We start from the raw sequence: 144179 nt of genomic DNA on the forward strand, positions 1-144179 counted from the left end.
GTTTTCAAAAAGTGAGATAGAGATACCTAGCATATACCATATGTCCTCTCTTTGCCTTTTTAGACCTTCTCACTCTTCTTTGATCTGCTCTCTGCCGGAAGAGCCTTACATGTATAGACCAAATCATTTGTACCCCATCCCTTCTGGTTTCCTAAGACTAGGGATCTGTGGTTTATCTTGAAGCTGGCTTCATCACTACACTGAAAGTCACATCTCTACTCAACACAGTCTTCTCTGTGTGACTTTCTCTTTCTAAGATCTAGCATCTTCTCCTTCTCCTTACTGTTGACATAAGTGGTCTCAAGTTTCACAAAGGAAAGAGTAATGGAACTGGTAATGAAAAGGAGATGGCAGTAGTTCTAATAGTGAGGTTTACATAATATAGCCAAGCTCAGATTTTGGCTCATGGAGAGTTAAACACTTGTACTAACTATTTTGTTGCAAATGAAAACAAAACAAAACAAAAAACAACCTCATGTCAAAATGTTGTAAGCAAAAATGGATTATACCTCTTATCACTGAAAAATCTAAGAGCAGATGATCAGTTATCAACAGATCTGGTGGTCAAATATTGTCATTAGGGCTGATAATATACAGTCACCTATTTGCTTTAGAACTAATACAATATAGTAAAGAATAGTGAACAAATGGTTAGGAAATCACCCTTCAGCAAGATGACTTTTCAGTAGAGACCTCAAAGAAGAGAGCCAAGTGTTTTGAATATTTGGAGAAGAGAATTTCAGTGTGTTTAGTCTGTTTCCAAACCAGCAGAGGTCAATACTTTTTAGCAGAGAGACTGGGGGGAATATCTGAATGTAAAAGTGGAAGTGGTGAGAGGCTAGATTTTTTTTTTTTTTTTTTTTTGAGTGTGGTGAAAAACCACTGAAAGATATTGCTAGCAGAAGTGACATTTTCTCAATATATTTTTAAAGAATCCCTTTGGGTCCGGTGTGGGGAATTAGATGTAAAATGATAAATCTCTGCTTTAGAATATGCTATCTAGGTTGGTCATAACTTTCCCTCCAAGGAGTCTTTTAATTTCATGGCTTCAATCACCATCTGCAGTGATTTTGGAGCCCCCCAAAATAAAGTCTGACTCTGTTTCCACTGTTTCCCCATCTATTTCCCATGAATTGATGGGACCAGATGCCATGATCTTCATTTTCTGAATGTTGAGCTTTAAGCCAACTTTTTCACTCTCTTCTTTCACTTTCATCCAGAGGCTTTTTAGTTCCTCTTCACTTTCTGCCATAAGGGTGATGTCATCTGCATATCTGAGGTTATTGATATTTCTCCCAGCAATCTTGATTCCAGCTTGTGCTTCTTCCAATCCAGTGTTTCTCATGATGTACTCTCCATATAAGTTAAATAAGCAGGGTGACAATATACAGCCTTGATGTACTCCTTTTCCTATTTGGAACCGGTCTGTTGTTCCATGTCCAGTTCTAACTGTTGCTTCCTGAGCTGCATACAGGTTTCTCAAGAGGCAGGTCAGGTGGTCTGGTATTCCCATCTCTTTCAGAATTTTCCACTGTTAGTAATCCATTTTAGAAGGCTGTTAGTTTGAAACAGTGAAATGTAATTGACTTGATGGAGGTGATGGCAAGTGCCTGGATCCAGAATAGTAGATATGATGTGAAAACAGACAATAGAATTTTCAGATTGGTTGTAGAAAGTTAGAAGAAGTAAGAGCAGCCTCAAGGTGGTTTAGCCTGAGTAATTAATTGCTTGAAAGTGGTGCCATTCATTGAATTAGAGAATATTAAAAAGGGACAATTTGGAGTTCATAACATCTGGAGTTCTCTTTTGAGCCTGTTCTTGTTTGAAAGTTGGCAATATCTTCCAGAAATATGAGTGGAGATATCTAGGATGATAATGAAAATGTTAGATTATTATTAGCAATGTTAGATGTCTTACACCTATGAATTCCCTGTTGCTAGCCTGAAAGAAGTCTTCTTTTGACTGCCAGTCATGTAAAATTGAACCAAGTTCATAAAACTTGAAATTCAGAGTCATGTGAATTTCAGAGTTAGTTGATACAAGGGCTTCAAGTTATCAAATGCAGATTTTTTAAAAATCTGACATTCTGCTCCTTTACCACAGACTGGCTTCATCTTAAATTTGTTTCCTTTTTGGCCATGGAATGGCATACAGGAGTAATTGATCTACATGTTTCCTCACTTTGTATCAGAAAGATGGGAGGTTGGTTTGTCATACTGTTGCTATGACAACAGAGAGAGGAAAAAATTTTCTCCCAGAAGTCCCCAGCAAATACCTTTTCATCTGTCCTTGGGCCACATGCTCATTCCTGAATGTGTAATTGTCGCAAAGAGGAGAGAATTTTTCTGAGGGAGGAATGAATGGTTTGATATAAAGGCTAATGGGCAAAAATTGAAAGAAAAGAAGAATGTTTAATATGAGGGAAAATTGAGATTTATCCGGATTAATATTATTAGTATTGTAAATTTAACATGAATAGAATTGATTAGTGGATTACTTGGAGTACATAAACAATTCTTCATGGTCAGTACAAATGACAAAGCGGAAAAAATAAATTTTCTTTTTACCAATTCCTTTCTTTTTGATAGAGTTACAAAACTGTTAAACAAATATGCCTCTAGACTTTGGACTCATTTACACCATCTTAATATGAAAATAAGTAGGAAAAGCAAAGTATTTGTTTTTCTCCATCTGTTCTATTCCTTTGACTATGCCAGACTTTGACAGTGCCAGACTTTGACACTGTACTCTGGGTTGAATATACCCTAATTAAACTAGAAGTTTTTCAAATATGATTATATGGCAATCATTTCTATTCTACTCTAAGCATAGGAAAGATGCTTTGGACTAATAATTTTACTACTGAGGACTAGTAAAAGTAGGGCCAACACAAATGATATTTCATCTTCTAATACAGTAGCTATAACCTATCACTGTAGGGAGAAAAGATAGACTGTCATTTAGAACTTCTCACTGTTATTGTGTACAAGTGAAAAAAAAAATAACATATCCTCAATTTTCATCAAGGGGACTCTATGATATTGAATTTTCCATTTCCTCAAAAAATGTATGAATGTAATGAATAAATGCAGATGCTATTTAAACTAATAAAAGAAAGATCTGACAGAAGTAAAAAATGTCTTTTTGTGTTAAAAACATGTTTTGAACCTAAAGCAAATGGTTCTCAATTATGCCAAATAACCATGATGAACTAAAAAACAAATGCAACCTCCTAATCAATTTTCCATTATTTAAACTATTCATTATGAAGGATTTAAAAGTGTGCCTATTTTTGATCACTCAAAAAAGATGGGTAAAAAAGAGAAAAAAAAAATCAGATTACACTTTACTACCTGATACCATGCTCTCCAACTTTCAGAACTGGACCAGAGTCTTTTAAAAACACATATGTTGAAGTCTAACACATTTTTTTTAATCCTAAGATTATAAAAAGTTCTATATGTGAGTATTATTGCATGCAGGATTTTCCAGAACTATCCTCATAGTATACTCTGCAGGACATTCAGAAAAGAGTGACTCTAAACTCAAGACATAAACCCATACATCTACAGTGTTAAGAAATTCAAAGTTCCTCTTTGACTAATCTGTCCTTCATGTCTGCTCATTTTCAGCAGTTCTTTCATTCTTATTTTTCTTTCTCTCTCTTCAGTGTGTGCTGCCTTAATTATACTTGTATCAGTCTGAACACAGACCGAGTCCCTTACTTTCTTACAGATCAATCAGTTCAGTTCAGTTCAGTTCAGTCATTCAGTCGTGTCCAACTCTCTGTGACCCTATGTACTGCAGCACACCAGGCCTCCCTGTCCATCACCAATGCCTGGAGGTTACTCAAACTCATGTCCATTGAGTCGGTGATGCCAGCCAACCATCTCATCCTCTGTCATCCACTTCTCCTCCCGCCTTCAATCTTTCCCAGCATCAGGGTCTTTTCCAATGAGTCAACTCTTCGCATCAGGTAGCCAAAGTATTGGAGTTTCAGCTTCAGCATCAGTCCTTCCAATGAATATTCAGGACTGATTTCCTTTAGAATGGACTGGTTGGATCTCCTTGCAGTCCAAGGGACTCTCAAGAATCTCAACACCACAGTTCAAAAGCATCAGTTCTTCCATGCTCAGCTTTCTTTATAGTCCAACTCTCACATACATACATGACTACTGGAAAAACCATAACTTTGACTAGATGGAACTTTGTTGTCAAAGTAACGTCTGCTTTTTAATATGCTGTCTAAGTTGGTCATAACTTTTCTTCCAAGGAGCAAGTGTCTTTTAATTTCATGATTGCAGTCACCATCTGCAGTGATTTTGAAGCCCCCCAAAAATAAAGTCTGTCACTGTTTCCATTGTTTCCCTATCTATTTGCCATGAAGTGGTGGGACCAGATGCCATGATCTTCATTTTCTGAATGTTGAGTTTTAAGCCAACTTTTTCACTCTCATCTTCCACTTTCATCAAAAGGCCCTTTAGTTCTTCTTCGCTTTCTGCCATAAGTTCTTCTTTGCTTTCTGCCTAATTGGGTCAGGCCCCAAGATTATCTCCATTTTTTGTTGTTTAGTCACTACGTTGCGTCTATTAATGCTAAAAGATAACCTCCATACTTAACATCAATTGATTTGTAAAATCCCTTCATAGCAGTACCCAGATTAGTTCTCGAATGTTAATTAAGGAAAACCAGATATCTCAAGGAATGTAATGCTTTTCTATGTATGGGAAGATGCAAGCTGGGCTTCCTGAAATCATTTCTTTCATGTGCACCTAATCTCTTTGGGGCCACTATCCTGTTTTCACATCCTGAGCTTCCTTTCCTCAGGGCTCACTGTAGGGAGTGGCTACAGTCTGATGGCTGTTCAGTTCAGTTCACTCATGTCCAACTCTTTGTGACTCCATGGACTTCAGCACTCCAGGCCTCCCTGTCCATCACCAATGCCCGGAGTTTACTCAAACTCATGTCCACTGAGTCAGTGATGCTATCCAACCATCTCATCTTCTGTCATCCCCTTCTCCCACCTTCAATCTTTCCCAGCATCAGGACCTTTTCAACTGAGTCAGCTCTTAACATCAGGTGGCTGAAGTGTTGGAGTTTCAGCTTCAACATCAGACTTTCCATTGAACATTCAGGACTGATTTCCTTTAGGATGGACTGGTTGGATCTCCTTGCTGTCCAAGGGACTCTCAAGAGTCTTCTCCAACACCATAGTTCAAAAGCATCAATTCTTCGGTGCTCAGCTTTCTTTATAGTCCAACTCTCATATCCATACATGACTACTGGAAAAACTATAACCTTGACTAGATGGACCTTTGTTGGCAAAGTAATGTCTCTGCTTTTTAATATGTTGTCTAGGTTGGTCACAACTTTTCTCCCAAGGAGTAAGCATCTTTTAATTTCATGTGATCAACAACTTTAGCAAATTAGAAAAATTTTAATGGGTTAATGAAGGACAGCACAGGCATCAAAAAATGACATCTCTTCAGGGACTCATGTACACCCTCTAGCTTTTCGCTGGTTCCCTCTCAATTCCTTTCTCTTCTGCACCTCTACAGAGAAACAAAGAACCATTTTGTTAGGCAACGTGTTTCATCTCACATATTGGCACCTCGAGGCTTTTTTTTTTTTTTTTTCTCGATTAACTGTTTTCTCAGAGAATCTTATTCTGAATTAACTTATGTTGATATTGTAAATGCAGATTTTTCCCAGTATTTATCTTTAGTGTAACTTAACTAAAATTTATCTCTGTTGAGACAGCCTGTTTCAATCAACCCTGTATCTCTTAGAGTCTATGAGTTACTTAGGGGCATAACAGCTTAGTTCAAAAAGGAGAGTGTCTCACTCTTCTTTCTGATAAGATCATGGTCCTTCTTGGTTTGCTCACCCTTCCTTCATGTATCTGTATCCCTGTAATGTTTACTAAACGTTCAGGCTGTTATATTCTGTTTCCAGTCATTCACTTTTTCCTTAGTGTGTGGTTTGTCCCTCAGTATTCCTCTCAGACAGAGCTTTTCACTGAACTTGATGTGACAATAACTAGAAGTTATACGTAATTTTTAAAAAATACTACTAAAATACAGGAATTGTGGTGGAATCTCTTCAATAGACTCTAATGTTTTTCTTAATTTGTGATATTCAATATTATGTTTTAAATATATCTTTATTGTTTTCATAATATACCCTGATTACATTCCTTATTTAAATTTATGCTTGAAATATAAAGTTGCTATAAATTTATGTTTGAAACATCTTTTAAACTATATAACAATATAAAAAGTTGATGCTTTAGAAATAAGATTTTATAGATACTGATATGTTTATTAGGAATGGACACAAATGCTATTAGATCGCAAAGAAATGAACTCTAAACAATGTAATCTAGTTATTACTGTTAGGAAAACTAAAGAATAAGTAGAACATGATATTGTCAAGCACTTGGGATGCAACATGATACCAAATACTTGCAGGAAGATAGCTGATTGCAATAAGAATGAGTAACAACCCCACAATTCATGCATTGGAAATAAATTTGGAGTATTGGGTGACTAGAAAATTCAACTCAAAATATCAACATTAAAAAGTAAATAGGTAAGAGCAGTATAAAAATCCTTATGAGATATAAGAAGTGCCAGAACCTTGTAGATTAACTTCTTTCCTTATGGTCAGTTACTTAGGAGAAAAGTGTCCATCCATCATGCTCAGCTGTGTCCAACTCTTTGTGACCCCATGGACTGTAGCCTGCCAGGCTCCCCTGTCCATGAGATTCTCCAAACAAGAACACTGGAGTGTGTTGTCATTTTCTACTCCAGGGAATCTTCCAGACCCAGGGATTAAACTCATATCTCCTGCATCTCTTACAATGGCAGGTGGATTCTTTACCTGAGCCACTAGGGAAGCACTGAATCCATATATTCATGCTTTCCTTAGTGAAAAATTCTACTTTTAGCATTTATCTTTTACTAGTGAGAATCACATTTTAACTTTTCTTAAAATTGAACATTTTCTTAAAATTGAACATTCTGACAGAATGTGGTCCACCAGAGAAGGGAATGGCAAACTACTTCAGTATTCTTGCCTTGAGTACCCCATTAACAATATGAAAAGGTAAAATGATAGGATACTGAAAGAGGAACTCCCCAGGTAAGTATGTGCCCAATATGCTACTGGAGATCAGTGGAGAAATAACTCCAAAAAGAATGAGGGGATGGAGCCAAAACAAAAACAATATCCATTGTGGATGTGACTGGTGATGGAAGCAAGGTCCAATGCTGTAAAGAGCAATATTGCGTAGGAACCTGTAATGGTAGGTCCATGAATCAAGGCAAATTGGAAGTGGTCAAACAGGAGATGGCAAGAGTGAACGTCAACATTCTAGGAATCAGTGAACTAAGATGGACTGGAATGGGTGAGTTTAACTCAGATGACCAGTATATCTACTACTGTGGGAAGGCATCTCTTAGAAGAAATGGAGTGGCCATCATGGTCAACAAAAGAGTCTGAAATGCAGTACTTGGATACAATCTCAAAAACGACAGAATGATCTCTGTTCATTTCCAAGGCAAACCATTCAATATCACAGTAATCCAAGTCTATGCCCCAACCAGTAATGCTGAAGAAGCTGAAGTTGAATGGTAATATGAAGACCTACAAGACCTTTAGAACTAACACCCAAAAAAGATGTCCTTTTCATTATAGGGAACTGGAATGCAAAAGTAGGAAGTCGAGAAACACCTGGAGTAACAGGCAAATTTGGCCTTGGAATACGGAATGAAGCAGGGCAAAGGCCAATAGAGTTTTGCCAAGAGAACGCACTGGTCATAGAAAACAACCTCTTCCAACAACACAAGAGAAGACTCTACACATGGACATCACCAGATGGTCAGCACCGAAATCAGATTGATTATATTCTTTGCAGCCAAAGATGGAGAAGCTCTATACAGTCAGCAAAAACAAGACCGGGAACTGACTGTGGCTCAGATCATGAGCTCCTTATTGCCAAATTCAGACTTAAATTGAAGAAAGTAGGGGAAACCACTAGACCATTCAGGTATGACTTAAATCAAATCCCTTATGATTATACAGTGGAAGTGAGAAATAGATTTAAGGGCCTAGATCTGATAGATAGAGTGCCTGATGAACTATGGACAGAGGTTCGTAACATTGTACAGGAGACAGGGATCAAGACCATCCCCATGGAAAAGAAATGCAAAAAAGCCAAATGGCTGTCTGGGGAGGCCTTACAAATAGCTGTGAAAAGAATAGAAGCGAAAAGCAAAGGAGAAAAGGAAAGATATAAGCATCTGAATGCAGAGTTCCAAAGAATAGCAAGAAGAGATACGAAAGCCTTCCTCTGCGATCAATGCAAAGAAATAGAGGAAAACAACAGAATGGGAAAGACCAGAGATCTCTTCAAGAAAATTAAAGATACCAAGGGAACATTTCATGCAAAGATGGGCTCGATAAAGGACAGAAATGGTATGGACCTAATAGAAGCAGAAGATATTAAGAAGAGGTGGCAAGAATACACAGAAGAACTGTATAAAAAAAGATCTTCATGACCAAGATAATCACGATGGTGTGATCACTGACCTAGAGCCAGACATCCTGGAATGTGAAGTCAAGTGGCCTTAGAAAGCATCACTATGAACAAAGCTAGTGGAGGTGATGGAATTCCAGTTGAGCTTTTTCAAATCCTGAAAGATGATGCTGTGAAAGTGCTGCACTCAATATGCCAGCAAAGTTGGAAATCTTAGCACTGGCCACAGGACTGGAAAAGGTCAGTTTTCATTCCAATCCCAAAGAAAGGCAATCCCAAAGAGTGCTCAAACTACCCCACAATTGCACTCATCTCACACGCTACTAAAGTAATGCTCAAAATTCTCCAAGCCAGGCTTCAGCAATACATGAACCATGAACTTCCAGATGTTCAAGCTGGTTTTAGAAAAGGCAGAGGAACCAGAGACCACATTGCCAACATCCACTGGATCATGGAAAAAGCAAGAGAGTTTCAGAAAAACATCTACTTCTGCTTTATTGACTATGCCAAAGCCTTTGACTGTGTGGATCACAATAAACTGTGGAAAATTCTTCAAGAGATGGGAATACCAGACCACCTGACCTGCCTCTTGAGAAACCTATATGCAGGTCAGGAAGCAACAGTTAGAACTGGACATGGAACAACAGACTGGTTCCAAATAGGAAAAGGAGTACATCAAGGCTGTATACTGTCACCCTACTTATTTAACTTATATGCAGAGTACATCATGAGAAACACTGGGATGGAAGAAGCACAGGCTGGAATCAAGATTGCCGGGAGAAATATCAATAACCTCAGATATGCAGATGACACCACCCTTATGGCAGAAAGTGAAGAGGAACTAAAAAGCCTCTTGATGAAAGTGAAAGAGGAGAGTGAAAAAGTTGGCTTAAAGCTCAACATTCAGAAAATGAAGATGATGGAATCTGGTCCCATTACTTAATGGGAAATAGATGGGGAAACAGTGGAAACAGTGTCAGACTTTATTTTTTGGGCTCCAAAATCACTGCAGATGGTGATTGCAGCCATGAAATTAAAAGACGCTTACTCCTTGGAAGGAAAGTTATGACCAACCTAGATAGCATACTCAAAAGCAGAGACATTACTTTGCCAACAAAAGTCTGTCTAATCAAGGCTATGGTTTTTCCAGTGGTCATGTATGGATGTGAGAGTTGGACTGTGAAGAAGGCTGAGCACCAAAGAATTGATGCTTTTGATCTGTGGTGTTGGAGAAGACTCTTGAGAGTCCCTTGGAGTGCAAGGAGACCCAACCAGTCCATTCTAAAGGAGATCAGCCCCAGGTGTTCTTTGGAAGGAATGATGCTAAAGCTGAAACTCCCAATACTTTGGCCACCTCATGCAAAGAGTTGACTCATTGGAAAAGACTCTGATGCTGGGAGGGATTGGGGGCAGGAGGAGAAGGGGACGACAGAGGATGAGATGGCTGGATGGCATCACTGACTCGATGGACGTGAGTCTGAGTGAACTCTGAGAGTTGGTGATGGACAGGGAGGCCTGGAGTGCTGTGATTCATGGGGTCACAAAGAGTCAGACACGACTGAGTGACTGAACTGAACTGAACATTGTAGATTTTATACCAAAACTTCCTTTTTTGCACCTTTAAAAATTATAACTTGAAATAGCTGTTACATTGATTGTTAGTCTTAGTGTAGCTTTTTATAATGCTTCAGTAAAAGTAGAAAAACAATAATGGATTGTTTTGGCATTATATGAGCTCATTGCCCTATGTAGTTGATTCAGTCTCTTTTTTCCTCCTCTTATTATCTTAAATTATACTGTATTTCATATTCAGGTTTTTTTTTATTTGTAGGACAAACTAATTGCTAATGTGAGGAAGAAAAGTGTAGGATCTGGAGCCAGACCCATCCCCAACTCAGCCACTAACTGGGAGGTTATGAAGAACAAGATTAGAAGTTGCTTGAATACGTGTAGGGAGCATTTGGGTCCTAGAGTAATTGGGAACAATCACAACAAAAAAAGAAGTTTTGTACACGTCTCTTAGATATCTTCATCATAGTAGAATATGGACATTCATAGACTTTAACAGGAAAGGAAAAAAGAAAACTTGAAAAGTTTCTGTTGATAGAGGGTAAAAGAAAAACTAAGAACGTGTGGTAGTGTTACCAAAGTTAAATTTGGCTACTCATGGCTCAAGAATCTGATACTGAGAGCCCAATATTGGGTAAAAGGAAAGAGCATTATTGAGGAAGTTGTCAACCCCAAGGAGAAGGTTGACTCATGGACCAAAGAACTGAGTCCTTACTCCCAATGGTTTGCTTGGAGATTATACAGGGGAAAGAGAAAAAAGAGCTACATGCTCGTGAGAAGGTTTCAGGGTATATGCTCAGTTCATGGACATCCTTTTGTTTGGCTGGTGATGAGATAAGCAGGAGTCAACATCATCAACTCCTGGTTCCAAATAGTCTGTGGGTCTACATGCTTGTGGGCAGCATGTTTGTGGGCAAACTCGTCTGATGGGAGTTGGGTTTTGTATCTGCAAAACAGTTCAAAAGATATGGTGCAGAATGTTTTATATAGCCCTTATAAAAAAACTGTCTTTGACTTTGTTTAATGGCTAAACTATCATTATTTAGTCTTGTTTGACAGTTTTCCTTTGTTTCTGAATTTTCTCATTTATCTGATTAAATTTATTATTTCGCTAAAGTTTTTTTTTTTTTTTTTTTTTTTTTACAGACAAGAGGCAAGTGGAGGACATGATGGGGGAGGGCCTGTCCCAGAGAGGCCCCATAAGGCCTTGTGCAGTTACAGTAGCAAGATGAAAATACTGTTTTTAAAAGTATTTAGTAAGAAAGACTAAAAAGTATCCTTTTGGCTTAGCAACAAAGAAATCTTCAGTTATCTGGAATGACAATTTAAATGTAATACGGTAAATTAGGGGTGAAATGGAATGATGGAAGCCAGAGGCAAGGAAAGAAAAATTTTTTTTCCCTTAACATTTGTTCATTCAACAAATATTCAGCACCTACAATGCGCCAGACATTGGTCACAATTGGTCACATTGGTCACAATAGCAAACAATTCTCCTTGCCTGTAGTAAGCTTAGGCTGTGGATGAAGGTGTATAAATGTCAATTGCAAATGTAAAAAATAAAATAAAATAAGCAGAAACCTCAATTAAATAGAGTTGGATTGGATACAATTAGAATTACCATTAGATACAATGACATATTATTCTCCATAGTCAAACTGACCTTTCAAAACAGTCCTTGTGTTCTAAACTTTTCCAACATATACCTGATTTATATAACTTTATTGTTGAGTAAATTGTCTTGGGGTTTATGGAGATGAACAATTATGTTTGTATTAAGATTTGGTGGGAGTGATAGGTGGACATATCTATATGTCAATAAGGACTAATCATCTCTCTCATTTTTTGTATATAGGAAATTGATAACTATACTGTTTGAACCCCACAGTGTTTTACTCCACTTTCAAAAAGATCAATTTGGTACTTTTCCCCATTTGTTTTAATTGAAAGTAAGATTTTTTTTTCTCATTTTAGGGCAAAGGATAACTTGAAGGACTAACTAAAAAGATAGTTTAGATGGTGTATATTTTTAAAACTAAGAACATGTATACAGATTCTGTGTTACCAAGTTTATATGTGACAGTTGAAAAAAAATTCCCCTGTTATGATCATGGTGTTAAAATTTGGGGCTTTAGTAAACTTGGAGAACCAATAGTCATAAGATCAGTGGATAGTTTCACTCCCAAAGAAATGAATTGCTCCTATGTATTTCCCTGTAGGACCCAATATTAAATCCTGTCTCAGTCCTATATATTTATAAGAACACTATAAGATGACCACCAAGGCTTTGGGCTATGCTAAACAGAAAGCCTATGAAAATATCTTCTTTAAACTTTTTTTTTTCTTTCCAATAAGTTCACATTTTGATAAGTTAAAAAAGATAGTAATTACCTTTATGTTTCCAGAACACTATAACTTGGGTGATTGTTAATTTAGATATTGGGAAAAAAATAGAGTTGGGAGACTAGAAAAGTGAGATCTCACACCCTGCTGACCTCAACAGGAAGAAGACAGACTTCCCTTTCCTGGCAAAGATATTTGATACAAATGAACTTACAAAACAGAGACTCACAGATTTAAAGAATGAACTTGTGGTTGCAGGGAGGATGATGGAGGGAAGGGATAGGTAGAGAGTTTGGGATGAAGTACACACTGATGAAAGTGAAAGAGGAGAGTGAAAAAGTTGGCTTAAAGCTCAACATTCAGAAAATGAAGATCATAGCATCACTTCATGGGAAATAGATGGGGAAACAGTGGAAACAGTGTCAGACTTTATTTTTGGGGGCTTCAAAATCACTGCAGATCGTGATTGCAGCTATGAAATTAAAAGACGCTTACTCCTTGGAAGAAAAGTTATAACTTTTAGATAGCATATTGAACCTAGATAGCATATTGAAAAGCAGAGACATTACATTGCCTACACAGGTCCACCTAGTCAAGGCTATGGTTTTCCAGTGGTCATGTATGGATGTGAGAGTTGGACTGTGAAGAAGGCTAAGTGCCCAAGAATTGATGCTTTTGATCTGTGGTGTTGGAGAAGACTCTTGAGAGTCCTTTGGACTGCAAGGAGATCCAACCAGTCCATTCTAAAGATCAGTCCTGGGTGTTCTTTGGAAGGAATGATGCTAAAGCTGAAACTCCAGTACTTTGGCCACCTTATGCGAAGAGTTGACTCATTGGAAAAGACTCTGATGCTGGGAGGGATTGGGGGCAGGAGGAGAAGGGGACGACAGAGGATGAGATGGCTGGATGGCATCACTGACTCAATGGACGTGTGTTTGAGTGAACTCCCGGAGTTGGTGATGGACAGGGAGGCCTGGAGTGCTGTGATTCATGGGGTCGCAAAGAGTCGGACATGACTGAGTGACTGAACTGAACTGAACTGGACACACTGCTATATTTCAAACAGATAACCAACAAGGACGTGTTGTATAGCACATGGAACTCTGCTCAATGTTATGTGAAGCCTGGATAGGAAAGGAGTTTGGGGGTGAACAGATAGGTATATACGTATGGCTGAGTCCCTTCACTGTTCACCTGAAACTAATCACAACATGGTTTATTAATTGACTATACTCCAATATAAAATAAGGTTAAAAGAAGACTCAATGAAAAGCCATGAATTCTTTGCTTATTAAAACTCTCCCACCTCTCTTTCCCCCTCTATACCAGCTTTCTTCTTCCCTTTCCAGTCCTTTTCTTGCATGTTTCCCCGTGGTTTCAAACCTTGAGTTGCCACGTTCTACTAATCCCAAATAAACACATCCTTGTTGGAGAATTATCTGGTAGTCGTACTTGTTTCAGATCAACACAGAGAATAAGAAGGAAAAGTTGAAAATAGGTTGAGAAAAGATGTGTAATTGACCCCTTGGATAGTTTTCCTCAAATAACCAGCTGCAGAGCTCAAATTGTTATCACAATATGAATACACAATATGAATACAGGGATGGGAGAGAAAGGGAAGATGGACTAACACATGTGCTTTCTGCTGAAAAAAAAATTTTTTTTCTTCAAATATGTTAGCTATTTCTTCCTGCAAATATATATGTACAGCAGATGTTTCAGTCCAAACAGCATTGGAAATATTTATGTGAATATTTATTTCATTCTAGTTTTGCACTGGGTGGTTTCACTTCAATGATTGGAGGGCAAAATCAAAAATAAGCAGAAGATTCACATTTAACAGCATCTCATTAATTACGGTGGCTCAGTGGTAAAGAACTCAAATGCCAATGCAGGGGAGGCAGGTTTGATCTCCGGGAGGGGAAGATTTCCCTGGCAAAGGAAACGGGCAACCCACTCTAATATTCTTTCCTGGGAAATCCGACAGACAGAGGAGCCTGGCCAGCTACACATGGGGTCGCAAAAGAGTCTGACAAGACTTAGCAACTAAACAGCTCATTAATTATAGCATAAAATCATAGTCCTATAAATCATTGAAGTGGTTAATCAAATCTGAAAAGTAGCATTCCTTCTTGCTAGATTTATTTCACTGTAAAAACTGCGTTAGAGCTCTTGCCTTTAGGGGAAGACAACTGGGAACTAAAATAAGGGCCCTGTCCCCAGGAGCTTCCAAATCTACCAAACCCGCCTAGGTCTGCGAAAGGCTCTTCATTGGTTATTGGATTTAGGAAATGCGTAGCACCGCCTCTCCTCCCTCTGCCACCCGCTGGAGAGACTGCTCGAAATTGGCGGGAGCCGCCCGAAGTGGATCCGCGGGAATTCGGGGCGCGGGAGTAGTACAGCCGCCACCCTCCCTGCCACGCGCTGGATCCTCTCTAGGTATTCCGGTAAACTTTCAGCGCATTTTAGGCCTAGACACCATCTCACAGTTCGTCCTCCAAAGGCCCGAGAACCAGCCGCTCGTATGCCCTAGCGGTCGTGTACGCATGCGTGGGACTGGGTTGCTGCCGTGCGTGTGACGTCACGAGCGCGCCCGCCCGAACGCTTCCTAGTTTTTCTTTTAAGAGAGCGGGTCAGTCAATTTCCAAGTAAGTTTGGAGATCTTGACGTGGTTACGAGGTGAGTCGGGACCTGAACCGGTATTATGAAGAGCCTGGTTTAGTTTAGATCAACATTTGGAGGAGTTATTGCAGGGAAAATCTTCATATTTGTCTTTCTCGTGAGCTTACTTGTGTCGAGTATTTTAGCGTTTTGTGAGCAGCTGACTTCAGTTAATCCATGTCTCTGCCCTCAGACGGTCATCTGGCTTGAAGAAGCTTGGTGCGCACACACTAAAACTAAATATCGATACTAGTGCGTGTCCCAGGCAATAAGTTTGGGGAAAAAAAAGAATCTGAAAATGCGCAAGTTAACAGCAGTTCAGTGGTTTCTTTCGACTGCATAGGGGCTGGAGGGAGGAGGCAACATATATTTTGGAGTCATAAACTTTTGGGGCACAGTTTACTTACACAATGTTACAACTGCCAAAGGGATTTAAAAACAAGCGCGAAACTTTTCAGCCTCCTTTCGCTTCCTCAATAGTTTGTACATTTTAAAGCACAGTGGTAAAGGCGGTTGTTAGTGCCCTTTTCACAGATCCTAAAGCTGAATTATACAAGTAGTTCTTAAAATACAAGACTAATAGAAAATGGTTAAGTTTGAATGCTTTAGGAGGATGTGTGTATTGATCATCTAATAAAATTACAGAATAATTCACCCATCCTTCTTCTCCCCCAACAGTGATGACTAACTAAAAAGGAAAAGCAAATCAAAGACGCTTAAAGCAAATTATTTACTACATTTTGGATAAAATACTGGTTTTTGTGTTTTCAGCAGTAAGTTATCAACTTCCCTAACTGAATTTGCTTTCCATCACACTATGAAGCAGATCTGATATGCCACTTGAATTAATAAAAGAAGTCAATGGAGTGCCTGAAGTTGATCTGCTAAATAAATTACACAAAGTGGATATCAGATCCCTACAGCCTGGTAGTGATTATGACAAGAAATATATCCAGGTAAGAACTGACACAACTCAGAATAGTTACTGTTTGTTTTCTGAAGTTGGATTGTCAAGTGCCTTGGAGTGGTTTTTATTTGAACTTATCCTGATGTGAGCAACTGAACTTCTTGGATGCAGAGGTCAATAGTTTTTCTCAAATTAGGGAAATTATTGAGTAATGTTTCTTGGATTTTTTTTTTCTTGCGTATTATTACTCTTCTTTTTCTGGATGTCACTTACATGTATGGTTGCATGTTGGGTTCTTTGATATTGTCCTTCTGGTCTGTCAGGTACTGTTTGTCTTTCTTCAGTACTGTTTTGTTTTGTGTTTTTGCTGAGGATTTCAGATTGTGGAATTTCTATTGATTTTGTCTTTTAAGTTGCTGAACTTTTTTGGGGGTTATAGCCAATATTTTTTATGCATATTCAGTGAATTTTTTAATTTTAGTTGTTGTGTATTTAATTTTGGGTCAAAGTTAAGAATGATGGGAAGCAGGTAAAGGGCTTACTGACAAAATGTGTCATATAGTAAAAGAGAAATGATGTCACTTTTCAGTTTTACCCTGTAATCAATATTCTTCATGTAGACATTTGTTATCTTTCATTTTTTTTTGTTTTCCATTTTCCTGATATTTTCTGTCATATGAAATAAAGTTCTATGTATTACAGCTGGTCTTCTCTACTTCATTGTATTTAAATTCCTAATCAAATGTTGTGGGGTTTTTTGTTTTTTTGTTTTTCAAATGTTTTTTATTATTTGCAAACTCACTTCACATTTGGTTGATTAGGATGATGCTTCTTGCATCAGTTCAGTTCAGTCGCTCAGTTGTGTCCTACTCTTTGCAACCCCATGAAGCCAGGCCTCCCTGTCCATCACCAACTCCCGGAGTTCACCCAAACTCATGTCCATCGAGTCAGTGATGCCATCCAGCCATCTCATCCTCTGTCGTCCTGCCCCCAATCCCTCCCAGCATCAGAGTCTTTTCCAATGAGTCAATTCTTCACATGAGGTGGCCAAAGTATTGGAGTTTCAGCTTTAGCATCATTCCTTCCAAAGAACACCCAGGACTGATTCCTTTAGAATGGGCTGGTTGGATCTCCTTGCTGTCCAAGGGACTCTCAAGAGTCTTCTCCAACACCACAGTTCAAAAGCATCAGTTCTTTGGCGTTCAGCTTTCTTCACAGTCCAACTCTCACATCCATACATGACCACTGGGAAAACTATAGCCTTGATTACAGACCTTTGTTGGCAAAATAATGTCTCTGCTTTTGAATATGCTATCTAGGTTGGTCATAACTTTTCTTCCAAGGAGTAAGCGTCTTTTAATTTCATGGCTGCAATCACCATCTACAGTGATTTTGGAGCCCCCGAAAATTAAATCTGCCACTGTTTCCAGTGTTTCCCCATCTTCTTGCATACTTGTGTTTATTAATAAAATGATTTGATTAATTTTCTTTCTGATGGATCATTAATATTATTACTGTGCTGTACCTAACTTCATCATTCTTATTTTGGGTGTTTGATATAGAAGAATTTAAGTGAAATATTTTTAAAATTCTAGCATTTTTATTGGTGTTATTAAGATAAACCCTTTTAGATATAAATGAAACGTCAGTTTGAATTCTTACATTCCTTTTTCTAACCTGCACATGTCTGCAGGTATCTCAACATTTCTTGAATTTTATTAAATGCATTTTGCTATGAAATTCACTGGTTTTTAGTATATATAGGTCTGTGAGTTTTGACAGATGTATAAAAATGTGTAACTGCAACCATAATCAAGCTGTAGAACAGGCTTTCACTCCCCCCAAATTTTATAGTCAGCTGCTACCTTAATTTCAATCCATGGCGACCACTTTTGACCAGTTTTCTCAGGTTATATAGTATTTTTTGCCTTTCAAGAATGCCATGTAAATTGAATCTTACAGTGTGTAGAGTCACACACGACTGAGTAGAGTCCTCAGTCCAACATGACTGAGCAACTGAACTGAACTGTATGTAGCTTCTTTCTTTTAAAGTATCAATATTATATGTTACACGTATCAGTATGTAGCCTTTTGATTGTGGCTTCTTTTCACTCCTTGCAGTTCTTCAAGTTGTTACATTTATCAATAGTATTACATTTTATTGATTGCTGGAATTCCACCATAGTCTGTTTATAACATTCCCCAGTGTAGCAGTACTTGGATTCTTTCCATTATTTTGTAATGATGAATAAAGTAGCCTTAAAAACTTATTCTAATTTTAATTATGTTATTACAGTCTCTTGGATTTACATGTAACTACTTTTCTTTCACTTCAGGGAAAACTCTCACTTATCTCTTCTTTAATTTGTGGTGAAAATAGAAGAGCTGTTTTAAAGATTGGACTTCAAGGTAAATGACAAGACCATTTCTGCTTAACTTTTTGCTTATAATCTAGAAATGGGTAACATTATGTATACATACACATGTACCCTGGAGAAGGCAATGGCACCCCACTCTAGTACTCTTGCCTGGAAAATCCTATGGATGGAGGAGCCTGGTAGGCTGCAGTCCATGGGGTTGCTAAGAGTTGGACATGACTGAGCGACTTCATTTTCACTTTTCACTTTCATGCATTGGAGAAGGAAATGGCAACCCACTCCAGTGTTCTTGCCTGGAGAATCTCAGGGATGGGGGAGCCTGGTGGGCTGCCGTCTGTGGGGTCGCACAGAGTCAGACACGACTGAAGTGACTTAGCAGCATTAACAGCACACATATACCCACAAAAATCATTTTTAGTATGAACATCTATGGAGTGAAAATTTATTCTTTTACTCTAGCATCAAATATATGGATTGAAAAGTTATTATTTTCCTCTCTTAATCTTTTTCTTCAAAGTCTGTCCACTCCCCACTCCCCCATTGCTTCTGTTTTGCTTCAGATTCCTTTAATGTCCTACCCAGATATTACAATGGCTAACTCATCTCCTTATTTTCTAGTTTCATTAATGTGACTCAAACAGCAAATTGTAAGATAATGCTATTTTCAGCATGTTATTTCTTTCCTAGGTGTTACGTGAGCTAATTCTTCTCCCTAGTAACCCTTAAATAATCTTGGTAAGAGTTTAGAATACTTGGAGACCAAAGTAAATCTATTCTGAAGTCTGAAATTAGTTGAATGAATGAAGAATGGCCTACAGCAGGGAATGGGAAATAAACTTTGAAGTATATTTCCAAAACTATTGGAAACCATATACATAACGGACACTGTTCTAGGTACAGCAGTGTAGCTAGCAATATAACAATGACCAAAACAAAGTTCTTGCATTCATGGAGTTTACATTGTAGGGGAATAAATAAATTCAGCAAATAATTGTACAAGGTAATAATTTACAGAAATTTGGTTTGAAGAAAAATAGAGCAGGGTGTGGTGGCGTGCCTGATGTATTATCCTTTTATATATTCCTAGGTTTGATTTGCTAATGTTTTGTTAAGAATTTTTGCATTTAAATTTATGAAAAATATGGTAGGAGTCTGTCTTTTCCTGTAGTGATTTTGATTGGTTTTGATGTTGGGGTAATGCTATCCTTAGTGAAGAGTTGTTCATGGTCCCTCCTTTCCTATTTTCTGGAAGACTTTACCTGGAATTGTTTGTTTCTTCCTTAAATGTTTATAGAATTCACTGGTGAAACCACTTGTATATGGAGATTTTTTCATTTGAAAGATTTAATTCTAAGTTCAGTCCCTTTAATTGACATAGGGCTATTGAAATTATCTCTTTCTTTCTTGAGCAAGCATTGGTAGATTGTGTTTCTAAAGGAATTTATCCAGGTCATCTTGGTTGTCAGTATGTTAGTGTAAAGTCATTCATGAAATACTTTTTATATGCTTTTATTGTTGGTAGGATCTATACTGATGTTGTATTTCATTGATTTGATAATTCATGACTTCTGTCTCTCTCTCTTACTTTTTTCCTGATCATTTTGGCTGGAGATTTATTGATTTTTAAAATCAGCTTTTGTTTTAATTGATTTTGATTTTTCTGTTTTCCTATTTTCACTAACGTTTCTTTTCTGTTAACCTGCTGTTAACTTCAGTCATTGTATTGTTAGCTTCTAATATTGTATTTTTCAACTCTTTAAGTTCCTGTTTAGTTTTTTTCATGTCTCTCAGTTCTCCTCACCTATTGTCTTCTACTTTTTTGAACATGCAGTTTTAATAACTGTTTCAAAATCTTCTATGTCAATGCTTTTATCACTGTTATTTCTGAGTTATTTTCTATTGATCCCCCCCAGCTCTCCACCCTGTTTCCTCCCTACCCCAGTTCTTATGTATTTTTCCTTTCTACATTGTTGGTACTTTTTTTTAACTGAATGCTGGACATTCAGAATTTTATATTATCAAATATTGGATTTATTTGTAATTCTTTAAATATTATTTGTCTTCATTTTGGAATACTGTAAATTCTCTTGGAATCAATTTGATTAACTTTGTTAGGATGAGTCTAGAGCAGCATTTATGTCGGGACTAATTTGCCCTGATAACCAAGGAAGTGCCCTTCTGACAAGTTTACCACGTGCTTTGTGTATGAGGATTCCACTCTGGAGCCAGAGCAGTTCACAGCACTGTGTGAGTCTCAGAATTATTCTGCCTGTTTCTTTCAAGTGGTTCTAATTCCTTTCTGGGATTCTTTCCTCCTGTGCTTTTGGAGATCAGTACTCAGCCAAAGACCCAAAGGCACTCATCTCCAGAGCACTTGTCTATGCTGCTGTCTTCCTTTCAGCAACATGTCACACAAATTCTATCCACTTTGCTGTCCTCAAATCTGAATTCAGTGAGGCTGCTGGGCTTTCTTTAGATTTTACCTCCATTTTCTATTGCCTGGAATCTCCAGGAAATAAACTAGGGCTCTGGCTTTGCTTTCCTTCCCAAAGAGAATAGTTTCCTGCACTTCCTGTTGTCCAGCGTCTGCAAACTGTTGTTTATATATATAGTTGTTGTTTTTGTTAGTTTTCTCGTTTCTTTAAGGACAGAACAAATCCAGTTCCCATTACTTTGTCATGGCCAGAAATAGACATCTGACAGGGCATTTACTATACTAAAGAAGTAAGTTATATCTTGATTAGAAGCCATTGTATTTTTATTTTTGAGAACATTAGTGTTTCAATTTATGTATCTACTTATTTTGAGGAATTGGATGGCAGAAGTAAGTGAAAGGAGGTTATAGGCAGATGTGTGATAGTTTTTTCATTGCTGGTGATAAAGTAGCAGATTCAAGAGTTACAAGTTACACTGCAAGTTTTGGAAAGATGTTTCATGTACTTCATAGATACATGAACGTCTGAGATGAGAGCAGTTGGAGTAATTGAATGTTTGAAAGCTGATATTAATGAGACCTCTCTCAGATGTTACAGTAATTGAATCTTAGCATTTGGCCTTGCTTCAGTGATTCTAGGAGGTGACCTCTGGAGAACAAAGATTATGGAGAGTCTTCCCCAAAGCCAAGAATTTCCAAATGAGATTCTTCGTAGCATATCTGTTTCTTCTTTTCCAAATAATTCTTATTGTCAAAATCACAAAAAGCTCAGTTTTTACACACACACTGCTCTTTTACTCTTCAATGTATGGGTGCTACAGAGAACTCACTTGTTTAGGTTAAAACTTAAAGTTCTAATAATTATATATTACCAGAAGTTCAGTAAAAATAAAAGTATTTGGAGAGTGATGTTATACAGTATAAAAATTGAATTATTTTTATTTAGTTCTTATTCAGTATCTTCTTCAGTTCTTTTGATGGTAACCATGGGAAAGTAAATTGAAAGTGATCATTATGTGATGTTAATGTGGTATTTACAGAAATTTGTAAAGCATATTATAGTTGAAACTGTTATAATTTTGGTTTTAATGCCCAGTAGCATTCTGTACATTATTTTGGCAGTTCTTAAGGTGATAGAGTAAACTAAAAGTGAATTATAAGCATTTTAATTACTCTTCTTCATAATTTTATTTTGAAGTAACTATAGGTTTTAGAATTTAGTTGTCAGCAATTTTTTTGTGTCTATAAAAGTTCTGTATCTGAAGTGTTTTTCTGTGTGTGTTTCTCTATAGAACAAGATAATTCGAATTCAGAGATCAGCAAGATCAATATATTATTTTTTGGAAGCTTAGCCAAGGACTGTGCTAAAGTTTTCTATGAAGGGGTAAAATATTTTTATATTACTTTATCTCTTTAGAAATAGAATTATTGATCATGCTATATGTATCCTACAAGCCATTTTTTTAGAAATTCATTATAGATTTGCAGATGTATGAAAAATTATACTTTTTTAAAAAGCAACATCCTTAAAATTGAACACTCCGAAGAGATTAGTGTAACTTATCATTGACAGAAAAAGGGACAATTTTTCCTCTCACTTAAGTTTAATTTTCAGTATTCAATAGACTGTCTTAAAGATAGGTACATTTTTTCTTACTTAAAAATAATCCTTACTAACTAAAAAATAATATGAGCTAAAGTCTATATGAGTATGTCTATAATATTTTCTATAATTATTATAAAATAAATGCCTGCTAAAATCCCCAACAAGATGATACCAAACCAAACCCAGCAGCATATTAAAAGGAGAGTAAACACCATGACCAAAGGGATTTATCCCAGAAATTATGTTTGGTTCAACATAAGAAAATCATTATACTACATTATATTACATTGTAATAGCATCACTGACTAGATGGATATGAATTTGGGCAAACCCCAGGACATAGTGGAGGACAGAGAAGCCTGAGTGCTGTAGTCCGTGGGGTCTCAGAATTGGACAAATTTAGCTACTGAACAACAACAAAATACATCACATTAATAATAGAACAAAGGGGTAAAAAACAAATAATTATCTTAATTGATGCAGGAAAGGTATTTGAAAAATTCTACATACTTTTGTAGTCAGAACACTCAGAAAAATCGAAGGGAACATTGTAACATAATAAAAGTCAATTATGAAAAACCTATAGCTAATATACTCAATAGTGAAAGACTGAAAGCTTTCCTCATAAGGCAGGAACATGAAAAGGATGCTTGCTTTCACCACTGCTATTCAGCCTTGTACTAGAACTTCTAGCCAGAGTAATCAAATAAGAAGAAAAGAAAAGACATCTAATTTGTAAAAGAAGAAGTAAAATTATCTCTCTTCTCAGAGTAGGAAGTCAAGACATACCTGGAATAACAGGCGAGTTTGGCTTTGGAGTACAAAATGAAGTGGGGCAAAGGCTAACAAGAGTTTGGCCAAGACAATGCACTGGTCATAGCAAACACCCTCTTCCAATACACGAGAGACGACTCTACACGTGGACATCACCAGATGGTTAATACCGAAATCAGATTGAATATATTCTTTGCAGCTGAAGATGGAGAAGCTCTGTACAGTCAGCGAAAGCAAGACCGGGAGCTAACTGTGGCTCAGATCATGAACTCCTTATTGCAAAATTCAGACTTAAATTGAAGAAAGTAGGCCACTCAGGTATGACCTAAATCAAATCCCTTATGATTAAACAGTGAAAGTGACAAATAGATTCAAGGGATTAGACCTGATAGAGTGCCTGAAGAAATATGGACAGAAGTTTGTAACATTGTACAGGAGGTGGTGACCAAAACCATTCCTGAGAAAAAGAAATGCAAAAAAGGCAAAATGATTGTCTGAGCAGACCTTACAAATAGCTGAGAAAAGAAGAGAAGTGAAAGGAAAAGGAGAAAAGGAAAGATATACCTATCTGAATGCAGAGTTCCAAAGACTAGCCAGGAGAAATAAGAAAGCCTTCTTAAGTGAACAATGCAAAGAAATAGAGGAAAACAATAGAAACCAGTAGACTAGATCAATTTTCATTCCAATCCCAAAAAGGGGCAATGCCACCAATGTTCAAACTACTGCACAATTGCACTCATTTCACATGCTGTCAAAGTAATGCTCAAAATCCTTCAAGCTACGCTTTAACAGTAAGTACATGAATGAAGAACTTTCCGATGTTCAAGCTGGATTTAGAAAAGGCTGAGGAACCAGAGATCAAATTGCCAACATCCATTGAATCATAGAAAAAGCAAGGATATTCCAGAAAAACATCTGCTTCATTGACTGTGCTAAAGCCTTTGATTGTGTGGATCACAACAAACTGGAAAATTCTTAAAGAGAGGAGAAAACCAGATCACTTCACCTGCCTCCTGAGAAATCTTTATGCAGGTCAATAATCAATAGTTAGAACCAGAAGTGGGACAACAAACTGGTTCCAAATTGGGAAAGGAGTATGTTAATGCTGTATATTGTCACCCTGTTTAGTTAACTTCTGTTACATCATGTGAAATGCCAGGCTGGATGAAGCACAAGCTGGAATCAAGATTACCATGAGAAATATCAGTAACCTCAGATATGCAGATGACACCACTCTAATGGCAAAAAGCGAAGAGGAACTAAAGAACATTTTGATGGAGGTGAAAGAGGAGAGTGAAAAAGCTGGATTAAAACTAAACATTCAAAAAATGAAGACCATGACATCTGGTCCCATCATTTCATGGCAAATAGAATGGGGAAGCAATGGAAACAGTGACTGACTTTATTTTCTTGGGCTTGAAAATTACTGCAGACACTGACTGCAGCGATGAAATTAAAAAAGATGCTTGCTCCTTGGAGTAAAAGCTATGACAAACCTAGACAGCATATTAAAAAACAGAGACATCACTTTGCTGACAAAGGTCCATATAATCAAAGCTATGGTTTTTCACTAGTCATGTATGGATGTGAGAGTTGGACCATAAAGAAGGCTGAGCACTGAAGAATTGATGCTTTAAAACTGTGGTGCTGGAGAAGACTCTTGAGAGTCCTTTGAACAGCAAGGAGATCACACCAATCAATCCTATAGGAAATCAACTCTGAATATTGATTGCAAGGATTGATGCTGAAGCTTCAGTACTTCAGCTACCTGATGTGAAGAGCCAACTAATTGGAAAAGACCCTGATGCTGGGAAAGATTGAGGGCAAGAGAAGAGGGTGATAGAGGATAAGATGGTTGTATGGCATCCTTGACTCAATGAACATGAGCTTGAGCAAACTCAGGGAGAAAATGAAGAATAGGGAAGCCTGGCGTGCTGCAGTCTATGGGGTCACAGAAATGACTGAGCAACTGAACAAGTCTTCTCAGATGACCTGATCCAATATATATAAAATCTTTAAAAATCCAAAAGAAAAAGCTGAGAGGGCTAATATATATGAATTTAGAAATGTCGTAGGGTACAAGATAGACACACCAAAAACAGTTCTACCATCCAATAGATCTGTTTGCTATGCTGTAAATGTTCTAGATCTGTGTTCTCAATATGGTAGCTACTTATCTTATTTGGCCAATGTGCACTTAAAATATGGCTTGAGGAACTGAACTTTGTATCATTTTAATTAGATAGCCACATATGGTTAGTTTTTACTGTATTGGACAGCACATCTACAGAAATTAACCACTCTGGTGTATAATACAGATTTTTTTTCTGCATGTGTATTAAAATGATTTAAAATTGTTTTTTAATAAGAATCATATGACATCTTTGATGTTAATTAGTGATCCTCTGGATATTTGCAGAACCGGTTTTGGCAATTAACTAATATTTAAGCATATAGCTATAAAAATTACTGAGTCATAGATGTCTCCAGATAAATTGTTTAGTATTAGAAAGTACTTCTAAAATGATGCTACAGAAATATTAGATATATGGTTGCTTTATGGTTGTTACTAACAAGTAAATGATACAGGGAAAAACAATGCAAAACAACAAAGTCAGATGAGATTGTCTGTACTCTGTCTCTTTTTTCATTTACATTCATTTAGGTTCAGTAAACATTTATTAAGGGCTGACATTTTGCTTGACTTTGTGCTAGGCTCTAAAGAAACCAAAATGAATAAGACACAGTGCTTGACCTTATGGTGTCCACTCTCTCTAGTCTATTGGAAATCATTTAATGGTGGTGACTATAATAGAACTGGAGTAGCAACCTCAATAAACTGAGGATGAATCTGCCTGGAGGATTCGGGGAAAAGCATCAAACAGTAGGCACAGAGTTTTTAGTGGAACATTTTATCTGTTAGTCTTTAAAATTTTTATTATGAAAAATTTCAAACATATGCATAAGTGGTAAGAATTGAATAATGACTGTCCATATTCTGAACATCTAACTTCAGTAGTAATCAGTATTTAGGCTCTTATTTCATCCATTTCATCTACTCATTTTACTGCCACAGATTATTTTGAGGCAAATAGCAGGAGTTATATAATTTAAACCCTTAAAATTTCAGCATATAAAAGAGAAAGCATCCTTAAATTATGTATATATGTATATGTATGTATGTGTTTATGTGTATACACAAATGAATACATACACAATATAATTATACTACTGAAATGTTAACATCAGCTTTTATAAATCATGACATCATCAGCGCAGTCATGTATACACACACACACACACACATCTGTGTATATTTCTCTTTTCCTATGTATTTGTATACATGCATAAGCACAATTTCATCATTATGCCTACAATAATTTATATATATATAATATCAAGTCTGTTCCAGCTTCCCTGATTATCTCCCATATTATTTTTCAATTTATTTTCTTCTACCAGGAAGAGATTTAAGGTAGAGGAATCAGTGAGAGCTTAACAGTAATTCAGAAACTGTAAAGACGAAAACTAATAAGGCACTTGTTGACTTGACATAGAATTGATTAGTTGTATATGTGTTTTGTGTTTGGAGTTTGAGACTGACGTGAGAAAACATTGCTACTATTTGTGTCAGAGAATGTTTTGCCTATGTTCTCTTCTTGCTAAGTTTCTGTGAAGAAGTGGTAAATCAGTTAATTTTTTTCCTTAATTTTTAATTGGAACAAAAAAAAGAATGTAGTCATTTATTATTTCCTCAGTGAACAGCTGTTATTCAATCAGTGGTGTATCTTAAAATCTTACTTTAAAACTTGAGGAAAGCAAATAGTTGCCATGCAGTTCATGTTATAAATCTCCTAGGATAGTTCATTAGGCTGTTTCTCTCACAATAGTAACCAGAGTGACTTTTGATGCAATTTAAAAATGTTTGATTGTGATACAGTTTTAACAGTTGGTATACTGTGAAGTTCTGGAAGCAGGTATACTAAAAAAAAAATGTACTACCTGACAGCCTTATCAGGAAAGTGGACTAGGAAATAAAAGTTTATAAAGCTAGTGTATGACACACACAATCAAATCTGCTTGAGGTTGTTTAGTTAGGGTAAAAATCAGTATCTCTGTATAGCTATTTTAATGAGGCACTTCTATGAGTGGCTCCAGTAAAGGCCTGTTACTGTTATTCCTTATTATTATTCTTGCCCTTAAAGGCATGACTTTATTTCAGCTTTGTTTAAATAATTAATATTTATGATGACAATTCTGAATTACTAAGAATTCAGTGTTTCATAAAGATACCAAATCATGTCTTTTTTTAAGAAAGATATTCTTCAGAAATGATGAGAGGGAGGGAGAGAGGGGAATGAAAGTGAGAATACTTAGTAGGTGTTTAACAGGGAAAGTTTCACTCCCATCACTTACTCCCATTATTAGATAATACCACTGCTATGCCATTTTTTTGGTATCCTTCCAGTGTTATATATATATGTATATATGTATACTTACATATGTATGTGTATATATATGTATATGTAAACTCATATATGTGCGTTATCAAATGACATCATACTATCCATGTTTTGTAAATTGCTTTATTTCACAACATATCTTGAACATCTTAGAGAAGTGTTTTAAAAAATACATGGTATTGAATATTAGGGATCTATTTGCTTATATTTTAAATACATTTTTATCTTTATCTTTAAAATTCTTATATTTATTCTTGTTTGAAAAGCAATATAAAAAGTTTATAATAAAATAAATTAGCATGTGTGCATTCTATAAAACATGTGTGATATATTAGATATTAGTATTTTTCCTAACTGATATGAAAGGTGTTTTCTGCTATTGAAATATATTTTAAGTAGGTATTCATTAAAATATGATAGAACTACACAACTAATTCGGAGAAGGCAATGGCACCCCCCTCCAGTACTCTTGCCTGGAAAATCCCATGGATGGAGGAGCCTGGAAGGCTGCAGTCCATGGGGTCGCTGAGGGTCAGACATGACTTCACTTTCACTTTTCACTTTCATGCGTTGGAGAAGGAAATGGCAACCCACTCCAGTGTTCTTGCCTGGAGAATCCCAGGGATGGGGCATCCTGGTGGGCTGCCGTCTATGGGGTCGCAGAGAGCTGGACACGACTGAAGTGATTCAGCAGTGGTAGCATACAACTAATTAGTACTTGTCTGGTAACAGGATATTGATAATGGTGAGTCAAAGTTTCTCCTTTTTAAAATATAATAGTGAGAAGACTGAGGTCACAATTTAGTTTAAATTCTTTCTGCATTTAAAATCATGAATGCTCATCATCTAAGAGGTCTAATTAGGCTATTTATTTTAGAGTTTTTAGTGTCTAGGGTAAAGATTGTTGCAAATCAAAGGTAAAACTTTTTGCATAAAAGGATGAACTTTATACTACAGTTCTTATACCATTCTTCATCACTTGTTTTCTTAAGCTTAGCTCTGTGTTTAAGTACAGCAGTCCTAAAACATCTTTGCTAGATTAATGGCACATTTTGCAAGAGTACGAATGCTCTGATTGAAACTCCATTCATCTGAGGCATTTTTTTCAGTTTTAGCTTCCGTTTAAAGAAAGTTTTAACATTAATATGTAGATATAAAATACAACTTTTTCAAAGTACTTAAAAATTTTTTTTCAAAGATCTTACCACAAAACTGACAAAATTATAGACGTTTGTTAATATATTTTTTCCCACCCCTCTAAGATTTAGTTTTGAAAGGGCAGGTAGAGTAGTACCTGGAAATCAGAGATCTGGATTCTTGTCTTGTTCTACTATAATTAGCTGTATGTGACCACAGACTGCTCATTTATCCTCTCTGGCCCTTATTTTCTTATCTGAAAAGTGAAGATATACTTGATTATATGATTTCTAAGGTCCTTTGCAATTCTAAAATGCCAGGTTTCTATGAAGTAAGTTTTGTGGTAGTTGTATAGTTTATGTTAAGATTTAATGGAGGTTTATTTTGTATAATATGTGTGTATGTTTCATGTGTATATTCATATGTTTCAGTGTTCATTGAGTTGTCTGAAGATTTGTTGAATGTTTTTTGTCTTCTGTGCTTGATGTCTGAAAAATCTTAACTGATTAAGACAGTTATGAACCTTGCCATCATGCAGTAATTTTCAGTGGAGAAAAGTGGAATTAAACAACTATTATGTAATTAATTATTTTATCCAGATGTGATGTGTACTGAGAAGATTGAGTAACAGAATAAGAAAAATCTCAGGAAGAATGAGCACAGGGGTACTAGGAGAGTAGATCATCCCTGCATGAGGACCCTGGAATGCTAAGGAATTATGGGAAGGCAGAATTCCATAGTTAGTCACACAAAATATGACTGTTGGACTGTGGTGGGGGTATCAGATCATAAAACGATTTGAGACCACTTAAAGATTTTGGTTTTCATGCTAATATTGCATGTATTACTTCCAATTATGTCCTTGGTGTTACACAATACAATAGATGCTAGTAATACCCATGAAATACATTTCTTATGTTAGAGAAATATTTTCTGTCAGTCACTGTACTATCAGTGATATCAGGTGCCTGACTTTTCCCTGTACCCTTTCACTCTTTAGCAGTGTTCTAAGGTGTAATAACCTAACAATATTTGCAAGTTCCGTATAGTAAAAATTACTTTAGTGCTTGGTAAAGTCAGATAAATTTTTCTTTTTGGATTATCAGTTGCTTCATTTTTTCTCTGCCCTTTTCCTGCTCAGTCATGAGAAATTTTAATGTATTATCCATTAAAATTAGCAAATTAATATACTAGTTTTGTGATTTACATTTTTGATATCTATTGATTTGCTTCCTATTGCACCACTGATTGTGTTCATCATTAGGAAATATTAGCATGTAAAAACCATGTTTGTTTATATGCAAGTAAGTTGCCTGATTTTTTTTTTTTCTTTTTAATTGTTCACTTTTAAAGAACACTTATGTTAAAAAGATGTGTCCTGATTTCATTATCTCAGAGACTAATTTGTGGTAGAAATATTTCTTTTGGCTAAACTAAAAATTGTTTAGTGACAAGGACTCAGTCTAAGGCACTGTAACAAAAGGGAAATGACCTCTTTGTGATTCCTGAGTATTCTGAGTTAGTTCAAAGATGTCATTTCATGTTTTTTCACTTTTATAACATTGATGTAAAGATAGCGATTAAAACCTTATCATTTTTAGTAGCACGGTTATGCTTCTCAGGCTGATTTCCTGTTTCTGGTTTCAGTAGACTGAGATAGGCACCCACTCTGATATATCAGAATATTTAGTCTCACTACTAAACTGTGTATTTCCCATTCTTGTTTGAATGGCTTCAGTATGCTCTTCTCAGAAATTTAGAACAATGTATATTAAATCTCATTTTCAACTTAGTCTAGTGAATGTTTATACAAACTAAAACAGCCTATTATATGTTTATCTTTCTTATCCTCTGTGTATTTGAATTGAGAGCCATTATGATTAATAAATCATTAAATATGAATCCTAGGCCACTTATTTTTCTCTTTGTGAAGTTCAATATTTCTGTTTTTACCAGTACTGATTAATTTATTCAGCACATATTTATTGACCACTGATTATGAACAGCAGCTTCCACCAGTCACTTGTATGAGACACCCATATGGATAAGACATTCTTCGTCCCAAGGATCTGACAGAGTTTTAAGGACAGTAAAAATATTAAGAAAGTTTATAAATAACACAGAATATAAAAAATATTAAAATGATGTATAGGAGAGTTTAGAAGAAGGAAGAATTATTTTTCCTTCTCCCTTCTTTGGGGTACAATCTAAGATAAACCTCACAGGGAAGAAACATTTACAGCCTAGATTTTCAAAGATAGTTAGGATCAGATATGTGCAGAAGAGAAAAATGCTATTTATTATTAGTGGGGGCTCAGAAAATTCCAAAAAGATATGTGGAAAAGCACTAGATATTTAAGAGAATATGATTTATGTAGTATTGAATGGCAGTATCTGGAGATAAAACAGGCAAATTCAGTTAAGATGAGATCACCCAGCCCCTTCAGTGCAATTTATATGTGTAAATTAAACACAAATTCATGTTTATAGGGCTTCCCGGGTGGCTCAGCAGTAAAGAATCTGTCTGCAATTCAGAAGATGTGGGTTTCATCCTGGGAGGATCTCCTGAAAGAGGGAATGGCAACCCGCTCCAGTATCTTGCCTGGAGAATCCCATGGACAGAGGAGATTGGTGTGTTACAGTCTATGGGTCGTAAAGAGTCTGACACGACTAAAGCGACTGAACACACGACACACACATTTATAATATAAATATATATATATACATATTGGGGAGGGATAAATTGGGAGATTGGGATGGACATATACACATTACTGTATGTAAAATAGATAACTGTAAGGACCTACTGTATAGCACAGCACTACTCAGCACTCTCTAATGTGATATATGGCAAAATAGTCCAAAAAGAGGGGATATATGTATAACAGATTAACTTTGCTGTACACTTGAAACTAACACATTGTAAATCAACTATACTCCAATGAAAATTAAAAGTAAAATTAAAAAAAAAAGTATAATAAATTAGACATGTTATTTTTCCTTTCTTAGATTATTTTTGGTTATTTCCATTTTGTTGATTATATGCTAGAGGAAAAGTTGTAACTTTTTTGAGTTGTGTTGCTAATGTTAAAATAGAACACACTTGGAAAAAGTTTTATTATGAATACGGAGAAGGCAATGGCACCCCACTCCAGTACTCTTGCCTGGAAAATCCCATGGACGGAGAAGCCTGGTAGGCTGCAGTCCATGAGGTCGCGAAGAGTCGGACACGACTGAGCGACTTCACTTTTACTTTTCACTTTTCATGCATTGGAGAAGGAAATGGCAACCCACTCCTGTGTTCTTGCCTGGAGAATCCCAGGGACAGAGGAGCCTGGTGGGCTGCCGTCTATGGGGTCACACAGAGTTAAACACGAATGAAGCGACTTAGCAGTAGCAGTGTGTCCTGCTTTTAGTAATTTATCTCTTTATTTAAAATTTTTTGCCATTGTAAAAGAAATATTTGTTATTCTTTAAAAGTTTAGTTTACCCAGAAAAATAGAAAAATGTGCATCTCTACCCCTAACATTTTCATTTAGTATATATCTTTATGTTTAAGACATTTTAAAGTAAAATAGAAAATAACATGAGATAGGTTATTTTTTGCATTTTGAAGAGAATATAGAACTGACAAACCAGTGACTTCCCTACTTCTGTTTATTTTCTTGTGTTAGTTTGATTAAACAACTTCACATCTTTGACTAAAATATTAAGTTTTCATTTAAATCAGAGTATACTGTTCTTAGGTACATTGGAAAAAATTTCATATTTTTTAGTTATAAAAGTAATTTATTCCTGAAGGAACCTTTAGAGCTCCCTAAAACAGGATAATGGGAAATCTTCAGTGGGAAGGAAAATTTTCTCCCATTTAACTATAGCATTAGCAGCACAGACAAAATTATGTTTGCAGTCTCACCTGAAGAAAATAAGATGGAGAAATTTGCACAGCTAAAATATCTAGATAGAGCCAGAGATTTTAGAAAGACATTTTATGATCCTTCCTTTGATTCATGGATAGTTTATGGAGGGCCTACTTTGTGCCAAGCCCTCTAAATACAAAGCAGAATAAGACACCACTTTGTCTTCAAGGTGCTCATGGCCCAGTTAATGGATCTAAATAGAGAATCCTGGGAATTGACACTATACTCTTGCAAATAAAAAATCAGTAATGCAGAAGACTTCTTTTTGGTAGAGATTAAAATTATTGAAGGAAATTGCCTAATGCTCAAGGATTTCTATATATCTTAAGGTTTTGGTGTTAAAATTAGAAGAGTAAGGTAAGAAAATATATACATATATTTTTATAATAGAGCAAGACAAAATTCATTAAATATGGATGTTCCACTATTTGGGAAATAAAACAGGGAGATTTAACTGAAAAACGAGATAGGAATAAATCTAGATTGACTTATTACTATTATAAACCTGAGTGGAAAGAAAATATCTTTGTTCTTATTAGTATATAAATGGAAGTTTCTTATTAATGTCTTCTACCTTGTATCTTTATACAGGTTTGTTTTATAACAGTATGGAGTTTTTGCACTAATGACATGTGCTTCTCCATGTAGTCTCTCTTGATTTAGTTTCATTTAATATCCATTCTTAGTACTGTTGGCTCATCACTATCTCTTCATTGTGTTTATTTATGTAAGTTTATGCACATAAAGTGAGATAAACATTCATTTTTGTTGCTCTATTTGATAAATAAAAATCTCTACGTGATTTAATTAGTGTTTTCCTGGTCCATTAAGAGAGGCATTGTACTTGTCTATGCCTACATTACGGATACCCATTTTTGTAGGAGATGGTATTCTAAATCTTAGAGTCAGAAAACATTAAGTTTAGGGAAACATGTTTTCCATTTTACAGAAATGATTTCCTCTTTTACATAGTAATAAAAATCAAAATCTATGTGGCTTTCAGAATTATGTTATATTGATGGTTTTAAATTATTTTATTCTATATAGGACACCATTGCAGTGGCTGGATTTGTTGTTTTGTCAGCATCTTCATCTCCAAGCAGAGATGGTAAACATTGCTTATTTTTGAAAGCATCTGAGAACTTCAAATCAACTGTTTATGTAAGTGTGCAACTTTTTTAGTCTAATCATTTTATGATTTTAATGAGCTAAAGTGATGGAATAGAAGTATTTCTGTACATCTGCAGATAAACTATTTTGTCTGACTGAATTATTATAATTAAATATTTTAAGTTTATAAAATAGAAATCCTTTTCTTAGCTTTATGTTTAGAATGACGCCATTCTAAACATTAGAATGACGCCATTTCTAAACATGAGAATGACGTCATTTCTAAACATGAGAATGACGCCATTTCTAAACATGAGAATGACGTCATTTCTAAACATAATATCCCTTAAAGATAAGTAATTTGTTAATGAAATTCTTAAAACTTCACAGGCACTTTAAACCTGATCCTATTCTTTGCAATTGTACTGTCATCCTCTTTTGATGGTCTGCTTGATTTTGCCTTAAATTAATCAGATGCCCCTTTTTAGATAAAACTGATTTCCTCCTGTTATTGTTGTTCAGTCGCTAAATCTTGTCCAACTCTTTGCGACCCTATGGACTGCAGCACTCCAGTCTCCTCCTTTCTCTAGTGTCTCCCAGAGTTTGCCCCCTTCTTTTGCCTTCAATCTTTCCCGGAATCAAGATCTTTTCCAATGAGTTTCCAGATCTTCACATCAGGTGATTACAGCTTCAGTATCAACTTTTCCAATGAATATTCAGGGTTGATTTACTTTAGGATTACCTGGTTTGATGTCCTTGCTATCCAAGGGACTCTGGACAGTCTTCTCCAGCACCACAGTTCAAAATCATCAATTCTTTGGTGCTCAACCTTTTTTATGGTCTAATTCTCACATCCATATATGACTGCTGGTAAAACCATAGCTTTGACTGAACAGACCTCTGTTGGCAAAGTGATGTCTCTGCTTTTTAATACACTATCTAGGTTTGTCATAGCTTTCCTTCCAAGGAGCAAGCATCTTTTAATTTTGTGGCTACAGTCACCATCCGCAGTGATTTTGTAGCCCAAGAAAATAAGATCTGTCACTACTTCCACTTTTTCCCCTTCTATTAGATTGGTTCAAAAGTAATTGCAGTTTTGGACTGTGAATTTTAAATCATAATAACTAGACTCAAACACATCTTTATTAATCAAAATAGGAGTAATTACAATCAACATATTTTTGCCAATAAGAAATAAGTCTCTTTATTCCTGTAGCATAAAAATCTGTGCTTCAGGATTCGATGAACTCTTGGAAAGCATTTTCTGCTTCCTGCTCATTGTGGAAGCGTTTTCCTGCAAAAAATTGTTGAGATGCTTGAAGAAGTGGTAGTCAGTTGGATATGGCAGATGAGACAAAGCTTCATAGCTTTGTTTGTTGTTGAACCACAACATTGTGGAAGCGTTTTCCTGCAAAAAGTTGCCGAGATGCTTGAAGAAGTGGTAGTCAGTTGGATATGGCAGATGAGGCAAAGCTTCATAGCTTTGTTTTGTTTGTTGAACAAACAAAAGTTTGTTGGTGTTGGTGCAGTCAGGTATTGTGGAGAAGAATTGGAACCTTTCTGTTGAGCAGCGTTGGCTGTAGGCTTTGCAGTTTTTCATGCATCTCATGGATTGGCTGAACATACTTCTCAGTTGTAATGGTTTGGCTGGGATTCAGAAAGCTGTAGTGGATCAGACCAGCAGCAGACCACCAGTGACCATGACCTTTTTTTGGTGCAAGTTTGGCTGTGGTAAGTGCTTTGGAGTTTCTTGGTCCAATCACAGAGCTGCTCATCACCGGTCGTCATATAAAATCCACTTTTCATTACACGTCACAAACCAGTTAAAACATGGTTCATTGTTATTTTGTCAAATAAGAGAAAATGACACTTCAAAACAATGATCTTTTTGATTTTTCATTCAGCTCATGAGGCACCCCTTATTGATCTTTTTCACCTTTCCAATTTACTTCAAAGGCCAAATGACTAGCATGAACCACATTGAGTTCTTTGACAACTTCTTGTGTAGTTATAAGAGGATCAGCTTCTATGATTGCTCTCAGTTGTCAACTTCTGACCACTAGCCTCTATGCTTCTCATCTTCAAGGCTCTTGTCTCCTTTGCAAAACTTATTGAACCACTGCTAACATATTGCACTGTATGTTAGCAGTTAGCAGTTCCTAGGCCAAATGTGTTGTTGATGATGAAAGTTGTCTCCTCTGTTTTGTGACCCATTTTGAACTCGAATAAAAAAGTTGCTTGAATTTTGCTTTTTGTCTAACATTATTTCTATATTCTAAAATAAATATAAATACCAAATTATAAGTCATTAGCAAAACCACAGTTAAAAATGCACATTAAAATGATGTATGACATAAACACATTTATTTAATAACGTATTCCAGTATCAAACAGCAAAATTCAGCAATGCAAAACTGCAATTACTTTTGCACCAACCTAATATTTGCCATCAAGTGATGGGACCAGATGCCATGATCTTAGTTTTTTGAATTTTGAGTTTCAGTCTAGCTTTTTCACTTTCCACTTTTATCCTTACCTAGCGGCAATGGCACCCCACTCCAGTTCTCTTGCCTGTAAAATCCCATGGATGGAGGAGCCTGGTAGGCTGCAGTCCATGGGGTCGCTAAGAGTCGGACACAACTGAGTGACTTCACTTTCACTTTTCACTTTCATGCATTGGAGAAGGAAATGGCAACCCACTCCAGTGTTCTTGCCTGGAGAATCCCAGGGATGGAGGAGCCTGGTGGGCTGCCATCTATGGGGTCACACAGAGTTGGACATGACTGAAGCGACTTAGCAGCAGCAGCAGGAGCAGGGCTTTAGTTTCTCTTTGCTTTCTGCCACTAGAGTGGTATCATCTGCATATCTGAGGTTGTTGATATTTCTCCTGGTTGATATTTCCTCCTGTTTCATTCTTTATGATCATCCTCTCCCTCTCTCTTTACCCCCCACCCCATACATACACACACACACACAAAGGTGTCCATCCTCTCCCTCTCTCTTCACCGCCCCCCCGCCCCCACTGCCACCGCCATACACACACACATACACACACACGCACAGTTGAAGACTACCTGTTTGGTCAAGGCTGTCAGGCAGAGAGGCAAAATTGGGTCAAGCCATGTGCCTGCAGGCCAGCATCTACCTGTTTTGTTGTATTCTGTTTATCTGAACAGGGCATTATATAGACCAGTGTGGTCGTATGATATTAAAATTAATGAATTTAAACTGAAGCTTAGCTTAGACAATTTTGTAACTGTCACTGTTCATTTGTAAGCTTTATGCCATTCTAGTGAACTTTAATATTTTAAATTAAGATTGTAGGTTTAATACAGTAAACATCTGTAATCACATTGCACATGTTTGGATACAAATAAATCCTCTTGTTTTTTTCAGGTTTATGTTAAATCTGTAAGAGATTGTTCTACAGAATCAATGTCTTTGGTAAGATGATGTTCATTTTAATTTAGAAATGTACACCCTCCCACAAACACATACCTATATATACATACAAATATGTATTCAGGCAACTTTATAGCTAGCTATAAAGTTTGAAATAGTATCAGTACAATGGGAAAACATAATCTCTGCTTTTTTAATACACAATGATATTACATTTTAGTTATATATTTGCATAATAATTAATATTTGGTTTGTCTATTACCTGGAATATTTGCATATATTTTTGCAAAAGTTATGTATATAAGAAAATTAAAGTGGAAAAAAAGTTTTATTGTGTGAAGACACTAGGATTTTTGCTACTTCTAAATCTTAAGCAGTCATTTCTTTTGCTTTTCATCAGCTTATGTTTAAAACTGATTATTGTGCACTAAACTGTGATTTGATAAATTATGTAATTTTCAGTAAAGAAGTTTTTTACACTTGTGACATATTTTGCTTTTCTTTTACAATCATTTTTTCAATATTTTAAAAATATTGTTATCTCATAGCAATGAAAAGGTTCCCATTTTTTCAAGTAAACTACTTGTAGCTGAGTGAAACTAGAATGAAGGTAATATGTTGATAAAGTTTAATATAAAGTTTATGTTCTACCTGTTCTTAAACCTTTACTTTCTATTGGACAGAGTTCGTCAACTTTGTTTCTAGTTAACAGTAACTTCAGGGTATAGGCTTTAAATTCTGAATACTACCATAATAGTATAATATAAATTTGTTATTTAGGGAAACAATAACCAATAAGAGGATTATACTTTTTTAAAAATATCAATTAACTCTGATATTACTATTTTTAAAATTGTTATAAATAGGTCAAGTTCAAATATTTGATTCATCCATGCACCTGTAAATAAGGCAGAAGTAAATGAAAGCCTCTGAACTTAGGAAAAATGGTTTTTCAGGAAGCTCAGTTATTCTGAAATATTAGCATATAATTTAGCTGCTATACACACATATACATATGTTTTACTTACATTGAGAACCAAATTACTGTCAAGAAGTTTATTGCTAGTTGTGAATTAACAAGTATATTATTTGGAAGACCATAATGGTTAGGGTCTTTGAGCTGTGCTGGCCTTCCTCTTCATCTCTACATTAGGGAGATGTTTCTTAAGATAATTTATTTGATCCAGTTGTTTTGGGAGCTGAGCTCCTCTCAGGTCTTCCTGTCCTATATGCTGACCATTATTTTTCTTTCATTTTTTTTATCATGGTTTGATGAGATTTCTAAGCTAGCTCTGTCCTTCTTGTGTTTGACCTGAGCCTTCTTGAAAAAACCAATTCATTTTGATTAGATTTAAAAAATTGTAACTGTTAGTATGATAGGTAAACTTATTTCAGTTGGGAGTGAGATTGGTGGGTGACAGAGCCAAGTGACTGAGCCCTTTTCAGGATTGTTTGACTAATAGTGTTTGTAATTTCCTCAGTTCTGTCTTGCCGCAGCAAAAATTTGAAGCAATGGACGGACAAGTGTTATTACAGCTCAGTGTTACTGCTTGGTTACAGCTCAGTTTTCTTTGGCAAACAAAGGAAAATACATCCTCGAGGCATGAGGGCGGGCCAACCCAAAAGAAGCACAGAGAAGAGAGAGAGAGTCTCAATTTTGGCTCCTCATTTTATTTGTTTTTCTTTTCTCCTCCCCCTGAACCTGCCCTATGTAAATTGGGCTAGCCAGGAGGGCTGTTTGTTTCACCTGAGGTTCTCACTCCACTCCTCAGGCCTTCCTTTGTTGTATTTTTCTGGGCTTTTTCCTTTCTTTCTCAGTTAGCCACCACCATTCTGGACTCTGTTTTCCTATTCTAACTACCTAACATTCCTCCCTCAAGAGACTCAAGATGGGAGGCCCAATTCTTTGGGGATAGGGGCGTTGAGGTCTCTCTGGCTACTTCCTGCTGAACTGGGATGGGGAGGGGCATTGGGCCTCCCCCTCTTGCTAGTCTCAAGCCTCAGAGTCCTTATAGCAGTGTCCATCTAAGGGTGAGTGATATTTTCAGTGGTCGGCTCTAGTTTTATGTATCCTTGTTGAACTGGCACTGAATGTTGTAGCTTGTTGACCTGGGCAGAGACAAAACGGGTTAGACAATTGATACTACATGGAGCAATCATAAGCACCATCAATATGGTGATAACAATGATTAATACGGGTATTAGCCAACTCCAAATTTCCCATCACCAGGAGAAGGATCCCCCAAAGAGAGATTGTAGCGACCCCTAGAATTCTCCTGCTCATTCTTTGAGATCCTGTAGGATCTGAATTTTTTTTTTTGAGGACTGTAAGACTTTCTTTAACTTCAGTTCAGTTCACTCGCTCAGTCGTGTCCGACTCTTTGCGACCTCATGAATCACGGCACGCCAGGCCTCCCTGTCCATCACCAACTCCCAGAGTTCACTCAAACACATGTCCATCGAGTCAGTGATGCCATCATCATCTGTCGACCCCTTCTCCTCCTGCCCCTAATCCCTTCCAGCATCAGGGACTTTCCAATGAGTCAACTCTTCACATGAGGTGGCCGAAGTATTGGAGTTTCAGCCTCAGCATCAGTCCTTCCAGTGAACATCCAAAACTGATCTCCTTTAGGATGGACTGGTTGGATCTCCTTGCAGTCCAAGGACTCTCAAGAGTCTCCCCCAACACCACAGTTCAAAAGCATCAATTCTTTGGTGCTCAGCTTTCTTCACAGTCCAATTCTCACATCCGTACATGACCACTGGAAAAACCATAGCCTTGACTAGATGGACCTTTGTTGGCAAAGTAATATCTCTTCTTCTCAATATACTATCTAGGTTGGTCATAACTTTGCTTCCAAGGAGTAAGCGTCTTTTAATTTCATGGTTACAATCACCATCTGCAGTGATTTTGGACTCCAAAAACATAAAGTCTGACACTATTCCCACTGTTTCCCATCTATTCCCCATCACTATAAAGTGATGGGACCAGATGCCATGATCTTAGTTTTCTGAATGTTGAGCTTTAAGCCAACTTTTTCACTCTCCTCTTTCACTTTCATCAAGAGGCTTTTTAGTTCCTCTTCACTTTCTGCCATAAAGGTGGTATCATCTGCATATCTGAGGTTATTGATATTTCTCCCAGCAATCTTGATTCCAGCTTATGCTTATTCCAGCCTAGCGTTTTCTCATGATGTACTCTGCATAGAAGTTAAATAAGCAGGGTGACAATATGCAGCCTTGACGTACTTCTTTTCCTATTTGGAACCAGTCTGTTGTTCCATGTCCAGTTCTAACTGTTGCTTCCTGATCTGCATATAGGTTTCTCAAGAGGCAGGTCAGCTGGTCTGGTATTCCCATCTCTTTCAGAATTTTCCACAGTTTATTGTGATCCACACAGTCAAAGGCTTTGGCATAGTCAATAAAGCAGAAATAGATGTTTTTCTGGAACTCTCTTGCTTTTTCAATGATCCAGCAGATGTTGGCAATTTGATCTCTGGTTGCTCTGCCTTTTCTAAAACCAGCTTGAGCATCTGGAAGTTCATGGTTCATGCATTGCTGAAGCCTGGCTTGGAGAATTTTGAGCATTACTTTATTATCTTACCTGGAGGTATTTACCCAGAAACAACATGTCTCATTCAAGATGACTCAAGCCCCTCCTTGTTCAGGGATCAGGAGATCTATCTCATGTCTATTTTGGAGTACAGCCCCTGCCAAGCTGTGTTTGGTCTTTAGAACTGTTCTGAGAAACCTTATCCCCGGAAACTTAATTTTGGGGGTGTTCATTGGTATGACACTCATCTGTAGTCCTGAATAGGTGTCTGAGATCTCCCAGGGGCTCACAGGTATATTGAGTGTCCTCTTCTGTTTTTTTCCACGGCTTGACTCATGAGTAGTGAATCCAGGAGTCCTGTCTGAGTACCTTGACTGCTGCTGGGGTAGAAAGTATTACAGCGTAGGGGCCCTTCCATATGGGCTGGAGTTGAGCTTTTCGGACCCATCTTTGCAGACTTTAATCAGGACTTGAGTCCCTGGAGCATATAATGGTAGCTGTTTAGAATCTTTTGGGCCCTAGTTGACACCCCACAAGTGTATATCTTGTTGGAAGTACACAATGGCCATGGTATAAAACTGGAAGGTCTGAGCCTCTGAACCTAGGAAGAGGTGACTGACATAAACAAAAGGTCTCCCATATAGCATCTCATGAGGACTAAGACCAACCTGTTCCTTAGGGGCATTACAGATGTGGAGGAGAGCTATTGGTAAAGCCGCCTTCCATCCCAGGGAGGTCTCCTAGGTTATTGTTTTATTGCTGATTTTAAGAAATGGTTTACCTAACCCCTGTAAATCACTTCCCCTTTTATTTCCAAACTTATGTACAGTTATTTCATATATTTTCTTCTTTTATTACCATTTTAATGTCTTTGTATCATTTATATTCAAATTTGTCTTTATTTAGGCCTTAGTAAAATCTTCATAGCAGTATAAGAAAAACAAATATATGCCATAAGTTTTGAAGTGATTCTAGTTAAGGTTAAAAACTAAAACTAAAATCTCTTAAACTGCTTTTTTTTTTGAAGTTGTATACAGATTGCAACATTAATAATCAAAGATATTTATAAGAAAAACTAGTTTATACGGTAACCTTCATAAGCTGTGCATTTCCCTTTTTTTAAGCCATCTCTTTTTAGACACAAAGAAATAGATGCAGATCAATTTATTAACTTACAAATTGATCATAACATGATTCTAAAATCTAAATAAATACTTAATAATATTGATATATTCACTGTCTTTCTTTAGGCTCCAGCCACACATTATGTATATACACCCCTGAATCAACTTAAAGGTGGCATGATTGTGAATGTCTATGGTGTCGTGAAGTTCTTTAAACCTCCGTACTTAAGCAGAGGAACTGGTAGGTATTGGGTGAAGATTTTAATGGACTGAATCTGCTTTATTGGTTTCAACACAGCTCCTTCAGTACTCTAAGCCTAACAGGCTCAATTCTGATTTGTCATTGTCAAACAATACTGATGCAGATTTTTTTTGCCAGTTTTATTTATAAAATATGTGTTGTCTTTAGGTTCTAAAGAATAAACAAATTAAAAGGATGCTAAACAGTAACATGACAGATATGAAAGTATATATGAAAGAATAAGATAGAAAAAGTAAATATATAGCCAATTACAGAATACTGTAATACTGTAATGATGATTTGTAAATCATTTTAATTCTGGTATAGAAGTTAAATAACAAATGTATAAAAAAGGACCACCTGTAAATACATGTTAGTGGGTACACAATATAAAAGGATAACATTGTAATGTTGTAATGTCAGTGATATAGAGTATGTGTTGGGAAGAGTAAAAGTGTAGCGTTTTTATGTGTGATAGTTTATTTTTTATCAGCTTGAGACAGTTTTAACTGTAAAATGTCTTATGTAAATTTTGTGTTAACCAAAAAGAAAATATCTATGGATGGGACTCAAAAGAAAATGGGAAAGGAATCAGACCTTATCTAATGACAAAAAAAAAAAAAATCAATGAAATACAAAGGAAGATCATAAGAGGAAACAGGGATCAAAAGAGCTACAAATCAGAAAAGAATTAGCAAAATGGCAAGAGTAAGTTCTTCTTTAAATGTAAAAGGGTTAAACGCCCTATTCAAAAGACTTGGGTTGTTTTTAAAGTTAATTGAAAAGATATAACCTATTCTTAGCAGTGGCCACAGGACTGGAAAAGGTCAGTTTTCATTCCAATCCCAAAGAAAGGCAATGCCAAAGAGTGCTCAAACTAACACACAATTGCACTCATCTCACACTCTAGTAAAGTAATGCTCAAATTCTCCAAGCCAGGCTTCAGCAATGCATGAACCATGAACTTCCAGATGTTCAAGCTGGTGTTAGAAAAGGCAGAGCAACCAGAGATCAAATTGCCAACATCCGCTAGATCATCGAAAAAGCAAGAGAGTTCCAGAAAAACATCTATTTCTGCTTTATTGACTATGCCAAAGCCTTCGACTGTGTGGATCACAATAATCTGTGGAAAATTCTGAAAGAGATGGGAATACCAGACCAGCTGACCTGCCTCTTGAGAAGCCTATATGCAGATCAGGAAGCAACAGTTAGGACTGGACATGGAACAACAGACTGGTTCCAAATAGGAAAAGGAGTACGTCAAGGCTGTACATTGTCACCCTGCTTATTTAACTTATATGCAGAGTACACCATGAGAAACACTGGGCTGAAATAAGCACAAGCTGGAATCAAGATTGCTGGGAGAAATATCAATAACCTCAGATATGCAGATGACACCACCCTTATGGCAGAAAGCGAAGAAGAACTAAAGAGCCTCTTGATGAAAGTGAAAGAGGAGAGTGAAAATGTTGGCGTAAAGCTCAACATTCAGAAAACGAAGATCATGGCATCTGGTCCCATCACTTCATGGGAAATAGATGGGGAAACAGTGGAAACAGTGTCAGACTTTATTTTTTTGGACTCCAAAATCACTGCAGATGGTGATTGTAGCCATGAAATTAAAAGACGCTTACTCCTTGGAAGGAAAGTTATGACCAACCTAGACAGCATATTAAAAAAGCAGAGACATTACTTTGCCAACAAAAGTCTGTCTAATCAAGGCTATGGTTTTTCCAGTGGTCATGTATGGGTGTGAGAGTTGGACTGTGAAGAAAGCTGAGCACCAAAGAATTGATGCTTTGAACTGTGGTGTTGGAGAAGACTCTTGAGAGTCCTTTGGACTGCAAGGAGATCCAACCAGTCCATCCTAAAGGAGATCAGTCCTGGGTGTTCATTGGAAGGACTGATGTTGAAGCTGAAACTCCAGTGCTTTGGCTACCTGATGCAAAGAGCTGACTCATTTGATAAAAACCGTAATGCTGGGAAAGATTGAGGGCAGGAAGAGAAGGGGACAACAGAGGATGAGATGGTTGGATGGCATCACCGACTCAATGGATATGGGTTTGAGTGGAATCCAGGAGTTAGTGATGGACAGGGGAGGCCTGGCGTGCTGCGGTTCATGGGGTCGCAAAGAATCAAACACGACTGAGGAACTGAACTGAACTGAATCTATTCTATATAAAAGTGCAAACTTTTAAACAGACTAATGTAAAATAATGTGTTCAAAAAGCCTGAATTTCAGTTTTCTGAGAGTTAATGTATTTAACAGACAGTGCACTTTCATCTTGGTTTAATTCAGTTCAGCATTAAATTTCACATTTATTACTCTGTTAAGTCTAATTTTAAACAATAGTTTGTAAAACGCACCATTGTTTTATGTGTTATTAATAAAAGCTATACTTTACTGTCAGTTTTAAGATGTAGCCATATTTTAAGATGTAAAAATATGAAACGGGTAGTAGTAAGGAAGCATTTTCTTTATATACTGTGTGTCTGCTAACTGCTGTGGCTCAAGCTGAGAACACTAAGATGTTCCTAGTGAGTTAATATTCTTTAAAGATTTAATTTATTAAATTGTTGTTCAGTCACTAAGTTGTATCTGACTCTTTTGTGACTCCATGGACTGTAGTCTGCCAGGCTCCTCTGTTCATGGGATTTCCTAGGTGAGAATACTGGGGTGGGTTTCCATTTCCTCCTCAGGGGACCTTCCTGACCCAAGGATCGAACCCATGTCTCCTGCATTGTAGACAGATTCTTTACTGAGCTACCTGGGAAGCCCTAATTAAATTACATATGTAAATTTTATTATGAAATGGCCTCTAAGTTTACTCATTGCTTTGTTGGATGGAGGAAAATTTTATTTTCATGTGGTCCGAATATTTTGTTAATGTGTAGGTACAACTTAGTTTATGTGAAAATGATTATGTGAAGCCTATTAAATCTAGAGATAAGAAGTTTTGAAATAGAAGGTAACTAAATTTGAAGAGCCCAAAGGGATGTTTTATTGAAAACCCTGATTTCTGTTGTTTTAGCAGGAGGGGAAAAAAACCCTAAGGTTGAAGCAGAGAAATTTTTGTTTGAATTTCTCAAATATTTTCATTCAACTTTACCTTTTTGCAAAGTACATTCCATACCCCATCATACCATTCAAAATACACATACATACTTTCACTTTTGTAGTTTCTTCTCATTGAATTTTCCCCCCTGAATTTTACATTGCTCATTCTGAGAATTCTGTTACTGTGATCCTCTTCCGATGGTGAGTGTTATCCCGCTGGCTTTCATTGGCCTGCCAAATGTAGGAATAAGCGACATATTGGTAATAATGTTCCTCTAACTTGGTACAAGATATAATTTTAAAATTTTTTTGCACTTGGTGTGTTGCAATTGCTTATCATTAAAAGTTTACAGTAAATTAATCAGCAAGTATATTATGTTAAAAAATAACATGAAATGAAATTAGAAAATAAAAAGTTAGCTGTTTTTAAAACAGCTGTGATGACTCAACATTAATTTTATATAGCATAATCATTTTCTTCTGACAGTGTTATTAATTCACGTGTATATAATGAAAGCACTGGGAAACTATATAATAATATGTTTATTATATATTCTATGCATCTTATATGTCTCTCGGATATCCAGTCCCTATATTTCTGTTTCTTCTGAGATACTAAGTTAAAATGAATGTCATCAATTTTTTCTGAATATATTCATTGAAACTCTAAAATATGTCTGAAGATATAGGGCGATATCTTTACAAGCAAGATAATAGCAAGATAGTAGCATTTGCAAACTATCTGTCTTTTCATTTTAGTTACACTTACATTTTTATTTCTGTTTGATAGAGTTCATCCTTCAACATGCTGCAGGAGAGTCAGACAGAAAGCTCTGATTTTTGTGTTCAGGAAAGGATCACCTTCATTAGTATTACCACTGAGAAGTACTAGAATAAATGTACAGGAATAACCCACAGCTGTGCCTCTTTTGTATGATATAAAGCAACCTTATTTCACAAATACATGGCTACAACCTAAATATTACATCTTAATGTACAAAATAGTTATGTGGAGGAAAGTTACTTTTATGCACCTCAAACTTAGGTAGGTGGAAAAAAATTCTATATCATCAGCCAGAATTTTTCATTAAAATTCACTTTATAAATGTTCAATTCAGTGCATTAGAGGCAATTTGGTGCAATTTTGCATCCTTACTACTTGGCTGGAACTTTTCTTGAAGACTTTCCTCCTCTGTGATAATGATTACACATGACCTGTGGCACACTGCCATCTTGTTTTAAAGCATTGCACAAGCTTTATTTCCTAAGCTTTGTATTCAGTCTCAGGGCAGTTGCAGCTTTTGCAGAAGTCTTATCAATCCTGTGTTAAAAGGACTACAGATACTCAGTCTCTTACTCATTTGTGATAAGATGTCATGAAAACCAAGAATATATCAGGGATAATGAGAACAACATGTATTAAAAGATCATTGTATCATCAAAATTGATTTTGATAATCACTCATTGGGGTACATAATATGGCCTCTTTCATGTAGGAAGACAAGGTAATTGTCACCTTCTTGGGATTTTGAGATTTGTAGCAGTTAGCTCCTGTGAAAGCCTTACAGTTACTTTCACTTTACAGAGCTGGATTTAGAGAGCTAGGTATGCGGTGTTTCATCTTGTACAGATAACATTGGGCATATTTTCTTAGATAACACGTGTAAAGGAATTTATTTTTAGCTTTGTCTCAGATTTTAAGAAATAGCTTAATACTTACTTTAAACTTGAGACACCTTTACTCTGTTCTTATTGTCTGTTCTTACTAAGTAAGGTGGATGGAGGCAGGCCATAAATCATTTCCATCCAGACCTGTTAACAGTGTATAGTGATGCTTACTTGGTTAATATAATCCCCGCTCACAGAGCAAATGGGATGAGTAGGGAGAACTCTTGTTTTTGCTTATTCTTCCTAATATTTGAGCCCAGAGGAAGGGAGAGAATAGTCAGAGTATTCATATCATCTGTTTTTATTGTTTACCTCTCCTTTTTCCATTCTCTCTCCACCTTTGAGGCTCTAGAGGTCTCAGCCTTTTTGTGCCGTGTGGTATGGCCCATCACCTATGGCTTGCAAGCTTTCCTCAGGAATGCTTTATGTTGTGAAATTATTTTCATACCTCACCTTCCATCAAAAATTCTCAATATCAGAAAAAAACATCTTGGTTAAACTGACCAGTTTTGGATGTTACAGTGTTTCTAGAAGTGGACTTCTTCTATTCAGTTTCTTAGAAAAAGGACACCTGTTGCAGCTCCTTCCTGAGCAGTATAATCAAATTACTAACATTGTATCTACAACATTGGATTTCTGAGAGCTCCTATCTATTTTACTTACTTCTGGTTTTTAGGTTAGAGTACTAGGATATAGAACCCCAGGACTTTATCTTTTCCTGTTTTGTTAAATGTTCTAGCTAACTCTGGATTACTAGTTTTGGTTTTGTAAAAATGCTATTTTCACTTATGAAAATGTCTTAACCACTTTTGTATTAATGTCATGTCGCATAATTTTTTGAATATTTTTGTTTTGCATGAGTAATATTGGTTGCCTATTAATGATGATATAGCTAGTATCTTTTAATTTCACAAAGTATAATAATAAATTCCCACATTTTCTACATTTAAATGATTGAAAAAGCATTTATTAAATACTGAATGATTAATGACTCTTTGTTACTCCATATAATCCAGGAGCTTTTCTGATTCATCAAAGATGAAAACATCAGGTGTAACATAAATTGTGTGTAATATTTAATTATATTTTTAATTTTTTACAATTGATAATGCATCTTTAGACATTTGACTGTTTTGTAGTCTTCAACCTTTATGTTATGAAAGTATGATGATAGCTATGTAGAACCTGCTCTAGAAAAATACATATACATGTGTAAAGACTTAAACATACAATATCAAAGATTCATTCCCTGCTTCCTTTGAGCTTCAGATTGGAAACTCCTGATCTGTGATATGTTTAGACTCACTTATCTGAATATTCAGTTAATATCAAAGCTACAGCATATGTATTGGTTTAATATATGGCATTTAAAACAAAATAAATATATAGGTTTTTTTTTTCAGTTCACTCGTTTGCATTTATTCAACAAACATTGACAACTTTCTATGTGCCAGGTGTTATATTAGACATGAGACATTCAAAGATTTATGTAATTGTTTTCCACCCTCAAGAAATTAAAATTTACAGTTTATACAGATAATCATTACAATACAATAATTATAATTATTCACGATTTCACTTTGGTTTTAGTCTTTCCCCAATTTGTAAAATTCTAGTTGTCTATTTTATTGTTGAAAATGGACAGAATCATCATTGTGAAACATACTAAACTTTTTGAATGTGTATTTTAAAGCTGAATAGTGGATTTACCTTTTCTATGAGATGAAGGTTGTGGGCAGGCATGGAGTTTTCCATTTCTTTCGAGCTAAAGCATTATGTCTAGTTGAGTGAGTTGAGACTTCTCAATTGCTTGGCTATCTTACTTTAATGATGGGAGGGCAGCCAGAGCACGGCTAGTCATCACTTATCTCTTTAAGGATTTGGAAAGAAGAGCTAAGCCTCTCTTCACTGTTTTCAGGCTATTCTGTCCATGCCAGTAGGAAATATTTAGGTTTCCACTTGGAGAGTGAAGGTGAAGAAAGATCTTTCTTATTCTGTCACTGAACCTTTGTATGGATTGCTTTCTTATATTCAAGATGACTTCTTTGAGGTTTGTGGCATCGCCTCTTTCCTGTCCATATCCTAGGAATATGTCTCTCAGAACCTTTTCCTCTAAAAAATTATTAGCCCACTTACTATGTTTCATGAGTTTATAGTTTTAATTATTTCAGTGAATAAAAATATCAGTGTTTTCTCATTCTTTCATGAAACTTGTGGTACATTCTTTTATTCATTCAATTAGAAAATGTCTTTGCTAGCTTGCGTAGCATTATACTATAGTTAGTTGTTGTCTAAAGACGGAGACTAATAGGTTGTTGTCCATAGATAAAATAACTCTCAGAGAGTTTATAAGTGAGAGAGATCCAAAGGTAATCAGCTAGTTAATACAAGGCACAGTTGTATTATGCTGCGATTAAAGGAATAAACAAGGTGCTTTTAGAGTGGGAATGCAGAGATAAATGCTAACGGAGAAAAGTTTCTAGGAGATGTAGCCCTTTGAGCTGAACTTTAAAGGATATTGGATTTTGATAGAAGAGGAAGAAGAGGTAACATTCCAGACTTTGAAAATAGCAGCAACAGTTGTCAGCTTTATAATGAAAATGTGTACTTAGTGCTGAAACAGTCGACTTAAATATAATTTGAAGCAATAGAATGTCAGCAGTATATTGATGCATACTTTTATGCTCTTGTAGCCGGCTTTTTTAGGGATTGTTATTAAGGACCTATGATACACTGTGTGATATACTCCTTGTTTATATTCTTGAATAAAATTTAAAAAAAATTTTGTATTTAATTTATGGTTTTCATATGTGGTAAAACTGGCTTGTTCAGATTGTATTGGTTATATATACAGTCAACATCTTTATATGCTAGAACTGTCATGTATCAATCATTGGCAGTTGGTCTTTGCAAGGTTATTCAGAATTATTACAAATATATTTTAAGTGGACTTCCCTATAGCTCAGATGGTAAAGAATCTGCCTGCAATACAACAGACCCAGGTTTGATCCTTGGGTCAGGAAGATCCCGTGGAGAAGGAAATGGCAACCCACTCCATATTCTTGCCTGGAGAATCCCATGGACAGAGGAGTCTGGTGGGATGCAGTCCATGGGGTCACAAAGAGTCGGACACAACTAAGGGACTAACACACACTCATATTTTAAGTGGCTGTCAATGCAATACTTCATTATATTATATAATATATAATGTATTATATTATATATCCATCACAGGTCTAATGGATTCTATTAATATTGGGCTCACAAAAATTACTTCTAAGTTACAAAAAACTTTGATTTCTATCTGCATTTTTAAGATTTTCTTCTACTTCAGTATATTACTTTCCCTCCCAACTTCACATACATCAGTTAAGAAAATAAAAATATATTCTTTTTCGTATTTTTCAGTTTGGTTGTCCTTTTTCAGTGATTTCTGGCAGCTTCTTACTCTTTTTCATCATATATGTTATAGATGATTTCCCCAGCATTTTAGTTTTGTGCTGATAGTTTTTGAAATATAAATGTTTATAGTGCTTGTGGAGTCATAATTTGTTTGTTTGGAGAGTCTTACCCATAGAAGATCTGCAAAAAGATTTTTTTCTTTAAAATTATTTTATAATTTTTAAAACTGGATGTATTGCCTCGAATTTTATTTTGTATGTAGTGTGCAATGATCTCACTTTTTGTTGATAACTGTCTTGTTTCAAAATCATCTATTAAATATTATGATGTGTGTAAGTCATGTATATTATCTGTACCTCCATATAAGGATCTGTGGAAGAACAGCTAACAGAGAGCTTGGGGTGAATTCTCTTCTCCCAGTGTATGATCTGCAATAGGTCTCCTCAAAAAAGAGGACTATTCAGATGTTGCCCAATTTTTAATCATTAGGCAGAGTATTTACTACAGTCTCTACATGAGTTTTTTATGCCACTGCGCTCCTCATCTTCAAGGCTTTTGTCTCCTTTGCAAAACTTCTTGAACCACCACTGCACTGTATGTTCATTAGCAGTTCCTAGGCCACATGTGTTGTTGTCGTTGCCAGTTGTCTCCACTGCTTTACAACCCATTTGAACTTGAATAAGAAAATTACTCAAATTTGCTTTTTGTCTAACATCATTTCCATAGTCTAAAATAAATATGCAATAAGCAGCAAGTAATAAGCAAGCAATAAGCAATAAGCAATAAGCAAGCAACCCAGTCAGTCCTACATGAAAGCAACCCTAAATACTCATTGGAAGGACTGATGCTGAAGCTGAAGCTCCAATACTTTGACTACCTGATGAGAAGAGCTGACTCATTGGAAAAGACCCTGATGCTGGGAAAGATTGAGGGCAGGAAGAGAAGAGGGCAACAAAGGATAAGAGGGTTAGATAGCATCACTGACTCAATGTACATGAATTTGAGCAAACTCTGGGGGATGGTGAGGGATAAGGAAGCCTGGCATGCTGTAGTCCATGGGGTCGGAAAGAGTTGGACATGAGTTAGCAACTGAACAACAATAGTAAGTCAGCAAAAAAAACATAAAGGGAGAAATGTGCATTAAAATGATGTATAATATATAACCATATTTATTTAAAAATGTATTCCAGTATCAAACAACAAAATTCAGTAAAGTAAAACTGTGATTACTTTTGCACCAAACTAATATTTTTATGCCTTTATGTTCACTTCATATAGAGAGCCTCACTTTGCTTCTGGCTTCTTTCACTTAGCATAATGATTTTAAGGCTCCATGTTATAGCATGTATTAGTAGTTTATTCCTTTTTATTGATGAATATCAATATACTTTTATAGTTATTTTAAAAGTCATTCTTTTTATTTTATCTACCTTATTTTAAGCACAAACTCTGGAAAGATAAAGAACACTGCTAGTTTTAATATAAATCCTTAAACCTAGTATACTATCTATGACCTGTGGTTGCTTAATACCTAGAGTAAAACATAAGAGGAAAATGCCCCCAGGTGTAATTCTAGAATAACATTTATAAACTTGTCGAGTGTCTGTCTACCTACCTACTTACTTTCCTGTCTAATCTGTGTGTATGTGCACACATGTATTTTGAACCTTTATCTCTATCACACTGTTTATGCTTTCTTCTCTTCCTGCTTCCCATGGTCTTTTCCAATATTATAAAAACATGAGTGGAAATTATAACTTCATACCAGCATGGTTAAAGAGTGCTGTTATGTATTATATAGAAAGTATCCTTGTAAACAGATAAGGTTGTAGCATACAGTATCACCTGAGTTCAGTGATTTGCCTTCATGGCTTTTACTTTAGTGATTCAATAATAAACTTTCATACAAATAGAAAACTGTTGGGGAAATACTGATTGGTTTAAAAGCAATGCTGCTCTAGTATTGATAATAGATAAAAGATGGTAAAGCAACTTTCATGGAGGAATTTTTTGTGGATTATATAATTTATGCATGCATGCATGCTTCTTTGATTAAAGACCTTGCTTAGATGAACTACCAGCTTTTCCTTATAATATAACTCCAAGGCAATTTACACTTAATCATACTGAGGAAATTAGGTGAATTGCTTAAGATTGCAGACTATAGGGCTTAATTTATCATTTGTTACCTTTTCTAGACTTATATCAAGTTACATGAAGTATTACCTAAGTGTTAAATTAGTTAAAACACTTTCTCAGTTTAAACATGAAGTCTTACTGAAGCATTAAAGTAGTTAAAATCAATCCTTTATCAAAAGTTTAAATATGTGTTTTAGAGGTTATGTGGGGGTTCCAGGTGGCTCAGTGGTAAGAAAATTTGCCTGCCACTGCAAGGGACACCAAAGATGCGGGTGTAATCCCTGGGTCAGGAGGATCCCCTGGAGGAGGAAATGGCAACCCACTCCAGTATTCTTGCCTATAGAATCCCATGGATAGAGGAGTCTGCTGGCAACAGTCTGTGGGATCACAAAGAGGCAGACAGAAATGAGCACACACATGTACACATACACAGACATTATATTAATATTTAGAGAAACTAAGAAAGAATAGTGAATTATTAAATGTTGTTCTACTCTCCGTACTTTCTCTACTGGTATTAGCTTTCAAGAAAATAAACTTAAATTACCTTTGTTTTTCATACTTTTCATGGGGTTCTCAAGGCAAGAATACTGAAGTGGTTTGCCATTCCCTTCTCCAGTGGACCAGAAAGACTAGAGATCTCTTCAAGAAAATTAGAGATACCAAGGGAACATCTCATGCAAAGATGGGCACAATAAAAGACAGAAATAGTAGGGACCTAAGAGAAGCAGAAGATATTAAAAAGAGATGGCAAGAATACACAGAAGAACTGTACAAAAAAGATCTTCACGACCCCGATAATCACGATGATATGATCACTCACCTAGAGCCAGACATCCTGGAATGTGAAGTCAAGTGGGCCTTAGGAAGCATCACTACGAACAAAGCTAATAGAGGTGACGGAATTCCAGTTGAGCTATTTCAGATCCTGAAAGTGGACACTGTGAAAGTGCTGCACTCAATATGCCAGCAAAGTTGGAAAACTCGGCAGTGGCCACAGGACTGCAAAAGGTCAGTTTTCATTCCAATCCCAAAGAAAGGCAATGCCAAAGAGTGCTCAAACTACCACACAATTGCACTCATCTCACACGCTGGTAAAGTAATGCTCAAAATACTCCAAGCCAGGCTTCAGCAATATGTGAACCGTGAATTTCCAGATGTTCAAGCTGGTTTTAGAAAATGCAGAGGAACTAGAGATCAAATTGCCAACATCCGCTGGATCATCGAAAAAGCAAGAGAGTTCCAGAAAAACATCTATTTCTGCTTTATTGACTATGCCAAAGCCTTTGACTGTGTGGATCAGAATAAACTGGAAAATTCTTCAAGAGATGGGAATGCCAGACCAGCTGACCTGCCTCTTGAGAAACCTATATGCAGATCAGGTAGCAACAGTTAGAACTGGACATGGAACAACAGACTGGTTCCAAATAGGAAAAGGAATACATCAAGGCTCTACATTGTCACCCTGCTTATTTAACTTACATGCAGAGTACCTCAAGAGAAATGCTGGGCTGGAATAAGCACAAGCTGGAATCAAGATTGCCGGGAGAAATATCAATAACCTCAGATATGCAGATGACACCATGGCAGAAAGTGAAGAGGAACTAAAAAGCCTCTTGATGAAAGTGAAAGAGGAGAGTGAAAAAGTTGGTTTAAAACTCATTATTCAGAAAACGAAGATCATGGCATCTGGTCCCATCACTTCATGGCAAATAGATGGGGAAACAGTGTCAGACTTTATTTTTCTGGGCTCCAAAATCACTGCAGATGGTGATTGCAGCCATGAAATTAAAAGAGGCTTACTCCTTGGAAGGAAAGTTATGACCAACCTAGACAGCATATTCAAAAGCAGAGACATTACTTTTCCAACAAAAGTCCGTCTAATCAAGGCTATGGTTTTTTCTAAGAGTTGGACTATAAAGAAAGCTGTGCCTCCTGGCCTCCGGGTGCTGCGCCCTCCTCCGCTTCCCCACCAGGGGTCCTTGCCCGCGGGCCGGGCTGGGGGACGGGGGAGAGGCGTGTTGCAGGCGAGAGTCCGGGGCCGGGGCATCGCAGGGCGGCCCCGCCGTACCCTTTCCGGGAGGGGGGGGTAGCGGGGCGGGGGACGCGGGGCGCCTGGGGGCCGGGGCGGAAGGGGGGCCGGCGGCGCGTGCCTGTCACGGCTGTCACACGCGTCCGAGCACGTGTCCGTTCCCTCTGCCCCAGCCGCTGCGGGGAGGGAGGACGGCACGCGGGCGTCCACGTGGCCCTTGCGCTCTCCCCTTCTTCAGAAACAAAGAAAAGAAAAAAATTTTTTAAAAAAGAAAGCTGAGCACCGAAGAATTGATGCTTTTAAACTGTGGTGTTGGAGAAGACTTGAGAGTCCCCTGGACTGCAAGGAGATCCAACCAGTCCATCCTAAAGATCAGTTCTGGGTGTTCATTGGAAGGACTGATGTTGAAGCTGAAACACTAATACTTTGGCCACCTGATGCGAAGAGCTGACTCATTTGAAAAGACCCTGATGCTGGGAAAGATTGAGGGCAGGAAGAGAAGGGGATGACAGAGGATGAGATTGTTGGATGGCATCACTGACTCAATGGATATGGGTTTGGGTGGACTCCAGGAGTGGGTGATAAACAGGGAGGGCAGGCGTGCTGCGGTTCATGGGGTCGCAAAGAGTCGGACAGGACTGAGCGACTGAACTGAACTGAACCTTTGTTTTGTAACTCTGTTATTAAAATACAACGTTCTAGGTTGATTGTGACTTCACACTTTTTTTTTTTTTTCATTGGGAGTCAAAAATGAGGCATGGGGAAAATAACTATTTTTATTATTTTAGGTAGTCATTATTGAAGGATTATTTAGTTGGTGAAAAACTTGTTTGATAGTTTGCCCTGTTAGTATTTGTTAAAATGAGTAGCTTGGTTTCCAGTTATATCAGGAATCTAATGGTAATTTTTGAAAGAACCTGAAAGCTGTTTAATATTTCATTTGTATTGCTACTCTATTGTTCTTCAGGGCAAATTATTGGACAGATTTTTTTTTAATGCCTCCTATTTCTTGGATCTGAAGTTTTGTTTCTTACATAACTGTATACATATCTAAACACCAAAATATATAAAATTTTAGTTTGAAACTCCTCATTATTTTTGTAGATAACCTTAGGAGAGTCTGAGAACTTCCTCATGTTTACTTATGCTCTTCTCGGGAGCTTGTTTTGTAACCAGTAGATGATATTTTGAAGAACATTGGCTGCGGTGCAGGAGACCCAGGTTTGGGAAGATTCCCTGATGAAGGGCTTGGCAACCCATTCCAGTATTCTTGTCTGGAGGATTTCATGTACAGAGGAGCCTGGTGGGCTACAGTCCATAGGATTGCAAAAAGTCAGACAGAACTAAAATGACTTACCACACATGGATATATTAATGTTACCTTTTGAATGTATAGATTAAGTTTGAGAGCAAAGTTGTTTTTGAAACAAAACACATTCTGCTGAAATGTATAACTTCTACCCAAATGGCTTAAAAATAGATTGTTTTTCAAGTTTCTTCATAAACTTCCAACTTTCTGAGAGTTGTATGATAACCTCACCTTCCCATCTCCTCTTTGAGTGAAAACACATACAAAAAAATTGTTTTTTGGTTAAAAAATGAGAAGCATTTTTTTTAAGAAGTTTGGAATAGGAAAACTAATAAAAATTAACTTATGCCTTGGATTATTTCTTATAATTTTTTATACTTTTAGTTTTTTACTTTTAGAAATTTGAAAAATTTTGCTTTACTTGGAAAACAGTATCAGGACTTCATAGAATTTGTGTGTATACCTAGAGGTTATTACCAGTGAAAACCAGTGAATATGATTTTTAGGGTGGAGTGATAAACCAAATACATATTCTCTGCAGAAATATCATGATAAGAAAGTTCATATTTTATGCTAAATATTTGAAAGATTTGTCATTGAATGCATTATATAAATTAGATTTAAGCAAAAGGTTAATGGTACCATGTACCAGCAACAGAATAAGAACTTAGAAGTACACATGAATTTCTGTTACCACTAAAAACAGTTTTGATCATTTAATTATAAACAGTGTATATACCCCAATCCCTACCAAAAGCTCAACAGCTGTCCATCAGTTTTTAGCAGACTCTTCAGGCTTCTCTTAACTCCTCTCAATTTCCCAGTTCATATGATACTTTTGAGAAACTGGTATCATCACCCACAATCACCTTCTATAACTGAAATAAGATTCATGTAGCATTATAGATAAGAAAACACTTCAAATTGAGAAAAGAAGAAAGATCAAAACTATGGTTTATTGATTTGTTTATTATCTTCCATAATACTGTCGAACTATTTTCTTTCATTCTTGGTACTTTTGAGATAAGTTTATTAATACCTTTTAATTTCTGATATACCTAATTCAGGATTTTTTGAGAATTTAACAGGTCAAAAGATTCTATAAAGGTGTTCTAGTCAAACAGCTAATGAAAATACTGTTATATGGGTAATATTTAATTTAAAAAAGTACTTGTTTTTCTCAGCATTTTAATAAAAATATTTAAATATACAGAATATTTGAAGGAATTATGCAATGAACACCCATATATACTGACCATTGTTGATGACTCCAATAGTTAATTTCATTTTTGATCCATTTCAGAGTAAGTTGAAGATATCAGTACACATTATCCCTAAATATTTTAGGATGTACGTCACTAACTATCAACTAGAGTTCAGTGTTTATATGCAGTTCTTTTTTTGTGGGGGGAATCTGTTACATGCAATGAAATGTATGAGGGTTTTGTTCGTGTTGACCCACTTAAATCCATTGTATGTAGTACAAGTTTATGACTATGTTTTTGTCTATCCATAATATAAAATCAAATACTATAATACTATTGGATATTCAAAAAATGAAAAGCTTTATCACTTATTGCTAGAAAATACTCATTTGTATAGGAAATACTAAAAAAAAGGTCTATAAACTTTAAAGAAGATGGAAGAAGATAAACTTTCAAGAAGATAAAGAAGATGGAAACTGAATCTTAGACTTTTCTGATGGTCTAGGTTGCTAGTTACTTTTATTATTAGGGACAAGTAATAAGGTTACATATGTCACTGGATTTTAGTTCACCCGGTTGTTTCAAAGTTTATTTTGGTTGTTTTTGTTGTTCAGTTGCCCAGCCATGTCTGACTCTTTGTGACCCATGGACTGCAGCATGCCAGGGCTCCCTGTCCCTCACCATCTCACGGAGTTTGCCCAAGTGCATGTCCATTGCATCAGTGATGCTATGCAGCCATCTCATCCTCTGACACCCTCTTCTACCCTCAGTCTTTCCCAGCATTAGAGACTTTTCCAATGAGTTGGCTGTTTGCATCAGATGACCAAAATACTGGAGCTTCAGCTACAGCATCAGTCTTTCCAACGAGTATTCATTTGATTTCCTTTAAGAATGATTGGTTTGATCTCCTTGCTGTTAAGGGACTCTTAGGAGTCTTCTCCAGCACCACAGTTCCAAGGCATTGGTTCTTTGGCGCTTTGCCTTCTTTACAGTCCAGCTGTCACACACATACATGACCACTGGGAAGACCATAGCCTTGACTATATGGACCTTTGTCAGTAGAGTCGTATCTCTGCTTTTCAACACACTGTCTAGGTTATTTTGGTTACTTAGTTTTATAGTTTATGTAAGTTTGGAATATTCTTCAATGTGTCAGTTGCCCCATACTCATTTTATGGACACATAAGGACAGCCTTTTGACATCCCTTTTGGAGGATTAGGAAAAGTCAGCGTAGCAATTGGTTTGATATCAGGAAGCATCAAAATGAAATTTTACTTTTTTGATTTTAATTTTAAATTGTTCTCTTGTAAGTAACAACAAAGAAGGAGATAAGAAGGCAAAAAAAGAAGAGACAAAAGTGTAAAACAGTGGATAGACAGGAGATAGGTAGATAATGGAGAGGTGGGAACTGCTAAAGAGAATATCTCAAGACAACAGTGAACTGCAGTCCTGAAAAGGTGTCTGCATCTTCATCAAGTGAGTCTGTAAGTTCTCCATTTTCTCAGTAATACTTCCCTTAAAATAACTTGCAGATCTAATCTGCGTACACTTTTAGCAAAGCATTTTCAGTGGGAGAAACACCAATTCTATGAAACATTCTATGAAAAAGTGGTAAATTTTGCATACTTTATCTGGCTCTTGAGGTTCACGATGCATTATTAGCATGTTATCACCTCTGAAAAGTTTTAAGAAAGGAACCTGTTTAACTTTATTTTTAGCATATTTTACTTGGAATTACTTGAACATGGAACCCTTTTTAATGTACTCTGATTTTTGTTTGCTGAAACTTGTTCTGTGGAGTCAAGTTTAGAGATTAGCAACTAGGAAGGGTTAGGGCCAATTCGTATTTTTTTGCAATTTTTAAAAATTTATTTATTTTTAATTAGAGGATAATTGGTTTACAATATTTCATTGGTTTCTGCTGTACATTAGCATGAATCAGCCATAAGTATACATCTGTATCTTTGCAGTTTGATTATGATAGAATTGCAAGGGCCTCATCTCTGTAGTTTTCTATATAAAACGTAGTACTTTGTGAATTTTCACTTTCAAAGAGTATAATATTGTTGATGCCCTAAATCAGTGATTTTTCATTTTTTGTTCTAAAAATTATCAAGATCTCAAGGAGCTTCTATTTTTATGGGTCATAGTTACAGATATTTAAACATACTGGAACTTAAAAGTGAAAGACTAACATTTAATAATTCATTTAAACCAAAAATAGTCTATTACATGTAAACATAAATAACATTTTTAATGAAAAATATATTTTCCAAAAACATGGAGTGTGGTATTGTTTCACATTTTTTGAAAGTATTTTTATCTTTAACACATAATAAAAGTAGCAGGATTCTCTTATCTCTTTAGCAGTTCTATATTATCTTCAACATTTTAGTATTTGAATATTTTCTACCTTATAGCTTCTCAGAAACTCTTTGTGTTCCAAATGATATTTCACTTGAGAACCAGATTATCTTGTTAACTATAAGATATTTCTCTGTGGATGCTTGATTGATGCATATCTAAAAGCCACTAATTGAAATTCCAGTGGAAATTCAAATTGGAATTCTTTTGCAATCTCTTACATCTGTACTTTTCTTTTCATGTACCAACTGCAGTCAGTTTGACGTTGTATATTGGCAGTGTCTTTAGGTTCTTTGTTAAGGCAGATTCTAAGATTATATCTGAGTTCATTAGATAAGAATGTTACAATTTATTAACAGTAAGAGACATGCTGCTATTGCTGCTGCTGCTACCACCACTATCACCACCACTGACCAGCTCTTATATATACCATTTAGCCATGTTCTAGGTTCAGTTTTAAGCACTTTACATGTGATTACATATTTAATTTTAGCAATCATACGAGGTGAATACTAATTTCCCCCATTTTTCAAATATGGAAATTGAGGCATAAAGAGGCTAAATGATTTTCAGTGTCTGCAGTAAGCTTCAGTTCAGTTCAGTTCAGTCGCTCAGCCGTGTCCGACTCTTTGCGACCCCATGAATCGCAGCACGCCAGGCCTCCCTGTCCATCACCATCTCCCAGAGTTCACTCAGACTCAGGTCCATCAAGTCAGTGATGCCATCCAGCCATCTCATCCTCTGTCGTCCCCTTCTCCTCCTGCCCCCAATCCCTCCCAGCATCAGAGTCTTTTCCAATGAGTCAACTCTTCGCATGAGGTGGCCAAAGTACCGGAGTTTCAGCTTCAGCATCATTCCCTCCAAAGAAATCCCAGGGCTGATCTCCTTCAGAATGGACTGATTGGATCTCCTTGCAGTCCAAGGGACTCTCAAGAGTCTTCTCCAACACCACAGTTCAGAGGGAGAATTTTTACAAGTACCATATATTCAGTGTAGGTGGTACTTCCCAGGTGGCGCTAGTGGTAATGAATTGCCTCCCAACGCAGGAGAGACATTGCCCGAGACTTGGGTTCAATCTCTGAGTCAGGAAGATCCCTTGGAGTAGGACATGGCACCCCTCTCCAGTATGCCTACCTGGAAAATCCATGGGCAGAGAAGCTTGGCAGGCTACAGTCCATGGTGCTGCAAAGAGTCAGACTCAACAACTGAACACACAATGACATGCATTAATTTAGTAAAGATGGTTGGTCAACTACTATGTATTATAGAATCTATGAACTGTGAAGACTTAATACTAAATCTGGAAGCCTATTGTCTGTGTTTTCTGGTTAAAGAATGTCTGCTTCTGGCGTGCTTTAGAAATCCTCTAAATTAATATTCTGAAAAATATTTGCTGTGTTCACATATGTCATTCATTACACAATAAATATATGTGATCTATTTCAAGACACATTGGGTGTCTTCCCACAGCTAAGTCCTTATTTAAATAAGAAACTGTCTTAACCTACCTCTTATCTAATTTGACAACGAGCAAAGTGTTTCCACTCCCCCATTGAACCCTGTTCAGTTCAGTTCAGTCGCTCAGTCGTGTCCGACTCTTTGCTCTCACAGCTGGGAACTGGTGATCCAGAACTGACCAGCCCTAATGCCCCTGCTCAGTTTCTGCTCCTGTTAGTAGAACTGTGTTCTCTCAAGGCTTGTGTTCTTGCAGTTTTGTTCCCAAATCTCTTTGTACTCTTTTTCCTTGTTATTCTGACTAAGTAATTTCATTAAATCTTATGGAGACAGATGAATATGAATGTGAAAAGACTGTTTTTTGTGTGTTTTTTTGAAAGTTGAATGCTTTGGAAAGATAATAAACAGGCAGTGGGCTGGGTGTGGCTGTGGACCATCGTTTGCCAGCTCCTAATTTATAATGCTGTGCTCTCTTCTTTTTCTTCTAACCACTCAAAATACCTCTCTATGTAGCCTCACATTTAACCATATATCTTCTTTTATTGCCTTTGTCTCTTCACTAGGATTTAACTCTTGTTCAACTACCTCAGAAGATGCTCTTTTTTGTTTTCTTTTCTTCTTTTAACTTATGAGTCAAAAAATAATTGTTGCAAAGAATGTAAAAATAAGTTCAAGCATCATCATAATGAATTTTTATAGACTTTTTCTATGTTTGTGAGGTCTGTTTCTGGAGTAAATTTATAGGTGAAGGAAGTTTCATTATAATGAATGATATGTTAATTCTTTAGTAATGAATCCTTTAATAGATGCATGAAATTGTAGATAATATAGAGTTGATACAGTATAATTTTTCCTATTTAGAAAAACTCTCAAGCCTCTATCACAGTTTTAAGCATAATATTTTACTTTCTTTGAAATTACTGTTTATGTTTGAAAAACATGTAATATGGAGACAGTACAGTGTTCTGGTTAAATATAGAAACACAGGAATCAGTTATGCTAAGCTACATGTGACTTTCATACTTGGATATCTTACCTAGACCTTTTAAAAAACTTAAGTTTTCTTGTTTGTTAATTTTAGTACACAACTATCTAAAAATTCAGGGAGACAATGCGTATAAATTGCTTAGCAGAAACCTGGTATTTAGTAAGCCCTCAGTAGTTGCTGACTGCTAAGTAACATAATTCCCAACCCCCTCCTCCTCCCCCCTCCCCCCCGCCATTTGTAGGCTTGGGAATAAGATACCTTGCATAACATAGGTACTGTGGTTTGGTTTTGTTTTCTGTCTGAAAAGTCAAATACATTCAGTTCGGTTCAATTGCTCAGTCGTGTCTGACTTTGCGACCCCATAAACCGCAGCACGCCAGGCCTCCCTGTCCATCACCAACTCCCAGAGTCCACCCAAACTCATGTCCATCGAGTCGGTGATGCCATCCAACCATCTCATCCTCTGTCGTCCCCTTTTCCTGCCCTCAATCTTTCCCAGCATCAGGGTCTTTTCAAATGAGTCAGCTCTTCTCATCAGGTGGCCAAAATATTGGAGTTTCAGCTTCAACATCAAATACATTATTCCATTTCATAAATTAATTTGGAATGTTGACATTTTATTTTGTACATTATTATTATTATTTGATAACTCAAACTATATTTAGGAATATAAATATCTTTTACCAAAGTATATATCCTTTAATGTTAAACATAATTTCAGACTCTGGTTAAGCTTCAGTCATGGTTTGAAATTTATCTTTAGGTCTCATTTTTTGAACTCCAAAGCTAGATGTGAAATGTATGAAAAATTTTGTTTTCACCACTTTTCTGAAATATGAATGCTTATTTTACTGCTCACCAAGGATCCAGGGCCATCTTAAGCCTGTCTGTTTATCCAGTGTCAAGCTTAAATGTCAGTTTCCAGTTATTCTAGAAAATGTCATCTGGATCATTAGTTCTGTGGTTATTGTGATGAATCATTATGTATACAGAGTATAAACTCTATACACTAGCAAATATTCGCATATAAAATAACACACAAACTGAGATCACAGCATTAGTGTTAAGAGGTAAGTCAATGTAAGGAAAATGTAAACTTCATAAGAGAAGGTTCCATGCCCTATTCATTTAGTAGTCTTCCTGACTAGTACATATATATACCTAGCATTAGGTAGACACTCAATAAAATTCAGATTAGCTTATGTACTAAATTTTTTTAAAAACTGGATTGGAAAATAGCAGAGACCCAAGTAGAGTTCCTTGCTGCTGAAATACAAACTACTAACCACCACTGAAATATTCAGCATTCTGTGGTGGTGGAGGGAATTCCTAAGGAGGTTTATGTTCTAGAGAGCTTTGTCATTCGCCTATAGTTAGTATCTATGGTGATTCTACTGTTGCATAATATTTAGATGCTTACTGAGCTAAGTCTTATATGCTTACAGATGTCAGTATTTTATCACTGTATATATGTATGTAGTATAGGGGGTTTTTTTGGGTTTTTTTTTTTTTTTTGCTTTCAAGGAAGACTTTGCTCTATGGAAAGATTCTCTTTTTTCTCTGTTAATAAAATCTTATTTTTATAAAAGGATTTGAGCACTAGGTAGATCTATTTGGCTTAAACTTGTGAAAAGCCATTGGTAGTACTTCCAATGAAAGAAAGAAAGGAAAGAACAGGGACTTGGCATGTGATAGCTCGTGTGTGAAGTGCACAGGTGTGCACTGTCTAAGGAGATGCCTTTTTCATCCACATGGAGTCACTTAGATGAAAACACAGCTGTGTAGATTTCAGGCCAAGTTCTGCTGCCACTTGGGAATGCCCTCTGCTACGTAAATCTATAGCAGCTTGTGGAGCCATTCCTTTTACCCTCTTAGAATTCTGAGCATGTATCAACAACACAACCTTTGTGTTGTTCTTTGGGCAGTCCCGAGGTCACTTCTTTCTTTCTTGGCAGTCCATTCCTACCTAACTCCAAACCTGACACAGACACTTCAAGGGGAGTGGGGAGGAGGAAGGACCTAGAGAAGGAATGTGTGCATCGCAGATGTCACATGTACAAGTGTCCCTGTTTCTGAAGGTTTGGATAGAAAGTTGTTCAATCACTAAGTCGTGTCCAACTGTTTGTGACCCCATGGACTGCAGCACACCAGGCTTCCCTGTCCTTCACTATCTCCTGGATATCTCACTGTCTCTTGCTCATACTCCTGTCCATTGAACCATTCAACCATCTCATCCTTTGTTGACCCCTTCTCCTCCTGCCCTCAGTTTCCCAGCATCACAGTCTTTTCCAGTGAGTCAGCTCTTTACATCCAGTGACCAAGCATTGGATAGAAAGGCCAGAAAGTAAATGTGTGCCAAGACTGCTACTCTCTTGGGCTCAGTAAAGTTCCTCTTAAAGCTAGTTAGGTTGTAGAGTATTTCTATTTGAGAAAGAGGAGTCTTTTTCTAATTTGCACAAAGATACTACAAAAGCTAATGGGACCCTATATTAGACCCTCTAGAAAACGGGTCTTCACACTGTTTTTCTCAGAGTGCCATATGGAGTCCTTTGCAACCTATCAAGTTATCTATGGGAAGGCTGCATTTTCCAGGAAAAACAAAAACCTAAGGCAGTTTTCAATATTCTGAAATTTAGGTTAAGCCTGATTTTTTTTTTAACCACACCCCAGTTTTGCTTTGTTTTTCAGTTATTCCACTCTTCAGTATCATGTATATGCCACAAAGACTGGGCTCTGTAAGTTCATCCTGGCTAACATTTAGATTCAACTACTGTTATTTATGCCTGCTAAATTTGCAGTTTTGTTGATGTATTGTATTCCCAGTTTACAAAAGAGGCTCATTGTGAAGCATTTAAAATGAGAGGAGTAATTTAGAATCACTGCAACTTAAAATAACACTATAATTACTAGTAGTAACTAGTTCTCTGATATAAATATGAAATGTGAGTTTGTGTATTCTAGTACAAATACATCTGTGATACGTGATTTTGCAGAAGCTGTCAGGAAACAAAAATATAAAGATACCGAGTTTGATCTTTGTGTACCTGAATTAGATTTCATTAGAGTAGTGATCTCTTTGCCCTTATGTTTTGTCTGTCATGAAATTACATGAAACTTAAAACCTTCAGATCATTTGTGTTTTATTCAAAGTACATTACCCATTATCCATAGAATCTAATGTGCTGTTGCCTGTCTTTGCATTCAGCTTCTGCTTCATCTAATAATGGTTAAAGAAATTCTATCGATTTTCTTCTCTATGGCCATTAGCAGAAAATTTCAGTTCTGAATTCTTAACTGAATTCTTAAAGCAGAAGAAGAAATTCCAAAGTTCATTTTCAAACTTGTTTTTTTATATCGTCTTGAAAGGTGTTATAACACATTGAGCAGTGCGTGCACCAGGGATGACTCTTTACACTCTTGCATCTTTCTCCTAAGCAAGTCTCTCATTTTCCCATTTTAATATTAATTTAGTCTTTTTTAAGCATAGGTAGGAATAATGATGAAATAATAGGAGAATGAAATTGAAAAAATATTTCAAGATAAAGGAAAATACATGATTAAAAATTCCATAATAGATCTTAGATTTATAAAAGGGTAAAAAAGAGCCATATGGTCATCACAAGCAAGAATATGTTTTATTCTATTAAAAAAGAATGTGTTTTATTCTATTGAAAAATAAGTGAATTTACCTTTAATCTTTGGAAGACTGCTAAGAGAAAAAATGTCACGAAATAACACTCCTTACAAATAGTTAAAACTACTGACAAAGGAAACTCCAAAACTAAAAACTGGGTCCAATAGACTCTCTACATCAAGAGATGAGGAGATAATGTATTTTCACTGTTTTTGAAGATGCTTGTTAAGGTTTTGTTTTTAAAGTTTTTTATGTTCTCTGAGTTAATTATTGTCCCCTCCTCACAGAATCAGGTTTCTGTTTTCCCTCTTTCCCTCCAGTCCTGTCTCCCCACTTTCCCATTCCTGCCCCTTTCTCCGTACTCCTCTGTTCTCTTCCATCTCCTTCTCCCTTCCCCCTCCTGGTGTTCTTCTTCCTTTTCTTCTGTTTTTGTTCTGTGTCTTATTTTTACATTTACAAACGTAGGTATCATTTATTTTAGATTTTTGACATTTGTTTTAGACATTTTAGACATTTGTTTCCTTTGCTTTGTATATGAAGAGTTTGTTTTTTCAACAGGATCTCTTTTTTAAATGGGAAATCTTATAATGTTCACACTTCTAATAAGAGACAAATCTTATAATAGGAAACAAATAGTACTCACACCGGGCACATTGAAAGTGTCAGTCTAAGGTGGGTGGGAGGACAGCTTTCTATCTGGTTATAGACCTCCTAAAGTGATAATGCAGAGGGTTTATTCTGGGTACTAACATCCTCATCAGAAGCCTTACCACTTCTTGGTCTATCAGTGAAACTTCCTTGGAAAGCAGTCTGTGTTCCACGAAGAGGTGCAGTTAGAGACTGAGATATCCCACCTGCCTACCTGAAATCATCTTCAAGGGAAGGTTAAGATGGTGATCATTGAAGCAGTTGTTCCATGTGTAAACTTTGCATTAGCCCCAATTTTAGCTGTTTTTCACTGTCTCCCTTAATCCTAAAGGCTCCCGTCTTTGCTGTAGCTGCTTCAGAGTATTTTCTGTTTGCATCCTCTCTGTCCATCTGATCCCTTAACCATTTACTTTCCAAACTTTCTGAAATAATGTTGATATCTTTTTTCCATCTCCTTCACGCTTCTCTCCTCACCTCTCCTCTCCCTTCACTGTTTTGGGTTTATCTTTTCCTCTGTCTGTACTGAGTATAGTATTGAGAAGGAAGGAAATCAACACATATTCTCAGTGTTCATTTTTCTGAAACATGTACTTTAAATGATAACATCTATTATAGTTTTTGCTACCACCAGTTTGAAGTTACTTGTTTTTCATGGCAGCCCAACTATCATTAAGTTTGGTTAGTTCTTTTTTGCCAGTTTAAATTGTATAAAATACCCCTCTTGTTCTCATGTGTAACCTTTTGTAAGTATTAATAGCAGATCATTGCTTTTCCTTTTAATTTGGTATTATATAGTTTTCTATGAATTGTTCATTTGAATTTCATATTCAGTGTAAATCCCTGGGGTTTATAACCAGTTTTTACAGTGTCTTTTTGCAATATGTTCACTCTTAATCATATTAACTGCAAATATCTTCTGGTATTTTTTTGTTTGTTTTTACTCTAAATTTAATTGTGTTTATAAATTATGTTATTTAAATATTTTATCTGTTTTACAGTTTATAAATTTGAGGTAATAAAAATGTTATTTTACCTCCAGACAATTTACATTAAGTAGGGTTTTTATTTTTGTTTTATTAAACTTTCTAAAATGAATTTTTGTGAAACATTTTTGCAAAATAATTTGGCAGTGCGTTTCAAGAGAGAAGAAAATTCCTCTATGTTTTGATCCTGTTCTTAGAAGACTAAAGGGAGGAATAAAGTTTGATGTTTTGAACTCAGTATTAATACTTTCTTATTTTATTAGATGCTTTGAAATACGAAAAGTCAAGTAAAATATTTTTGTGTTTTCCAGATTATTGCTCAGTTGTAACAATTGTGGACCAGACAAATGTAAAACTAACCTGCCTGTTCTTTAGTGGAAATTATGAAGCCCTTCCAATGATTTATAAAAATGGAGATATCGTTCGCTTTCACAGGCTGAAGGTATAACTCATACTGTTTAGAACTTACATTTGTTTGAAGAGAACTCAATGTTGCTCACTGAAACTATTTAACACTAATTAATGTGATTGCTTTGTTAGAACGTGACTTCAGGCATTTCAAGAGATAAGAAGAAATGTAAATAAGATCAGACTTCAAATGATTTATATTAGGAAACCTCTTCATTTGAACAAACTACCTGACCTCCGTCTACGAAAGTGTTAGCTGCTGCGATTCAGACTAGCTGCATTTCGTGAAAGAATTTTAGTAAAAGGGCAAAACTATTAGATAGTATGTGATTTTTTAATAATCAGCTTTTCAGTACTTAAATATTTTCAGTCTCGTAAGTTTTAAACATTTTAGTCCCTTGCTATTTTGCTCTTGTTACATGAGTTTCCATGCAACTCCTTCACTATCTTTGTTGTCTTTTCTTCTAATGTTTCGGTTTGTCTGTGGTTCTTGTGATCACTGATGCTCATAAATGAGTGAGGTACTCCGGGGGTATTCTATCAGTGGTCTTAGATATGGTGGGAAATAACTCTCTTGCTCTATTAATGCCTTTCTCCTGAGGACAGAAGAATAGTGGAGAACATTTGGTTAAAGAGAACTGGAAAGATTATTATTATAACACTATATTACAGGCTTATACACATTTCCAAAAAAAAATAGCTGATTCTCACACATTGCTGTTTCCTATAGTACAGTTGACTTTTGAACAGCACAGTTTTAAACTTCACAGGTCCACTTACGCACGGATTCTTTTCAGTAGTAAACAAGATTCCATGGTTAGTTGAATCCATGGATGCTGAAATGAGGATAGAAGTCTGCTAAGCTAAGTCGCTTCAGTTGTGTCTGACTCTGTGCGACCCCAGAGACGGCAGCCCACCAGGCTCCCCCACCCCTGGGATTTCTCCAGGCAAGAACACTGGAGTGGGTTGCCATTTCCGTCTCCAATAGAGGGCTGACTGTAAGTTAAAAGAGGATTTTTAGTTACATGGATGGTTGGTGCCCTTAACCTCACTGTTCATGGAAAACTATTTACAATTCTTGTCTGTTGTTTAATTGAAGTGGAATATACATCTCTCTTTCCACAGTATTAGCATGCTCATGTATCTAGCACTGTAGAAACTTTCATTATACCCTCACCTAGGGTTGCCATTCACACTCTCCCCACCCTTAGCAGTAAATAATCTCATAACTTCTCACATTTATTAGTTTCTCTATATTTGGTCTTTATATAAAAAGAATACACTATTAGTCTTTTTTTTTTTTTGGAACATTTGATTTCTGCTTCTTTGATTCAACTGTACTATTGCATATAGTTTTACTTTCTTCATTTTCACTGCTAAATGGTATACCATTGTTAGAACACACTAGAATTTATATATTTATTCCGTTAGTTCATGACTTAGTTCAAACAACTAACATGACTGTTAGTTGTTTAAGTAGTTTTCAGTTTGGGCTATTATGCTGCTATAGACAGTCTACTACATATATTTTACTGAATATGTATAATTTTATAACATACACATTTACATATGTAGTTATAATGTATATTATATAATATGCATTTCAGTTGATTGCATATCAAGGATTGTAGTTCCTAAGTTAAAGGCTGTGCATATATTTGCTTTAGTTTATAGCTAAACTGGGCTTCCCTGGTAGCTCAGACGATAAAGTATCTGCCTACAGCGCGAGAGACCTAGGTTTGATCCCTGAGTCGGGAAGATCCCCTGGAGAAGGAAATGGCAACCAACTCCAGTACTCTTGCCTAGAAAATCCCATGGACTGAGGAGCCTGGTAGGCTACAGTCCATGGGGTCACAAAGAGTCGGACACAACTGAGCGACTTCACTTCACTTCACTTCGTAGCTAAACTATGTATTTAATTTTCCAGAGTGATTTTTACCACTTAAACTCTCTTAGTGATACAGAAGAATTCTAGTTGTTCCACATTTTCACCAGCAGTTGATATTTTCCATTTTTCTGAATTCAACCATTCTGTTGCATTTGTATTAGTATCTTATTGTGATTTTAACGTGAATTTCCCTGAAAAATTAAGAAACTGAGAACCTTTAAAAATGTGTGTGTCTTCTCAAGTATGAAGGGTCCATTTGAGTCTTTGGCTCATTTTTTATAGGATTTTAAAATCCATTTCTTAATGATTTGTGAAAGTTCTTTATATATTTAGGCTCTACAGATTTTTTTGTCAGGTATATGAATTGTGAATATTTTTTTCACTCTATAGTGCCTATTTACCCTCTTAATGGTGTCTTTGGATGAACAAAAGTTCTTTATTTTAATATAATCTACTTTATTAACTTTTATTTTATGGTCAATACTTTTGTAATTTCTTGTTTAAGAACTCTTTGTCTACTCATTTTATGAAGATAGCTTCTAAGTTTTCCTCGAAGTCATTACAATTTTCTTGTTTCATATTTAGATCTGGAATTTCCTTTTCCTACAATGTCTTTGACAAATTTTGAAATTAAAGTTTTTCTGCCTCATGAAAACAGGAAATGGGCCCTTCTTTATCAATTCTGGAAGAGTTTATGCAAGATTACTAGGTTTTTCCTTACTTAACTGCTTGGAATAATGCACTGGTAAAGCTATCCGAGCTTGATGATTTCTTTGTTGATAGATTATATTAATGAATTAAGATTTCTTTAAGACGAATGAGTTTTTTTTTATTCTTTCTATCAGCTTTGATGTATTTAATTTTTAGAAAAAATGATTTCATTCAAATTGTTGACTTTATTGGTATAAATTTGGTCATATGTTACTCATCTTTTAGCTGTTTGGTGGATTTGTAATGATAAATCCTTTTTTGCAGTCTTAATATTATAATTTGTGTTTCATTTCTTTTTTTCCAAATCAACCATTTTCTAGGGTTATTATTTTTGTTAATCTCTTCAGAGAACTAGTTTTTAGCTTTGATTTTCTCTATTATATGTTTCTATTTCTCTTACCTTTGACTGTGTTTCCCTTCTACTTTCCTTGGATTTGAGATAATATTCTTTGTGTAGCTTCTTGAGATAGAAGCCTAAATTTCTGATTTTTAACCATTATTCCTTTGTAAAATATTCACTTATTTCTATAAATTTTTATCTATGTACTGATTTAGTTATATCAAACAAGTTTTAACACATCACAGTTTAAGCATCCATCAGTTGACTACATTTTTCCAATTTTCCATAAATACATAAATATATTTATTAAATCAGACAGTATTACAGGAGACTTAAAAGGCATTTCATAAGTTCAAAAGGATTATTTTATGATGATGTAACAGTCATGTTACATGTGCACCTAATAACTGAGCCTCAAAATTCAGAAAGCCAATGTTTTTAAGGCTTATCTGAGTTCTCTCAGTCAGACTGATGAAACCTTAGTTTCAGCTCCATTTTATCCACTTCAGACTCTTATATTTTGAGTATTCTAGTTTTCCCTACAATATTCATAAGTAACTATTTCTTATTATCCTTTTTCTTTTTATAAATTATATCTTTAAAAAAGCTAATGATTGTCTTGTTAGTAAAAGTGCACCGATAGTATTAGGGGAGCTACCACCTAGCTCTTTAAAAAATAAAAATAAGTTTTGCATAGTGTTTTACAGTTTACATGGTACTTAAGGATTTTGATATAGCCCAGTAGATTTTTATCATTTCATGCGCTAGTTATTTAAAAATAATGTCCTCTAATAACTGTATTGGCAAAATTTTATAGTCACCTGTTCCCAGTTCCTAGGTTCTACATCAGTAACCTGTTTGTTCTGTTTTCTACATTGCCACTTTCTTAGATCCAAGTATATAAAAAGGAGACTCAAGGTATCACCAGCTCTGGCTTTGCATCTTTGACATTTGAGGGAACTTTGGGGGCTCCTATCATTCCTCGTACTGCAAGCAAGTGTTTTAACTTCACTGCTGAGGACCAGAAAATGGTAGAAGCTTTACGTATTTGGGCATCGACTCATATTTCACCTTCTTCAATATTAGTCAAATTGTGTGATGTCCAGCCAATGCAGTATTTTGACCTGACTTGCCAGCTCTTGGGCAAAGCTGAAGTGGATGGAGCATCATTTCTTCTAAAGGTGGGTGTTTTTAAGTACTTAAAATTGTAAGTTAGCATGACCTCGAAGCCTAAAAAGACCTTATATTTCAGCATTCTGATGGAATAAATAAGCAGCTATGTATTAATAACTTAAAATCTAACCTTTTTAATGATCCTGTATTCCCATGTGTCTTTATTCTTGAACTTTCCTTCTTCATCCTAAACTTTTAGAGAAAAATAGTATTATCAGTTCTATATTTTAAATATAGTATACTTTATGCTGTTTATATATTTCTTATTTTAGTACTGGTAAAAAGAGTTGTTTCCTCTTGCTATTTTTAAACTACATTTCGAAAATGTGTAGTTTTGTTACTCCATGTGGATGTAGCCTTTCTTCTCACTTATCTGCTTTCTTTGTTTGTTGACATTGGGTTCTCTTCTGGGTTATTTCACTACCTGCTTCACGGGTAGATCATAGATGGTTTTGAAGTGTTTATTTTTCTTGTATTTTGTTTTGTTTTTAAATCCACAGGATTAAAAAGGTGGCCTAAGACCCATCTAATCTTTGTTTATACCTATTCCAGTTTATTTATGAATAGCTTCTGGAGAGGTCAGTTGTCTGATATTATCTTCACTGAACCCTGCCAAGGCAGGATGCTGTTAAACAAACACTACTTCAGCCCTGCTTCTGTGGTTCTTTCTTAGCTTCCTATTCTTTGCGGTGATGGAATGCAATGGGAAGTGGAATTCAGTGGCATTGGGCAGGTATTGGGTTGTAGCATTATTATCAGTTGTATCATGCCCATATTAAAAAAAAATAGCGAAGATAGAAATGATTGAATAAAATAAGTTTCTGAAGTTGAAAATAGCACATATTTATATATACGTGAAATAATCTAAGAAAGTAAATGTGTGCTATAAAAAAGGGTGAATGAGTTAAATCTGACAAAACTGAAGCTAAAGCAACATAAAATCATCCAAACAAAATGAGAAGGTATTTTAAGTCAACTAGTCATACTTTATGCCCCAAGTGACTTACTTAACAAATGAGCATTTGTTAATCATCAAACACTTCTAATGATAATGAATCTGCTGTGCACAGAAGTATTCTCCATCTTTTGACTGCTGTGTTGTTAGTACGCAATTCTGAGGTAAAACCTACCACCTTTTAGCTGACATAGCTGAATCTGCATTTTCTCTCTAAAGCAAGAAATCATGCATGCATCCCATTTTTATCGATAGCCTTTTCAGATAAGTAGAAACAACTTTCATGTAGAGATTATTTTAAAATATAGCATTCAGCTATGAATATAAGAAGTTATTTTAGTAAGATTTCCTTGAGGACAATTTGAAAGAAATCTCAGAAGTCTCTCTATACATCTCAACAACTCTTTTCATAAATCTATTTTATACTAATAATTTAGAATGTGAGAAAATGCCTTTAAGGGAATATTTCTCCATATATTTCTTACAGTGACAAAAATCAGAAAAAAACTTGGGTTCTAGCAATAGAGAATTTTGTGAATTATTTATGTATTATGGAATACTGTACTCTAATGACTAAAATGACATTGCAGACATAAACTTACTAAGATAGAAATTCACAATATTCTCTTTAGTGATTAATGCACCTTCATTTATATACTTAAAAATGTTTCCTATACATAGCAAAAATATATTGAGATGAATATATAGCAATATTTTACTCATTTCATATACAGGAAGTCAGATTTTAATACTTTTTTTTCTGAAGTTGATTTTCCTATCCCAAACTACAACTATATATTTTTTAAATTTTATTTTGAAAACAAAAGAAGCCAGATCTTACTCCAAATGAGTTCCGGTCACCATAGAATATAGCATAATTATTTCTCCTCTTAACTGAGATATGATACTAATATCAGTCTCCTTATTAGTAACTATAAATATTATAAAATATTATAAATATTATAAAATAGTAAACTATTCACTTTAATTATTCTAGTAGACATGATTCCCTTATATAGTGCTGTTTGTTAAAAGAAATTAATTTTAATTATAGGTTATTAAGACTATAATGTTAATAAGAATAGGTTAAAGGCTATGTCTGGTGGTATACTCAAAGACAAAATTTAGAGCCTTAAATGTCTTCATAAACAAAGAAAGAAAAAGGCATAGCATATTAGAATAATCTTTCATGTCAAGAAATTGAAAAAGTAACAAACATAACTGTAGAAAGTACAAGGTAGTATTTTAATAAGGTATTTAATTTTGGAGTAGGTAATTTTAGCATTGCCCAGAAATTTAAAATATTTTTTTAAACAGTACATAGTAAAGTTTCTCTTCTTGCCATCCTCTCTTGTTCCCATGTTGCTATTAATATAATAATAAAAATAACATTAGCATTTCAAATTGACAAAGAAAGATTGTTAAATGGTGATTGTTATCTATTTGGAAAAAAGATCTGTATATAATATGCAAATTCCTAACACATTGAGTTTTGATGCAAGATTGCAAAAGTTCCAGAATTTCAAAGCAAAGTCTGATTTACACTCTACTCTCAGTCCCTCCTTCAAAAGACTCATGAATTGGTCTGCTCAAAAACATGTACACACAATGCAAGAACAAATTCCAAGTGAAGATAAGTGTCTGGGACATAATGTTACTACTTCCAACGTTATTGTCCCGGTTCTTTTAGTAACAGAGCTAGTGACACAAACTCAAGATACTTTAACACCTAGCACTGGTACCAGCATTATTCAGTACTTCCTCTGTAAGCTGACCCTAGCAGACACTTGTATGGAAATGTGGTCTTTTCCAAACAACCCCATCAGAAAATAGGCAGAAAACCTAAAATGATATTTCTCCAAAGAAGACATGAAAATGGCCAAAATGCACATGAAAAGATGCTCAATATCACTTTATTAGAGGAACACAAATCAGAACTACAATGAGTTATCAAAACTGGTCAAAATGGCCATTGTTAAAAAGTCTACAAATAACAAATGCTGGAGAGCATAGGGAGAAAGGGAAGCTTCCGACACTGTTGGTGGGAATGTAAATTGGTGCAGCCACTGTGGAGAACAGTGTGAAAGTTCCTTAAAAAACTAAAAATAGAGTTACCATATGATCTAGCAGTCCTGTTCCTGGTCATGTATATAGAAAAGGCAAAAACTAATTTGAAAAGATATGTCCAGTTTTCATAGCACTATTTACAATACCCAAGACATGGAAGCAGCCTAAATATCTATGAACAGATGAATGAATAAAGAAGATATACCATTTTTATGCACGCACGCACACACACACACACACACAATAGAATATTATTTACCCAGAAAAAGAATGAAATAGTGCCATTTGCAGCAACATGGGTGGACCTAGACGTTATGGTACTAAGTAAAGAGAAAGACAGACGTCATATGATATCACTTATTATTGGAATCTTAAAAAATAAAACAAATGAACTTATTTACAAAACAGAAATAGACTTAAAAACATAGAAAACAAATTTACAGTTACCAAAAGGGAAAGGACAAGGGGAGGAATAAATTAGGCATTTGGAATTAATAGATACACACTAATGCTAATGCTATGCTAATGCTACGTCGCTTGAGTCGTGTCCAACTCGGTGTGACCCCATAGACGGCAGCCCACCAGGCTCCTCTGTCCCTGGGATTCTCCAGGCAAGAATACTGGAGTGGGTTGCCATTTCCTTCTCCAATGCATGAAAGAGAAAAATGAAAGTGAAGTCGCTCAGTCGTGCCCGACTCTTAGCGACCCCATGGACTGCGGCCTACCAGGCTCCTCTGTCCATGGATTTTCCAGGCAAAAGTACTGGAGTGGGGTGCCATTGCCTTCTCCAAGATACACACTACTATATATAAAATAAACAATAAGGACCTGTGTATAGCACAGAGAACTGTATTCAATATCTTGTAATAACCTATAATGGAAAAGAATACGAAAAAGTTAACGTGTATGTATGTGTGTGCTCACGCATGTGTAACTGATTGCACACATGTGTAACTGATCACACGCATGTGTGACTGAATCACTGTTGTACACCTGAAACTAATACATTGTAAATCAGCTCTACATCAACTGAAAAAAAAAAATAACAGTTAAAAAAAGAAATGTGTTTTCTACTTAAGTAGCTTGTTTTCTGTAGTACAACCCAACTTCGGACATGCAGGGCCATTCCCACCTCTCATTAAAACTCTTTTGCGATGCCTTTTTAGCATAATAAAGCATCAGTCATCTCTACCAACTTAGCACAGCACAAGCTAGTTCAAGTCTTAAGGATGGGATAGTGCATGCTTGGCCTGTGCTCCTTTCCTATCTCTATCTCAAGGTAACTTAAACAGCAATCCAACATACCTTTCCCTTTTCAAGGACCCATGATTGTCATTCACTTGTGTTCATTACATCTAATATAAGATTGCTTGAAAAACTGCCCAGCAGTAAAGTAAGAAATGAAAAGCAGAGTAGAAAAAGGTAAAAAGGAAAAGACATATATATTATAAATACACAAAAGAAAAAATAATAAAATTCAGCATTGTGTTAATCATTTTTCTAAGCTCACAGTTTGAATTTTTTTACTTATATTTTATTCATTGCCTATACATATGTAGTCCTTGTACAATCAGGAAAAAATATAGATCCTGTTTAAACCTTAGCAGATATTTGGGGGAATATATTTAATTACTTTTAAGCTATATTACCAGCAAATAAACCTCTTTTAGCCTCCACAGTTTTATAAAAAGATCATTAAAGTTTTGTTCTGCCTCTTGTGCAGGTATGGGATGGCACCAGGACCCCATTCCCATCTTGGAGAGTCTTAATGCAGGACCTTGCTCTTGAAGGTGATTTAAGTCGCATCCATCAGCTGCAGAATCTGACAGCAGACATTTTAGTCTATGATAACCATGTTCAAGTGGCTAAATCTCTAAAGGTGATGTTACATTGCAAACTTGTTTGTCTTTTGTGTTTTTATTAATTTTAGGGTAAATCACATGGTAGGTAATATTTGAGGTCTAGAAATTAATTCCAAATTTATTTTTTCTTTAATTTCTAATTTGTAAAATGCATGTTTAAAATAAATTATTAGATGATACATTAAAATTATAATGGCTTGAACAGCTTTTTAAAATTTAAGAGCATTTCTGAATATCTTCAAGCTGTGCCCAATTTTGCTATGAAAATAAGAAAGAAAAATTTTATCCTGTAATAAAATTTGCTGAAACTGATGGAGGATGTATGAAATATTTGTAAACCTAAAAAATGCTAAGCTTTTTTAATTGGTTTGATAAAATCCAGTCTTTAACTTTGTACTCATTGATCTAAGAAATTGTTAATCTATCTCTAAAATATATTATAAATTGTTTATGTGTATCATGCATTTTATTAGAATTTGCTCAGTTTTTGAGATAAAATTTTCTAGGTAAAAGCATCCTGCTTAATTATGGCACTTCTTGTTTATTAATAACATTTTAAGAAATATTTTTCTTCATTTTACTATATTTTATGTTTGCAAGTATCCTTTCTTGCCAAGAAGAGTATCATTAATAATAGCAATCATAATAGTAACATTTATGAAGCACTTCATATGTATTTAGCACTGTCTCATGCAGTAGGTACTATCATTTCTGTTTACAAATGAGAAAACTGAGGCACTCAGAGGTTAAGCCCAAGATTTCACAGCCACTTGGGTGAAGCATGTATCTGAATGTACAGTGTCTGCTTCCAGAGCTAATCCTCTTAAGCAGTATAAAGAAATGATTTTCTTTATTGCAAATAAGGCTTCCATCCTACCTTGAAGAAGTTATACAGCCAACTTAATAGGAAGAAAACAGTGAAAGTGAATTGCAGTTTTTTTAGATATGAATTTTAGTGCCTAATTTCTTTTTTGCAAATAAATGTTCTTGAAGAGGAAGTATTACCACTTTCATACTATTTACAAATAAGTCCACCCAACTCAATAAATTAGGTCAAATCCAGATCAAGGAAGGTGATAAGTGCACTTTTTTTCCTTTGTGAGTGTGTTCATACTTTGTCAGAAAATTGACCGTTGAAGGTATCTTTTGATGCTTTTCCCTGATTTTATCTGCATTGATTAGTTTCAAAAATAAATGTAATGATAAAGCCAATTCTAAAATCTTTTTAAGATACAGGTAGAGTTCTTTTACAAATGAAAAAATTTACATTTTAGATTGGACTTTTACCGTTTAATTCCCTTCCCTGTCTCTGTGCTGCTTCTATAGGTCGTTCTGTTCCTCTCTCTTGTCCGAGTCCTGAACAGTACCTACCACAATGCTTTCCATATTGTAAGGGTGAAGTAAATACTATCTTCTGATGAATGAATCAATCAGTAAGCCTCCTGAAATTAAAAAAAATATTTTTCATCTCCCTTTTCACTGCTTTATCTCACCCACTAGAGGGTGCTCTGAGCACACATAATTAAGAAAATGTAGGCAATTAATTTTTCTCTAAAGATATCATGACATATTTATCTGTAATGTTATAGAAAAATGGAAATAATTTTATCTGTATAAAAATAATATAACTGTAGGCTTTTATTTAATGTACAGTGATAGCATATTTTATTTGTTCTGAGGTAAACTCCAACCATTTCATACTAAATTAAGAAATCCCGAGTCAAATGATACTGATAGCCAATGAATTCTTATCAGCACTTGAAGAAAACTGGTTAAAGTTGCATATCTATAATGAAATGCATGGAATACATGTATTTTTGTTGAGTAGGAACAGGAAAAATGTGGTTTTTATTTTATTTAATAAAGAACAATTAAGGCAGTTATAAAGTATGATATAATTGAATTCTCTGTACATTTTACAGCTTAAGTTTTTTAGCTGTAACGTTTTTAACATTTTTCTGAAAATTTGCTTTTTAAGTAAGATTTCACATTCCCTAAACATTTAATACACACACACATAATGACATTTCAAACATTTTGTCTATAAACAAAAGCAGGGTATTTTCAATCCCCAGGCTTATTCTGACACAATTTAAAAATAATTATAAAATATACCTAGTTAGTATGTTTGGCATTCAGTGACCCAAGAACTATAGTTTGATTATTTTCAGACATATACAGGTTATTAAAAATGTTAAACCTAAAGGGAAAGTTTTGAAAGTTTATAGGGAATATTTAAATTATTTAAAAAGGAATAATAATTTCTTAATAGCTAGTTTGTTTGCTTTTTTTGTTTATGTATTAAAATGGACTTTTATAACAATGTTTAGACATATGTTTTATAATTTGGGGATTATGATTCCCTCACCTGTATTTTTGGAATCTTACCACATTAACAACAAGACTATTTATTATGTATTTGTCTATTTTAACAGCCCATCGGGCATATTTTATAGTATATTTAGCAAGCTTAAAAAAATACAATGCTGCCTCCAGAAGGAATTTCTGGAAATAGCAACTTGTCATTTTTATAGCCTATGTATATATAAATTCTCTCTTGATCTTTAAAATATTATTTTGTTTAATTATGAAATGCAGTAGTAGAGACAAACGAACATCCATGTGTCTGTCACTCAAACTTAATATTTATAAATGTTTTGCACACTTATTTTAGGTATTTTTAACTTTAAGAAATGAAACTCTGTGTGTGGAACCTTCTTTGTACTTCTGCCTATCCTAATTTTTTGCTTCCCAATATCCTTTTTTATTTATCCTAACATTTAGGTATGTACAACCATTTTTAGTATGCTTTTATTTTATGAATTTTTTCTGAAAAATGCATATAGTTATTTATCATTCTATAAATTGCTTTTCTCCTTTTGCATTATATTTCTAAGATTTATCCATGATCATACATGTGTCTCCATTAATACCAGCCTGTCTTAATTTTTATATCTTTATTTTTAAATGAAACTTCATAGGTTAAGCCCTCACTCCCAGTTCAGTCTTCAAAACTAACTTAACTGTTCACTTTCAGATCAATTTTTACAGTTTCAGGAAAGGCACTGGGGATTTTGACAGAAATTGCATTAATTTTAGAGAGTAATTAATTAGGAAATTATCATTATATTTTGAAACTTTTCACTTCTGCATATGGTATCTTTCACCTGGGTCTGGCCTTAAGTACTTTGTAGATTACATACAAATACTGTTCTAGTATATTGAGTATATTAAAAAGAATTATAGAATAATAAATGTTCAAAAAGAATGAGATAGAAGTGCATAAATAGAAATAAATTTTATATTTTCTTTTTACTTTACTTTGGAGACCATGAGGAAAATCAATTTGTTATCCTTTTTTTTATTTTTCCTTTTGTGTTTTTCTTCTTGAGTTTATTTTCCCTGCTCCCCTGCTGTTCTGTCAGTGTTAGAAGTCAGGGAAGAAAAGAATAAATGCTTTACCTCTTTATAAAACGTGTGATTATTTGGGAAAAGTATCCTTGAGAATGAAGAAGTAGCTCAAGGAGTACGGATTTCCCCCTCCTTTTCTTTCCCCCACCGTTTCTCTCCTATCAAATCCAGAGTGATGACAAGAAATACAATGAACTGAGACAATAATAAGCAGAGGTGGGAAATTGATTTATAATAAATGTGATTTAGGTTATACAGCTTCTTCCTTCAGTAGAAGTCAGTTTCTTTAATAATATTCTGTATGTGTCTCTTTTTAAGTCTTCTTAAGAGAATATCAAATACTGTATATTAAAGGTATTTTTAGGACTCAGTTCAGTCGCTCAGTCATGTCTGACTCTTTGTGATCTTGTGAACTGCAGCATGCCAGGCTTCCTTGTCCATAAGCAACTCCTGGAGCTGGATCAAACTCATTTCCATAGAATCGGTGATGCCATCAAACCGTCTCATCCTCTGTCGTCCCCTTTTCCTCCTGCCTTCAATCTTTCCCAGCATGAGAGTCTTCAAATAAGTCAGTTCTTGGCATCAGGTGGCCAAAGTACTGTAGCTTCAGCTAGAGCATCAGTCCTTCCAATGAATATTCAGGACTGATTTCCTTTAGGATGGACTGGTTTGATCTCGTAACAGTCCAAAGGACTCTCAAGAGACTTCTCCACATCACAGTTCAAAAGCATCCATTCTTCAGCATTCAGCTTTCTTACATGACTACTGGAAAAACCATAGTTTTGACTAGATGGACCTTTATTGGCAAAGTAATGTCTCTGCTTTTTAATATGCTGTCTAGGTTGGTCATAGCTTTTCTTGCAAGGAACAAGCGTCTTTTAATTTCATGGCTGCAGTCACCATCTGCAGTGATTTTGGAACCCCAAATAATAAAGTCTGTCACTATTTCCATTGTTTCCTCATCTATTTGCCCATGAAGTAGTGGCACCGGGTGCCGTGATCTTAGTTTTCTGAATGTTGAGTTTTAAGTCAACTTTTTCACCATCCTCTTTCACTTTCATCAAGAGGCTCTTAACTTCTTCACTTTCTGCCATAAGGGTATCATCTGCATATCTGAGGTTATTGATATTTCTCCCGGTAATCTTCATTTCAGTTTATGCTTCATCCAGTCCAGCATTTCGCATGTAGTACTCTACATATAAGTTAAATAAGCAGGGTGACAAGATATAGCCTTGACAGATTCCTTTCCCTATTTGGAACAAGTCTGTTGTTCCATGTCCAGTTCTAACTGTTGCTTCTTGACCTACATACAGATTTCTCAAGAGTCAGGTCAGGTGGTCTGGTATTCCCATCTATTTTAGAATTTTCCACAGTTTATTGTGATCCACACAGTCAAAGGCTTTGGCATAATCAATAAAGCAGAAGTAGATGTTTTTCTAGAACTCTCTTGCTTTTTCCATGATCCAGCGGTTGTTGTCAATTTGATCTCTGGTTCCTCTGCCTTTTCTAAATCCAGCTTGAACATCTGGAAGTTCACAGTTTATGTACTGTTGAAGCATGGCTTGGAGAATTTTTAGCATTACTTTGCTAGCGTGTGAGATGAGTGCAGTTGTGCAGTAGTTTGAGCATTCTTTGGCATTGCCTTCCTTTGGGATTAGAAGGAAAACTACCATTTTCAGTCTTGTGGCCACTGCTGAGTTTTCCAAATTTGCTGGCATATTGAGTGCAGCACTTTCATAGCATCATCTTTCAGGATTTGAAATAGTTCAACTGGAATTCCATCACTTCCATTAGCTTTGTTTGTAGTCATGCTTCCTAAGGCCCACTTGACTTCACATTCCAGGTTGTCTGGCTCTAGTCCAGTGATCACACCATCATGGTTATCTGTGTCATGAAGATCCTTTTTGTACAGTTCTTCTGTGTATTCTTGCCACCTCTTCTTAATATCTTCTGCTTCTGTTAGGTCCATACCATTTCTGTCCTTTATTGAGTCCATCTTTGCATGAAATGTTCCCTTGGTATCTCTAGTTTTCTTGAAGAGATCTCTAGTCTTTCCCATTCTATTATTTCCCTCTATTTCTTTGCATTGATCACTGAGGAGGGCATTCTTATCTCTCCTTGCTATTCTTTGTAACTCTGCATTCAGATGGGTGTATCTTTCCTTTTCTCCTTTGCCTTTAGCTTCTCTTCTTTTCTCAGCTATTTGTAAAGCTTCCTCAGACAACCATTTTGCCTTTTTGCATTTCTTTTTATTGGGGATGGTCTTGATCACTGCCTCTTATACAGTGTCACGAACCTCCATCCATAGTTCTTCAAGCAGTCTATCAGATCTAATCCTGGGAATCTGTTTCTCACTACCACTGTATAATCATAAGGGATTTGATTTAGGTTATACCTGAATGGTCTAGTGGTTTTCCCTACTTTCTTCAATTTAAGTCTGAATTTGCCAATAAGAAGTTCATAATCTGAGCCACAGTCAGCTCCCGGTCTTGTTTTTGCTGACTGTATAGAGGTTCTCCATCTTTGGCTGCAAAGGATGTATCTTGATTTTGGTGTTGACCATCTGGTGATATCAGTGTGTAGAGTCTTCTCTTGTGTTGTTGGAAGAGGGTGTTTGCTAAGACCAGTGTGTTCTCTTGGCAAAATTCTGTTAGCCTTTGTCCTGCTTCGTTTTGTACTCCAAGGCCAAATTTCCCTGTTATTCCAGTTATCTCTTGACTTCCTACTTTTGCATTTCAGTCCCCTATAATGAAAAGGACATCTTTTTTGGGTGTTAGTTCTAGAAGGTCTTGTAGGTCTTAATAGAACCATTCAACTTAAGCTTCTTCAGCATTACTAGTTGGGGCATAGACTTGGATTACTGTGATATTGAATGGTTTGCCTTAAAAACAAACAGAGGTCATTCTGTTGTTTTTGAGATTGCATCAAAGTATTGCATTTCAGATTCTTTTGTTTACTCTAATGGCTATTCTATTTCTTCTAAGGCATTCTTGCCCACAGTAGTAGATATAATGGTCATCTGAGTTAAATTTTTAAGATTAAGTTTGGCACAACATCTAAAATTTACAATAGGACATTTAATTCAAAAATATATTTGGTTTAATTCTACATTTGAACTCACAGAGTCTGTTTCACATTATGGTGTCCTGACAGAAATTGTTTTTACAAATGTTTTCTTTCCATCAAACTTGTGGAATGTGTGCTGCATTCAGAGTTGTTCAGTTGTATCAGACTCTTTGAGACCCCATGAACTGTAGCCCACCAGGCTTCTCTTTCCATGGGATTTCTCAGGCAAGAATACTGGAGTGGGTTCCCATTTCCTACTCCAGGAGATCTTCCCAACCCAGGGATTGAACCCCTGGCTCTTGCATCTCTTGAACTGGCAGGTGAATTCTTGTGGAATAGAGGAAGTTTATTATTTTGATATAATAACACATTTAAAACTATTCTAGTAGTCTCATAATGAGAGTGTTTTAGTTGTCATATTTAATTAAATGTTACCTGAAATTGGGCTTCCCAGTGGGCTTAATGGTAAAGAATCCACCTGGCAATGCAGGAGACATGAATTTGATCCCTGGTTAAGAAGATTCTCTAGAGTAGGAAATGGCAGCCCACTCCATAATTCTTGCCTGAGAAATCCCATGGACAGATTAGCATGGTGGACTGTAGCCCATGGAGTAGCAAAGAGTCAAACACAACTGAGTGGGCCAGCTATCAGTGATATATCTTAAATTAGCTAAAGCAGGTTATTTTCAACAACCTAATCAAATAGGGGGCTTGAATTTGATTTAGGTAATAGGTTTCTCAGCTACTATATTTTACTAAAGCTAAGACTCAATCGTATTTCATGTCTTAATATCCCCAAAATGAAAATGTGCCTTTAGATTTGAAAAAAATGCATAATACGTATCTATACATGCATATGTATGTATACATACACACATTTTGGTTTCTATATGGTGTCCTTGGGGCTGATATTGAGTATACATCAGTGTAGCATACCAGTTCCCTTTCTGATGGGTCAACACCCCTGGTTATTGGTCTGTACCCCATATTAGTTGTTAAATATTGAATCAGAGATTTTTTTTTTTCATTTTCTCCATTTTCTAAATAACAAACCATCTGCTTTTAGGTTGGAAGCTTCCTTAGAATTTATAGCCTCCATACCAAACTTCAGTCAGTCAGTTCAGAGAACCTGGCAACGTCTTTAGCCCTAGAGTTTCATCTTCATGGAGGCACAAGTTATGGTCGGGGAATCAGAGTCTTGCCTGAAAATAACTCCGATGTGGATCAGCTGAAAAAGTAAGCCTATTATATACCTATCCAGAAATTGTAAATAAGGTATTAATTAAGCTGATTTCTAAGAAAATGTAGTTCTGAGGTGAGGAGAGGGAATCTAATGCTGCTATTGCTAAGTCGCTTCAGTCGTGTCCGACTCTGTGCGACCCCAGAGATAGCAGCCCACCAGGCTCCCCCGTCCCTGGGATTCTCCAGGCAAGAACACTGGAGTGGATTGCCATTTCCTTCTCCAATGCGTGAAAGTGAAAAGTGAAAGTGAAGTCCCTCAGTCGTGTCCAACTCCTAGTGACCGCATGGACTGCAGCCCACCAGGCTCCTCCATCCATGGGATTTTCCAGGCAAGAGTACTGGAGTGGGGTGCCGTTGCCTTCTCTGGGGAATCTAATGAGTCCCTTGTAATTGATTCTTAGAGCCTTTTGTGCCATTATCCATTTTTTAAAAATAGCTGAACCAAATGAAACAAATCAAGTGATCATGAGTTCAAATAGCTAAACAGTAGCAGAGCTGAGTTTATACTCCTTAGTTTTCTAACATTTACTTATATTCTTTCCTACCTTTACTCTTTGCACTTTATGTTCTACCATTTTTTACCTTCTCTAAGTATGGAAACAAACAGTGGAAACTGGAGCTTAGCTAAAGTTTGGAAAACTTGATATATATATACCTAGAATGCCAAACGTACTTGGTCCTCCATGGAAAAAATACTGCCTTTCTAAAGTATGTATACCTAAGAAAATAGGTAGCAGAATTATTTCATGGTGTCATATTTTTAAAACTTTCAGGTGTGCCCAGAAAGTGAGTAATACCTTAAATCCTGCTATACTTGTACTTCCCTTTTCCATGAAGTATTCCTATTAGTCATTGTGTGTAGAAACTCTTTGACCTATACTCTGGGGAAATAAAAAGTCTTCTGCATATTTTCAAAGAGATATACAAAATATCCTGTTCAGTAAATTAAAATGACATAACTATTTTCTGTTTTAACATATTTAAATCAAGATGACTTTAACATCAATGAAATTAGCTATTTTAATAACCTTATATCAGTTTTCCTACTTTATTTCTTAGATTGCAGAATATAGCCATAAAGTATTTCATTGCTTGAGTCTAGAGTGAGATTGTTCTTAGAATGACATGTATTATATACCCAGCTTATTTGTAATATTTCATGATCCCACTATTTCACTTTTATCTTTCTAGACTTGGGTTTTTTAAATTTTAGAGTCTCTTGGAACCTCCTGATAATCTGATGAAAGCTATAGACCTACTGAAGAATGCGTACACACACAAAAACGCACACAGAATTTTCATGTAATTTCACTAAGCTCTTGGTTTCTATGGGTAAACTGACCATTATTTGACTGTGCTTTATGCAATTAAAAGTTGTATTCTTTCAATTATAGGATTTTAGAATCTGCACATTTGCCCCCCAACCAGAGTTTTGGTGGTGTATGTCAATCAGAGCAAGAGGACAGCTTTTCAAACATTTCAAGTAAGGACAGTTTTTTAATAAATTACCTAACTATAGTTGACTTATAATATTGTGTTAGTTTCAGGTGTACAGCTTTAGATTATTTTCCATTATAGGTTATTAACAAGATATTGAATATAGTTCCATGTGCTATACAGTAAATTCTGGTTATTTACCAGTTTTTATATATAGTGGTGTATATCCGTTAATTCCATACCCCTAATAACTAAGGGTGATTTTTGATGCTGCCAGTTTAGTTTCTGTTAAGTAAAATTACTACATCAACATAAATTCTCTTTTTTAATATCTCCCTATCTCCTTTTTTTTTGTTAAATTGATATTCATTATAAAGAAACATGCTAAACCTTTTTGTATCCTAATACAAAAAAACAGTATTCCTCCCTTAATTATGTAGTTACATTTTCAAATTGGAATGGTAAGGATTACTTGATTTGGGTTATATTAGTATTTATGTACATACATTTATGTGTGTGTATATATACCTATTGGGCTTCGCAGGTGACTCAGTGGTAAAGAATCCACCTGCCAATACAGGAAATGCAGGAGACATGGGTTTAATTCTCCGGTCAGGAAGATCCCCTGGAGAAGGAAATGGCAACCCACTCCAATATTCTTGCCTGAAAATATCCCATGGACAAAGGAGCCTAGTGGGATTGGAATGAAAACTGACCTTTTCCAGTCCTGTGGCCACTGCTCAGTTTTCCAGATATGCTGGCATATTGAGTGTAGCATTTTAACAGCATCATCTTTTAGGATTTGAAATAGCTCAGCTGGAATTCCATCACATCCGCTAGGTTTTTATGTAGTGATGCTTCCTAAACAAATTCTGAAAGAGATGGGAATTCGAGACCCCCTGATCTGCCTCCTGAGAAATCTGTATGCATGTCAGGAAGCAACAGTTAGAACTGGACATAGAACAACAGAATGGTTCCAAATTGAGAAAGGAGTACGTCAAGGCTGTATATTGTCACCCTGCTTATTTAACTTATATGCAGAGTACATCATGCTAAATGCCAGGCTGACTGAAGCACAAGCTGAAATCAAGATTACTGGGAGAAATATCAATAACCTCAGATATGCAGATGACACCACTCTTATGGCAGAAAGTGAAGAAAATCTTAAGAGCCTCTTGATGAAAGTGAAAAAGCTGTCTTAAAACTCAACATTCAGTAAATGAAGATCATGGTATCCAGTCCCATCACTTCATGTCAAATAGATGAGGAAACTGGAGAAACAATGACAGACTTTATTTTCTTGGGCTCCAAAATCACTGCAGATGGTGACTGCAGTCATGAAATTAAAAGATTCTTGCTCCTTGGAAGAAAAGCTATGACCAACCTCAGTACAGTGCAGTTCAGTCACTCAGTCGTGTCCAACTCTTTGTGACCCCATGGATTTCAGCATGCCAGGCTTCCCTGTCCATCGCCAACTCCCAGAGTTTGCTTAAACTCATGTCCATAGAGTCGGTGATGCCATCCAACCATCTCATCCTCTGTCGTCCCCTTCTCCTCCTGCCTTCAATCTTTCCCAGCATCAGGCTCTTTTCAAATGAGTCAGTTCTTCGCATCAGGTGACCAAAGTATTGGAGTTTCAGCCTCAGCATCAGTCCCATCGATGAATATTCAGGACTCATTTCCTTTAGGATGGACTGGTTTGATCTCCTTGCAGTCCAAGGGACTCTCAAGAGTCTTCTCCAACACCACAGTTCAAAAGCATCAGTTCTTCTGTGCTCAGCTTTCTTTATAGTCCAACTCTCACATCCATACGTAACTACTGGAAAAACCATAGCTTTGACTAGACGAACATTTGTTAGCAAAGTAATGTCTCTGCTTTTTAATATGCTGTCTATGTTGGTCATAACTTTCCTTCCAAGGAGCAAGCGTCTTTTAATTTCATGGCTGCAGTCACCATCTGCAGTGATTTTGGAGCCCAAGAAAATAAAGTCTGTCACTGTTCCCACTGTTTCTCCATCTATTTGCCATGAAGTGATGGGACCAGATGCCATGGAGAGAAGACCAACCTAGACAGCATATTAAAAAGCAGAGAGATGATTTTGCCAACAGTGGTTCGTCTGGTCAAGGCTATGGTTTCACCAGTAGTCATGTATAGATGTGAGAGTTGGACCATAAAGAACTCTGAGCGCTAAAGAATTGATGCTTTTGAACTGTGGTGTTAGAGAAATTCCTGAGAGTCCCTTGGACAGCAAGAGATGAAACCAATAAATCCTAAAGGAAATCAGTCCCGAATACTCATTGGAGGACTGATGCTGAAGCTAAAGCTCCAATACTTTGGCCACCTGATGCAAAGAACTGACTCACTGAAAAAGACCCTGATGCTGGGAAAGATTGAAGGCAGAAGAAGGGGATGACAGAGGATGAGGTGGTTGGATGGCATCACTGACTTAATGAACATGAGTTTGAGCAAGCTCCAGGAGTTGATGATGGACAGGGAAGCCTAGTGTGCTGCAGTCCATGGGGTCACAAACAGTTTGACATGACTGAGCTACTGAACTGAGCTGAGGAGCCTGGCAGGCTATAGCCCATGATGTGACAAAGAGTCCCACACAACTTAGCGAGTAAACAACAACAATAACAACAAAAATATATATACTTATTAAAAATCTGTATTCATTTCCCAGTCAACAATTTGCTTGTTATTTTCTAGCTGCTTTACTTCCGATAGCCCAAGTATTTTTTGATCATACATATCTTAAGAGTTCCCAGTTATATTGAGCTATTTAAGTACCTAATTATAAAATATTAGCAGATAATTGATGGTATATTTATATTATTATCTACCTGAATAGATGGCTATTCAAATATAAATTTTAAAAATTTACTCAATCTGTAATAATTTTTCCTTTACCATTTTGTCTCGGTATTTGCTTGTACATTTTGAGCTTTAAAATCTATGTCATGTTTCTATCCCCTATGTTTTTTTTTTCTACAACCTAACTTCTTCCCTACTGTGATCTATTTAATGAATATTTATGCTCTATCTATGTCAGTAATAATAAGCATTAAAATTAACATCTGTGACTTGATAGGCACTAAATAAATGCTAACAGTCATTATTTAATCCTAACCGCACTCCTGTGAGGTTGCTATTATTCTTCCCTTTTGCAAAAAGGAAACTGAGGCTTTGAGTAATGGGGATCATATAATTTGCCCAACCTCTCTTACTATTAACTGATGGCAAAGTCAGTGCCATTCACATGCTGGTGATTTGGTTATTTTGTCCATGTTTATTTCTTCATTTTATGTGCTTTAAAATTCTTCATATTTCCTAGCACCTTGATGACAGCATTTTAGCCTAATCTGTGACAACTTGAACCACCCATTATGAGGCCAATTTACTTCAGGTGACAATCATTTAGAGCCAGTATGATTTATAATTATACTTTTTGAAATCTCTTTTCTCCTAAAATGTTTTTCTAGTTATTTTCAAGTAACAGAAGTAGTATATACAACAGTATCAAGCTACGTAGCTTTTCCATGCCTTTATGCCCACTTGCTGAGGTAAAGGTAACAGTTGACTATGATTTCTTCAAACCATTCATGTTTATAAAAATATATATATAATTCTATATGAACATATATATCTTTTCCTCTGTTTAAAATTTTAACAAAAGTGAGACCTTAGTATACTGGTTGCTTTCTTTAATGATAGATCATAGACCTCTTTCTGGGCTAATTCATATAACTCAAACTCATTCTTTTAATAGCTGCATTATATTTTACGTCAATCTAATATAATTAATGCAGCCATTTTCTGTTTGATAGACAGGTGGTTTTCAGTTTCTTACTCTTACAAATAATGCTTTAATAAACATCCCTGAACAATTGTACATTCAAGCTTATTTTTTATTTAAAATAAACTCGTAAAGGTGGGGTTGAAGAATCAAAGAGTAAACACGTGTTATTTTCGTAGATGACACCAGATTATATGCCAAAATGTCATAGGATTCAAATGCAAATAGCATGTCCCTTCTTATACTGTCAGTGGTATTGCTTTAACAATATGTGTACTTTTTTCAGTTTGGCAGGTTTTAGGTATATTTAGTTTCCCTGAGTACTTGGAAACTTTAAAAATCTTATATTTATCGAACCTTTTTACTTCTTTGAATTGTCTGCTCTTACTCTTTACCTGATTTTCTGTTGGGCTTTTTTTCTTTTTTCTTGTCAGTTTGTGGGAGACTGTTTTAATACACTTTTGCACATCTTTTCTCTTATTTTCTTATTATCTGTTTACTAATCAGGCTTTTGCATTGTTTCACTTCATGCAGAATGGCAGATATTAAGTAATCAGATTCTTTGAAATTATAGTTTGCCAGTTTAAGGTGTCCATGCAGGTTCTCTTACCATGGGTCTTTGTGCCATTTATTAGTGATGTTAAAGGACAAGTAATCCATATGTTTGTATATGATGTTTCATATAATAAATTATAAAAATGTAACATACTATTATATGTAATAGAATGTGGTAAGCTCATGTAAGTGCAAAATGTGAATACTTTTTTTTAAGTCTTGAATTCTTCATTTTAGAAAGCATTACTAAAATGTATTGCTGTGATCACTATTTTTGCTCTTTGGTTTAAGTAAAATTATATTTTATGGCATTCATCAAGTCATCCTATTAAATTTAGTTAATTTATTATTTTATCTACCTATCCCTTATTTCCATCACAGTGTACTTTTTCAACATTAAAAAAACTTTCAAACATATAGAAAAGTTGAAACAGTTGTTCAGTCAACATTCATATTCCCACCATCAGTTTCTCTGTTAACCTTTTACTCTTTTTGCTGTGTCTTTTATCTTTTTTAATCCATCAATTCATTTTAGTTTTTGATGCATTTCAAAGTAATTTGCAGATGTAAGTACACCTTCTAAATACTTCAGTGAATGAATATCATTATCTACAGTTCAGTATTTGTTTAGGATTCTAAACAAATTTAAAATGTTTAGATTTTAAATTCCTTGCCATTTTCACTTAACTGATGGAATCCACTTGTCTCTATAATAAAGCCTATGCAATTTTGATTAAGATTGCATTGAATCTACAAATTAATTTGGAAGAATATCAGTTATTAACAATATTGAACTTTCCATTCCATGAACAAATGACATGAATCTATAAACAAATTTCTCCATTGACTTAGCTTTTCTTCAGTTTCTCTCAGTAATGTTTTATAGTTTTCATTGCCACATTGAGTTTTTAATGGATTTTAAAATATAATTCTCTCCTTTTTCCTAATAGGCTCTGGATCAGTATCATTATATGAAGTTGAAAGATGTCAACAACTATCAGCTACAAGTAAGACCATTTTCATCTTTGAAATTGAGACACAATAGTAAGCATAATGAAGTCTGTCTTTATATTTATCAGGGAACTCATCATTGGGCTTCCCTTGTGGCTCAGATGGTAAAGAATCCGCCTGCAATGTGGGAGACCTGGGTTCGATCCCTGGGTTGGGAAGATCCCTGGAGAAAAGAACGGCTACCCACCCCACTCCAGTATTCTGGCCTGGAGAATTCCACGGACTGTATGGTCCATGGGGTCTCAAAGAGTCAGACACGACTGAGCGATTTTCACTTAGCGCTATCTAATATTGAGAGCGTATATCCATGAGAACAAAAACATACCCATATTTATCTTTTAATCCTCTACCTCATCCTAACTGGCATAAAATGAAACCCAGAAAGATATATGTTTTTAAATTGAGTGTATATATTTATATCATTTATCTATAAATTAAAGACATATTTGTAAAAATAAGCCCCACCGCATAGCAGAGAGTATAAAATATCTTATATGGTATTAGTTTTAATCAATCCACACTATGTATTTAGTGGTATACACAAAAAGGAGATCCTTAAAATATTCCCCCAAATTTTAATGTTAGCAATAATAATCAATTCATCAGATACCCATCTTCTGTTACTTCGGCTAAGGTGAAATAGAACAATTAAGAAAATATTTATATGCACAATATATTAAAATTCTGTAATATACTATTATAAAAACATAAGTTTTTCATAACTGGAGAAAGGATGTATAACTATGAAATGGCAGAGGGCTAGAAGAAAGAAGCTTATGGTATTGTATTAGATTTGGAGGTGTTAATATGCACTCATGGTGTTAGAGACAGATAAAGAAATAGATATATGTGTGTGTTTGTATATATGTATTCACTCATGTATATATTCATACACATGCAGGCTCATATGTGTAAGTATAGGTGTAAACATATGCATATGAGCCCCAGCTCTGTTGATAAAAGGAAATGGAAACAATGACATCCAGTAGCAATGAGCACACCTAGTGTTCAGATCCTCAGAGAAGGCGATGGCACCCCACTCCAGTACTCTTGCCTGGAGAATCCCATGGACATAGGAGCCTGGTGGGCTGCAGTCCATGGGGTCTCGAAGAGTCACACACGACTGAGCGACTTCACTTTCACTTTTCATTTTCACGCATTGGAGAAGGAAATGGCAATCCACTCCACTGTTCTTGCCTGGAAAATCCCAGGGACGGCAGAGCCTGGTAGGCTGCCATCTATGGGTTTGCACAGAGTCGGACACAACTGAAGTGACTTAGCAGCAGCAGCTGCAGCAGCAGTGTTCAGATCTTAGTTTATAAATAATATCCCCAACCAGGGCTTCTTGGAGAAATAACATATTCCAGAATTGGGAAGGAGAATTGTAAGATGATTCTGGAACATCTTATTGTGCCATAAAGTAGAGAAGTCCCCAGGTTAATGGTGACAGGGTGTCAAATCTGATGATACAATTTAAGTGTCAAAATTAAAATTATTAGTGATGAGATAGTACTGCTTGAGTAAAGTAGGAATCTATTAGTCCATATGGAGAGTAAAGAAAGAAGAAAACAAATAAATGAGGTTGAATAGAAAATTGTTATTTCAAATAGAATGGAAGCTGATAAACATAAAAGAAATAATCAAGTTAGGGAAAAAAGTCACCATTTTTAATCATGATAATTTATTAAGTTGCCAATCATTGGTGGATCCTAAGCTAGCAGGATTCTAAACATTTGATGAAATTGGGATATTTATATTTTATCAAATGCTTTCTTATTAATTATGGAGGGGGAAATAATAAGGTTATAGTGGAGAAACCTACTGAACACCACCTTAATGAGCTGAGCAAAGTTCACATCCCCAGGAATGAAAACACTAACACCACGTGCCTCTTCGTGTGCTCTTCATGTGCTCTGAGGGCCACAGGATCACTTACATGGTAGTATTCCTACCAGCAATGCATAATTGGTGTCTGATCATGATAAAAACCAGACCCACCCAAATAAGCAGCCTCAAATTCTCAGTATATCAACGTCTTGAAAGACGAAGAAAATCTTAGGAACTATTCTACACTGAAGGATTCCAAAGAGATGGAAGAAATAAATGCAATGCATTGTTCAGGATTAGATCCTGGACCTGAAAATAAAATGCTGAATAGGAACACATGTATACCTGTGGCGGATTCATTTTGATATTTGGCAAAACTAATACAATTATGTAAAGTTTTAAAATAAAATAAAATAAAATAAAATAAAATAAAGGAGCATTATGGGGCTAGTTGGAGAAATTTGAACGTCTGTTGATTCAGTCATAATCATTGGTAAGTGTTTTGATGTTGAAAATTGCATTATATTAATGAAATTTCTTGTTCTTGTAAAATACACACGGAAGTAGTTAGGGGTTAAGGGGTATAATGTTTGGAAATAACTATCAAATGATTCATATATATATAAATATGTGAATATATGTATATGTGAATCATGTATCTGTAAGATTTATATATATACATATATATATAAACAGAGACATAGAAAATGACAGAGATGATGTGGCAAAATGTTACCAAGGTTGACAGTTAATACAACTTAGATTTTATTGTATATTTTTTTCATGGAGATTCTTATCATGAATATATTGATATCCTTATAGATTTATCTAACTTAATCCAAAAATTCTTCATAGTACTTACAGATCATCAATATTTGGAGAAAACCCCACTGTGTGCTATTTTGAAACAAAACGCTCCTCAACAATATCGTATCCGAGCAAAACTGAGATCATATAAGCCCAGAAGACTCTTTCAGTCTGTCAAACTTTATTGTCCAAAATGTCATTTACTGTAAGTATTTTCTGTAATAAAACCGAAGTTTTCATTTCATAAATTTGTGTATATATATTTTCTTATGTATAAGTTTAAGTCCTGGAAGTGAATCAGTTATGGTTTAAATCTATTGTATTTTGAAAGAATGGTAATCTTTTTAAGAAAAAACACTAATTCCTTAAAGATAAATCCTTTTGATATTTCTTCATAATAGTAAAAAAAAGTAGGTGCTATTTTTAGATCTGAAATTCAATTTAGTAGCTCTCATACATGCAAACAAGTAACAGACTATGAAAATATTTAAGCAGACTTTCTCATTTGTAACAAAAAAATCTTGAAAGTAAACCATTATTAACTAAAATTCTTAAATAGATAAGATTTCTGGTTAGTTGAAATTCCTAATTGTTACCTTGTTGGAAATATTCCTGTCCTGCTTAATAACTATAATACGGTGAACATAATTTAAATTTTTGTTAATAATTGAGGATTTCTCAGTTTCTGAAAATCTTTATTCTAAGCATCAATTTTTATATAAATGAGTAAGTATATAGAACATTAGAATATATATGTACTTATTATGGCTCAAGACATATTCTGAAAATTATTTTTAATCCCTCTTCCTCTATTTATGCAATTTGACTATCTTCTCTCTATGTATGTAACAAATACATGTATATACATCATCATTCGGACATGTTGTGTGTGTGCTCTGTGCACTAATATACATATGGTTTCCCCTCTGAAATGTAGGTATAGTACTGTTTGTGGAGATTTTTAATCATCAGATCTCCTTCTGTAAAACAAGGGATTGTTTTTTATCTATTTGGGCTTGAAATAATAGTTAGAATATAAGTATAGATTTTAGATCTTTAAGTATTATCAAATTATAGTTGGTAAAATTCTGTAAAATTATATAACTTTACCAAACAAAGCCACCCTGTATGATCCTTTTTTAAACAAATGAGGAAAACATTTCAGACAGGTTAAGAGGTTTGGGGCTTTCCTGGTAGTCCAGTGGTTAAGAATCTGCCTTGTAATGCAAGGGACACTGGTTTGACCCCTGGCCCGGGAGGTAGCCACATGCCTCAGGGCAGCTCGGCCTGTGTACCACAACTACTGAGCCTATACTCTGGAGCCCACAAGCCCCAAGTACTGAGCCCATGTACAACTACTGAAGCCTGTGCAACTTAGAGCCTGTGTTCCTCAGCAAGAGAAGCCACCTCAGTGAGAAGCCCATAGTGAAGTGAAAGTTGCTCAGTTGTGTCCAACTCTTTGTGACCCATGGACTATACAGTCTATGGAATTCTGCAGGCCAGAATACTGGAGTGAGTATCCGTTCCCTTCTCCAGGGGATCTTCCTAACTCAGGGATCAAACCCAGGTCTCCCTCATTGCAGGCGGATTCTTTACCAGGTGAGCCATGAGGCAATCTCCTGAGAAGCCCATGTACTCCAACAAAGAGTAGCCCCCACTCCCCACAACTAGAGAAAGCCCATGTGCAGCAACAAAGACCAATCATAGCTGTAAAATTAGATAAATATTAAATACAACACAAAAAAGTAGAACATTTAGTAAGGTTAAAGAGATTTTACCTAAAGTTACACACTTGATTGGTGACAGAACCAAGAAAGGAAATAGACCTTTTGATTCCAGATTATGTAATTTCTACTGTATCATATTTTGCCATATGATTTAAAAAAATATATTCTAGATTAAAAGGAATCAAAATAAATACTGGTCTATAAAATAGGTACCCTATTAAAGTGAAATTACTTAAATAATAAGTGAATGTTTAGCTGGAGTGAAGATAGGGTTCCTACGGGGAGGTTTCCATTCCTTACAGAGGAGAACAATTTGGTGAAGAAATAATTATACATAATCTTAGTATCACAGAGCCAGGCAAGGAAATTGCTGGTTGTTAATGTAATTATTATATGGATCTAATTAACCATGCTGCTGCTAAGTTACTTCAGTCCTGTCCGACTCTGTGCGACCCCATAGATGGCAGCCCACCAGGCTCTCCCATCCCTGGGATTCTCCAGGCAAGAACACTGGAGTGGGTTGCCATTTCCTTCTCCAATGCATGAAAGGGAAAAGTGAAAGTGAAGTTGCTCAGTCGTGTCCAACTCTTTGCGACCCCATGGACTGCAGCCCACCAGGCTCCTCCGTCCATGGGATTTTCCAGGCAAGAGTACTGGAGTGGGTGGCCATTGCCTTCTCCAAATTAACCATGAAATGTCATCAAATATCTTTCTATTGAATGAGTCCCTGAATCTGCAGAGTGAATTATCTCAATATTTTAAAATAAGTAGATGATTCATAAGCATATAAATGTTCTTTTAATTGGATAATTTGTTAAATTTGACTTTGTAAGCTTATACCAGTTGTTTTTGTGTTATTCCATTGTTGATGATTTTAGGCAAGAAGTGCCACATGAGATTGATTTGGATAAGATTTTGCAAGAGGGTACAAGCAAAACCCCAGATACCACGCTACAAAATACATCCTTATATAATTCAAAGGTCTGGACCACTAAAGATCAAGGAGAACGAAAAGTAGCTATTCATTTTGTGAAAAATAATGGTATTCTTCCACTTTCAAATGACTGTCTAATTTTGATAGAAGGTATGATGTTTTTACCGTTTTATTAACATACAGCTTTTTCTTCTGCCTTTCTCTGATTAATTATTGTTAAATTTATTTTAGGGGCAACCTTGAACATATAAAATCAAAATATTGTTTCTTTAAATTTTATATAATATAATATATGTAACAGATTCAACTATATACGTACACATATACATATCTAAGTTTAACTGAATGACATTTTGAAATTATACATTAAACTTAAGTGTTTGCATTTGTTCATCTTGTTAGAGTCCTACATGCAATCTTAATGAGATCCAGTGTGATTTTTGAGCTGAATAATAATCAAGAAGCTGTTTATTATATATTGTTGCTGTTGACTTGGCCTCTGGATGTCACTCTTGTTTCATAAAAATACAGTGAAAGTCATCTATTGACAGCTAAATCAAGGAAGGAATCCTTAACTCAAGTAAAGATAACTTGACATACAGTATTTTAAAAGAATGAAGCTTTAAGTCAAATTTGTTTTTTCATTTCTTTTATACTTTTGTCTTATTTTTATCTAATATTTATATAACAATACATAATAAAAGAAGACCACCTCTAATTTGCAATAGAGAAAACTTTAGTTTCATTTTGTAAATGAACTGATCTTAATTACAATGGATGATGATCATTTTTATTACTGATGTTTTTCTGTTTATAAAAGCAATTCATAATCTTTTAAAAAATAATTATATATATATGTATGTTTGAATACATATGTGTTTAAACATTGGTGGTGTGTTCATGAACATTTCTTGTTTTAATACATTATAGCATATAGGAAACTATTCTAATTAATTTCTACATCTTAACTGATGTAATAATCACAATAATCCTGTGAAGTTGGTACTATTATAAGCTATTTTATACATGAGAAAACAACCACGGAATAGTGGTTCCCAGTATAGTGACTAGTGAAACTGAGTTACTTCCTGTTTCTTGACATAGTAACTCTGTGATAAACTTTATCTCCCCCTGGATGAAGTGTAATTATGGGGGCACAAAGAATTAAATAAATGTTACCCAGTTTCTCTCTAGGAAACTTATCGTAGTGTGCATATGCTTTAGTAGCATATGAAATTATCTGTTCCCCTACCCTCATCATTATGATATACTAGAGCTTTAAAAAACTTGGCCACTTTTATGAGTGAAATGTGACAACTTACAGTATTTTTACCTGTACCGGGAGATAGACATAAAACAAAGACATACACACACACACACACACAAATGGAGTAAGACTATTTATATGCCCTAAAAATAAAATAAAGCCATGATCCTATCAGACTGTATTAGAACTGTCCTTGTAGAGTCAAGAGGATGACAAATACGCCTTCGGGTCCTTCTGTGCTTTGCTGCCTCCCACAGAATTCTGTTCTTAGCCAAGTTGGCCTTGAAGGTCCAAAGGAAGCTTAACAGAGAAGTCCCCGTAGCTCCCGCTTCTATTTTTAATTACCAGTTATCCCTCAAACTTTCAATCTCATCTCCTACCTCAATTCCCATCCCACCCTGTAGGCGTACTAAACTGCTGATACATCTTAAACCTAGTGTATTTCTCTGTATCTCTTTGCCAATCCATTGCCGCTTTCCTGGGAAATTCTGCTCTAATACTTCTTCAGAAGTAAATGCAGCAATTCTCCAGCAATTCACATATAATATTTAATGAACACCTACATGCATCAGGCATTTTTCTGATTCATCAGGCAGATTTGAGCCGTTCTTATTACATACCATATGAGCTTCTAGTAGGGCATTTTCTTCTTATATTTGTGCCTTATCTGTCTGTTTATAGATTTGTTGTCTTTATTAGAATTTAAAAATTCCCTGAGGTCAGAATACATGTAATTTTAATCTATGTAACTTCAACACCTGGAGTAGTAAACCTGATGTGTAACTGACTTTGTTTGCAACCCTATGGACTGTAGCCAGCCAGGCTATTTTTATTTTACCATATTTCTGAGTATTATAACTCCAGGCCTAGGCTAGGATCTAACGGTAGTTAGATCCTGCTATTACAGGTCTGAGAAAAGAGGTATAGGAGCCGGGCAAGTTGAAACGCCACAAAACTTGCTGTTCTCACCAAGATTTATCCACTATTTTTGAATGACCACTCCTTGAATTGTTGCAAACCTTCGGTTGGTTTCTGTGCTTAGTCACTCAGTCGTGTCCGACTCTTTGTGACCGCATGGACTGATAGACACCAGGCTCCTCTGTGGTTGGAATTCTCCAGGCAAGAATACTGGAGTAGATTGCCATGCACTCCGCCTGGAGATCTTCCCAACCCAGGGATCGAACCCAGGTCTCCCACATTGCAGGCAGTTTCTTTACTGTAATTTCTAGAGTTCTGAAAAAGTTGAATTTGATAATTTTTGCCAACGTTCTTTTTGCTGTTATAGAGCTGTGTATTTTTGAATGTTCTTACTCCACTATGCCAGAAATACTTCCCCCTCACAATTGAATTTCAACATTATAAATTTTACACAAATTTTAGGAAATACACGAAACTATTTTTATAAATCATCTTCTCTTTCCCTGGAGAGGAAGAATTATCAGTCTAAGTGAAAGTATACCAGAAAAGGTACTGGTAGGTTTGAGTAATCAGAGATAAGGCTGCCTTCTAATAATGGTATGCCATTGAACATTCTATTTCTTCTCAGCCAACCTGATGGTTTTAGTGCCCTTCCTGTCATAACATTTGGGTGTGATGATTTTTCATAGGAAAAATGAATAAACCCTATACAGGAATTTCAATTACTTGAACTGTTCACATCTATATTTAAATTAAATGTTAAACTAAAAAGAACTGTGAACTTCCAGATGTTCAAGACAGTTTTAGAAAAGGCAGAGGAACCAGAGATCAAATTGCCAACATCCTCTGGATCATCAAAAAAACAAGAGAATTCCAGAAAAACATCTATTTCTGCTTTATTAACTATGCCAAAGCCATTGATTGTGAGGATCACAATAAACTGTAAAAGAGATGGGAATACCAGACAACCTGACCTGCCTCCTAAAGGAGATCAGTCCTGGGTGTTCATTGGAAGGCCTGATGTTGAAGCTAAAACTCCAATACTTTGGCCACCTGATGCGAAGAGCTGACTCATTTGAAAAGACCCTGATGCTGGGAAGATTGAGGGCAGGAGGAGAAGGGGACGACAGAGGATGAGATGGTTGGATGGCATCACCAACTCAATGGACATGGGTTTGGATAGACTCCAGCAGTTGGTAATGGATAGGGAGGCCTGGTGTGCTGCAGTTCATGGGGTTGCAAAGAGTTGGACACGACTGAGCAACTGAACTGAACTGACCTGCCTCTTGAGAAATCTGCGTACAGGTCAAGAAGCAACAGTTAGAACTGGACATGGAACAACAGACTGGTTCCAAATAGGGAAAGGAGTCTGTCAAGGCTGTATCTTGTCACCCTGCCTATTTAACTTATATGCAGAGTACATCATGAGAAATGCTGGGCTGGATGAAGCACAGGCTGAAATCAAGATTGCTGGGAGAAATATCAATAACCTCAGATATGCAGATGACACCACCCTTATGGCAGAAAGTGAAGAAGAACTAAAGAGCCTCTTGATGAAAGTGAAAGAGGAGAGTGAGAAAGTTGGTGTAAAGCTCAACATTCAGAAAACAAAGATCATGGCATCCGGTCCCATCACTTCATGGGAAATAGATGTGGAAACAGTGGCAGACTTTACTTTTGGGGGCTCCAAAATCACTGCAGATGGTGATACAGCCATGAAATTAAAAGACGCTTGCTCCTTGGAAGGAAAGTTATGACCAACATAGACAGCATATTAAAAAGCAGAGACATTACTTCGCCAACAAAAGTCCCTCTAGTCAAGGCTATGGTTTTTCCAGTAGTCATGTATGGATGTGAGAGTTGGACTATAAAGAATGCTGTGTGCCGAAGAATTGATGCTTTTCAACTGTGGTCTTGGAGAAGACTCTTGAGAGTCCCTTGGATTGCAAGGAGATCCAATAAGTCCATCCTAACGGAGATCAGCCCTGAGTGTTCATTGGAAGGACTGATGCTGAAACTGAAACTCCAATACTTTGGCCACCTGATGCGAAGAGCTGACTCATTTAAAAAGACCCTGATGCTGGGAAAGATTGAGGGCAGGAGGAGAAGGGGACAACAGAGGATAAGATGGTTGGATGGCATCACCAACTCAGTGGACATGAGTTTGAGTGAACTCCTGGAGTTGGTGATGGACAGGGAGGCCTGGCGTGCTGCAGTCTATGGGGTCGCAAAGAGTCAGACACGACTGAGGGACTGAACTGAACTGAAAACTGAAAAGATTCATTTCAAACTCAAGACTAAATTTGCCTAGACATTAGTAGTATATAGAAAACTTAATGGGAATCCCATCATTTTTTTCATTCTCAAATTTACCTCTTTTTAGGTCATTTGAACCAAAGTGTTCCAGGCATAAAGAGCAATTTGTATACATTTTAAAAGATGATGGTTCATATTTCACAAACCTTTTATTTGCTCATATCTGAGCATTTTTTCTCAGTGGTTTCTTTAAAGTGAATAGGATCCTAAGTTTACAAATTGCTATTTTTAACAATAAATGTATAAGTGTGTTAAATTCATGGCATTTGTTGTCTTTTTCTGTCAATCCTTTTAGTATTTTACTGCCTTTAAGGTGTTGCACAGTTAATACCCCAGTTTGTCTACTTTATATTTGTACTATTTGAAGGGTTATTTGTTCCCTTTTAATAGGAGGTACACTCAGTGAAATCTGCAAACTCTCAGACAAGTTTCATAGTGTAATTCCTGTAAGATCTGGCCATGAAGACCTGGAAATCCTTGACCTTTCAGCTCCATTTCTTATACAAGGAAAAATACATCACTATGGGTATGTTTTCAATCATGGGAATTTTTAATTTTATTTATTTGTTTATTATTTTATCCCAGTTGTTACTATATTCAGTGGACAGTGATTGAGTATCAGTTTATAGGTGATAGATTTTTTTGGTATATGTCTCTTCTTTGAATAGCATGAATATTGAGTGTCTGTACTCTGCTAGGTTTAAGGCTGCCCTAAAGGCAATGGCACCCCACTCCAGTACTCTTGCCTAGAAAATCCTATGGACGGAGGATCCTGGTAGGCTGCAGTCCATGGGGTAGCTGAGGGTCGGACACAACTGAGCGACTTCACTTTCACTTTTCACTTTCATGCATTGGAGAAGGAAATGGCAACCCACTCCAGTGTTCTTGCCTGGAGAATCCCAGGGATTGGGGAGCCTGGTGGGCTGCCATCTCTGGGGTCGAACAGAGTCGGACACGACTGAAGTGACTTAGCAGCAGCAGCAAAGGCTAATATTCATTTGCTTTCTAAAAATTTAGATGCTTGTTACAGAGAAAGTTCAGAGCTGCATCCTAGTAAAAGGTAAGTAATTGAATTCCAGAATTTCTGTGCCACAGAGTTATAAATGAGTTGCCAGTGAGAAGGTAAAAGATATCAAAATACATTAGGAGCTACTTACTAGGTTTGGAAAGAGGCAGTGTAGGTAATATCTGTGTTTCCACCTGATCAAACAGTCAAAGGGTTCTGCTTTGTGAAGCCTTGGGTTATAGAATATTTTCTGCTTTATTGGAAAATGCCAGATTGTTTTTCCAGTGATTATGGTCCAGTCGTGCATGTGTGCGTGCTAAGTTGTTTCAGTTGTGGCTGACCATTTGCGACTCTATGGACTGCAGCCCTCCAGATTCCTCTGTCTATGGAATTCTCCAGGCAAGAATACTGGAGTGGATTGCCATATGGTTGAATCAGCAATGTGTAAAAATTTGTTTACCTCGGATTCTCTTTGACACTTAGCTCTTGGTATTAGTCTGACTTGTGATTTTGATAGACTGATGAGCATCAAGTAGTAGCTGTTGTCTTTGTGAGTTTAAACATCTCATGTTTATTGGCTATTTAGGTTTTCTCTTCTGTGAATTCCATATACACATTTTTCACTTGTTTTTCCTATTGAATTATTGGTCCCTGTTTTGGTTCTTGTGTGTGTTTGTGCCATATGCTTACTCACTCAATTGTGTTTAACTCTGTGACCCCCATGGACTGTAGCCTGCCAGACTCCTCTGTCCATAGGGATTCTCCAGGCAAGAATACTAGAGTGGGTTGCCATGCCCTCCTCCAAGGGATCTTCCCAATCCAGGGATCGAACCCATGTCTCCTGCATTGCAGGCGGATTCTGTACTGTCTGAGTCATCAGGGAAGTCCTGTGTGTGTTTAGCTGATTGTAATAATTCTACAAAGAGATGTAGAAAGAATTTTTGCAAGCTTTTGTATGCAGTTACATGCATCTCATGAAACTTCTAGTCCGCCCTATACTTTTTTAACTCTATGGTTATTTTTATTTTACAGATTTTTCCAATATTAATATAGTCATATTTACCAAAATGTTTGACAAGACCTTAAAGTTTTTATAAAACTTTACTTAGATTTCTGGATATGATACTTTTTTAATAGAACTGAAACTACTGCTTCAGTTTTTTAGCAGTTGCACATCTCTTAAGAATTTGTTTGTCCTTGAATCTATTTTAGTAATGAAAGTTTTCTAGAATAGTATTTCATTTGTTTTTCAGGTTTAAATTTATTGACATAAAATTATTCATAGTGCTTAAGTCTTCTTTTTGTCTCTTCTTGAATTCACTTTATATTATTTGCAACTTTTTAACCCTTGGCCTTTTTTGCCAAAGCAACTAGCTTTTGTTTTTGTTGATGGTCTGTATTTTGTTTATTATTGTTCTTTACTTTTTTCCTTTACTTTCTGTAGGTTAGTACTCCATTTATGTAATGTTTTAAATTGAATGTTTGCCTTACTTAATTCATTGTTTTTTAGTATACGTTTAAATATTTATATTGAAGTCTATAATTTTCCCCTGAGAAAATAGCCGTAGCTTTAACCGAAGGTTTGATAGATACTATTTTTCTTGTCATTTCTAAATGTTTCACAATTTCCATTATGATTTCTTTGGCCCATGAATTATTTCACTGTATGTTTAAAATTTTTTACACACTCATTTTATGTGCTACATTCTTATTTATATTTTAGTTAATTACTTTTTAACCAAATAACTTGATGTATTTCATAATGATTCATCTTTGCTTTATCAAGGAATATGTTTGTTCATAATTTGTACATACTACATAGATTTTTAAAAGAATGTATATTCTAACAGTTGTGTTTAATGTTTAGTAGTGTTTAGTTATGTCCATTAGACAAGCTTATTAATTGTATCCAAACCTTCTTTCCTTTGTGATTTTAACTATATAGTACCTTCTTAGAGGCTGTGGTTAATGTCCTCTGTGATTGTAGGTTTGTGGCGTTTTATTCTGTCAATGTGTACTTTATAAGTTTTGAGTCTTTTTTGCTTATTCATTCAGGTTCAGCATTTCATCTTCTTGGTGAATTCAGTGTACTATATATCCTTATGTAATAACTTCATCTATAATCATGATTTTTTGCTGTAATGTTTATTTTTTTTCATATTCTTATAACTGTATCAGCATTTTTGGTTGGTAATTGCATATTGTACCTTATTCTCATCCCATTGCTTTTATATTTCTTTGTTATTATATTTTAGTAGGTCTCATAAATAAATACCAATAGATTTTAGTTGTTTTTTGTAGATGATTTTAAAATAAGTTAATTACTGAAACAGCTAGGTTTTATTTCTACACTATATTTCATGTTGTTTCACACTTGGTGGTGGTGGCAGTGGTTTAGTTGCTAAGTCATGTCCAACTCTTGTGACTCTATGGACTGTAGCCCGCCAAGCTCCTCTGTCCATGAGATTCTCCAGGCAAGAATACTGGAGTGGGTTGCCATTTCCTTCTCCACGCTTACCATAGTATTGTTGTTTCCCTTCTCACCCTTTTTTGTTATTACTTTATTTTTTTTTCTCCAGTCATCTATTGGATTAATTTATTAAAATGTTCTTATTTTTCTCCTTTTTCCTCTTTCATTACTTTGGAAGTAATGAATTCTCTTATTTATGCTTGTTACTCTAATTTTTAATTTGTATACTTACTTTATCAATGTCTAAAGTTTAGTATTAGAGCCATTTTTAAAGGTAACTCACCCAGTTAGCTTTTTCTGTTAAAGAAAACACTTCAGTGTATTTGAAGAGTGAAAGGAGATAATATTTAATATAGTTATCCTCTGTTCCTCCCTAGATTGCAAATGAAAAGTATTCTGCATGAACCTTTTAAATGTTAATTTTATATTTTTATCCAAGTGTATTTTCTTATCAACATCTCTTGAATATTAATATGTATAATAAAAAGTCAGTTCACTTCAGTTCAGGTCAGTTCAGTCGCTCAGTCGTGTCCAACTTTTTGTGACACCATGAATCCCAGTACGCCAGGCCTCCCTGTCCGTCACCAACTCCTGGAGTTCACTCAAACGCATGTCCATGGAGTCGGTGATGCCATTCAGCCATCTCATCCTCTGTCGTCCCCTTCTCCTCCTGCCCCCAATCCCTCTTGGCATCAGAGTCTTTTCCAATGAATCAACTCTTCGAATGAGGTGGCCAAAGTACTGGAGTTTCAGCTTTAGCATCATTCCTTCCAAAGAAATCCCAGGGCTCCTTGCAGTCCAAGGGACTCTCAAGAGTCTTCTCCAACACCACAGTTCAAAAACATCAATTCTTCGGCGCTCAGCCTTCTTAACAGTCCAACTCTCACATCCATACATGACCACTGGAAAAACCATAGCCCTGACTAGATGGACCTTAGTTGGCAAAGTAATGTCTCTGCTTTTGAATATGCTATCTCCTATTGGCTATATTTATAAATTTAAGGTCTTAGGTATTACATATTATTCTCAGAGCCATAAATCGAAAGAGTCTTTAGAGTTTTTCACTTTACCAAATAAGGAAATTAGCCAAATTAATTAATATCCTGCACCTGGAACCTTTCTCATTGTCAGCTTAGCAATGTATATTCTGACTGTACTATCTTTTTTGATTGCTTGTATTGTAAGAAGTTTATTTTTTTAATAATTTTTTGTAATATGCACATTAAAGTACAGAAATTGCAGTGCTCTTTTGTTTAATAATATACTTTTTAAATTGTGTGTGCTTGCACAGCAAAGATTTATAATAATTAAATGAGTTATAATAATTACTTATAATAAATTATTTTTTCTTTTATTGATTTCAGATGTAAACACTGCTCTAGTTTGAGACCAATAAAAAATCTAAATTCCCTGGTTAATAAAACATCGTGGATTCCTTCTTCTGTGGCAGAAGGTTAGCTAAATTTCTATGTCCTATAATTATAACTGTCTTTGTATAGGATAGTCTCACTCATATTTCAGTATTTGTGGATATTTTAAAATCAGAATAAAGGTTATGCTAAAGTTTAGTTTTTCGTAAGCAGAACCATTCACAGTGATCATAATAAAAATTTAAATATTTAAAAAACCTGAAAATGTACTTTTAAGAATCTGCCAGTATTTTTCAGTTACTACATTTTAATTTTCAGTAATTTAGCATTAATCATAAATACAACTTGTGAAAAATCTCTGCAGTTTATGGTATCTTGGGTTTGAAAAGAATTTTAGAGCTAGCTATTACAATTTTTTACCCAATACAAGTCTTTAGCTGGAATAATAAGAGTCTTTTTATATCACATCATTAACTATGGTCATCCAACCTTGGCTTAAAACTCCCCAGCGACTGGGGACCCGTTTACATTGCTAAGTCACTTCAGTCATGTACAACTCTGTGCAACCCCACGGACAGCAGCCCATCAGGCTCCTCTGTCCACGGGATTTACATTGTAAGGTAACAAATCTCTTACTTATTAGATGCAGTACTTAACAGTGGGGCAAAATCTGCTTACTTGCAATTTTAACATGGGCCACATTTTGCCTACTATTAATAGAATTAGAGTCCACGTGTTCCCTCTTGTATAAAATCAGTAGACTGCATTTGAAGGTAATCTGTCAAGTATTCATTAAGTCCTTATTTCTCCAAGCAGGTGCCCACACTTCCTTTGGTACTTTCCCATGATTCTTACTGCTTTATTTCTCCTCTTCAATAAGCATTCCATTTTACCCATGTTCTTCTCAAAGTTTGGTACTCAAAGCTAGAAATAGGGCTGCAGATGTTGGCCAATTTGGAATATGGAGAAAACCTTTATTCCCTAAAATTGGACAGTGCTCCTGCTTGCCTGAAAATTTTATTGTGTAGATATTGGTTTGTATTCTTGGTTTTGTTTTCTTTCTCTTTTAATCTAGCTATATGATACTACTAATTTATATTTTGTTTGTGGTCCAGTTAAAGTCCAGGTTAACTTTTGCATGAGTTTCTTGCTGTGTACTTCAAGCTTGGTCTCGTCATCCTGTACTGAACATAGTTCTTGGTTTGCTTATTGGTCCCTTAGAGTAGGTTTTATGTTCATCCTTCTTGGTTTTAGCCCACAGTCTATTGAGGACTTTTGAATCTTTAAAATCAGTTCCTCTATATTAACAATTTCTGTCATGTCTCTAATTTATTTTTCTTACTTGCCCCCTTTATTAGTCATATTTGAATATGAATCCCACAGATGGAAGACAATATTCCATTATATAAGCATTTTGAATGTCTTTCATTTATAGACACAAAGTAAGATATTCATTTTAACCTATACATTTTCATAGGATTTAGTATCACTTTAATTTCTTCCTTTTTCCTCATCTTAACCAAATTATGAAATCTCAGATTCTGGCATCATTCAACCAGATGCTATCTTTTAAAAAATAAGTGATCTCTGTGCTTAAAATCCAAAGGATAGAGACAGGTTACAAATCCTAACCATTGAACTGTATGCTGTTTTTTGTAAGAACATTCTGGCATTTAAATTTTCTCTTTCATAAGGTAGCATTCATTGAATTGCCTTTCTTGAATTCATTTTTATATTTTCTATGAACATCGACTCATTTTAAAGATAATGCTATATCAATATTTAGTTTTTTAAAAATATACTGGGACTTCTCTGATGGTCCAGTGGTTAAGAGTCCACCTGCCAATACAAGGACATGGGTTCCATCCCTCGTCTGGGAAGATCCCACATGCTGCAGAGCAGCTAAGCCCTTGCACCCCAGTTACTGAGCCCATACTCTAGAGCCTGTGCTCCGCAACAAGAGAAGCCACCACAGTGAGAAGCCCCTGCAGTGCAATGGAGAGTATCCCCTGCTTGCCACTCACAACTGGGAAAAGCTCTCATGCAGCAAGGAAGACCCAGTGCAGCCAAAACATAAATTTTTGAAAATAAAATTAACAAAAAAAGATACCATTGCTCTTGAGTCATTGTCTCTATACAGGTATAGTGTAATATTCCAAAATTACCCTTCTGAAATGAGCTTAACATATTAGTATTCAGGAACAAAAAGGAGTACCTTTTGTTTTTTTTTTTTAGTCTCTTGATTTATTTTAGTAAACAAGATTAACAGGAACATAATATCCCAAAACAACTTTTTTCTTTACTTTTATTAAAAGGCATAGTGGGACTTCTTGGTGGTCCAGTGGTTGTGAGACTCCATGCTTTTACTGGAGGGAGCACAGTGTGGTCAAAGAAAAAAAGACATAGATTCATATGGTTTCAACTTTTTTCCTTCATTAGCACTGGGCATTGTTCCCCTCCAACAAGTGTTTGTGATGACATTTACTCTTGACGATGGAACGGGAGTATTGGAAGCTTACCTCATGGATTCTGTAAGTAACAGAGGTAGTGAAGATATTTCTAAAATAGTACTTTTTTGAATTTTAATATATTTATTCATGCCTACCTTATTACTGAGAACATTTAAGGCAACTCAGAAGAATAAATAAAACACAAGCACATAAATCTTAAATTATGTATGTATTTACTCTCTCTTGATTTGACACTATAATCTTAATATGTGAATAGTGAGAAATTGAAAAATAAGAATTTAAGGAAAGACTTCTCCATACCATGCTGAAGTTCTACTCCAAGAAAGGCAGAGGCGTGGCCATACCCTCAGGCAATATCTATTAGCATTTCACTGGGCTTTTTAAGTCTCCAACATTTCATATTAGAAAGAATGAAATTACTTTTATGGGGAGATCCTTTGTATTATGTGAAGCTTGGTAGCTATCCACAAGACCACCTTTATTTCTAACAATTTGAAGTTGAGGGGTTCCCAAGAGCAAGACCTTTACCTCTGACATCAATCAAAAGTACAAAGGTCTCCATGACCACTCTTTTACTACAAAGATTCACAGAACTTACTGTGTGCCATTATGCTCACTGTTAACAATTTATTATGGCTAAAGGGTATAGGTTAAAATCATCAAGGGAAGAGGTGCATAAATGAATCCAGGAAAGTTTCAAACATGGAGCTTCCATTTGTTCTCTTCCTGTGGAATTGTGGACAGTGTTACTTTCCTGGTAATGACATTTGGCAGTACACATGAGGTGTTGCCAACCAGGGAAGCCCAAAGGAGCCGTAGTGTCCAGTTTTTATTGGAGCTTCATCAGGTAGTCATTGGCTGCCCATGTGACTTATCTCAGTCTTCAGCCCCTCCAATGGTCAGGTTAAAACCACATGCTCCAAACTTTCTACCCTAAATCACAATGTTAGAGTGACCCAAGTTCCCCAGGCAAATGCAGACACGCCTGTGAGGCATGATGTCCCAAGGTTTTAGAGATTACCTCTCAGAAACTGAGAGCAAAGGCCAATGAGGTTAAATTTTTTACAACACACATTGAGAAAAATCTGGGATAAAGAGGAGGACAGCTTTTCTTCTGCCTAAGCAGTTTATCCATTTGTTAAATATTTAATGAGCACCTGTGCTATGCCAAGTGCTATTCTTTGTGATAGGAATGTGGCAATGAGTGAAGCAAGCAAACTCCTTTCCCTCCTGGATCTTACAAATAGTAGAGGAGAAAAAAGTTAAATAAATATATAGTATATATTATACTCTTTTAAACTTGACACTTAGACATTGTAGGTGCTTAGTCTGTGTGCTGTCAAGAGAATAGAAAACTTCACTGTGTTCTGCTCATTACTTCTATCATTTGTCAAAACAATTTAACTTGATTTTATATGTATCTCAAAGCTGTCTTTAGATTAAAGTAATGAATTAGATTTTAGAGTTTAGCACTCCAGTTTACAAATTCTCCAATATAAATAGAGTAAAATAGTATAGATGATTTTAATTAGATAATATTCAAATACTTTCACATTGATTATAATTTCTGATCATTTCCTTGTTTCTTCATGTTTTTCTTAAGGAAAATTTCTTCCAGATTCCAGCATCAGAAGTCTTAAACAATGATAATCTTCAGCACAGTATGGAAATGATCATGGATATGTTTTGTCCTCCAGGAGCAAAAATTGGTAGGCAGTAATATTTGTTAATGCCGTTCATTCTTTTTCTTGAAATAATACTTAGCTTATGGCTAATCTCTGGACTTTTAGAGGTTAAAAAGTTTTGAAATCTGAATCCAAATAAATTTATAAAGTAGTGATTGATGAGACTGTATGACCTACCTACTGATGAAGGCTGTGGCAAGGATAAGACAGGTATGAATCGTAATTCCTGAAATGAAAAAAAGATTTTTTATATATTTTGAAATGTATCAGGGGGAGGCAGTTTCGATCGCAAACACATTTGATAAGCTGCTTGTGCATGCAAACAGTTGAAATTAAGCCAACAGGGACGAAATTTTGACAAACATTTCCTATAAAAAACTCACTTACCCAGTTCACTGATGAATTGTTTATTCAATATTAACTAATTTCAGATTTTATAAGTTTTTATTTTAGTAAATATTTTGCTAGCTTTTGTTGTTTTCTGTGTAATATTTGATTCACCAGCCAGTCTTCAAGTCAGATTCCATTGATTACACCTACTTCCTTTTGTGGCCGTTATTTCTCTTTGCCTTAAATGTGCAGATCTAAATCATTTTAAAGCAATTTGACTTCTTCTAACAATTTTTCATCAGTAACAGATTCTACCAGCAGCAAATTTAGCTGTTGTCAGTTTAACTTTTATAGTTTGTCTTAAATCAGGTTTTATTTTCCCCTGGTCAGTCTTTGCATTTTATAACAATTCCAAAGAGAGAGTTTTTGTACATCCATAACTAAGTCTAACTTCCATACTTTTATTTGATGTCAGTTTTCATATTTATTGGCTGTTTGGATTCTTTTGGATAGATATTTGAAAATAAAACACTCATGTCAAAAACCATAGATGTGATAGGCTTTTGATACATACTGCCAGATGGCTTTTCAAGAGCATTTTCCCTATTCATGGTTCTACCAACAGCGTGGGAGAAGCCTGTCTTGCTTGACCCTTGCCAATAGTTAGGATAATACTAAGTGTCTTTCCAATTCAAACTTGAAGAAATGTTACCAGACTATTCTAGAAGCTATATATAGATTCACTGTGGTCATGACCAAAGCTTGGAAATGGCACCTGTGGCTGCCGTATTGCCTGGACAGAGTACCTGGTACCTGACAGGGCTTTCAGCTAGACAGATGTAAAGGGGAGCTGGTTTTCTTCACAGTCAACCAAGAAAAACAAAATAAGGGAGATCAGTAAGCACTCAGCAGAAAAAAAAAAGAAAAAAGCAAAGTCCCCACCAGGGACTTCCCTGGTGGTCCAGTGGCTGAGAATCTGCCTTCCAATGCAGGAGACATGTGTTCAGTCCCCGGCTCAGGAAGATCCCGCATGCCGCGAGGCAGCTAAGCCTGTGTGCTTGTAACCACTGAGCCTGCACTTTAGAGGCTTCTGTGGCTCAACTGCTGAAGCCCGCATGCTCTAGAGCCTGTGCTCTGCAACAAGAGAAGCCACCATAATGAGAAGCCCATGCACTGCAAAGAAGAGTAGCTCCCGCTCTAACTAGAGAAGAAAGCCCAAGTAGCAGCAAAGACCCAACACAGCCAAAAAATAAAATTTAAAAAAGTTGGGAATGATTTAGATTCCTACCTGTGATATCAAATATTTTGAAAACCCTACATTGTTACTTTTTCTTGTTATTTGGGAAAAATTCAAATTAGTCAGAATTGCTGCAAAACAGTAACATGAAGCCACCGTGTATTTGAAAGAACAGATGATGTTAAATTTGGTGAGTGCATTTATTTACTTCTCAAGCTAAATTAAATATGTTAATTTTACTAGTTAAGTGTTATGCTTAGGTACATCTTTCAGAGTTATTTGTTTAGTTTGAATGATTCAATATCACTTCTTTTTTTGATTTGTAGATGCATATCCATGGCTGGAATTCTTCATCAGGTCATATAATGTCACAAGTGGAAAGGAGCAGCAGATATGCTATCAGATTTTTGATACTACAATTGCAGATGATGTTATCTAATTTTGACATTCAGCTTAGAGCATATGAAATATTGTAATTTTAGAAAACATTACCATTTTCTATGAGATTGCTATAAAACACATGAAACACCTAATTCTGTGGTTTATTTTCCATTTTAGCCAGTTTTTTTTGTTTTGTTTGTTTGCTTTTTTTGACCAATAGGCATTGTGTTATCTTAATGCCCTCTTGTAAGTTCAAAATGTTCCTGTTGCTCAGAATCTCCAATATGATAGCTGTGAGGGGTATAAAAGAGAGACATCAAATAAATAAGGACTGTGTTTTCACTTACTCTTGACTCTTCTCCTTTCAGAGAAGCTATTTTGCTACCCTGACCTAACAGTTGGAGTAGGAAATGGCAACCCACTCCAGTATTCTTGCCTGCAAAATTTTGTAGACAAAGGAGCTTGGGGGACTGCAGTCCATGGGGTCACAAAGAGTTGGAACCGACTGAGCTGCTGAGCACAGGCACCCTAAAAATGCTCCCCCTGTTGGTATTTCCATGTGTCACCCACTGATTTCTCTGCCATCTACCATCCCGGTTGAACTGCTTTTTCTGAAGAAAAAGCATCAGCATTACATCAGCCATGTGGATGATTTTAGCAAGCCTATGGGCTTAGGAAATGTCCTCACCTTAAACCTTCAACTTTTACTGAATGAAAGGATTTGATTTGTTTCATTTTTGTACAAAGGGATCTGCTTAAACAAGTACTCCTGGAAGAAGTGCTTTTCTGCGTGAGCTACAGTGTGCTTGAAAGAGTGATTCGCTTTAAGTGAAAGTAGTGGAATTGCTTTCCTCAGGTGCTGATTATGACCCATTGAGGATAACTCCATTTTTTCAGAATCATGTGCTTTGATTGCTTGTTTCTCTACATGATACTAGAAGTTATTCCATTCCTTCTCAATCTAATCAAGCGGTTAAATTTGCAGTGTTCGTGGCTTACTTGTATTAACCTTTTTGTTAGGATCTTATGTAAAATATACTTCTATTTCAGGTTGAACATTGAGAGAAAAATTAACTCAGTATGATAGTCTGCTTTTTACCTGATGATATTTGTCAAATTTAAAATCATGAGTATTCAGTTTTATACAAATACTTGTATATATTTGTATATATGTACAAATTTTTGTATGTTATTTGCTAACAACTGAGAGATACAGATCTGCCTAGTTCAGTATTAATAAAGAATAAATAAATATATAATTTCAACTGTTTTTATTTATTTGCCCTATGTTGAGCTGAGGCATGATTGGAAGTGAAGAGTCAAAGCAGATGTATCAATATAACAGATATTTAGGACTGTCCATGCACCAAGTACCATACTAAGTAAGTACTTAACTTGTATTTTGAACTTCTCTGGTGGCTCAGATGGTAAAGAATCTGCCTGCAATGCAGAAAATCCAGGTTTGATCCCTGGGTCAGGAAGATCTCCCAGAGAAGGGAATGGCTACCCACTTTAGTATTCTTGCCTGGAGAATTCCATGGACAGAGGAGCCTGTTGTGCTACAGTCATGGGGTCACAAAGAGTCAGACAGACTGAGTAACTAATATGTATTTTAGTTTCAGGTAACCCATTTTCCTGATAAGAAAACTGAGACTTGACAAGCTGACTTGCCTAAATGCATACAATTATTAAGTGTCAGTCAGCACTTGAATTCACACCGTCTCTGCTCAGAGGCTACACTGCTAATAACCACTCCAGGATTCTGGAGCAAAAGTTAGCATGGGATTTTTCTGCAAGTGAGTTCTCTTAAATATCTGAAGTAACATTGGAGATAGGTTAAAAGAGGAGTCAGTGATGTGTTCTCTTACACTAACTAAAAGGTTTTTCACACGTTATTGACAAAAAGGGATTGGATATCTGATTTCCTCTGTTCACAATAACTCTAAATTAGAGTTCCTGAGTATATTAACACATCTCCCTGGCTAAATGCCCATCTCCCCATCACCAAATTGTCAGCATGTTCAAGACAGTGAAGGAGACTGATGCTGCTGTTTTGGATTCAAAACATTGAATCAAGAGTTTGAATCAATCAAACATTGGAGGAAGAAAGTGTTAAGAATCATACAATTGAGTCAGTATGTTTCCGTGTTGGTGGTACGCCAGGGAGACAAGAATGAGAGAGGCATTTTCTCTTCCTTCGGGAAGCACCCAGTCTAGGGGAGTCGGGGTCAGAGGTGCAGTGGGTACCACACGTGGCAGCCTGGGCTGTCTTGTTAATAAAGTAACTCTTGCTATGCGTTTTCATGCTTTATCTTTGTCCGTTTTGATAAACCCCAAGACTGTCATCATTTGTTTTCTAAATTGTCAGTTTTGAACAAAAAGAGTTTGTCAGGCACTAGTGTTTATCCAGTGATATATGTACCTTACCCTCATTGGGGGCCCTAAGTTTTAGAGGAGTTCCATTTCTGGAGCAACAACTAGTTCATTGTGCCCAGGTTGAAACCCTGTCCCTTTTGTGGTCCCTGTGAATCGTGGTAGGAACTTCCCACCAGACCTTAAATTACATAAACTTAAGAACGCAGTTTGTGTTCAGCCTCTTCCTCAGTTTCTAGTCTCCGTAACTTCCATTGTTTCAGACACTACTGGATCAACTGTTGAGTCCCCTGCCCTGTTGTGTATGAGGAAGAGAGTGCATGTCTTAGAAAATCTGAGGCAGTTGATCCTTCTTTATCTAGATGTGACGATAAAAAGTACCTGCTCACAGGCTGTTTCTGTGGCCACCCTCATACTGCCTTATTTGAAGGAATTATACCTGCCAAGGAGTGCATCATTCCCCACTTCTTTTTTCCTTGGTCACGTTGTTGCACATTAGGTATTGTTTCTAAATAAATAGAGAAATGTTGGTGTTGATAGTCTGGAAGGAGCTGAATATGTGTCTGACTACCTGGGAAAGCAGTTGCCACACAATACTGGCTGCTGGATTTTTGAATCCTGTACCCAAGCTTGAGGCTACCCTGGTGTCTCAGGAATAAAGAATTCCAGCAATGCAGGAGACACAGATTCCATCCCTGAGTCAGGAAGATCCCCTGGAAAAGGAAATGGCTCTCACCTGGGAAATCCCATGGACAGAGGAGCCTTGAGAGCTACAGTCCAGGGGGTTGCAAGCGAGTCGGACTGGACTTAGCAACTAAACCACCATCCAAACTACTTGCACTCACAGGACTGGACCAAAATCTTCCTCCCGCCTGCTTACCAGCTTACTGCCATTTTGTTTCCAAAGTCAAAGCATGCATTTGTCACTAATTGTGACTCTCAATCCAGCCAACTCTCTTCTATATCTTCTGGAAACTTTCACTGGTACCTGGGAAAAACATTACTACATTATTTTGATTATTTTCAGTGTCTTGAATTTCTACCATGCATTTCATTGAGTTTTGCTTTTATCTAGCATTTTTAAAAAATAAAAGTACCATGTACTTGTAAAAATTTGAAACAGCATAAGCTATGTAAGTTTGTATTAATTGCTGGTTTAACTAGCACCCCAGAGGAAAACACTTTCAATAATTTGTTATATAATTTTCCAGACTGTTTTTCCTGAGAACAACTATGTGTGTGTGTGTATATATATATATATATATATATACATATTTAAAATAGCATCATGTTACAAATATATATCTGCAACTTGCTTCTGTCACTTTGTAGACTTTTTGTCAGTACACATATAAGGGAGCTTCCTTGCTGGCTCAGGATGGTAAAGAATCTGCCTGCAATGCAAGAGACCTGGGTTTGATCCCTGAGTCAGGAAGATTCCCAGGAGAAGGGAATGGCTACCCACTCCAGTATTCTTGCCTGGAGAATTCCATGGATAGAAGAGCCTGGTGAGCTACATTCCATGGGTTTGCAAAGAGTTGGACACAGCTGAGTGACTTAACACACACACATATAAGGAGAAACTTGTTTGTAATCACTCAGTAATGCTTTAGTGGGCAATTATTACTGTTTAGACTGTTTTATCTGGTATTGTTTTCCTTTTGGGCTTCCCTTATGGCTCAGCTGGTGAAGAATCTGCCTGCAATGTGGGAGACCTGGGTTTGATACCTGGGTTGGGATGATCCCCTGGAGAAGGGAAAGGCTACCCACTCCAGTATTCTGGAATTTTATTTAAAACTTTCATTAAAAGTTTTTTTTAAAAGAATTTTCCCTTTAAATAAATCTGAGCTCCTGGGACATCATTTCACTCTTACCCCGGGGTTTTCAAGTGATCAGAATTTTGAAAGCCTGTCCATATTTCCTAATACAGGTTAAGACTCTGCCATAGACATAGCTGCCTTGATATATTCTTCTATGCTTTTTTAAAGAACTCATTGAAAAAAAATTACGTTAATGTGAAAAAAGGAAAATGCCTCCTGTAGCGCTTTTCATTAGGAAATTCAGGCTCTTTGACGGCTATGATGAGTCACACTCAAGTTCTAGAGCATCATTTTAGGTGAAATGAAAAAAATTTCTTCCTGTGTTGGCCCCTCGGGGTCTCTCGATAGTGTCAAAGCCTCCCACTACTCTAGGAAAGGCAGAGTGATCTTTCTTCTCCACCCTCTGGTACTTGGAAATAATATCAGAACTCACCAGGGTGCTCAGGTATGTGAGATCATATCTTTTGGTAGTCAGGAAATGAATCAGTAGCACTCTGTATTGTTCCCTTCAGCGTTGTGATTTAAGCTGTTAGGAAATGTGAGATCACTTAGGATTTCAAAGTGATGATCGTCTTACAAGGAGATTAATGTCCCTTCCATTCAAGACTGCTTTTGATGGGTAGAAAAGCATTAGGCATCAATTACAATGATAAAGATAATGCATCAATGTGTAAGGGAGCATTCCCTCGGATATGCCGATTGGTGAAACATGGATAGTTCAGAGACTCCTCTACTATTTTTAGACCATAGCAACATCCTGATGAATGTCTGTCTTGTCTTCCCCTTGGAATCTAGGCCACAAAGTCACATTGGTATTCGTGTGTGCATGGGAGTGTATGCTCACGTTTATTCTCTGCTTTGAGTTCACTTTGCAGGGCACTGTGTTGGAATTTACTTGACAACCTTAACCCACGATGGCCAAAGCAAGACATTTTCAACTTGTGTGAAAATTTTCTTTTATTTCATCTATTCTACAGTACTTTGAAGATGTGGAGCATGTGTTTACTGAAAGCCTTATCATCTATTAATAAAATATTCCATCAAATATTGTTGCAGTTTCTAAATAGGTACCTTTTCATATATAACCCTGAAACCCTGGTATATACTTTTTTCGTTTTCCTGTACCTTCAGAATGATTTTTCCCTGCTGTGCAATATGGATTCCCAGATAAAGCCAATTTGTCTTTACATAAAACTATCCCTCAGCAGATTTTTGTCCTCCATTAGAGAGCAAAGTCTTTGTAGAATTTCCCTTGCCAAGTTTAGCTACCTCTTAAATGATTTTCTGTCCCAAGTTGCCATAAGTGTTAATAAGAAAAGTAATACATTTAAAAATCACAATTGCTGAAGTCAGGTGAAAACACCGCTTGTCATAGGTAGGCATAGTTGTGGTTTTATGGGGTCGGGTGGGAAGTACCATGGGCTTTCCTGTGGCTCAGACTTAAAGCCTGCAATGTGGGAGACCCAGGTTCAATCCCCGGGTTGAGAAGATCCCCTGGAGAAGGGAATGGCTACCCACTCCAGTATTCTTGCCTGGAAAATGCTATGGACAGAGAGTCCTGGTGGGCTACAGTCCATGGGGTTGCAAAGAGTTGGACACGACTGAGCGACTAACGCTTTCGCTTAGGAAGTCCTACATGCTTACTCCCCATGGTTCTTAAATGTTAAACTTGCCCTTAAATTTTGGAATCATTAGCAAATACTTCTGCACAATGATCAAAGCTTAAATGGGGGTTAGATCAAGAATACAGAGTAGGCATTTAAAAGTCAGCTCACACATTTACATTCATTTATAATTCATATTGTGTTTATCCAAAGAGTTGGATGTGGTTTACAATAAAACAGAAACATGGGACACAGCCTTTGGAAATAGAGCAAAAAGACAAGAACTAAATAAAGAGAAGAGTGTTAAAACAATTCAAAATTCCAAACCTATGGGCTACTGCAGGTGTTGAACAATACTAATACATGAACATGTAACAGGTTATACAGTTCATAAGAATTACATCTTTTTTAGATACAACCTTTTATTAACCTCAATTTGAAGACAGGGTAGATTTTTAAACACATGAAACAACAATGATTTGGGGATTAATAGTACTTATTTTAAAACTTGATCCAGGATGGTGGGAGGTAAGCTCTGAAAATGAAAGAAATAGAATAAGGGAATTTTCCACTGGCTATCTACCTTTTGGTTCTTATATGAGGCACTTTTTTGTTTTTACTATTAATGATTAAAGTATTTCAAATATCTATGCATATTGAAGAATTTCTATATGCAAATGAATTAACACAGGGGAAAAAGTCAATTCCCTTCTGATATAAATATCACTGAGAAAATTAGCTTTTTACCTTTTTCTTTTTTAGTCGCAGGTAATGAAAGAGATGTCATGTGTTCAGTGTTTCATGTCAAGAAGAATGTGGGTTTTAATGAATCACAGTTCTTTGCAAGATAATATGCTCCCGTATTTCACCTTCAGTGTTCCAGGGAAGGAACTTACTTTAGTCATAAGTAAAAGAAGCTCCACACTGGTGCCCAACTGGGAATTTGCTGGGAAGAGTATTTTATCTTTATCAGATTTACTGAGCACTAGCTGCCCAAACAGGACTTCCCTGTAGCTCAAACAGTAAAGAACCTGCCTACGATGCAGGAGACCAGCCTTTGATCCCTGGGTTGGGAAGTTCCTCTGGAGAAGGCAATCCACTCCAGTACTCTTGCCTGGAGAATCCCATAGACAGAGAAGCCTGGTGGGCCACAGTCTGTGGGGTTCCAAAGACTCGAACACGACTGAGTGACTGACACGCACAGCTGCCCAAACGGGCTTCCCTGGTGGCTCAGTAGTAAAGAATCTCTCTGCAATCCAGGAGACCCAGGTTTGATTCTTGGGTTGGGAAGATCCCCTGGAGGAGGGCATGGCAACCCACTCTAGTACTCTTGCCTAGAGAATCCCATGAACAGAGGAGCCTGGTAGACTGCTGGCCATAGGGTCACACAGAGTCGGACATGACCGAAGCAGGTAAGCAGCAGCAGCAGTGGCAGCAGCTGCCCCAAACAATCGATCTCGTCATCTTGATGCCTCTTTCATTCACAGCCCACATCCAGTCCATTTGAAAAATCATCATGGATTGCTCTTAAAAATTCATCCAGAATTTGACCACTTCTTAGTGCTTCCTCTGCTACCACACTGGCCATACAGCCATCTTCTCCTGCCTTGACTGCAGCCATATTCTCCAACTGGTCTTCCGGCTCCCTCAGTTTCCCCACATGGAATAGTCTCTGTTCAGCAACCTGACTGATTGATTAAAATGTAAGATGGATACCATCATTTTCCAGCATTTTCTAATGTCACACAGACTGAACTTACCATGGCCTTCCCCACCCAGTGTGATCCATTTCCTTACTACCTCTCTGATGTCTTTTACTATTTCATTTTTCCTCTCAACCTTCTCCAAACACTAGTTCCCTTGTTTGCACTTTGTAACTCGATGTTGTTACTTTATTCTGGACATTGTTGAACTCTTCCAGTTTCCATGGTTCATCCCGCCACATCCTCTGTGGCATAGAGACTTTATAGGAAGGTCCTCCCTGATCATGTAAAGACCCCTCTACTCCCTCAGGCTTCATCCCCCATTCCTGACTTGTTTTTCTCCATTGCACCTATCCACCTGACATCTTTTTTGTTAGTTCATACTCTGTTTCCCTTTCCCAACAAAACATGAACTCAGAAGCAAAACGTTTGATTTGTTCATTGCTGTTTACCTAGTGCCTAGAAGTTCCTGGCATGTAATCGTTGCCTAGTAATATTCCTAGAACCAACAAAATATTTGAAACTCAAATCTGAGAATACTAGAATTCACTAGCACCTATGGTGATACTTGGAGAAGGAAATGGCAACCCACTCAGGCATTCTTACCTGGAAAATACCATGGACAGAGGAGCCTGGTAGGCTACAGTCCATGGAATTGCAAAGAGTTGGACACACCTGAGTAACCACTTTCTTTCACTTATGGTGATACTACCACTTAAACTGATTTCTGGCACCCAGAAATTTGCATTTAAAAATAAAACCTAGGGTAACTTTGATATAAAATGAACAAAGTTTCTGTAGGTCAGGCTCAGCAATTTGCATTTTTAGCAATCTCCCTTTCAGGTAAAAGATTCAGAACTATTATTTTACAAACTATTTAGAGTACAAGGTCTGTATCTCTTTGCTTCATTTATTTTATCTGCCTGGTCTTGAAAGCATTTGAGTTGAAGCACCTTAAACCAGAATCTAAACCAGTCCGTGGGTTTTAGCCTTGACTTCATATTATAATCACCCAAGAGGGAGCTTTAGCAGCATCAAATCCTTGGGCTCTCCTCAGGACTGCGTAGATTCAGCCCCCATCTGCACCCCAATCTAGTTGTTGACCACAGACAAATTGGTTAGCCTCTCATGAAAACTGAGAATAGTGATATTGCCCACCTCAGAAAACCACGGAGTGGGGAGAGAGCAGGAGACAGTGGATTAAATGAAAGGATAAATAAATAAATAGGTAAAACACTTAGAATCTGGCACATAGGAAATCTTCATAAAGGATTAGATATGATTGCTCAACTTTGATGACAAAAACTAAGCTTTATTGCTATTCCCTTTTTTAAAAAATGTGTTTATTCTTCTACTTTAGAATCCTTAACATCCAAGCAAGCTCTGCTGCAGTTGTGACAAAGAGAAAGAACTACACACTTGGGGTCATTCCAGCCCAGTCCAGTGTAGCTATTACAAAAATGGGAATGAGGTGAATATCACTGGACCAGTGGACCAAAGACTCCTCTCCTAGGATGATTATCTTGGATAATTTCATTATTTCAAATCCCATTTTCTCAATATCTCACTTTTCCTTTTTTCCTTTTCTTTACTGTGCCACAGGTATATAGGATCTTAGTTCCCTGACCAGGGATCGAACCTGTGCCCCTGCAATGGAAGCACAAAGACTTAGCCATTGGACCATGAGGAAAATCCCTCAATATCTCATTTTTATTGTGAAAAATACAGACAAACAAAGAAATGCAAGTTAAACCTGGGCTTGTATGACTGATTTTTATTTTTAAATAGAGAATAGCTTGACTAAGTGACAAGAGGAGGACTCTGAACACTGCACAGTGTGCAGTCACTGGGAAAGGTGAAAAATATGTTTTCTGATTAAAAAAACACAACTCTGAAACAATGGTGGGAAAGGAAGAAAGGAAAAATTGTATAATAATTTTATGGAAGATTTTTTGCAGTATAGTCAGTTTGAAAAAGTCTCTTCAGTTTCTGCATCTTAGACACTTAAAATACAAATAAAGCTATGGATTTCCCAATGCCTGTATCATTCAAAAATAGTAACATTTTAATAAGTCTTTCACTAGCCATTATTTGTTTTTCAGAGAGTCATCAAGAAAGTTTCTTTTTAATATTGGATAGTATCTAATTTTGGAATGGGCTTATATAACTCCACATACCTGTCTCTTTTTCATGTAATGGAGCTTTGAACAAAGAATAATGATATAATACACTGCTAGTGTTGAATCCCTATAGTTTTAGCTGAATCTAAATGCAAATCAAAGTGCATTTTTTATACTGGTATATTTGGTGAGATATTTTAAATGCTTATTTTATGGTTGTACAGACTATAACTGACACCTCTTTGAAAGCACTGAATTTTCAGTATTGAATCTGCAAAATTAGTTTCTACTCTCAGATCACAAAAAAAGCATGTGATACATATCATAATTTATCTACCTCAGAAAATAAGACTTGGTTATTACAGATAGGACACATATTAGGTATTTAAAATTTGCTAAAACCTGGCTTCTGTGTATCTCTGTCTTTCTCACATAATACTTATAGTAAGATAGTGGTAAAACCAATCTTTCAGAACTAGACCACACCTACAGGATCATGGCATTCTGCTATGGCTTCCTAGGTGGCCCTAGTGGCAAAGAATCTGCCTGCCAATGCAGGAGATGTAAGAGATGTGGGTTCAGTCCCTGGGTTGAGAAGATCCCCTGGACTAGGAAAGGGCAACCCGCTCCAGTATTCTTGCCTGGAAAATAAGGGAAGCCAACACCGCAAACATTCGTAACATAATTTTCCTAGATCCACTCTAAATAGATCAGTGTCTTTTTGGAAAGTTAAAATCCACTTCATATGTGCCTTAATCACTGGCTCTTTACCAGAAATTCCTGTCTGTCTAAAGAATATCTTGTGAAAGGCTAAACCTCTTTTAGAAGAGCTTCAGTTCTTTGGTTTAAAGCTTTAGACCTTCATAAAAAGCAAAGAAGCCGGGAAAGAAGACAACACTTCATGTTGTTATAAATATTTAAAATTAGTATAAAATCTTCAGTGACATTTTATTTGAAATAGAGGACTGGACAGGGTTCCCAAGCACAGGAGTAAGAAGCCCACATCACACAACTCTGGGGATCACCTCTAAGGCATGGGATCAACTCTGGGCACCAGTCTCTAAGAAGTTTGCGGTACTAGAAGATGCAGTTGTTTACCCTGCCTCTTACCTACTGGGATTCAACAAACTGGGTATCCAGTCCTAGCCTTCACACTAATTCACTTAACTCCTCTGGACTGTCATCTTCATAGACCATTTGTTTCCAAGTTTTCATCACTGGTTAGTTTGTAAAGATTTTACCTGTGAAATTTCATCTATTAAATAAGAATTTGTTTCTTGTTTTTATTAAAAACAACACTAAATAAAAGTTTTTAGTCTGATTAATATAACTAAGTGCTGTCTAACTAAATTCATATAATCCTGAACAAAGTTAAAGAATCAGAGCAGATTTCTCATGAGTCATTGTACGTTTTAAGCATTTTGAAAAGTTAAAAATGGTTTAAAAATCCCATTTTCTACCCATTGTTCCTTTAAAGTACTCTATGCCTGCAATATGGAAGACCCAGGTTCAATTGCTAGGTCAGGAAGATCCCCTGCAGAACGAAATGGCAACCCACTTCAGTACTCTTGCCTGGAAAATCCCATGGACAGACGAGCCTGGTAGGTTATGGTCCATGGGGTCGCAAAGAGTGGGACACGACTGAGCAACTTCACTTTCACTTTTCACTTTCACTTTCAATAGTTCAGAAGCCCAGATGGTAAACCGGTGAACCAGGATGATCTTTAAAATTCCTCCTAGTTTTGACATTTCTTTGATTTAATGAACCTTGGTTTCACTTTCACAATTGTTGTTGGTTTAGCCACCAAGTCATAGCCTAGTCTTTGCGACCCCATGGACTGTAGTAGCCAGCCAGGCTCTTCTGTCCATGGGATTTTCCAGGCAAGAATATTGAAGTGAGCTGTTTCCTTCTCCACAAGATCTTCTCAACCCTGGGATCAAACCCAGGTCTCCTATATTGCAGGCAGATTCTTTACATTTTTGCCAGAGACACTTACCTTTATTCACTTTCACAGTTCCTTTACTGTTGGGTTTCTTTCCTCTTCTAAAATGAAAATGTCTCTTTGGAATCTGAAAGATCTTTCTTGGAGAAATTTAGATTGTCTGTGTTCATTTCAGTGTTTTAAGAAAGGGGAAAAATAATTACTTAGATCCTTCTTCATCTGATTGGAACTTTTTTACAATTAATTTCAATCTGTAACAATGAACACTAGTGTTCTGGCAAACCAAAATGGAGTCATTAATATTCTTTAAATGCCTGGCAGGTGATTTAGGAAATAGGTGTTATTTTAAATGGAAATTTACAGACTTAAAGAAATAATAGTGTACACTCAAATAACCCTTTATAATTTATAATGCACTTCCATAGAGCACAGACTGGCAGTATTGATTTGCCCTGGATACTCCTATGTTCTTTCTCCAACCTTGGAGTAATAATTGATTTGAATTTTTCTATTTGTAGAGAAAAGTCACAAATACGTTTCCATGCATGCAGTATGAATTAAAGAGATGAAGGGATAAATATGCTTTTATAGCATTTATTTAACATTGACGTCTTTCCAGTTTTTTCTCTTTTATAAACTATGAAAAACTGAGAATGACAATAATGCCCCTAAAACACTATTTAGAAAAAGTGGGAACAACCATAGTGTCCCAAAATATGCCAATTAGACAAATTATAAGTTATCCCCCAAAATTGTAATATAATGCAGCCCTCAAATATGAGTTTTAGAAGAATATTTAAGAAAATACTTATATTTACTGTTATAGGTAAAAAGAAAGGTTTATGCTAACAATCTGACCCCATTTGAGTATGTGTATCTATACATTTATTCAATAAGCAAGCATATTCATGGGTATTTGTTCAGAGCAGTGATGAGAATTACAATACAGCTCTCAAAGACAGTTCCTTCCTTCAAAATCATATGCATATCTATACAGGTAGAACAAACCAGAATGCTAGCAGTTTGGAATTTTTTTTTTTTTTCCTTGAACCTGACTGTGTTTTTCTGAATCCTATGAAGTTCATGCATCGACTCACATTCAAACTAAAGCTTAAACACATTTTTGTAATTTTACTCATTTTATGCTTAGATGAGGAAAAATTCTAGCAGAAAGAAAGCAGTCTCATTACATCATAGCAATTATGAGAGTCTTCACCACATGTTACTACTCTCTGAAATAAGAAGGAAAACTAATAAAAAGAAAAGAGCACACTATTTTCTGGTATTTTAATTTTGCAACCAAGAGAGGCATTCTTTAAAAATTTAGGGTGGAAGAAACATTATATTATTAATGCTTTGGCTATTCAAAATCTGTATAAAATCACTTAATTCAACATTATTTCAATAAAGTAGAACACTATGTATAATCTGTCGTTTTTAATTATGCTCAAAATCCCATTTAAAGATCTCAGCAAAGAGTTTATCAATTTATAATTATCACTGGAAAAACTTTTTGATTCCACTAGGCTTCTAGACGCAATGCATAATTCAAGAAACCCCTTGCCGATTTTAAGTTAACATCATGTAAAATAAGTCTTCTACATTTTTCATAAGCTTCACATTAAGCAGAATTTATTATTTCTTATGCCCTTGATGAGAAGGTTAATTTTTGTTAGGACTTCATAGGACTTATATTAATTTGAATAGAAGTTCAAGTTAATATTAAAAGATTTGACAGGAGCTTTTGGCCGCTTTGTCAGTTGTAAATAGACCATGATTTCAATTATTAACTTTTGTTATAACCTTAAACAAATATCACAAGCATGTGACAGAGAAATTGAACCTGGGTCTCCCGCATTGCAGGCAGATGCTTTACCCTCTGAGCCACCAGGGAAGCAGAGAAAATAACAGTAAACTTAAAATAACCAGGGAAACTCACATTTCTGCTGTCAGTAGACCATTTAAGCCTTATTCCTAAAATTAAGGTAATTGATATATGTCATTGTCTTCACTTCAGTGATTTTACACAGTGATTACACAGTGATTTTACACATCTTCACACAATGATGTGCGTGCTGAGTTGCTCAGTCATGTCCAACTCTGTGCAACCCGATGGACTGTAGCCTGCCAGGCTCCTCTGTCTATGGGATTCTCCAGGCAAGAATACTGGAGTGGATTTCCATTCCGTTTTCCAGGGGATCTTCCTAAATCCAGGGATGGAACCCACATCTCCTGCATTCATTGGTGGATTCTTTACCACTGAGTCACCTGGGAAGCTCTAGGATTTGATAGGCAGAAAATAATCCATTTGATAAATCTTTTCTACAATACTCAAAATTTTCTATTTCACCCACTCTCAACAGATACGATTTGTGTCCTTTGGATTTCTTTATTCCTCCATCAGAAATTCATTTGCAATTGCTTTCCAAAAGGAGAAAGGGATGAGTTTGGGGCTTGTGAATGCTAAAGAATCTTACCGCACACATTACAAATACAAATACTTGCTTTCAACTTCAACAACTTAAAATGTTGACTTTGTTTCAGATGCATAACATTCGAGTATAAAGAAGAATGTCAGAATACTAACTGGTTTTTCTGTGTAGCTACTATCTATATCTCTTTAAAGATCTTTTGATCTCAATCCTGAGTAAAAGGATCAGAAGTTCTATGAGATCAGTCTTGCATTAAATCCAAACCAAATTGTCCTTGTTCTTGTCCTATCTTATCCTGATAGAACAAATAAGCTAAAAAATCCTGACTATTGGAAAGCCAGTATTTGTCTAAAAGTTAAAAACCATGAGTGAATGTTGATGGGTTTAGAAATCTATGATCTCATAATTTGTTTCTTTATTTAAGTTCTTATTAGGTAAAAAGTTTTCCTGGATAGTTTACCTGGTTTATTTAGGAGGCTCTTTTGTACATTCATTTAACATATATGCATGAATCTGCCATGTAACAATAATAATTCATAATCCATTGTACTTATCAAGAACAAATTGAATAACTCTATATATGTGAGATTCTGAATAAGAATGGAAATATCTCGTGGGCAAGAAATGCCTTCATAACTGAGAAGTCAACTGGACTCAAATGTCTTACTGGTTTTGGTATTAATTTAGCACATGGATCTACCACAGAAGCCTACTTCATTGCATTGTATTTTTTTTTCAAGTTCAAGAATAAATATATTTGCCATCTTTGAAGTATTACCTATCTTTTGTAGTGAATTTTATAAGAACTGAAGAAACTTTTGTGACATTTACCAGGGTATTTGCTTGTTATAAAACTATTTTAAAGTATTTTCATTAAGGTAAGCAGAAAGCTCAAGATCTTACAAATCTTCATTTTCTGATCTCAAATGCAAATACATTTGGCCTTTAAATTGTCTCCATAATTTAAATCAAAATAGTGAAGATTATTTATAATTTTTAGGCCTCTAATAAAAACACACTGGGTTGGCCAAAAATTTTATTTGTTTTTTTTTTTGTAAGATGTTATGGAAATTGTTGGCCAACCCAATAATTATTCCATAGTTTTATTCAAGCACTTTTATAATCTAATTATTTTTAAAAAATCTTTGATCTACCTAAAATGTATTTTGATGTAAGACATGAGATAAACTGCAACTTTCTCAATTTATTAGAATGTTGCCTCTAGCATATAAAAAACAAACCAAACCAAAACATAAGATCCTGTGTATTTTGTCAATAGCTGAACTTTCCATTCTTTCCTATTGGTCTCTTATAATAAAGAATATCCTTTTCATAACCATAGTTAACATCATGACTAATAAAGAATTATAGGAAGCATTTCCTTTATATTTAGGAAAATTAGAAGTATGCATTATGATTCTATAACTTCTTAAAGTTCTGGAGATCATGGCCAATGTATTAACTTATGAAGCAAACCCAGCAGTATAAATATAGGAAAAGAAAACATAAAATTTAAATATTTGCAAAAATCTTTATGACATTAGAAAAACCTAGTGCTGAGAAACTAAACATTAGAATGAACCACAACAACTCAGCAAATAAGCAGAACAAAGTTTAATATTCTCAAATCATGAGTTTTCTTAAATATCAGTGAGACTAGATAAATGTTTTGAGATTATCATTTGTTTTTTCCAAGTTTTTCCTTTATCTCCCCGCCACCCACGCCACACACCGCCACCCACGCCACACCCCCCCACCCACCCACCCCCTCCCAGCTCAGCTGGTCAAGAATCTGCCTGCAATGTGGGAGACCTGTGTTCGATCCCTGGATTGGGAATATTCCCTAGAGAAGGGAAAGGCTACCCCTGCTAGTATTCTGGCCTAGATAATCCCATGGACTGTATGGCCCACAGGGTCACAAAGAGTTAGACACTACTGAGCAACTTTCACTTACTGTATTTATTCAGAAACATTGACTGAGCAGGAAGCAAAAATGGCTTGTAATATGTTCTGACTTCCTTCTGTCCAGAGATTTTTGAGTAATAATACTTAGGAGAATGTGAAGGGTTTATTGTGAAGGTAAGATCAAATTGCCAACATCTGCTGGATCATTGAAAAAGCAAGAGAGTTCCAGAAAAACATCTGTTTCTGCTTTATTGACTATGCCAAAGCCTTTGACTGTGTGGATCACAATAAACTGTGGAAAATTCTGAAAGAGATGGGAATACCAGACCATCTGACCTGCCTCTTGAGAAATCGTATGCAGGTCAGGAAGCAACATTTAGAACTGGACATGGAACAACAGACTGGTTCCAAATAGGAAAAGGAGTACGTCAAGGCTGTATATTGTCACCCTGCTTATTTAACTTCTATGCAGAGTACATCATGAGAAACGCTGGGCTGGAAGAAGCACAAGCTGGAATCAAGATTGCCAGGAGAAATATCAATAACCCCAGATAGATGACACCACCCTTATGGAAGAAAGTGAAAAGGAACTAAAAAGCCTCTTGATGAAAGTGAAAGAGGAGAGTGAAAAAGTTGGCTTAAAAAAGCTCAACATTCGGAAAACGAAGATCATGGCATCCGGTCCCGTCACTTCATGGGAAATAGGTGGGGAAACAGTGGAAACAGTGTCACACTTTATTTTGGGGGGCTCCAAAATCACTGCAGATGGTGACTGCAGCCATGAAATTAAAAGATGCTGACTCCTTGGAAGAAAAGTTATGACCAACCTAGATAGCATATTCAAAAGCAGAGACATTACTTTGCCAACAAAGGTCTGTCTAGTCAAGGCTATGGTTTTTCCTGTGGTCATGTATGGATATGACTTGGACTGTGAAGAAGGCTGAGCGCCGAAGAATTGATGCTTTTGAACTGTGGTGTTGGAGAAGATTCTTGAGAGTCCCTTGGACTGCAAGGAGATCCAACAAGTCCATTCTAAAGGAGATCAGCCCTGGGATTTCTTTGGAAGGAATGATGCTAAAGCTGAAACTCCAGTACTTTGGCCACCTCATGCGAAGAGTTGACTCATTGGAAAAGACTCTGATGCTAGGAGGGATTAGGGGCAGGAGGAGAAGGGGACGGCAGAGGATGAGATGGCTGGATGGCATCACTGACTCGATGGACGTGAGTCTGAGTGAACTCCGGGAGTCGGTGATGGACAGGGAGGCCTGGCATGCTGCGATTCATGGGGTCGCAAAGAGTCGGACATGACTGAGCGACTGAACTGAACTGAACTGAACTGAACTGAAAGGGGGAGTGTGGGATGTGTGCGATTATATTATTAAGGTAGTAGAAGTCTAGCTATCGAAAGTCATAAACCATCTCCTTCCTCCTTTGTATGCATTCTCCACTGCAGCTTAGGATGAGGCTTAAAGATAAATAAATATGTTACATCTGCTTCTGACATGGTGTGAAGCAGGCCAGCAGCTCATATTGCCTCCATAAGGCTAGTGTGAGCCTGGAGGGCCAGGGGCTCTGAATTCTTTGCCTCCTTTTAGACTTGGTTCTGCCAAGCTCTCATGCACTGTTTTTGAAGACCCAAGAGAAGCTCTTCAAATAAAGTAAAGAATCCACCTGCAATGCAGGAGACTCAGGTTCAATCCTGGGTCTGAAAAGTCCCCTAGAGAAAGAAATGGCAACCCACTCCAGTATTCTTGCCTGGTATATATCATGGACAGAGGAGCCTGGGGGGCTGTAGTTCATGAGGTCACAAAAATTGGATACAGCTTAGAGACTAAACCATCACAGACTATCTCCAATGCAATATTGACTTTACTTTTATATTAAATTTTAAAAATCTTTAAGAATCTGTGCTTCTTAGAGTTAATATTTTGATCAAGGCTATATGTTTGTTAAAAATACAGATAAGTAAAGATGAGGCTTTCATGTCTTTATCATTTCTCATTAGTAGGTTTGAGTGGATGTAGGAGATTGTTTTTTCTTTTCTTCTTTATAACATCAAGTTTGGGATTTGGGTTAACTTGATAGTTATTAACAGTACTTACGTAGTATTACTACATTATGAACTCTCTGCAATATTTCTGCTGGCAGTCTTAGGTGAACATTTACAGAACATGCATCTGGAAGGCCATATCAGGTCACTAATTAAATCAGATAGTAATACTGTATCTTTTAGTATCTTCTGTGTAGCAAGCATGGGCTTCCAGGCAGCACAGTGATAAAAAATCTGCCTGCCAATGCAGGAGATGCCAGAGACTCAAGTTCAATCCCTGAGTTGGGAGGATCCCCTGGAGAAAAAAATGGCAACCTATTCCAGTATTCTTGCCTGGAGAATTCCATGAACAGAAGAACCTGGCAGGCTATAGTCCATGGGGTCCAAAGTGTCAGACATGATAGAGCATGCATGCATATAGCAGATTCTACAAAGAAACAAACGTTAATAACATACAATTTCATAATCTATTTAGGCAAACAGAGCATAACCTTTCAGGAAAAGATGACCGTGTTACATAACAGGGGTTCCAGTCTCCTTCAAGATTGGATTTGTTCAATTAAGTATTATTTTCTCTTCACTGATTCACTTAAAATGTTCTAGATTGCCCCTGGAAATTCTTTGTATTTAATTATAGCCACACAACTACTTTAACATGTAAAAATTGTATTCAAATATAAGGAGCATGCATATCTCAAGAAAATGGTCCTGCTTTTTTTTTGCAATTTTAATCTCTTTTAATGACTAAGATAATCCACTTGGCTATAAATCAAAAATTTATGTTTGAAGCTACTTGAACTATAAATCATCTTTCTGTTTTTGATCTGGGTCTATTCCATCTATGACATGGAGTACTTGTGGTCTTATGGTTTTCTTCCTTGTATATATTTTGTGTGCATCTAGTTAAAGAATTCAAAGTGAGATTAAGCACCACTTTAGTCGGAATCCTTTAAAAAATATCACCTCCTCTTTGGTGTGTATGTGTGTGTCTACATGGATTTTTATGGATACATTTTAAAAGGAATTCTTTAAATGAAAAGTTTAAAAAGACAGTGTTACTGCACCTTCAATCACAAGGCACAGTTGTTTAAAGCCTAAACAAAAATACTAAAGACACCACTATCAGTATTTAAAATCAGAAATTTAATGGAGGAAAATGGGTTGTTGGGTAATGGAAGAAGCTGAGAAGCTACCTAGAGGACAGTGGGGCTCTGCATAGCTTGTAGAGCTCCAAAGCTCTATAACCAACCCTGCCAGCATTGGCGAACTGAAGGACAAATGAGTAGGAGGTATGATGGGAACCCACGGTCTTGAGTTACTACATGAAGGCTGAAGCTAGTGGGCTTTTCTGGAAGGAGATGAAACCTTGAAAGTGTTGATAGCTACCACCAAAGGCAGAAAAGGGATACCTTGAGGTCTCCCTCCCTCCTGTCCTCTACTCTGCTGATGGCGCCTGAAGCCTGGGAAATACAGGTTCTAGAGCAGAACTGAGAAAAGCGAGGGCAAACGTGACACAAGAGGCACAGAGAGCAAGCGAGCCTTGTTGTTTTCAGAAGGAGGGATGGACTTGCTCTGAACTGCCTCTGCTACTGTTCTTGTCAGTCCCTTGCTGTCACTGCTCTCCTCCTGTGGGACAATGAAAGGGAGTCATGCAGCGGTGATGTCAGAGCTTGTATGGGGCTGAAATCAATGGCAATTGCCTCACTGACCCACTAATGCATCCTGCTGATCAAACCAAGTCACATGGAAAGTGATTCTTTTCCATAGCTTATTTTTGGCAAAATTATGACATTGCCACTTCTCTTTAGCAATAGTCACAGGGAATACTTTTGGACTACAGAGTAGTACAAATGATTTCCCTAATGAAGAAATTTATTTATTTATTCTCTTAGTAGTGGTTCTTCTATGAATAGCTTTACTTACATGTGACACACCAAAGTATTGAGCTAATAAAAGTGAAAATATAGACTAGTTAAATGATGCTGAGAATTAGGAATTTAAAACTTGGAGATCTGTCAAAGGAAAAAGTCAGTGACCCACTATTGTTGCACTCCTGCTGCTGCTGCTGCTGCTAAGTCGCTTCAGTCGTGTCCAGTTCTGTGTGACCCCATAGACGGCAGCCCATCAGGCTCCCCTGTCCCTGGGATTCTCCAGGCAAGAACACTGGAGTGGGTAGCTGTTCCCTTCTTCAGGGTGTCTCCCAACCCAGGGATTGAATCCATGTCCCCAGTGCATCACAGGTGGATTCTTTATCATCTGAGCCACCAGGGAAGCCCAAGTTTACTGGAGTGGGTAGCGTATCCCTTCTTCAGGGGATCTCCCTGACCCAGGAATTGAACCAGGGTCTCCTGCATTGCATAACTGACATAGAACATCATATATGTTTGGACTTCCCTGGTGGCTCAGAGGGTAAAGAATCTGCCTGCAATGCAGGAGACCTGGGTTTAATCCCTGGGTTGGGAAGATCCCCTGGAGGAGGGCATGGCAACCCACTCCAGTATTCTTTCCTGAAGAATCCCCATGGACAGAGGAACCTGGCGGGCAACCATGGAGTTGCAGAGTCAGACATGACTGAGCGACTAAGAGCAGCACAGCACATCCTATATGTTTAAGGTGTACAACACAATGATTTGATACATGTAGAATATGAAATGATTACCACAAGTTTAGTTAACATCCATTACTTCACATAGAAATGACAAATTCTTAATGAATAAACGAAGCCATTGGAGAATGCCCGAAAGTGGAATTTGCCCTTCTTTTTCACCCAAACTTTGTATAGCATAGGGCAGCAGGAACTCAAAGAGAGCTGTAGGATTTCGGGCTTGAATTTCAAGGGACAGAATCTGGAGCTGCCTAAAGGGCTAAGAATTTCTTCCCAGTAAGGAGAGAGTTATGGAGGAAGGAGTACCAGTGTAGGGTAAGGGAGTTAGAGAAGGCGAGGTTCTGAAAAAGAACGAGACTGGTACTTTACAGGAAGAGTTCACCATTAATGAGTCGAGAAGGGGCAGCAGTGAGTTTAGTGAGCTGCTGCACTAATCCTAGAAAAGAGTAAGTATATATAGGCATATATGTGGAAATCTACTGTCTTAAGGGGGCCTGTTCTTCTCCAAGGTTGTTCAGATTAGTTATCTCTTAAACGGCTGGGGCAAGGAATTCTGGAGATCAGCCAGAAGCTGGGATGGGCTGGGAGCTGGGAGTAATCAACTTTAATATCTATTTTTTTTTCTTTGGGTGAGAGAGTTCTTGTTTTGCATAGAATGGTGGGGAGGACATGGAGGGAAGTTTTAACTCCAGGCTATTTTGAGCCGTGTAACTTCCTTCAACCACAATTAAATATAAACCTTCCTCAAACCCTTGATGACTGCGTAAGTGTAAGGGAAAAATCCAAGGAACTCAGTGGAAGGCAATATCTTGGAAGTTCAAAAGGTCCAGTAGAGATTTTAGCTGCTTCCCACTATGAGGAAGACAAACATTTGGAGTGTGAGTCGTGGCAAGTTAAGTGGCTTGATAAATACCTTAGGTTTTCCACTGAAACCCCATGCTTTCAGGTTAAAAATTGTATCACAGAGATTTTCCCTATAGGTTTTTCCCCTAAGATATGAACCATCCAAAATGAATCCTACTCTAAGAATATGTAAAAGAGAGCCTTCATAAGTTCAAGGTGAGTAGTGCGTGTGCATGCATGTGTGCATGTTAATATAGTCAATACCTGATAGAAAAAAAAAACAAAACAATAGTTCTTAGAGAACGATTTAGAATCCAGCTTCTCACTGATGTATCGTCTACAATGTCTTGAGGGGATCTTCCCAACCCAGGGATAGAACCCAGGTCTCCTGCATTGCAGGTGGATTCTACCAGCTGAGCCACAAGGGAAGTCCAAGAATCCTGGAGTGGGTAGGCTATCCCTTCTCCAGGGGATCTTCCTGACCCAGGAATCAAACCAGGGTCTCCTGCATTGCAGGTGGAATCTTTACCAACTGAGCTATCAGGGAAGCCCTGAATATAACCAACATCACTAACTATGCACAATAAAATTATGACACTAGATCAAGAGGAAAATCTGTCAACAGAAATAGCCCAACAGACTCAGAGATGGATAAGATGTTGCAATGATTAGAAAACACCTTTAAAACTACTTCTTTCAAAGTGTTCAAGGACTGAAAGTAGAAGATGGTCATGTTGAGTGAACATGAAGAGAATCTTGGCAGAGAAATGCAGAATATAAAACAGAACATAATGCAAATGCTAGAGCTGAAAATTAAAATATCTGAAATAAATATTTCACAGGATGGGATAAATAGTAGGTTAGAGATGGCAGAAAAAATAGTCAGCTGAATTCGAAGACAGATCAATAGAAATTATCCCATGCAAAGAACAAAGAAAAAAAATATTGAAGACAAGGAACAGACATTCAGACATATGTGGAATAATGTTAGGTTGTCTAACATACATATATTGAGAACCCTAGCTAACAAGAAAGAAAATGAGAAAGAACCTACATTAAAAATATGTCTGAAACTTCCCAAATTTAGTGAAAAACAGAAATTTCAGGTTTAAAAATCTCGAAGAATCCTGAGTAGGGTTAATACATATAAAACCTTAAGTTTACATATCATAATCAAGCTGATATAAAAAAAATAATGAAAAAATCTTGAATGCAGCCATAAGTGCATATGCATGTGGTGAAATATTATATACAGGGGAACAATGATTCAAAGATGACTGATTTCTCATTAAAAATAGTGGAGACCAGAATAAAACATTTAAAGGACTGAAAGAAAATTCTCTCAGAATTCTATCTCCAGAAGGAATATATTTCAAAGAGAAAGGCAAGACAAAGACTTTTCAAATAAGTAAAAGCTAATAATTTGCTAATAATTTGGGAGGGATTGGGGGCAGGAGGAGAAGGGGACGGCAGAGGATGAGATAGCTGGATGGCACCGACTCAATGGACATGAGTCTGAGTGAACTCCGAGAGTTGGTGATGGACAGGGAGGCCTGGTGTGCTGCCATTCATGGGGTCGCAAAGAGTTGGACACGACTGAGTGACTGAACTGAACTGAACTGAATAATTTGCCACCAGCAGGCTTGCACTACAAAGAAATGCTGAAGGATTTTCTTTAAGGTGAGGGGAAATAATGATTGGGGAACTCAGATCTTCAGGAAGGACTGAAGAGCAGAAAGAAAGACAAATAAATGGATACATGTAAAGGAATATCTTTTTTTCTTTTAACTTTTTAAAAGGACCACTGCCTTTTAATGAGATATTATATGGAAGACTGTATTATAGGTTTTAAACTGTGTGTAAAATTGAAATGTGTTAATAATAGCCCAGAAGATGGGGGTAGACAGGATCATGCTCTAATTGTTGTTCAGTCACTCAGTTGTGCCCGACTCTTTGCTACCCCATGGCCTGCAGCGTGCCAGGCTTCCCTGCTGTTACTAGGCTCTAGCGTTTTACATCAAGTGAAAAAGTATTAATGGTGATAATGGCATCCCACTCCAGTACTCTTGCCTGGAAAATCCCATGGATGGAGGAGCCTGGTTGGCTGCAGTCCATGGGGTCGCTGAGGGTCAGACATGACTGAGCGACTTCATTTTCACTTTTCACTTTCATGCATTGAAAGAGGAAATGGCAACCACTCCAGTGTTCTTGCCTGGAGAATCCCAGGGACGGGGGAGCCTGGTGGGCTGGCGTCTATGGGGTCGCACAGAGTAGGACACGACTGAAGTGACTTAGCAGCAGCAGCAGCAGCAGATGGTGATAAATTAAAGATGTATATGATAATTATATATAAATTACGGCTATAAAAACAGCACAGACGTGTAGCTAAAACCCAAGAAAATTTAAGATGGAATCTAATTAATATTAACTAACTCAAAAGGGGGAAAGAAAGAGATCATGCTTTTCATTCTATGTAAAATTTTAATAAAAACATAAGAAAAAATACAAACAAAATTAAAAAAATCTGGTGGATCTGAATATCACAAGCAGGATTCAGGAATTTATATTTGATAACACCCCCTCCCCACTAGTTACATGGCTCATCCATGTTTGAAACTACTGATGTAGATAGACCTTACCACCTTTCCCCTGGTTTTGAAGCACAAAACCTATCCCAAGGCCCTTAACTCCTTCCTACAGACACATCACTCAATCATAAGAGCAGCAGGAACCTCAGACTTGTCAGCTGGAAGAAGCAGGCTATGGCCTAATGGTCTGCGAGAACCATGTTATCAAAATGACAGCAGTTATAAAAGCCTTGGTGAGTTGAACAGCTTGCTCTTTCCTCTTTGATTCTTACATACCTCTTTCTAACTTTCATCTTCCCTCAATTTGTCTGCCTTTTTTGATGGAGAGAGAATTATCATAATCTGACACTTCCATTTTTGCAGGGAAGAGACCTGCAGGGGAACATCAATGTTTTCTGTCGACTCACACATTTATGGCCTGAGCAAGTATGGCACTGAGGTTTCAGGGACACAAGTCTATAGCACTTATTGTGTTTGTATGAAGTCAAAACTGTGTGGGAGATGGACAGTCTGTCAGAAATGCTGGTCCTGTGGGGACAGCAGTGTGTCATAAGGTGAGTCGTGATGGATGGGCTATAAATCTGTGTCTTATGCCTCTAGATGTCACTTTCCATCACACTGAGGCAGAAAAGGAAACTCTGCAGAAAATATTCTGATTTGAAATCAGAAAATTAATTTCCAGTGCTAATGTATATGTGCTGAGTGTGGAGATTACAAATCTCAACTGGTATTTTTTAAAAGGTGGAATTTTTGGATCATAAATTCCTATTTCATGTAATACAAAGCAAATTGTATAATCATTTTTGAAAATGCTCATTTACTTCCAATAGCCTTCTAGGATAGCAGATAAGGTTCCATATGCCTAGGTATGTAGTCCCATAAAAATCCTCTAGTTTCTTAATATCCTGATTTAGGGTTATGTCCAGTGTTCTTGCCTGGAGAATCCCGGGGATGGGGGAGCCTGGTGGGCTGCCATCTATGGGGTCACACAGAGCTGGACATGACTGAAGCAACTTAGCAGCAGCAGCAGCAGCAGCTACTCAATTTAATTCTTCACCTGACTTTCTGAGTTGGGATTTTTTATCAGTTCAGTTCAGTTCAGTCATTCGGTTGTGTCTAATTCTTTGTGATGCCATGGACAGCAGCATGCCAGGCTTCCCTGTCCATCACCAACTCCTGGAGCTTGCTCAAACTCATGTCCATCAAGTCAGTGATGTCATCCAACCATCTCATCCTCTGTCATATCCTTTTTCCTATCACTCCATATTTATTGAGTAGCAGTGTTTAGGACTCTGTGCTAGACTGTGGAAATACTGTCTCTATCCTCACAACTCTCAATCCAATGAGAGATGCCCACAATTAAAGACAATTATGAGAAGCCGTGCTCAATGCCACAATAGGGAAATAAGGACGTGCTCTTTCCTACAAGCACATAGGAAAGAGCATGTAGTTCAGACTTGGGATGTCAGAGGACACTTCTTGAGAGATGTCATCTCTAAGGTGAGACTTAAAGAATGATTAGGTTTAGGGGAGTAATGGGGAAAGAGGAGGAGAACAGAAGACTGTTCCAGGAAGAAGAATCAGTTCAGGGAAAACCGTATAGGTAGAGAGAGCAAGGAGAATTTAGTTAACTTCCCCACAAAACTCAGGCTATCTGAAAGAAGAGGTGAGGTAAAATAAGAAGGTTAATTAGTGAGAGAAAGAGGCTTTTGAGGAAAGTAGATGCCAGATCATGGAGAATAATTAACATATTTAGGAACTTGTTGTAATGACTGGGAGTGAGTACAGTGTTTTAAAAGCGAAATTAACAAATCGGCTTGGTCTGATTTGTATTGTGGAAAGATCACTCTGGCCACAGTGTAGAGAATGGGCTAGAGGGTAAGTCTGGAAGGATCAGGATCAGAAAAATTAGTGTGGTTATTGCTAGGTAATCCATATGAGGGGTAATGGTGACTTGAACTAAGGTGGTGACAGTGTGATAGAGAGAAGAGTACAGACTCTTGACAGTTCAAGTGGTAGAATTGCAGGCATTGAAATATAAGAGAAGGGTCCTTGGAATCTAAACTGAATTATAAATGATGTGGATATCAATAAGAGTTCATGGAAATGTCTTCAAGAGAACTGAGATCACTGTGAAGTAAAATGATGTTAAGGGACAGTGAGAGCACTGGAAGAGTGACCATCTGTACACAGGGTGGGACTTTAAAGTTAAGATTTCAGAGGTGGAGAACTGTCAGGTAATGATAAAGACCAGGATGTGGCACTGGGAGCCAGTGACTGAAGGTGAGGGATGTGAAGCTCACTGGAGAGAAAGCCAAGGAGGCAGTAGGCATACCTCCTACTGGATGAGATTCACATATTAATAAATAAATGAAAATTAAGGCTGAGATGAAAATCACGAGTCAGACACTAAAGGCTTCAGTGAATGAGAGGGAGTTACCAGTAAGTCAGGAGGTGACAGAGGGAAGGAGTAGAGGCTAGTATACAACACAGTAAGTGAATCAGCTTGTATTTCTCAGGAGAAAAAAGTAGAGATTTTCCTTTAGTAACATTCTTTCCTATCATGCCAGATCTCCCAGACGGAAGCTGATGAGCACACTAGCTGCTCTTACTTCTTAGTTACGTCTCAATGACTCAAACCCTTCAACCCCAGCTAGCCTCTACTCACTCACCCAATCACTCACTGGGTCTCATCATTTTGAGTCCCAGTTCTCCTGGTGTCTTACTCCAATGCTTCCCCTATTCTAATATTTACAGCTCCTTGGAAATGTGTGCAAGTGTATGTCTTGCCTGTGTGTGTGTTATGCAGAAATGATGGTCATTCTACCCATACAGTCTTTGTGTTTCATTTTTGGCTCATAGAAATGATGATCCTTTGGGTCCAAAAGAGAAAAAAAAAAAATGAGTCATTGTCTGAGAGGTCAGCTAAGTGTACAAAATCAAGAGTAACACAGGGAGGCTATAGACAAAGACAGAGACATGAGCTCTAAAGATTGAGTCCAAGAGAAGGCAGAGAGTCATGAAGAGCATCGCTGAGAGGAGAGCAAGTCAATCTCTACCTTGTTCGAGATCAGCTGCTGATTTTGAGATTCTGGATTCTCAGGACTTCACTGGAGCCAGAATGAAGTCATGTCTGCAAGAATCACTCTTTCTGTGAATGGAAGGCATGGGAAAAATGAAGGTGGGATGGGAGGGAAAAATAGTTTTTATAGAAACAACCCTCATGAGGGCATCTCATTCCAACAATAACTGCCATAAAATGGGGAAGGCAGAGCCATTTACAAATGTCCAGACTGTGAGATCACTGAAAGCAAAAAGTATGTCTTATTATCTTTTCTTTGCCTTTAGGAGTTCCTACAATTTTATTATAATATTTGGAGGTGTGAATTCATTTATCATTTACTACTTGAGATTCATTGAGTTTTGAATCTAAATATTGATGTCCTTTAACAGTTCTATAGAATCTTTAGCCATCATCTCTTCAAATATCTCTCGTATCCTATCTGGAATTTAAGTAGCTGCATAGTCCTTTTATTCTTACATGCTAGTTACTCTCGATTTCACTTTTTGGATAATTTCTTTTCTCTACAGACTCAATCATTCTCTCTCCAGCTGTGCAAATCTGCTGTAAAATCCTTTCACTGGGTTTCCTAACTCTGATGTTTGTCTTTTCCACTTATTAAAGTTTTATTTTTTAAAAAATTAAAATCAGGACTACTCAATTAAAATCTCCACGCCAGCTTTCTTCAGACAACAAAAATGGTGATGATTTGGACTGAAGCTCAGGCGAAAGCTTACTAATGGTTACAAATCCTCAAAGGAGGCATCAATTTCTAGACAGACAAGTTTCTTTGTTATCCTCTTCTAAAGAGAGGATTTATTTCTCATTCACCTTTACTCTGAGGGTTTCGTGTGCTGAAGTCCAAGCTATTTTCAGGCTTTAGTCTCTACCTCCTCCTGCCTGCTTACACCCCAGTCCTGTCATGGGGTTGTCAGAAACCACTGATAACAAAGCTAGTTTTGTCACTTACCTCTCGAGTTCTTGCTTTTACCTCAGATTTGGACTCTCTATTGCTCCATTTGTACCATATCTGCTAGGCATTTTAAAAGATTTTTTGCTGTTATATCTAGTATTTCTGTTGTTTCAGTAGGATGACCATTCAGGGCATCTGACTTGAAAGTCTTTGAGGTCACTGTTGAGAAGGAAGAAGTCAACTTTTGAGAGCAAAAAGACAGGAGGACCTTCTCAGACTCAAAGGGAAAAGCTACTGGGAGTCATAGAAGTGAGGACTGTTACACAGGCTTCTGAAGTCACTCAGGATGAGGTTGGAATCTAGTCTTTGATGAGAGTGGAGGTATGTTCAGGGACTAAGACAATGGTGGTCAGAAAAGGCTGGCCTCACTGTGTTGAAATTCAACTATACTCCAATATAAAAATAAAAGAAAAGGCTGGCTTAGGTTAAGGAAACATGAAGTATGCCTTGTAGAAGACTGCCTTTTATATTATTATGGAGAAAAAAATTGCTTCTCATCAGCAAGTGATCGAGAGACCTGATCTAGATAGAGATCTAAATTGAGTGCATTTTGTATAATTAAGTAAAATATGCTTCTTTTATTAAACATGAGAAAATATGATAATCACAATGAACGTGAAAGCAAATTATACATTTGAATCTATGAATTTAATGTTTATTCCTTTTATTCCTTGGAAAGGAAAAGAGTTATAAAAGCAGAAAAACTGGAGCAAAAATTAAACTAATCATGGTAGGTAAAGTAAAATGGCAGTACTGCTTCAACTTTGTGGGAAAAAGGAGAGAGATAAAGGGAGTGGTTCAGGTTATAAAGGACAAAATAGGAAATGTGAATGATAAAAATAGAAGATGCATGGTGAGTGGACACACGAAAAGATGCTCAACATCACTGATCATCAGGGAAATGCAGATCCAAACCACAGCGATATATCATCTCACACCTGTCAGAGTGGCTATTATCAAGAAGACAACAAACAAGTGTTGGCAAGACTATGGAGAAAAGGGAACCCTCATGCACTGTTAGTAGGAATGTAAGTTGGTGAAGAAGCTGAAGTTGAACAGTTCTATGAAGACCTACAAGACCTTCTAGAATTAACACCCAAAAAAGATGTCCTTTTCATTATAGGGGACTGGAATGCAAAAGTAGGAAGTCCAGAAATACCTGGAGTAACAGGAAAATTTGGCCTTGGAGTACAGAATGAAGCACAGCAAAGACTAATAGAGTTCTACCAAGAGAACACACTGGTCATAGCAAACACCCTCTTCCAAAAACACAAGAGAAGACTCTACACATGGACATCATCAGATGATCAACACCAAAATCAGACTGAGTATATTCTTTGCAGCCAAAGATGGAGAAGCTCTATACAGTCAGCAAAAACAAGACTGGGAGCTGACTATGGCTCAGATCATGAACTCCTTATTGCCAAATTCAGACTGAAATTGAAGAAAGTGGAGAAAACCACTAGACCATTCAGGTATGACCTAAATCAAATCTCTTAGACTATACAGTGGAAGTGAGAAATAGATTTAAAGGACTAGATCTGATAGACAGACTGCCTGATGAACTATGAATGGAGGTTCATGACATTGTACAGGAGACAGGAATCAAGGCCATTCCCAAGAAAAAGAAATGCAAAAGGCAAAGTGGCTGTCTGAGGAGGCCTTACAAATAGCTTTGAAAAGAAGGGAAGTGAAAAGCAAAGGAGAAAAGGAAAGATATACCCTTTTGAATGCAGAGTTCCAAAGAATAGCAAGGAGAGACAAGAAAGCCTTCCTCAGTGATCAATGCAAAGAAATAGAGGAAAACAGTAGAATGGGAAAGACTAGAGATCTCGTCAAGAAAATTAGAGATACCAAGGGAACATTTCATGCAAGATGGGCACAATAAAGGACAGAAATGGTAGGGACCTAACAGATGCAGAAGATATTAACAAGAGATGGCAAGAATACACAGAAGAACTGTACAAAAAAGATCTTCATGACCCAGGGAATCATGATGATGTGATCACTCACCTAGAGCCAGACATCCTGGAATGTGAAGTCAAGTGGGCCTTAGGAAGCATCTCTACGAACAAAGCTAGTGGAAGTGATGGAATACAAGTTGAGCTATTTCAAATCCTGAAAGATGACGCTGTGAAAGTGCTGCACTCAATATGCCAGCAAATTTGGAAAACTCAGTAGTGGCCACAAGACTAGAAAAGGTCAGTTTTCATTCCAATCCCAAAGAAAGACAATGCCAAAGAATGCTCAAACTACCACACAATCGCACTCATCTCACATGCTAGTAAAGTAATGCTCAAAATTCTCCAAGCCAGGCTTCAGCAATACGTGAACCATGAACTTTCAGATGTTCAAGCTTGTTTTAGAAAAGGCAGAGGAACCAGAGATCAAATTGCCAACATCCGCTGGATCATCGAAAAAGCAAGAGAGTTCCAGAAAAACATCTATTTCTGCTCTATTGACTATGCTGAAGGCTTTGACTATATAAGTCACAATAAACTGGAAAATTCTGAAAGAGATGGGAATACCAGACCACCTGACCTGCCTCTTGGGAAACCTGTATGCAGTTCAGGAAGCAACAGTTAGAACTGGACAAGGAACAATAGACTGGTTCCAAATAGGAAAAGGAGTACGTCAAGGTTGTATATTGTCACCCTGCTTATTTAACTTACATGCAGAGTACATCATGAGAAACGCTGGGCTGGAAGAAGCACAAGCTGGAGTCAAGAATGCCAGGAGAAATATCAATAACCTCAGATATGCAAATGACACCACCCTTATGGAAGAAAGTGAAGAGGAACTAAAAAGCCTCTTGATGAAAGTGAAAGAGGAGAGTGAAAAAGTTGGCTTAAAGCTCAACATTCAGAAAACTAAGATCATGGCATCTGGTCCCATCACTTCATGGCAAATAGATGGGGAAACAGTGGCAGACTTAATTTTTTGGGGCTCCAGAATCACTACAGATGGTGACTGCAGCCATGAAATTAAAAGACACTTGCTCCTTGGAAGGAAAGTTATGACCAACCTAGACAGCATATTAAAAAGCAGAGACATTACTTTGCCAACGAAGGTCCATCTAGTCAAGGCTATGGTTTTTCCACTGGTCATGTATGAATGTAAGGGTTGGAGTATAAAGAATGCTGAGCACTGAAGAATTGATGCTTTTGAACTGTGGTGTTGGAGAAGACTCTTGAGAGTCCCTTGTACTTCAAGGAGATCCAGCCAGTCCATCCTAAAGGAGATCAGTCCTGGGGACTGATGTTGAGGCTGAGACTCCAATACTTTGGCCACCTCATACAAAGAGCTGACTCATTTGAAAAGACCCTGACGCTGGGAAAGATTGAGGGCAGGAGGAGAAGGGGACGATGGAGGAAGAGATGGTTGGATGGCATCACCGACTCAATGAACATGGGTTTGGGTGAACTCTGGGAGTTGGTGATGGACAGGGAGGCCTGGCGTGCTATGGTTCATGGGGTCACAAAGAGTCAGACACAACTGAGCGACTGAACTGAACTGAAATTGGTATAATCACTATGGAAAACAATAGAGATGCACCTCAAAAAATTAAAAATAGAACTGCCATTTCCACAAAAGATATATGTACCCTTATGCTCACTGCAACATTATTTATAACAGCTCAGATATGGAAGCAACCTATGTAGCCATTGGTAGATGAACTGCAATGTGGGAGACGCAGGAAACACAGGTTCGATTCCTGAGTCAAGAAAATCCCCTGGTAGAGGGCATGGCAACCCACTCCAGTATTCTTGCCTGGAGAATCCCATAAACAGACGAGCCTGGAAGTCTACAGTCCACAGAGTTGCCTGGAGTTGGACATGACAAGCGAGCGACTGAGCATGCACACACTAAGTAACTGTACACCCAGTGGAATATTACTCAGCCATTAGAAAAACACTAAATCTTACCATTTGTGACAACATAGATGGATCTAAGAGGTATTATACTGAGTAAAATAAATCAGACAGAGAAAGACAAATAGTGTATGATATCACTTATATGTGGAATCTAAAGAACAAAACAAATCAAAAGGAAAACAAGACTCATGGATACAAGAATAAAAGGATGGTTGTCAGAGGGGAGGTGGCTGGGAAGGGGCAAAATAGAGGAGGAGCAGAGGTATAAACCTCCAGTTATAAAAATAATTAAGTCATGGAGATGGAATATACAGCAGAAGGAATATGGTCAATGATATTAAAAGTTTGTATCAGGGCACGTTATTAGTAGACTTACGATGGTGATCATTTCATAACGAATTCAAACGTCAACTTACTGTATAGCACACCTGAAACTAACATAATATTGTAAGTCAGCTATATTTCAATAAAACGAAAAAATATAGAAATAACAGGTAATGTCAAAGAGCAAAAATAAAAGGATAAATGTCAGCTAGTACATCAAGAAAGGAGACTAGGAAAAACACAT

At 36.5% G+C, this 144179-nt stretch overlaps 1 protein-coding gene across 9 annotated transcripts; it reads left to right on the forward strand.

Moving 5' to 3' along the window:
* The first annotated feature begins 14762 nt into the window (after positions 1–14762).
* Positions 14763–112972, forward strand: POT1 (protection of telomeres 1). 9 transcript variants are annotated; one of them, XM_027539099.1, is made up of 20 exons: positions 14763–14890; positions 15936–16068; positions 18356–18428; positions 22124–22215; positions 33779–33892; positions 37238–37285; positions 42047–42161; positions 67359–67489; positions 71285–71575; positions 76313–76468; positions 83995–84164; positions 85565–85653; positions 90910–90966; positions 93653–93809; positions 96210–96415; positions 101157–101292; positions 105607–105695; positions 108052–108143; positions 109687–109792; positions 111662–112972. In XM_027539099.1, exons 2-20 carry the CDS (start codon positions 15946–15948, stop codon positions 111772–111774), a joined length of 2358 nt encoding a protein of 785 aa, XP_027394900.1. In that variant the 5' UTR covers positions 14763–14890; positions 15936–15945; the 3' UTR covers positions 111775–112972. The 9 variants fall into 9 exon arrangements, with proteins under 9 accessions (XP_027394900.1, XP_027394899.1, XP_027394894.1 ...); XM_027539098.1 differs by having other exon boundaries at positions 15939–16068; XM_027539093.1 differs by lacking the exon at positions 14763–14890 and adding an exon at positions 14926–15130 and having other exon boundaries at positions 15884–16068.
* Positions 112973–144179: the final 31207 nt, after the last annotated feature.

Source organism: Bos indicus x Bos taurus, chromosome 4 (genome assembly GCF_003369695.1).
Source record: "Bos indicus x Bos taurus breed Angus x Brahman F1 hybrid chromosome 4, Bos_hybrid_MaternalHap_v2.0, whole genome shotgun sequence".
Lineage (NCBI taxonomy): Eukaryota > Metazoa > Chordata > Mammalia > Artiodactyla > Bovidae > Bos > Bos indicus x Bos taurus.

Bases quoted from the DNA above. Each gene is read 5' to 3' on its own strand.
- POT1 (XM_027539099.1), top strand. From the start codon at position 15,946: ATGCCACTTGAATTAATAAAAGAAGTCAATGGAGTGCCTGAAGTTGAT. The intron at 18,429-22,123 runs GTAAATGACAAG...GTTTCTCTATAG, and splicing joins TTTAAAGATTGGACTTCAAG to AACAAGATAATTCGAATTCA. The intron at 85,654-90,909 runs GTAAGGACAGTT...TTTTCCTAATAG, and splicing joins CAGCTTTTCAAACATTTCAA to GCTCTGGATCAGTATCATTA.